The sequence below is a fragment of the Sorex araneus genome, chromosome 4, assembly GCF_027595985.1.
Source record: "Sorex araneus isolate mSorAra2 chromosome 4, mSorAra2.pri, whole genome shotgun sequence".
Taxonomy (NCBI): Eukaryota; Metazoa; Chordata; class Mammalia; order Eulipotyphla; family Soricidae; genus Sorex; species Sorex araneus.
This window is the reverse complement of record NC_073305.1, coordinates 205,171,268-205,311,601: the sequence shown is the minus strand read 5'-3', so window position 1 is coordinate 205,311,601 and position 140,334 is coordinate 205,171,268. Positions and strand designations below refer to the sequence as shown.

Below are 140,334 nucleotides of genomic sequence, written 5' to 3'. Positions count from 1 at the left end.
ACGGAGCGCAGAGAGAGAGAGAGAGAGCGGGGAAAGGGCAGGCGCGCAGCTGGCGGCTCCGGCTACGCGGACCAACAGTCAGAGATTACCGCGGACATTCCCCCAGCGCCACTCGCGCAGCACACTCACGCCGCTCCGCGCGCCGGCCTTCCTGAGGGGCAGCCAGCCACGTCCCGTATTTATATTCCCGCTGATTGGCAGCCCTTCCGCCCAATCGCGACCTCGCCGCCGAGAGGCGGGCCTTCTTGGCCTGAAAAACGTGCGTGGTACAAACCTGCCTGCAGCCTGCGGCGCGGCGCCGCGCGGTTGCAGGAGCGGCTCGCGGTTTCGCTCGCTGCTGGAAGGTAACTGACGTCTTGGGAGTGCCTGGCGCAGCGCGGCTCCCCTGGAGGCGGTTCACCATGGGCTGCAGTTTCCAAAATAATAAAACCCTTCCTTTGGAAAACCTCCAGCGAGTCAGAATTGGCCAAAGGTCACTTGACCGAATACAGGATCAGTCCAGGGTAGGAATATAGACCGTGGGGGAAGGGGAAAGAGAAGTATTTAGAAAGCGAGCAAAGGGCAGCTGCGAAATAAGATTAAAATAGACTTTAAAGAATTTTTGGCCCCTGCATGAGTTCTGCTACGCTAATGCTTGTCTGAGTCATTTTCCCTTTTCTGACATAAGTTGACTCGTTTGGACAACAAAGTAACTTGGATCTTTTAAAAATCATTATCTCTTTGTATTGTGTGTGTGTGTGTGTGTCCCACACAGGTAGAACCCAGAATCTCCTACATTCAAGGCGATTACTCACTGCTGAGCTATATCGGTATTTTCTTGCAGAAGTTATTCTTGGTTCTGCACTCAGGAATCACCCCTGGCGCTGCTCAGGGGACATATAGGATGCCGGGGATGGAACTTGGGTCCACCCTATGCAAGACTTACCCGCTGTACTATCTCTCTGGCCCCTATATCTGTATCTTTTTACTATATAAGAGGATTTGTAGCATGTTCATAATGGGCAGTTTGTTAGTGATTATTACAGGGTAACCACAATACCTTTGACTCAGCAGTTCTTGGGACCAGTTCTAAAACATTGTTCTACTTATGTATTAGTCAGTGAGAGGGAAGTGATACTATTTCTTTTCTTTATTTTTTTTTAAGTAAATGGATTTTATTCAGAGGTTTCTGAGGGAGGGAGGAAGGGATAAGTGGGAGAGAGAAATAGTAAGAATAACGCGCTCAAGGGAGAATGCGGGCTTCTCCAAGGGGGAGGAAGCCCCTACACATAACCGAGCTTTACACACAAAAGTATGAAAGCATGAAAGTACATATCTCAAGAGGGGAGATGCGGGCAACACATGTGCTCGGGTGACACGTGCTCAGCCACATGGGCACAAGCAGCACATGGGCTCAGGCAGCATTCGCAGAAGTGATACTATTTCTAATTGTTCTATTTGTAGTCTCAACATACTAAAACAACTAAATGTTTATCAATTTTGATACACCACAGGCATCTGAAATAAATAATAAAACATTGACATATTGAAAATACAGATCTAGTAGGCACAGTTCTAAATACATATGTAAAATTAAATGACCTTTCCCAGGTTATAGGAAGTTTGGAGTGAAACTGGATATGAATCCAAACCATTGTCTCCAAATGCTACCAGAGTTTTGTTTTTATGATGATTCCAGGACCTCATATAAACAAGGCAAGCACTCTATATACTGTGCTGTCTCTCTTGCCCCAGTTTATACCACAATTTCTTTCTGCATTCATCTGTTGTTGGACATTTGGGCTGCTTCCATACCCTGGCTATTGTACATAACTGCAATAAAATACAAATGCATATTATCTTTTCTTTTATTTGGTTTTGGGGCCATATCCCTACCTAGCTCAGCAGGAATTACTGCTGGCAGTGCTTGGGGGAATCAAACATAGGTCAGCGTATATATGGCAAACACCCTACCCACTGTACTATTGCTCCATTATATATATGTATATATACATACATATATATAATGTATATGTACATATATATATATATATTTTTTTTTTTCTTGGGAGGGGAGGGTGGGGATGTTGCTAGCCCGGACCATTTGGCTTGGGTCGGGCTCTTTTCTCTGAGCGTCCCGGACTCTTCCTATGAGCGCCTTCACCGCGTCCTTCAGGCACCCTTCACTGCAATGAGGCAACGTGAGTGCGTTTGGCTTTTCCCTGGCGTTATTGCAGCCAGGGCCCAGAGCTTCTAGGGCTGGGGAGGTCAGGCGGGTTTCCCCCATCGCTAAGGAAAAAAGTATTTCTGAAGTCTAGAGAGAAGTGAGGGGAGGGAGAGAGCAGCGGGCACTCGGGAGACTCGGCCTGCTGCGCGGTCTAGCCTGGGCACCACTGGGAGTGGGCAGAACCCTACTTGCATGAGTTTGTGTGTTTGGACATTTATCTTTTCCTTTTCTTTCTTTTATGGAGTGGGACTCTGCTGAGTATTCCCAGTAACACTCTCCGCGCTTTCCAACAGTACTGCACGAATCAGGTAGCTTTCCTCTTGCTCCTGGCGGGTTGCTCCACTCTAACCCCTGGAGTGCTGATTTCTGCCAGGGATAGATTCCAGGTCATTTGTGTTCACTAGGCCAGGGTGACTCCTATGTGTGAATCTTTTTATTCTTAGATTTAAAGTTTGCACGAGTAAAGGTCTGTGAATCTCATGGGATGACAGGCATGCCATCAGACCATTAGAAATGCCTGATGGCATTAGAGTCGCTCTTTATTAATTTGTTATTTATTATTCATACACTTATAGCCTAATTCTCCCCTTTGGAGAACCTGGCAAGCTACCGAGAGTTTTCTGCCCGCATGGGAGAGCCTCTCAAACTCCCCGTGGTGTATTCATATGCCAAAACCAGTAACAATGATGAGTCTCATTCCCCTGACCCTGAAAGAGCCTCCAATGCGGCACTGTTGGGAAGGATGAGTAAAGAGAGGCTTCTAAAATCTCAGTGCTAGGACGAATGGAGACATTACTGAGACAGCTCGAGAAAATTGATGATCAACGGGATGATGATGATGATGATGATGATGATGATGATGATGATGATGATATATTTAATGAAACGCTAAAAAAAGGGATTATTCACAAAATATAAAGAGTATATGGGTCTTAAAAGGGGTTTCTTGTTTTACTTTTTTGACAAGGCATTGGGGGAGCAAGGCAGTTTAGGCCATACCCACAGTGTTCAGGCAATATTCCTGCCTCAGGACTGATTTTTTATTTTTATTTTATTTTTTAAAATTATTTTTTATTGGGGAGCTGGAGCAATAGTACAGCGGGTAAAACATTTGCCTTACACACGGCCGACCTGAGTTCGATTCCCAACATCCCATATGGTCCCCCTGAGCACCGCCAGGAGTAATTCCTGAATGCAAAACCAGGAGTAATTCTTGTGCATCGCTGTGTGTGACCCAAAAAGCAATAAATAAATAAATAATAAATTAATTTTTATTGGATCACTGTGAGATACAGTTACAAACTTTCATGATTGCATATGTGCACCAAAAGACATGTGTGACCACCTAGCTATTGGAAAATGGGAAATCTGGGTGAAAGAGGCCTAGTCCCAATCCGAGCAAGCTTGGATGTCTCAGTCCCGGGTCCCACACACCTGGGTTCCTCTGCTGGTACCTTCGTGTGTGAGGCTCGTCTGAACCAGTGGAGAGGGGCCTTGAGCATGGCTGTGGCTAGGCTCTGGAGATCTTCGGCCTCGGGAGCGCTGCTTGGGGCAGGGAGGGAAGCTGGAGCCCACCCCTTCCAAGGGGCCCTGGGGAAGACAGCCAGGCGTGTGGGCAAGAGACTCTTTGCCCAAAATAGTCATACCAATTTAAATGCCTATAGACAGTTTTAAACATGTAATACAATACAGGGGCTGGAGCAATTGCACAGTGGGTAGGGCGTTTGCCTTGCACGCGATCGACCTGGGTTGGATTCCCGGCATCCAATATGGTCTCTCGAGAACCACCAGGAATAATTTCTGAGTGTATGAGCCAGGAGTAACCCCTGTGAATCGCCGGATGTGAACCCAAAATCAAAATAAATAAATAAACATGTAATACATTCATATGCTTAGAAAATTAAGTTCCAGATGTTAAAGAAATCAAAACAATGAAGTGGAAGAAAAAAATATCTTGCCCCTTAACCATCTCATTCCAATGCCATCAGTTTCTGCTGATTATCCTTCAGAAATATGCTACACATATGTTTCTCCCTCGTACAACGAACTGTGCATTCTGTACACAGGATTCTGCAACATGCTTCTTCTCTTAATAAGTACTTGGGGATATGGCTCATTCATAGTGTAATCTCTGAGCACAGAGCTGAGAGTAAGTCCTGTAAACAAAAATGCTGTGGTATGTATACACTATGGCAGCCCCAAAGGAAAAAAATGTCATGCAGTTGTGGCAACTTGGATGAAATTAGTGGGTGTCACGCTGAGTGAGCCAAACCAGAGGCTGAAGGACAAGTAAGTGATGATCTCACTTATCTGTAGTAAACAGAGAAACAAGAGTGTGGACAATATTAATCTATAATAAACCTTGGGCACTGATCACAGACCTGAGAGTATTGGTTTAGGGAAGGGGTTGGTGTGGGGAGTGATGAGTTTCACTAGAAGTAATACGGGAATTCAGGTAGAGGGTCTGATGAAGAGAGGTAATAGTATGTCACTGTCACTGTCACTGTCATCCCGTTGCTCATTGATTTGTTCGAGCGGGCACCAGTAACATCTCTCATTGAGAGACTTATTGTTACTGTTTTTGGCATATCTAATATGCACGGGTAGCTTGCCAGGCTCTGCCATGCGGGCTCCATACTCTTGGTAGCTTGCCGGGCTCTCCAGGAGGGGTGGAGGAATCGAACACGGGTCAGCCGTGTGAAAGGCGAAAGCCCAACCGCTGTGCTATCGCTCCAGCCCTAACAGTATGTATCAAAATTATAATAGACTGGGGCTGGAGAGATAGTGCAGTGGGTAAGGCAGCTTACCCAGGTTCCACCTCTGGAATCCCATGTGGTATCCTGAGCACTGCCAGGAGTAATCCCTGAATATTGCCGGGTATGGCCCCAAAACCAACCAACCAACCAACCAAACAAACAAAAAACACAAGTCATAATTGTCAACCAACAAATAGCGGGGAGTTGTTAGAAAGGAAGGTCAAAGCAGAGGTGACATAGGCATGGGGTGGAGGGTCATGGGAGGGTCAGTGGAGGGGTGTGTACAACTTCGTAGATCATAAACTAAAACACTCCCTGATGTAATTAATATAATGATAAAGGCAAATCAATAACAGATAAAAGACCACAGGAATGTAGCTGACAGTCTATTGCATTAATCAACAACTGCACTTTTGCAGGCTCTGGTTATGTCAGTCCAAACAAGAAAAGTTTCCTATGTAAGCTGCAGTAACTTTTTTTTTTTTGCTTTTTTTTTGGGTCACACCTGGAAATGCTCAGGGGTTTCTCCTGGCTCTGCACTCAGGAATACTCCTGGCGGTGCTCGGGGGACCATATGGGGTGCTGGGAATCGAACCCGGGTTGGCCACGTGCAAGGCAAATGCCCTACCCGCTGTGCTATCACTTCAGCCCCTGCAGTAACTTTTTATTACTATGGATCATCGCTTTCTCTCTGCTAAGAGTTGTAGCTGTTTCCTACAGAGTTTTAAGAATATTCTGCTGCCATGGAGACTGCCTCATCATAACCACCATCATAATGACTGCCTGAACTATTTCTGCCAAAATTTCCCCTCAGGGATCCAAAAATTTGATTGCTGTTATTCACTATGATTTCCAAAATCATTGTATTTCCTGCCGTCATCATTGTTACCATGACCAAAAGTTCCTCCTTCGTTGTGTTATATCCCTCACCACCTCCATCATATCCACCACTTTGATCCTCCACCACCATAGCCCCCTCTCCTACTCTAATCTGTAACCTCTCATAGTTGTTACCATCACCTTCAAACCCATTATATTCACTATTACTCATCCTTCCCCACAGTGCCACATTGGAGGCTCTTTCAGGGTCAGGGGAATGAGACCCATCATTGTTACTGGTTTTGGCATAAGGATACATAATGGGGAGGGGCTGGAGTGATAGCACAGTGGGTAGGGCATTTGCCTTGCACGCGGCCGACCTGGGTTCGAATCCCAGCATCCCATATGGTCCCCTGAGCACCACCAGGAGTAATTCCTGAGTGCAGAGCCAGGAGTAACCCCTGTGCATCGCCAGGTGTGACCCAAAAAAGCAAAAAAAAAAAAAGAATACATCATGGGGAGCTTGCCAGGCTCTCCCTAGTAAAGAGAGGCTTCTAAAATCTCAGGGCTAGGATCAATAGGGACGTTACTGAGACCGCTCAAGAAAATAGACGATTAACGGGATGACAATGATCATATTCACCATATTCACCATTGCCTCTTCCATAATTACCTCTGCTACCACCACCTCCACCATCACAACCTCCTCTTCCACCAAAGATTCTACCATCACCAGTTTCTTCCACTACCTCCAAATTATCTCCACGTTTTCTGAGGTTGCTAAATCCACCTCCATGACATCTTTGCCTCTACCAAACAGCATTTCCTGCTCAGTTATGGCCTGTTGACATAACAGTGATACCCGTTAATGGTGTGGAATTTCTGACCAATTTTATCAATGGCCAAGTCACAAAGAAAAAGTTACAAAAACAAATCCTCTTTTTTCCCCCCTCAGCCTGTCCTTCATAACTTCTATGGTTCCAATTTGCCATACTTTTCTTTTTTTTTTTTTTTTTTTTTTCTTTTTGGGTCACACCCAGCGATGCTCAGGGGTTACTCCTGGCTTTGCACTCAGGAATTACTCCTGGCAGTGCTTGGGGGACCATATGGGATGCCGGGGATCGAACCCGGGTCGGCCGCGTGCAAGGCAAACGCCCTACCCGCTGTGCTATCGCTCCGGCCCCCCAATTTGCCATACTTTTCTAAGCAGTCTCTCAGATGATGTCTTGTGTAGTTTCTTTAATACCTCCAGCAAAATATTTCTGCAATGCTCTGTGGGTACCAGGCCTTTCAGAATCCTCTAGAAACATTTCTCTTTGGTTCCGCTACACACCCAACAACCTTACATGGTCAAGCACATGCTGCCTCCAGGTGCTCCAGCCCCCCTTTTTCTTTTTCTTTTTGGGTCACATCCAGTGATGATTGGGGGGTTACTTCTGGCTCTGATTCAGGAATTATGCCTGGTGGTGCTCGGGGGACATAAGGGATGCCGGGAATTGAACCTGGGTTGACTGTGTGCAAGGCAAGTGCCCTCCCTGCTGTACTCTCACTCCGGCCCTCAAAAGCTTCTCTTAAAACTGTCATCTATAGTTTCAAGACTCAAACTGTTTTCTCAACTGCTCTCAATCTCCTTTGGATCATTACCCACCTCCTACCCCCGACCAGCTGGGGGAGGTGAAGGCAACTTTTTACCTCCACTTTGAGTCCAGACTCACTTCTTCCAACTCAAGTTGAATATGCAACTGAAAGGAAGAGTAAAGATAAATACTTTCATTTTTTTTGCCTTTTTTTGCGGGGGATCACACCCGGCGATGCACAGGGGTTACCTCTGGATCTGCACTCAGGAATTACTCTTGGCAGTGCTCAGGAGACCCTATGGGATGCTGGGAATCGAACCCGGGTTGGCCGTGTGCAAGGTAACCTTGCAGTTGCCTTACCCGCTGTGCTATTGCTCCAGCCCCAAGATAAATACTTTCGAGTTAGCTTTTCTGGGAGGGCCCTTCCTGGCGATTGCTGACCAGCTGGGTGGGCTATTCTAGTTTGGGACAGAGAATATGGTCCAAGCTCAGGTCCTTCTGGGTCTGGGAACGAAAAGTGCCATAACTTCCGGTGAGCACCACAGCTGGGCAGGTGTGCTCAGATGCTCAGGGGCCCCCAGGGCTGCACCCAGCTATGCCGAGGCTCCACGTGGTCCTGTGGTTGGAACCAGGGTCAGTTGTATGCAGGGCACATGCCTTAAGCCTTGTACTATCTCTCTGATCCCAAGATAAAGACAGTTTTTGGAGGTCAGAGAGGGTCAGCAGCGATAGCATAGGGGTTTAGAATTCTTGCCTTGGGGCTGGAGCAATAGCACAGCGGGTAGGGCATTTGCCTTGCACGAGGCTGACCGGGGTTTGATTCCAAGCATCCCATATGGTCCCCTGAGCACCGCCACGTGTGATTCCTGAGTGCAGAGCCAGGAGTGACCCCTGTGCATTGCTGGGTGTGACCCAAAAAGCCAAAAAAAAAAAAAAAGAAAAAATAGAACTCTTGCCTTGCAAAAGTTTAAATGTTAAATTTCAACTTCAAATTTAAAGTTTAACTTCCTGGTGCCTCAAGTAAACCAGGTGTGATTCTGCGATTCTGCAAGTCTGCAATTGAATCTGGCAGCTTCGAGCCTGCTGTCTGCCATTGCTGGGGCTCCAAGCAATTTCCAGCTGCATCGCATGTGGCAATGGTGTCTGAGCAGCACAAAAAGTGTGTGACCCCAAGTAAAATGTGGTTGGAGGACATGTGGGGGAAGGGTGAGGCGGGTGGAATACAGACTAGAGACTGAACACAATGGCCACTCGACACCTCTATTGCAAACCACAACACCTAATCAGAGAGAGAGAACAAAAGGGAATTCCCTGCCACAGTGGCAGGGTGGGGTGGGGGGAGACGGGTCTGGGGAGGGGGGGAGGGATGTTGGGTTTACGGGTGGTGGAGAATGGGCACTGGTGAAGGGATGGGTTATTGAGCTTTGTATGGGGGAAGCATGAGCACAAAGATGTATGGATCTGTAACTGTACCCTCACGATGACTCTCTAATTAAAAATAAACTAATAAAAAAAAAAAAGAAAAAAAAAAGTGTGTGACCACTGGGTGAGCACCATACCTAAGAGACGTGAAAGCCAGGAAGTGCAAGGAGAACACTGTGTGAGCACTGCAGTGGCCCCGAATAAGCACCACAACCATAATTTGTGTGCATCAATGAAGAGTGTCACAACTTCTGTGTAGCACCACAGCTGGGCAAATGTGCAACCCTGGTCATAACACTAACAACAGGAAGGAGAGTAGGGGATGAACACATTTAACATTTAACACATTTAACATGCTCTACTGTTGCCCTGGCTTGGGGAATAAATTTTTTTTGGGGGGTCACACCCAGCAATGCACCGGAGTTACTGCTGGCTCATGGACTCAGGAATTACTCCTGGCAGTGCTCGGGGGACCCTATGGGATGCTGGGAATCAGAACCCGGGTCGGCTGCATGCAAGGCAAACACCCTACCCACTGTGCAATCGCTCCAGCCCCGTGGGGAATAAATATTTTAGAGGTTCACGAACACCATATGTGCTTGGCCACACGGACCCAAGCAGCACATGGGTTTGGGCAGCATATGTGCTAATGTTGTTCTTTAAGTAGTGAGAATGTGGAAGGGCTGAACTATTTCAGTGTGGCTGAAAACAAAGAAACAAAACTGAAATAGTACAAGTGGGCCAGGGATTTGCTACATGGCAGAGCACATGCCGAGCATATTTGCCACCATGAGCTCAGTTCCTGGGACCGCACGGTCCACTGAATATGCTGGTATAGGTCTAAGAACTCCTGCTCCACAGCACAGTGACCAATGGTCAGGCCCACCCCACTGGCCGGGCATTATTGGAGATTGGTGTCGGAACAATAGCACTGCCCCATTGTTCATCGATTTGCTTGAGTGGGCACAAGTAATGTCCCCATTGTGAGACTTGTTGCTACTGTTTTTGGCATATCGAATACGCCATGGGTAGCTTGCCAGGCTTTGCTGTGCGGGTGGGATACTCTCGGTAGCTTGCCGGGCTCTCCAAGAGGGATGGAGGAATTGTATCTGGGTTGACCACATGCAAGGCAAATGTCCAACCTGCTGTACTATCCCTCCCAAAAATCATAAATATCTTTCCGATTTTGTAATTCATGGTGATTCGAGAAAAAAAATCCCTGAAGAATGAAAAATGAACTGAACAGGTACTTGCACCTTCTTTATGAGTAAGCTATATTTCAACATTAAGAAAAATCAGATATTCAGGAACTGATGACTGGATAAAGAAATTATGGTATGTATTCACAATGGGATATTATTTGGCTACAAGAAGATATGAAATCGTGCAATGTGCTGCGACATGGATGGAACTGGAGAGGATCTTGCTGAGTGACATCAACCAGAGGAGAGGGACAGACACAGAATGATCCTGCATATGTAGGATCTAATGGCGCATAGTAAGGGAGTAACAAAAGGCCACCAGCGGGGCTGGAGCAATAGCACAGTGGGTAGGGTGTTTGCCTTGCACGTGGCCAACCTGGGTTCGATTCCCAGCATCCCATATGGTCCCCTGAGCACTGCCGGGAGTGGTTCCTGAGTACATGAGCCAGGAGTAACCCCTCTACATGGCCAGGTGAGACCCAAAAAACAAAATAATAAAATAAAGAAAGAAAGAAAAGAAAAGAAAGAAACAAGGCCACCAGCAACAGAATCTCAGATCCAGTCTGCAAAACTAAGTTTACCATAGCGTGGAGAGGGCAGTGGGTGCGGGATATGGGGGTGCGGGAGGCTCAGGGAGATCCTGAGACCATTAGTGGAAGGAAATATTCACCCTTGTGGATGTGTGGGGTTGGAAAATTGTATGCGTGCAACCCTATCACTAATTGTACTGTAGATCACGGTAATGGAAGTAAAGTATATATTAAAACATAAAAAGAAGAGATTCAGAGAAAAGTTTTAAATAAAGCTGATAAAGTCAAAAATAGATGAGGAGGCAAAAGCCTGGATTGTATCTGACCTCTGGGTTTTGGCTTATCCTTGAGCTCTCTGGCATCCAGTTTCCCGTCCCGTCCAAGGAGGGTCACGCTCTCTGCTTCGGTTCTGCTCTAAAGAGCTAAAAATCTCAACTATGAAAAGTTCTTGGCATAATGTTCGGCACATGGGCACATGGGACATGTGAAATGTCGGCCACTAGGAGAACCAGATACTTCGCCCTACAGCCGAGGCCTTTTTTTTAAAAAAAAAATTTATTTAATCACTGTAAGATAGTTACAAGCTTTCATGTTTAGGTTACAATCACATAATGATCAAACTCCCATTCCTCCACCAGTGCACATTCCCCACCACCAATATCCCCGTTATACCCCCCTTTCCCACCCTCCCCCTGCCTCCATGGCAGACAATATTCCCCACACTCTCTCTCTACTTTTGGGCATTATGGCTTGCTGGAAATATATCCCAAGGATGCAAAAAAGCACAGTAGAAATGACATCTGTACCTATGTGTTCATTGCAGCACTGTTCATAGTAGCCAACATCTGGAAACAACCCAAGTGCCCTAGAACAGAAGCCTGGGTTTTTCAGTGACTACTAGATCAGGGCACCTGCTGGCTTCGATCTTTGCACTTTCACCCGTCAGCATTCAGCTCGATTTGTAATCCTGCTCTCAGGAGTTCGTGCGGCGAGTCTGTAAACTTTGTGTGCAGGGCTGCTTGGTTCTCTCACATGACAGCAACTGAATGAAGACAGTTTTGTCCCCAGGGCCAGCTCTCATCCTTGATTTCCTCCTTCAGTCCTCACAGCAGCTCCAGGCCGTTGGCACAGCCAGCTCCGTTTTACAGATGAGGACACTGAGATCCCTGAGGGGAGGTGTCACTGGCTGTGAAGCAGCTGCCTGAGGATGTCAACCTAAGTCGCTCCTCTCTGAAACAGCATGCTCAAATGTCATTTTGGAGGCGCTTCTGATAAAGTGACAACACCCCCACCCCACTTGGTGCCCTTCAGGAAGCAGAACTCTGGGGGGACGGTTTCCGCCCCAGGAGCACGGCTGACGCAGGTCAGTCCACATCATTTGCCTTGGCCAGTGGCCAAGGACCAATAACCAGTGACGGGCTCAGAACAAGCAGTTCATGTGCCCGTTTTCCTCAGGTGACCTGGGGTGGTCCTGGTGACTGTGTCAGGAGCCTGAAGACAGGCAAGTCAGAGGAGGAGCTTTCAAGAATCAGATGCTCTGAGACCAGCCTGCATTTGTTTCCACACAAAACAGAAGCTCTGGGACTAGAAATAGTTCCCCCCTTGGGCCGGAGCGATAGCACAGCGGGTAGGGCGTTTGCCTTGCACTCGGCCGACCCGGGTTCGATCCCCGGAATCCCATATGGTCCCCCAAGCACCGCCGGAGTAACTCCTGAGTGCAAAGCCAGGAGTAACCCCTGAGCATCGCTGGGTGTGACCCAAAAAGCAAAAAAAAAAAAAAAGAAATAGTTCCCCCCCTCCCACCCCACAATCATCCCCACAATCATGAGAATAATTTAGCTCTAACACTACACTTCAAGTAAATTTTAAGTTTTTTGAGAAATAAAATTATTATATATGTATTAGTAATTATATATATTTGTTTTCATTTTGGGTAACAAGCCAGGAGTAACAATTATTCTTGGTGGTGCTTGGAGTACTATATGGGGTGCTGGGGATTGAAATTGGGTTAGTTGCGTACTAACCCAATGCCCGATGTACTATCACTCCGGCCCCTACATTATGGTTGTTTTTTTTTTTTTTCTTTTTGGGTCACACCTGACGATGCACAGGGGTTACTCCTGGCTCTGCACTCAGGAATTGCTCCTGGCGATGCTCAGGGGATCATATGGGATGCTGGGAATCGAACCCGGGTCGGCCGAGTGCAAGGCAAACGCCCTACCCGCTGTGCTATCACTCCAGCCCCCTACATTATGTTTTTTGTAATGTTTTTTGTTTTGGGGTCACACTGACTATGGTTAGGCATTACTCGGGTCTGAGCTGCTGGGGACCGAGCCCTGGTCAGCCACGTGTAAGGCCCTACTTGCTCTAGCCCCCCAATTTCCTTTGTCAAGATTCAGTCTTTATTTTTGGTGCCAGAAGTCAACTCAGGAGCACGCTAAGCATATATTCTATCCCTGAACATATGTTTAGTTCATGAGGGGCCTAGGGGCCACTGCCCATGATGTTTAACCCTGGGATTTAGTACTGGGTGGTGTGCAGGGGCAGACTGCCTGGTGGTGTCAGGGAGGGAACTCAGTCTTCACGCTGCTAAACATGTGTCCTATCACATTTCGTTCGTAGGTTTGAATACTTTTTATTTTTATTTATTTATTTATTTTCTTTTTGGGTCACACCCGGCAATGCACAGGGGTTACTCCTGGCTCTGCACTCAGGAATTACTCCTGGCGGTGCTCAGGGGACCATATGGGATGCTGGGATTCGAACCTGGGTTGGCCGCGTGCAAGGCAAACGCCCTACCTGCTGTGCTATCTCTCCAGCCCCCTGAATACTTTTTAAAACTTTTATTAAAAACACTGTGATTGGGGGCTGGAGCAATAGTACAGCGGGTAGGGCGTTTGCCTTGCACGCGGCTGACCACGGTTCAATTCCCAGCATCCCATATGGTCCCCTGAGAACCGCCAGGAGTAATTCCTGAGTGCATGAGCCAGGAGTAACCCCTGTGCATCGCTGGATGTGACACAAAAAGAAAACACACACACACACACACACACAACGCTGTGATTTATGAAGTTGTTCATCCTACAGTTGTTTCAAGCATTTAATGTTCCAACTCTCCCTATGTGACCTCCACCCACATCCTGTTTCCCTCCCAATCCCAACCTGCCCCCTGTGGCACATGACAAATTTGCTTTATATTGCTTATTCCAACAAAACTTTAAGAACTGGCAAATAGAATGATCAGAAAATAAATCAGTAAGGACCAATTAGTGATTACTATGTGATTTTGGCCTATGTAAATAAGAAAATTCACTGTCACTATCATCCCATTGCTCATCGATTTGCTCGAGCGGGCACAGTAACGTCTCCATTGTGAGACTTGTTATTGTTTTTGGCATATCGAATACGCCATGGGTAGCTTGCCAGGCTCTGCTGTGCGGGCAGGATACTCTCGGTAGCTTGCCGGGCTCTCCGAGAGGGGTGGAGGAATTGAACTTGGGTTGACTGTGTGCAAGGCAAATGCCCTATAGCTCCAGCCCATAAGAAAATTAAAACCATTTAATACAATATAAAAATGCCTACTCTCAAATATATGCGTTTTCAACTCTGGAATCCAAAGTATATTACATCAAATTTTATTTTATTCTTGGATCTCATCATGGTAATAATCATATATCAACTGTAGTTCACAATGCTCTTAAAGCAATTCTGTGTTAATATATTTTGGAGTTTACATGGAAATAGTAAGGCCTACATATGTAAATTTTCTCCTTGCCATTTATATAAACACAGTGGTTTACAAAATTGTTTATATGATTTGTTACAGGCCTTCAATATTCCAACACCTATCCCACCACCATTACACCTCCCCTCCATAATTGTCTCCAATTTTCCTAACCACCCCTTAAGCCTGCCCCCATAGCAGGCCCTCAATCATTTATTTTTTCATTTTAATTTTTTTATTTTTTTTTGCTTTTTGGGTCACACCCGGCAATGCATAGGGGTTATTCCTGGCTCATGCACTCAAGAATTACTCCTGGCAGTGCTCGGAGGACCATATGGGATGCTGGGAGTTGAACCCGGGCCGGCCGCCTGCAAGGCAAACGCCCTACCTGCTGTGCTATTGCTCCAGCCCCTCAATCATTTATTTTCTATTGCTTGATATCAATACTTTGCTAACAGAATGACCAAAAAGTGTTTCCTTAGAAGAAAGTCAATGAAAATTGTTGTATCTCATCATGGAGCCATTAAGCCCTTGTGTACGAGATTACTAAAATGATGGTACAGGTTAAGTCTTTTGTGTTTGTATTTTGTTATTCAAGATTGGTTGTTTTCTGCATTATATCCCATCCAATCTGGTATGCTCAAACTGATTTATCAGTATTGTAGAGTTTGAGATCTTGCTCCAGGAAGTCTGGAATTTTTTTTTTCTTTTTGGAATTTTTAAAGGAGTGATTCAGCTGGAGTTAAATTTTTAACTGAGTGGAGGTTTTGTGGTGTATGCATCATGCATGACTGCCAGAACTTCCGGAACTACAAGTCCTATCACTTTGAACTATGTGCCAGCTTTTTCTTTTCTTTTTGTTTTCCTTTTTCTTTTATTTTTGAGGGAATTGTCTCATACTGGCTGTGCTCTGGGCTTACTCTTGATTATGTGCACAGGATTACTTCTGGCTGTGCTCTAGGGGAAACCAAAAGGAATGTTGGGGATCAAACCTAGGTCAGTTATGTGCAAAACAAACACTTTTCCCACTGTACTATCTCTCTGGTCCCATTAGAGCTTGGAAAAAAAAAAAACATTTGGGGACTAGAGCGATAGTACAGCAAATGTGGTGTTTGCCTTGCATGTGGCTGATGCAGGTTTGATCTCTGGCATCTCATATGGTTCCCCAGGAACAACATCAGAAGTAATTCCTGAGCACAGAGCTGGGAGTAGCCCCTGAACATCACTTGGTGTGGCCTACCCAAGTAAAAGAATCCCCCTGCAAAAAAGTAGTTGGGCTAGAATTTTAATTTATGTTCTTCATGCAGAAGGCGGTCTGCATTTCCACATATTGAAGTCCAGGGGCACCCTGTGAGAGTTCCCCACCCCCAGCTTGTAGATCAGTGTCCGTGTCACCTCCCCTAACTCTACCATATCTACATCTGACATCTTTTTTTTTTTTTTTTTGCTTTTTGGGTCACACACAGCGATGTTCAGGGATTACTCCTGGCTTTGCACTCAGGAATTACTCCTGCTTGGGGGACCATATGGGATGCCGGGGATCGAACCCGAGTCGGCCGCGTGCAAGCAAACGCCCTACCCGCTGTGCTATCGCTCCAGCCCCTGACATCATTTTTTACAACTCTCCCCGTCACCAGTAACCCAGGTCACCTTGTTTCCAGTGATTCCTGCCTCAGGGTCTTTGCACTTGCCACTGGCTCTTCCTGAAACACTTCTGGACAACTGCCTGCTCTTTTCTTTCTTCATTCCCAGGGGTGCTCAGGAATCGTACCCAGTTGGTATTCTGGTTGTTCCCAACAGTGCTCAAAGGACCATACAATTCAAAGGATCACCTCTCACGCACATACATATATAGATATACATGCTTGCAAATATACTTAATTTATTGAACTATCTCTCTGATCAAATGAATGGTATTATTCTTTAATGAGGAGGTAGTTTAAGGGGGTATTTAGGCCATACTCGACAGAGCTAGAGATTACCCTCAGCTCTGTGCTCAGGGTTCACTGCCTGTTCTACTCTGAGGAACTTGTAGCATCAGGAATTGAACTGGGGTCAGCCTTAACCCCTGTGCTCTTTCTCCAGCCCCTGTACTCAGATAGATATACAGGTGGATATTTATTTGTATGTATAGAGAGAGTACATAATTCATTCGTAGAAAGAAAGTAATGGCTAAACAATGCCTGGCACATTGACAAATTCACAAATATTGGCTAACAACCTGTTTAGTGCCAAACACTGACACTAGCAATCTAGCAGTGAGCCCAGCTGACGTCATCCATCCTCATGGTGTGGACACAGCGAAGGAGAGAGACACCAGCAAATATCATCACAGTCAGTTCGGGTTAGATACTATGGAGGAGAAATGGACTCTGGACTGAGGGGGATAGGATGACTGTTGTGTGTTTGTGTGTGTGCGCTCTGTGTGAGTGGCCAGGAAATGTGTTGCTTAGAAGGTGTCTTGGAAGTGAACCCTGGAATAGAGAGGAATAAGCACGCAGATGACTGGGAGTGATTTAGCAGAGAGAATGCCAAGTGCAGAGGCCCTGAGGTCGGGAGGCTCTGGGAACTAGGAGGTCAGGGTGACTGGTGCACGGGGACTGGGACAGTCTCAGCAAATGAGGGAAGATGTGGCACAGGGCCGGAAGAGGTGGCAGGGCAATGACTCAATGGTCACTGTGGATGGACATAACCTGACTATAAAATTTTTTTCGGGGGGAGGAGGCTCCTATGTGATGCCACAGATTGAACCCAGGTCATCCATATGCAAGACAGGCACCTTCCCTGCTATACTATCGCTCGGCTCTAACTATAGATTTTTATCTGCGGAGTCAAACTCAGGAGTCCAAAACCTCTGACTCGCCTTTTCCGTTGGCCTGAGCCCCACCGCTGTGGCCTGATGTTCAGGTCTATGACGTCCAGGTGTTGCTAGTCCCTGATGTGAATCTGACCACACCCCAGCCCTGGCTCACTGCACGTGCCTTCAGCAACGGGGCCTGCCTCAGTCATGAGAAACAACACCCGTGGCCACAATTATCACACGCTTCTGTCATCTGAGAATCAGGAAACTTCAACTTTGTATCATGGCAAATGTGAGAAAGTCACCAGTGAGTCACCTCTTGTCGAGAGACAAAGAGAAAAGGAGAGAGAGAGAGAGAGAGAGCCCCAGAATGATGGTGAAACTCAGGGTATGAGGGATGCAGGGACAGATGAGGGACCTGGAATGTGGCTCAGCAGGAGAGCACTTGCCTTTATATGTGAGTCAGGGAGAGAGAGAGAGAGACAGAGATAGAGAGACAGAGACAGAGACAAAGAGACGGAGAGATACAGAGAAACAAAGACAGAGACAGAGACAGAGAGTGTGAGAGAGATCGCCTGAAGTGTTGGTAAAAATTCAGGCAAAGCCTATGGCCTATTTGCGGGTGCCAGTGGGTGAGGGGGCGGGGGCAGAGGTTCGGGTAGAGGGGAGAGAGGTGTTTCTGCGGGCTCATGGCCACGGCTGGGCCTTTGGCTTTGCGTCGGGAAAGGTCCGGGCCGCTGAGGACTTAGGCCACAGGAGCAGTAGCGTCACTTGTTTTTTTTTTTTTTTTAAAGTTTTTATTTTATTGAATCACCGTGAAAAAAATTACAAAGATTTCAGGTTTAAGTCTCAGTCATATACTGATTAAACCCCCATCCCTTCACCAGTGCACATGTTCCACCACCAAGAACCCCAATATACCCCCCTCCCATCTGCCCCCCACCTAAGTAGCTAAAGATCTTCCCTTTATTCTCTCTATACTTTGAATACTTTCAATATTTCAATAGAGAACTCATTATTATTGTTTGGAATTTCCCCCCAACAATCAGGCCTGCTGAAAAGGCATCATTTAATAATTTCTTTCCATTGCTGAGAGTGAAGACTCTGAGTTCGCGCGGCCGCTGTCGCGGCCATGCGGTTTTGGGTTTCTGATATTTTAGCTCAGTTCACAGTCTAGATGCATAGCTGCAAGAAGCCGCTCTGGGTGCCAAAATGGGTTAGAAGACATCTTGATCAAAGTATTCGTATTTAGGAGCAGGGGCTGGAGCAATAGCACAGTGGGTAGGGCGTTTGCCTTGCACGCGGCCGACCCGGGTTCGATTCCCAGCATCCCATATGGTCCCCTGAGCACCGCCAGGAGTAATTCTTGAATGCATGAGCCAGGAGTAACCCCTGTGCATTGCCGGGTGTGACCCAAAAAAAAAAAAAAAAAAAAAAAGCAAAGTCTTTAGGAAAAGAGGGTCCGTTTCTCACGCCGCAGCTCTGGATCATATCTGGGCGGAAGACCCAGCAGGGTCACTTTGGCCTTGGGCGAAGCTGGGCTGGGCTGGGCTGGGCTGGGCCGGATGCCCAGAGAGTGAGACTCCTGCGAAAACACAGATGCTGGGAGGTTTGTGTCAGGTGGTTACACTGGAGTTGGTTTAAATTGGTCAGAATCTGGGCATTTGGTGGGAGGCCGTTCTCAACAGAGCTGGGAGCCGGGGTGGTGGTGCTGGGGCAGGAAGGGGGGGCGCCTGCGCACCAGGGATCAAGCCCGACGCCTCACGCGTGCGAGGCATGTGCTCTACGGCTTGAAGGGAGTCAAAAGACTTCCTGAAGGAGCGGGTGCAAGATCTGATGGGTCATGGGGAGGGTCCTAGAGCCGAGGGCTTCCTGGCTTCGGCGGAGGCTGCAGGAGTGGCTGTGGTCTGGTCTGTTTGGCGGCCAGGTGGACAAGAGGCTGGCGAAGAGGATCCGGCAGAGCCGCTTGGCTGGGGCTCCCTTAAGAGGGTGAGAGACAGAGAGCGCTGCTCCCCAGCCCCTGGCCCTCGCTGTTCTCAATCTCCCACATGTCCTTTTTTTTTTTTGCTTTTTGGGTCACACCCGACATGCTCAGGAGTTACTCTTGGTTCTGCACTCAGGAATTACTCCTGGCGGTGCTCAGGGGACCGAATGGGATGCTGGGAATTGAACCCAGGTCGGCTGCGTGCGAGGCAAACGCCCTACCCGCTGTGCTATTACTCCAGCCCCCAGATGTCCTTTATATCCAACAAATATTCTTTTTTTTGGATTTTGTTTTGATTTTTGGCCACAGGCAAACACCCTACCTGCTGTGCTATTCCTCTGGCTCTTCCAACAAATACTCTTATTTTCTTTCTTTCTTTCTTTCTTTCTTTCTTTCTTTCTTTCTTTCTTTCTTTCTTTCTTTCTTTCTTTCTTTCTTTCTTTCTTTCTTTCTTTCTTTTCTTTCTTTCTCTCTTTTCTTTCTCTTTCCCTCTCTTTCTTTCTTTCTTTCTTTCTTTCTTTCTTTCTTTCTTTCTTTCTTTCTTTCTTTCTTTCTTTCTTTCTTTCTTTCTTTCTTTCTTTCTTTCTTTCTTTCTCTTTCTTCCTCTCTTTTTCTTTCTTCCTTTCTTTCTTTATTTTTTGGGGGGCACACCAGGTGTTGCTCAGGGGTTACTTCTGACTGCATCAGGAATTACTTCTGGGAGTGCTTGGGGACCATCTGGGATGCCAGGGATCAAACCCAGGTGGGCCACATGCAAGGCAACTGCCCTATCCGTTCTACTATCTCTTCGGCCCCAAATACTCTTATTTTCAATACTTCAAGAAGCACTTCTCTGGGATTCCATATCCTGGGGTTTCCCTGGTTCTATCATTTATCTCACTGGCTTTCCTCTGGCCCCTGGTTTCCTCTCCCTGCCATGAGCCTCGCCTTATGGTGTTCCATGAACCCGAGTCCCCAGTACAGAGAGAGCCCTTGAGAGTGTTTTATAAGTGAATTGATAGAATGTAATGAGGGAGAAGCCAACACCCTATATTTACCTAAAGATAAAAAGAACGCTCTGGCGTTCCCACCCTTTATGACTGTACTCATCTACTTTTTATACGAATCATTGCTTGGATAAATACTGTAGCATGAAAGAGCCAGACTCAGCCACTGTTCTCTAGTAAGAACTCAACATGTACCTAGTAACGATGCACACAGTTCAGGAAATATCCTCTCCCATTTTTTTTTAAAAGTACGAAACAACAACAACAACAATAAAATGTTTATGAGGTGATGAAGAGGGAGAGAGGTAGAGAGAGGCTTCCTGCATGACTTAGACATGTGTGACTAAGTTGTAGCACACTCTTTGGTGATTTTTTTTGTAATGTAATGACATTACAATATTCCTACCTGGCAGATGATATGACGCTAAAGGATGAATAATAGCCTACGAAAGGATATACTTAACTTGAATTAATTCATGTAACCAATTTCCTAGTACTTTTGGAGTTTTTGTTTACTTCCTTTTATTTGTGTTTCTTTGTGTTTTTGTTTTCTTAGGGCCTCCCAGCAGTGCTGGAGACCACCAGGGCTGAGCCCCTCAGTGCCCTACATGCCACGGGGTGCCCAGGATTGATCCCGGGGCTTTGTGCTTGCCAAGCACGCACTCCGGCTCTCTGAGCTACTTTTCTGCCTCTTGTTTTTTGTTGGGGAGATACACCCAGTTGTGCTCAGGGCTTTCTCCTGGCTCTGCACTCAGGGATCACTCCTGGCAGGCTTGTCGGACCACAGGGGGGTGACAGGGATTGAATCCAGGTCAGCCATGTGCAAGGCAAGCACCCTACCTGTTGTTCTTTTGCTCTGGCCCCAACCCTTTTTTGCCTCTTAAAAGATTTCCCTGGGGCTGGAGCGATACTATAGAGGGGAGGGTGTTTGCCTTGCACACGGCTGATATGGGTTCAATCCCCAGGAGTAATACCTGAGTGGAGAGCCCTGAGCATCACTGGGTGTGACCCTAAAAACAACAACAACGACAACAAAAAACTTCCTCGACCATTCTTTTGTCATTTATTTTGAAATTCTAGGAGGGTTATTGAAACAGGAGCTCTATGGGTGGGCAGGGACTGTGATCTGGGGAACTCCGGGACAGCTGGGAAGCAGGACCCCACTCGGAGCTCCATCCGGATTTCTGCCTTCAGAAGTGGGTTTGTTTTTGTTTTTGTTTTTTTGCTTTTTAGGTCACACCTGGTGATGCACAGGGGCTACTCCTGGCTTTGCACTCAGGAATTACTCCTGGCGGTGCTCGAGGGACCATATGGAATGCTGGGAATCAAACCCGGGTTAGTCGAGTGCAAGGCAAACGCCCTACCCACTATGCTATTGCTCCAGCTCCAGAAGTGGGTTTTAGGAGTAAAGAAAACAAACCAGTCCTGGTCATCTCAACAGCGTAGAAGCAGGCCTGAAGCATGAAGCCGCAGAGAAGCAAAGTGACATGTAATACAGGAAAGGCTTTGCCCGCAGATGGAGGTGCTGGGGACAGTGGGTCTCTGAGAAGTCATGAGCTTCCTGTGTCTGGGGGTGTGTAAACAGGGCCTGACCAAGGGTGTGATACAAGGGACTTCGTGCTGCGGGGAGCATTGATTTAAGTGATATTGGTCATTTCGAAAAACTAAAAATTTGTTATTATGCTGTAGTCCAGAGGCTCCCAGACTAACTTGGCCTAGCACCTCCTTCTCATAAAAGCATCACTGTGCACCCCCTGGAAAGCTACCTTCTTTCAGTGAACAAACAAAGAACCCCCGATTGCACCTTAATCGACTCCAACACCTCCCCCCAACGTCATTCCCGCGCTGCCCAGGACAGTCGCAGCCACTTTGGGAAATACTGCTTTAGTTGGGAAAGTTGGCGTGAAGCCTTAGAGGACTTGGAGATTGTGAACAAGAGGGGACGTGCATCCAGGCAACATCTCTCACATCCAGGCTTGTGAGAGATGGAGAAAGAGGCTAGAGGAGATCTGGGGAAGTTATGGAGTGATGTTGAGTTCTGTCCCAGGTGACAGAGAGCTTCTGGCGCTTCTACTCAGCCCAGCTACCTCTACTGGGTCAGGACACGCCTTCCCAGGGAAAGGGCAGACGGCCTGATGCTGTTTGCTGTTGCATTGAGAACCTGCTCCCTGGCCTTGCCGGCTAAATAAAGTGGGCGCCAGGCTCCTGCTGGCCATAGTCTCCCTCCTATGGTCTGGAAACGCAGGGGCTGAAAAGCTAGTGCGGCAGCTGGTAAAAGCGCTTGCTGGACACACGTTCCACAGTTTGACCTCCTATGGTCCTCCAACACCTCTAGGAGTGAGTGACCCCTGAGCACTGAGCCAAGAATAAGCCCTGAGCACGGCTTGGCATGACCCCCCCAAAAAAAAAAAATTAAAAGATGGGACCGCAGAGATCGCAGAGTGAGGCTAAGTAAAGTGGAGATGAGAGTGCTCTGAGGGAGAAAGGTTGGGGGTGGTGGTGATTAAAGGAATATTTTTAGCAGGGGCCATACCTGGCAGTGCCCAGGGCTTACTTCTGGCTCTGTGTTCAGGGATGGCTCCTGGTGGGGCGCAGGAACCATAGAGGGTACCAGGGATTGAATCTGGGGAGAGGTTTTTTTTTTTCTTTTTGGGTCACACCCAGCGATGCACAGGGGTTACTCCTGGCTCTGCACTCAGGAATTACCCCTGGCAGTGTTTAGGGAACCATATGGGATGTTGGGAATCGAATCTGGGTCGGCCGTGTGCAAGGCAAATGCCCTACCCGCTGTGGTATTGTTCTCCAGCGAGATTTTTTTTTTTTTTAAACTGGTACTATAGAGATTATTCCAGAGAGACGGTTCAAAGGGCAGTTAGAGCTCTAGGCCCGGCTCTCAAAGCCTCAGAGCACCGCAGGGTATGACCCCCAAACAAGATGCTACTTGTACGTCCTGGAACCCCAACTGCCTGGAGGGCACATCTAACATGATGTAGCTCAAAGTGGAGAGACATTCTCCGTAAGTGCCACACTTCCCCTCTGCTTGGCATTGAGAGGGCGTCAGGCCAATCGCCAAGAATGGCTGTAGCCAATTCTCAGCTACAGAATGACAGCCCAGGGCTGAGGCAGGGAGGGGAGCAAAGGCAAAATTACGGGAGCAGCACACAGACGTTGGACGTTAGAGAAAGCTGAATGGGGGTACGAGCAGTAAGGCACCCCTGGGCATCAGCATGATTATGTGGTTAGGATGATACAATTTTTTTGCTTCACGCTTGACTCCAAGGGTGCTGAGATGAAGTGTGTGCTCGTACAGAGGAAGGAAATGAAACCCAAGAGGTGAGATTTGGCAGCACAGCACAGCCGCCCAGAGTGCCTTTCTGGGTCTTGGTCTCTGTGCTCCCTTCAGCCACAAAACCCAACTCTGTGTGCAAGGCTGGAGGTGGCAGCCTGGGATGAGGTGACCTAGGGAAAGTGGGACCACGGGCTGCCATCCTGAGAGAAGCGCCTGGAGTGTGTCCAGTCAGTGCTCCCTCAGAAAGGCCACTAGAGTTTCCCCAACTTCAGAACACTCTAGGCCAAGAGGCCCTGAGGACTTTGGACTAGGTGGTGGCCCGAAGCAGTGCTGGCCCTTCAGTGGCCTCCCCTGGGCCCAGCCTCTTTCTCACGGGAGTTTCTAAGCTCTTGGGAAAAGAGGAAGAACACTGAGGTGGCCCGGATATTTCAGTCAGAATCATCCTAACCAATGCTGCCCAGTCACTGCATGCAGGAGGAAGTGGTGGGTGGAGAGCCCGGGCCAGGGCACGGCAGATGGCAGCGGGTGGCATTTGCAGCAGCCCCAACCGTGCCCAGGAGCTACTGCAACTCAGGTGGCTTCTTTCTTTCTTCCTTTCTTTCTTTCTTTCTTTCTTTCTTTCTTTCTTTCTTTCTTTCTTTCTTTCTTTCTTTCTTTCTTTCTTTCTTTCTTTCTTTCTTCCTTCCTTCCTTCCTTCCTTCCTTCCTTCCTTCCTTCCTTCCTTCCTTCCTTTCTTTCTTTCTTTCTTTCTTTTCTTTCTTTCTTGCTTTCTCGAGGGGGAGGTGGGTCACACCCAGTGATGCTCAGGGGTTACTCCTGGCTCTGCACTAGGGAATTACTCCTGGAGGTGCTTAGGGAACCATATGGGATGCTGGGGATCAAAGCCGGGTCAGCCGTGTGCAAGGCAAATGCCCTACCCACTGTACTATCGCTCCATACCCCCTCAGGTAGCTCTGTATTTCCAAAGAGCCCAGGACAAGGGGCTAGTGGTTCCAGGGTGGGTGTATGCGGCTTCCTCACAGACCTCGTGACCCAGTGCTCCTGGCTTGATCACTCAAAACCAAGGGACCTCTTGGTATCTTTCCAATCAAGTTCTGGAAGGAGCCAACTGGTTGGTCATTTTATTTTATTTATTTTGATTAAGACACCATGGTTTCCAGAGTTGTTTCAGGCATGCAATGTTCCAACACCTATTGACCACCTGGTTGGTAATTTGTTCATTAATCATTGATTAATTCATTTATCAATCTGCACTGCACTGCACTGTCTTCCCATTGTTCATCGATTTGCTGGAGCGGACACCAGTAACGTCTCCATTGTGAGACTTGTTACTGTTTTTGGCATATCCAATACGCCACACCTAGCTTGACAGACTCTGCCATGCGGGCGAGATACTCTCGGTAGCTTGCCGGGCTCTCCGAGAGGGACAGAGGAATCAAACCCGGGTCGGCCGGCTGCGTGCAAGGCAAGTGCCCTACCTGCTGTGCTATCGTTCTAGTCCCATTTATTAATCATGGTTATAAAATCAAATCCTATCTCTGGAAATTCAGCCCTCTTTCCAGACCTTCAATCTTTCTCTCTCTCTTTTTTATTTGTTTTTGTTTTTTGGGCCACACCTAAGCGATGTGTAGCAGTTACTCCTGGTTCTGTTTTCAGGGATTTCTCCTGGTGCTTGGGGGACCATATGGGATGCAGGAAATCGAACCCAGACTGGCAGTGTTTGAGGCAAATGCCCTGTACTATCACTCTGGTCCCTCCTTCACCTCTCTTTAGGAGAATAGTTTTTTGTTTCAAAAATCTCGAGTTTGGCAATATGGACGATTCTCAAAAAATTAGAAATTGAGCTCCCATTTGACCCAGCAATACCACTGCTGGGAATATATCCCAGAGAGGCAAAAAAGTATAATCGAAATGGCATATGCACATGTATGTTCATCGCAGCACTGTTTACAATAGCCAGAATCTGGAAAAAACCCGAATGCCCTAGAACGGATGACTGGTTGAGGAAACTTTGGTACATCTATACAATGGAATACTATGCAGCTGTTAGAAAAAAGGAGGTCACAAATTTTTTATTTAAGTGGATCGGCATGAAAAGTTTCATGCTAAGTGAAATGAGTCAGAAAGAGAGAGACAGACATAGAAAGATTGCACTCATCTATGACATATAGAATAACAGAGTGGGAGACTAACACCCAAGAATTGTAGAAACAACTACCAGGAGGTTGACTCCATGGCTGGGAGGCTGGCCTCACATTCTGGGGAAAGGGCAACTCAGAGAAGGGATCACCAACTATAATGTAGTCGAAGGCCATGTGGGAGAAGGGAGTTGCGGGCTGAATGAGGGCTAGAGACTGAGCACAGTGGCCACTCAACACCTTTATTGCAAACCACAATAGCTAATTAGAGGGAGAGAACAGAAGGGAATGCCCTGCCACAGTGACAGGGTGGGGTGGGGGGAGATGGGATTGGGGAGGATGGGAGGGATGCTGGGTTTACTGGTGGTGGAGTATGGGCACTGGTGAAGGGATGGGTTCCCGAACTTTGTATGGGGGAAGCATAAGCACAGATGTGTATAAATCCGTAACTGTACCCTCATGGTGATTCATTAATTAAAAATAAATAAATTTATTAAAAAAAAATCTCGAGTTTGGGCTGGAGAGATAGCACAGCGGGTAGGGCATTTGCCTTGCACGCGGCCGACCCGGGTTCAATTCCCAGCATCCCATATGGTCCCCCGAGCACCACCAGGAGTAATTCCTGAGTGCAAAGCCAGGAGTAACCCCTGAGCATCGCTGGGTGTGACCCAAAAAGAAAAAAAAATCTCGAGTTTGGTCGGTGGGGGAGGGTGGGTCAGGTGCTTGCTTGGTATGTGGCTAACCCAGTTTTGATCCCCAGCACCCCAGATGGTCTCACGAGTTTGCCAGGAGTGATCTCTGAGTACAGAGCCAAGACTAAGCCCTGAGCACCACTGGGTGAAGCCCAAAACCAACCAAACAAACAAAGAAAATCTAGGCCTTGGAAAGCAAAAGGCCCAGAAACAAGGAGAGTCCCGAGCATTCACTCAGTCGGCTGAATATCTTGGCATGTGAGACCCCAGACATTAATTTAGATACTGGGGGCTGGAGCGATAGCACAGCGGGTAGGGCGTTTACCTTGTATGCTGCTGACCCAGGTTCAATTCCTCCGTCCCTCTTGGAGAGCCCAGAAAGCTACCGAGAGTATCCTGCCCACACGGCAAAGCCTGGCAAGCTAGGGGCTGGAGCAATAGCACAGCGGGTAGGGCGTTTGCCTTGCACGCAGCTGACCTGGGTTTGATTCCCAGCATCGCATATGGTCCCCTGAGCACTGCCAGGGGTGATTCCTGAGTGCAGAGCCAGGAATAACTCCTGTGCATCACTAGGTGTGACTCAAAAAGAAAAAAAAAAAAAACCCTGGCCAGCTATTGGTGGTGTATTTGATATGCCAAAAACAGTAACAAGTCTCACAATGGAGACGTTACTGGTGCCCGCTCCAGCAAATTGATGAGCAACGGAATGACAGTGACAGTGACTGGGGACAAGCAGTTAAGACAACAACAACAACAGCAGCAGCGAAAAACAACAGCCAAATTCTACTGCCTGGGGAGGGCTGGGCTTACAGTCTGGTGAGGAAGATGGGGAGTGAACTGGGTAAATCAGTAAAGGAGAGAACTTAAGTCCATCAGTACTAAGGGAGCAAAGACCTCAAAGAGAGGGGTTGGAGTGATAGCACAGCAGGTAAGGTGTTTGCCTTGCACGTGGCCGACCCGGGTTCAAATCCCAGCATCCCATGTGGTCCCTTGAGCACCGCCAGGGGTGATTCCTGAGTGCATGAGCCAGGAGTGACCCCTGTGCATTGCTGGGTGTGACCTAAAAAGAAAAAAAAAAGAGAGAGAGAAAGGGATGAGTCAGGCAAGTTCCCAGGGAAGCTAAGCTTGAGGACAGCCTGGCGCAAAGGCCTGAGGCAAAGGCGAGCCCAGTGGGCTGGGAGTGGGTGGAAGGCCCGGAGCCAGGAGCTAATGAGCGCCTGGTACTTTCCAGGCCCGCAGGGAGAACTTTGTACTTGAGTAAATGGGGGAGCCACCGGAGGAATTTGAGCAAGACTGTGAAGTGACCTGATTTGTATTCTGAAGGGGACTGTGGCCCTCTGCACGGACAGACTGTAGCAGGGACCCCTGTGAGGGGCTCGCCACAAGGTCCAGGTGAGACGTCCATGGCTTAGACCAGGAATGAGCTGGTAAGGATGAGGCTAATCACCTGATTCTCACTCAGTGCTTTCAGGTGAGCCTAAGAAAAAGCAGAGGGAGGGGGCTGGAGCGATAGCACAGCGGGTAGCGCGTTTGCCTTGCACATGGCCAACACGGGTTCGAATCCCAGCATCCCATATTGTCCCCTGAGCACCGCCAGGGGTAACCCCTGAGCATTGCCAGGTGTGACCCAAAAAGAAAAAAAAAGCAGAGGGAGGGGGCCGGAAGTGATAGTAAAGCAGGTAGGACGTTTGCCAGGTTTCCATCTCCAGCACCCCATATGGTCCTGAGCACAGAGCCAGGAGTATCACTGGGTAAGGCCCCAAACAAACAAACAAAAAACAAGAAGGAGGGAATTCCAATCCCCTGACAAGGACACACTGTGCTTCAGGCAGATGTCCACCTGAGAGAGGCCTTTGTCCCTGCTCTCTGGGATGACATGTTGGGGTCCATTTCCTGGTCCTGTACGCAGCAAGTCAGAGCAAGTGGAACTGCCAGGTGCCGAGGTCCTGAGTTCAGCGCCCCGAGCCAGGCTCTGAGCCTGGTGTGCCCAGCTGTCAGCCGCAGGGCAGCTCCATCCTGTTCACAGGACACAGCCTTGATGACCTCCTGCAGAGAGCACCTCTGAAACCGCCTCCCACTGCACCCTAGGGACACCCCGGAGCTCCTGACTCTGGGTCGGGAGAGGTACCTCAGGCCTAGAACCAGGCCAAGAAGTCAGATGTGAGGGGCCTGCGCGATAGTACAGCCGCTTGGGCGTTTGTCTTGCACACTGCTGACCTGGGTTGGAGTCCCGGAATCCTAAATGGGGCCCAGAGCACCACCAGAAGTGATTCCTGAGTGCAAGCCGAGCATCACCTGGTGTGGCCCCAACACAAACAAACAAAAATAGTCAGGCTTGATTTGTATCTGCAAAAGGGGTGTTATTGAGGTTTTGAGATCTAAGAGAGCACCCTGCAGCCTCCAGGCTAGTGGAGGTCCAAGTTTGATCCCAGCACTAAATGGTGCCCTCAAACCAAAAAGAAAAATAAGAAAGGAAATCTTGACATTTGCAACAACATGAATGGACCTGGAAGGTATTCTGCTCTATGAAATGTTAGACACAGAATGACAGATGGTTTTACTTCCATGTAGAATTTCTTTTTTTTTTTTTTTTTTTTTGCTTTTTTTGGGTCACACTCAGCGATGCACAGGGGTTACTCCTGGCTCTGCACTCAGGAATTACTCCTGAAGGTGCTCAGGGGACCATATGGGATGCTGGGAATTGAACCCAGGTCAGCTGCGTGCTATTGCTCCAGCCCCTTCCATGTAGAATTTTTTGGGGGTGGAGGTTGTTTTTGTTTTGGGGTCATACCCAGCAGTGTTCAGGATTTAATTTTGGTTCTATGCTATGGGGCACTGGAAATAGAACCCAGGTCTGCTGTGTGCAAGGCAAGAGCACTATCCACTGGATTATCTCTCTGGATCCACATGAGAATTTTTAAACAGAAAAAAAAAAAAACACAAACAAAACCAAACTTCTCCCCCCACCCCCAAATAAAAGTGAAAAACACCAAGAGCAGCTCCTATGCACAGAAAACAGATTGGAGGTTACAGAGAAATGGGTAAGGGGCGGTCAAAGATTCTTCACAACTTAAACTTCTTGCAACTTAGCCCTTTTCTTTTCCCTGAAAACTTAGACGAATTGTCTGGGCTTAGGAAAAGCTGAAGCTGATGGCGTGAGGCTTGTAAATTGGAGGGTGACGACCCTCCCTGGGAGAAGGTCCTCAGTGCAATTTACTGGCTTCGATTGGTCCAAAGCAGAATATTTTTTTGGGGGGGTGGGGAGACCACAACTGGCAGTGTTCAAGGATCACTTCTGGTGGGCTTGGGGGGGCCTCACTGTACAATTTCTGCTGCCCCCAAATAGAATTCAAGAACACTTTTTTTTTTTTTCTTTTTGGGTCATACCCAGCGATGCACAGGGGTTATTCCTGGCTCTGCACTCAGGAATTACTCCTGGCGGTGCTCAGGGGACCATGCGGGATGCTGGGAATCGAACCCAGGTCAGCATGTGCAAGAGCAGGTAGCACAGCAGGTAGGGCATTTGCCTTGCATAGAGCATAGAGCCAGGAGTAGGCCCTGAGCATCTCTGGGTGTGGTCCAAAAACAAAAACAAAAAAAAAGTTTGTTTTTTTTTTCTGTGTATATCTCTTAATCTTGGTAAATGGTAAACCACACTCAAAATGAAGTTGTTGTGGGGGCCACACCCAGTGGAGTTGGGGGGCACATTTGGCTCAGAGGATGGCCCCCAGGACCTTGCAAGGCGTGTAATCTACCACGTGCTTTGTTGGCCATGCGACCCCTCCTGTCCATAGTCCCCAAATCCTGGCGGCACATGTGAGGAAAGGTGTCCTCTGGCAGACATCTTTTATCAGGGGGGCCATACTTTGCGCTGCTCAGGGACCACTCCTGACTGTGCTTGGCGGGGCTGTATGCGGTGCCAGAGATCAAACCCAGGTCGGCTGTATGCAAGGCAAGTATCTTCCCAGCCCCCACCTTGGGACCTTTATAGGAAGGCTGATCTTATATGCTGAATATGGTCTAAAGGAAAATCTTCAAATTGGAGATGGCTGATTTGGCTATGAATTCTGGGTTAGGTGTTTGTGGTAAGATAATTAGAGTTGTCCCAAACAGGTTCAACCTGTATGTTTAACAAATAGAGCTAGTAATTTTTTTTTTAAATTTTGTCATGAAGCATGTTCTCAACTGTTAACAGTGACTATTTTGAGAGTTAAGAGTGGGAGGCAAATAGGACTGAAGTAATACCACAGCGGGTAGGGCGTTTGCCTTGCACACGGTCGACCCGGGTTCGATCCCCGGCATCCCATATGGTCCCCTGAGCACCACCAGGAGTAATTCCTGAGTTCAGAACCAGGAGGAACCCCTGAGCGTCGCTGGGTGTGACCCAAAAAGAAAAAAATAATTAAAAAAAGAAGAGTGGAGGCAAATAGGGCTGGAGGGATAATGTAGCGTGTAGGCCATTTGCCTTGCATGTGGCCGACCTGGGTTCGATCCTATATGGTTCCCCAAGCACTGTCAGGAGTAATTCCTGAGTGCAGACCCAGGAGTAACCCCTGAGCCTCTCTGGGTGTGACCCAAAAAGCCAAAAAAAAAAAAAAAAGAGTGAGAGGCAAATGTTAAAAGAGTGGTTTTATCATTTTACTTTATACATTGCTGTACGGTCTAAATTTTATTTATTTATGGGTTTAGGGGCTACACCTGGTTGGGCTCAGAACTTGCTCCCGGCTTTGTACTCAGGAATCACTCCTGGTAGGTGTCTGGGTGCCAGGGACTGAACCCGGGCTGGCCACGTGCAAGACAAATACCCAACCCACTGCACCATTGCTCTGGCTTCTGTACTGTTTAAATTTTAAAATGTTCTTTTTGTGCTAATATCCAAGGCCAGGGAAAACAAGCCAGGAGGACTGATCAATGGTTGGAAGCTGGCCGCAAGAGTGTGTGTGGGGCGAAGGGCAATTAGAATAAAGAAGGGACCAGTATGACAATAATGGTTGGAAATGATCATTTTGGACAGGAACTGTGTGCTAAAAGTAGGTAAAAAGAAGAAAAGTGGGGTTGGGGGTGGGGGGTGGGGTGGGAGGGACACTGGAGACATTGGTGATGGAAAATGCACATTGGTGAAGGGGCGGGTGTTGGAACACTATACTTCTTTGTTTTGTTTTGTTTTTGCTTTTTGGGTCACACCCAGCGATGCAGAGGGGTTACTCCTGGCTCATACACTCAGGAATTACCTCTGGCAGTGCTTGGGTGACCATATGGGATGCTGGGAATTGAACCTGAGTCAGCCTCGTGCAAGGCAAATGCCCTGCCCACGTGCTATCTCTCTAGCCCAGAACACTATATTTCTTAAATCCAATCATAAACAGCTTTGTAATTGGGTATCTTACTGTCATTCAATTAAAACATTTCAATAAAAAATAATTTTTTTTTATGATTTTAGAACAAAAGAATTTGGTTTGATATAAATGAGAATTTCTTTTTTTTTTTCACTTTTTTTTTTTCTTTTTGGGTCACACCCGGCGATGCTCAGGGGTTACTCCTGGCTCTGCATTCAGGAACCACCCCTGGCGGTGCTCAGGGACCATATGGGAATCGAACCTGGGTCGGCCGCGTGCAAGGCAAACGCCTACCCAACTGTGCTATTGCTCCAGCCCCTAAGTGAGAATTTCTGAATAGTGAATCAAAGAAATCCCGATCGCCCGATTCTGAGTTTGGGAAAGATCGTCTGGCATCATGTACTTAGAGGAACCAGCTCTCGTGGTGCTGGTGCAGGGGGGCTATGGTGGGCCCGCTGTCAGCGCCGGAAAGGAGTCTGCAGGCTGCCAGGATGTGCTCGCAACCCGGGAGAATCCACAGGCACCCCGCACCATCCCACACACAAATGCACTTCCTCTACTCTTTTGTGTTTTTATTATTTTTAGTTTTCTTACATTACGCAAGTCTTACATCCTCATTGTAAGACAGATGCAGACAATGGAGAAATGCATGCAGCTTCTTTGTTTGTCTGAGCAGGACTACGTCCAGAGTTGGGTCATGTGTTTTTCCAGATTGAGCTTACACGCGTGATTTCATTTTTCCAATTTTTTTTAGATGTTTCTCATGTGCCATACACAATACACCTTTTTTTTTTTCATTTTGGGTCACACCCGGCAATGCTCAGGGGTCACTCCTGGCTCTGCACTCAGGAATTACTCCTGGCGGTGCTCAGGGGACCCTATGGGATGCTGGGAATCGAACCCGGGTCGGCCTCGTGCAAGGCAAACGCCCTACCCGCTGTGCTATCGCTCCAGCCCCCTATACATTTTTAAATTATACAATTCTGGTTTCTAAAGTATCATATAGAGTTTTGCAATAAAACCACCATTCTGATTTCAGAATATTTCCTGACACCAAAAGGAGACGGTAAATAGTCCCTCCTCGCTCACACACACCCTCATATCCTGTAACCACTCACCGACCATCTGCCTCTGGAGATTTGCCTCTTCTGGACATGCCACTTAATGGAACAATATAATATATAGTTTTGTGGCCTGGATTCCTTCATCCCTCTCAGAGAGCCTGGCAAGCTACTGAGAGTATCCCACTCACACGGCAGAGCCTGGCAAGCTACCCGTGGCATATTCGATATGCCAAAAACAGTAACAAGAAGTCTTCGATAGAGACGTTACTGGTGCCCACTCAAGCAAATCAATGAACAACGGGACAACAGTGCTACAGTGCTACAGTGCTTTGTGGCCTGCTTTTCTCACTTAGCATATTTATCCTTCCATACCCATATCATGTACCTGTCCATGCACGACTGAATAATATTCCATTGTATATGTCACACTTTATTTATCTGTTAGTTGATGGACAGTTATGTTGGGCCCAGTTTGGGTTTAATATAAATAAATAATGCTGCCAAGTGCATCCATGTGTTTTTATATGAGCCCAAGTTTTGAAATATTTTTAGTATATACCTAAAGAGGACGAAAATTCTTTTGTGGGTTCTTCTCCCAGCTCTGAGAAGCTGAATGTCTAAGGCCTTTGGCGGGGCTAGAGTCAAAAGGAGGGCTGCCTTGTTCTAGAAAAATTCATGAAGGAAAATTCATATGCAGGAGAGAAATCCGCCACTTTACCATGTCCACTGCTGCCTAGAAGGCAATGACAGGAAAATCAACAACTGGGACCCAGCCAAGAATTTCCTTCCCTTCCCAATTTGCCTTCATGTGTAGACAATACTCTTAAGTCAGAACAACCAGGACAGTTTGACACCTTATACTGCACAAATGTAAACAGCCCTGTTAGAACTATGGCAATGCTTTTGAATGCTGTTCTGTTTGATGTAGCCAATGATTGATTACTCCCTTTCTTTCCTAAGGTATGCTAGCTCACCTAAGCTTGCCACTGGATGAGCAGTTCTCTTAAACCAGGTACTAAAGTCTGATTGTCTAGTCAACTTTGACTTTTTTTTCTTCATTCCCTCTTTTCTAATTTTTTAACTTTGACTTTCATTCAGACTATTTTTTTCTTTGCTTTTTGGGTCACATCCTGGCTCTGCACTCAGGAATTACCCCTGGTGGTGCTCAGGGGACCATATGGGGTGCTGAGAATTGAACCTGGGTTGACTGTGTGCAAGACAAACGCCCTACCCGCTGTGCTATCGCTCCAGCCCCTCATTGAGACTTTTTTTTTGGCTTTTTGGGTCATACCCGTCAATGCTCACGGTTTGCTCCTGGCTCTGCACTAAGGAATTACTCCTGGTGGGTGCTTGGGGGACCATATGGGATGCTGAGAATTGAACCCCAGTCAGCCTCATGCAGAGAAGACAGAAGTACCTGTTGTACTATTTCTCTGGCCCCACACTGAGACTTTTTATTTCAGTCTAGGAATTGCTCAGTCATAGGGTAACTCTTATTAAAGTACTAATATCTACATTAATATTAGTATCTGCATTTCTCCAAGTAACAAGCATTTGATCTCTGGGCTAGACTACAACTCTTATGTGACTCAAATATATAAGGCCACTGTAGTTCTTTCAAGGTGTATAATCATGGACATGCAAGACAGTGGTGTTTTCCCAAGGAAGCATGTTTTTCAAACAGTCTCCAAATCTCTGGTTCAGATGTACGCATCAACATCAATGAGCTGTATTTTTTTTTCTTTTTGGGTCATACCCGGTGATGCACAGGGGTTACTCCTGGCTCTGCACTCAGGAATTACTCCTGGCAGTGCTGGGGGACCATATGGGATGCTGGGAATCGAACCCCGGTTGACCACGTGCAAAGCAAATGCCCTACCCGCTGTGCTATCGCTCCAGCCCCATGAGCTGTATTTTTAATAGACTTTGTTATTTTCACTGGTTTTCAGTTTTGTGGGAAGTGGTAGGGTGTTGTTGTGGAGCTGAGGATTGAACCCAGAGACTCCACGTGCAGGGCAGTATTCTCCACTGAGCTGGATCCCCAACCCTTTTATAGTTTTGCTGATGGTGGTGATTTGTTTGTCGTATTTAAGCCACACCAGCACTGCTCAAGCTACTCCTGACTTGTTCTGGGGGAGCCTGCAATACCAGGGACTGAATTAGGGTCAAATGTGTGCAAGATAAGGTGGGCGCCTTAAACCTTGTACTGGCTGTCTGGCTGCTAAAGATAGACTATTTTATTTTATTTATTTATTTATTTATTTATTTATTTATTTATTTATTTATTTATTTTTGCTTTTTTGGGTCACATCCGGTGATGCACAGGGGTTACTCCTGGCTCATGCACTCAGGAATTACTCCTGGCGGTGCTTGGGGGACCATATGGGATGCTGGGAATTGAACCCGGGTTGGCTGCGTGCAAGGCAAACGCCCTACCCACTGTGCTACTGCTCCAGCCCCAAGATAGACTATTTTAAATGATGTAATTAGGGGCTGGAGTGATAGCACAGCGGGTAGGGCATTTGCCTTGCACGCGGCCGACCCAGGTTCGAATCCCAGCATCCCCATATGGTCCCCCGAGCACCGCCAGGAGAAATTCCTGAGTGCATGAGCCAGGAGTAACCCCTGTGCTGTGCATCGCCGGGTGTGACCCCAAAAACAAACAAACAAAAAAAATGATGTAATTAGTCTATATCTACTTTTTACTTAAAACCAAGAAGGGAATATCTGAGTTAAGAGGGTGGGCAGGTTGCCCTGGATTTGGTTGGCAACCTGTCTTTGATGGACTGAGTTTAGAATGGCTTTGACTTGTGGGTGAGAAATGTTGTACAGCAGGCAAGGTGTTTGCCTTGCAAGCGGGCAATCCAGTTTGATTTCTAGTACCACATCCCGTCCCCCAAAACACTGCCAGGAGTGATCCTGACCATGACCAGGTGTGGCTCAAACCCATGTCCTAAAAAGAATGTCTTTTTTTTTTTTTTTTTGCTTTCTTGGGCCACACCCGACGATGCACAGAGGTTACTCCTGGCTCTGCACTCAAGAATTACCCCTGGTGGTGCTCAGGGGACCATATGGGATGCTGAGAATCAAACCTGGGTCGGCCACATACAAGGCAAACGCCCTACCTGCTGTGCTCCAGCCTCCCAAAAAATGTCTTTAACTTATTTAATGTTGCAAAAGGACTGGAGAGATAGCACAGTGGGTAGGGCGTTTGCCTTGCACATGGTTGACCCGGGTTCGATTCCTCTATCCCTCTCGAAGAGCCCAGCAAGCTACTAAGAGTATCTCGCCCGCACGACAGAGCCTGTCGAGTTCCCCGTGGCATATTTGATATGCCAAAAACAGTAACAAGTCTCACAATGGAGACATTCCTGGTGCCCGCTTGAGCAAATCGGTGAACAACAGGATGACAGTGCTACAGTGCATGGTCACTCTTCCCACTAGCCACACAGTGCACAGGTTCTGATTTCGTGACCTCCTCACCAAGACTTTGTTTTTTGGTGATGCTGGGAATTGATGCCAGCTTTTACATGAGGAAGGGATGCTCTCTACCACTGAGCCACATCTTCCATCTAATTTCTATTTTCATCCTGCCATCTTATTGGTATAAAGTAGTACCTTATTTTGGTTTTGATTTGCATTCCAATAATGATTATGTTAAGCATCTTTTCATATCCTAAGTAACTGCTCATGCATCGTCTTTGGAGAAATGTCTAAGTTCTTTAACCATGAAAGAAATTGGTCTTATTATTGACACAAGGCTTTTACATATTCTGGATACAAATCCTGTATCAGGGGGCCGGAGTGCTAGTACAATAGGTAGAGCATTTGTTTTGTACCCAGCCGGGGTTTGACTTCCGGCATCCCATATGATCCCCTGAGCACCACCAGGAGTCATTCCTGAGTGCAGAGTCAGGAGTAACCCCTGAGCATCATCGGGTTTGACCCCAAAAGCCAAAAATTAAAAGCAAACCCACAACTCCTATCTCAGATATATTATTTCCTAATATTTTCTCTTACGCTCTGGAATTTTTGTTTGTTTTTGAGGGGGTAGATTCTCGGGGGGGGGGTTGGGCACACCTGACTGTGCTCAGGGATCATTCCTGGTGGTGCTCAGGAGTCACTCCTGGCATTGCTAAGGGGACCGTATGCAATGCCAGGGACCGAACAGGGTCAGCCACACACAAGGCAAGTGCCTAACCCACGATACTAGCCCTCTGGTCTCCCTTGTTCATTTTATAGAATCAAAATAAGTTACTAAGTCCTCTGTTATGTAACATTTTTGGGGAGTTGCTTTTTCATGTTTGGTATGGTACGGGGGCCACACCTGGCAATGCTCAGAGGCTAGTCCTGACCCAGTGTGGAGGGATCATGCAGAGTTGACAATCAAACCCAGGACCTTTTGCAAGCAAATCATTGGTTCAAGGCCTTTGAGTTACCTCCCAGCCTGGTGACTTGCTCGTTTTCATTAGCGGTGGATCCTGGGATTTCTGAAGGTCAGGAGAAAGCTGCCTCATGGCTGCTGCTTCCTCTCCCACTCCTTTGGGTGACTCTAGCATTCCGGGGTGGAGAGACCAGCTGATTGAGCCCATCCTCTCCTGAGCATCATAGAATCTTAAGTTTGTGCGGTACCAGTGGCTCCAGGCACCAGAAGTAGTCATTGACCCAGCACTTCTGGGTTCTCAGTCTCTCCTGGCTGGGAGCAGAATCCCCGAGGCAGGGGGTTTGCTTCCCTCTCTCACTCCCTGCACCCCGTGTGGGCCCCAGGGCCAAGCACACAGGAGAGGGATCAGTAGGGACCTCTGCTTATTCTCTTTGGTGATATGCATATGTAAAACGCGCGCAGGAAAGCAGGAAATCTCTAACCTGCTTACACTTCCTCTCCGAACCCCTGTGGTTTCACAACCTCTATAGTCACTCCCTCCCACCAACCCTCGTCACCCGACTAAAACCTTGGTGAGAAAGTTTCAGTGTAGGCCTTCCTCTAGTGTCCTATCTTATAGAAGCTGCCAGAACATCCCCAGCGGAGAGAGATGAATACCTGTATCATCCACCTGAGGCTGCTGCTGTCTGGGCCTTTGCTCCTGGGTAGGCTACATGGGAGGGAAGGGATGAGTGAGGGGAGGGAAGGGATGAGTGAGGGGAGGGAAGGGATGAGTGAGCGAGGGTGTGTGCCGAGGGAAGCTGCAGGCTTTGTGGATCCTGAGCACAGGGGGAGCTGCTCTAAGGATGGGATTGGCTGCAGGTAAGAGGGGCCCAAGGAGGGAGAAGGAGGAAAAGGAAGAGAAGCAAAGTGAGAGTTTAAAATATAGGCAAAAGGGAGGACACAGGAGGAAGACGAAGGGGGCAACAGTTCGAGACGGGCTGCCAGAAGGAAGATGATTAATTGGCGCCAAAGCTGGTTTTGGGCCAGTCATACCTGACCCTCTGTGTCATCTCTGGCCCTTTTTTTGGCCTCCGACTTTTCATATGAACAAATAGCCGGGTCAGCATCTTCCTCTCCGAGAGAAGCCTGGGTGGACGGTCAGTAGGAGGCCTTAGGATGCCTGAAGCTGGGCAGCAGGACCTGGGATGGGTTTAGAGAGACCAGGGCGCGGGAGAAGATTGAGGAGGTGGCCCCTTTGGGTCCAGGGGGTTTTGGAAGCCTGAGTTTATAGGAGAAAGCCTGAGGCAAACTATCTTGGTTGGGAGGTGGGAGAGGGGCAGAGGCCCCGGCCTCGGGGAGAAACGGATGTGTGGGAAGCTTAGGGCAGCCCCATCTTGCTTCTTGCCCCGATCCTGGCCTCCATGTGGTCAGCGGGCCTTGGGTTCCCTCCTCTCACCAGCTTCCTCCTTGTTATCTTTCCATCTTTGCTGAAGGACAAACAGGAAGTCCTCGTGGTCTTCGTGGCTCTGGGTCCGGGCTGCTGCTTCCATATTTCCCTGCCTCAGTGGGAGGCCAAAGGGGCGCTCAGGGGCGCTCGGCCTGCGGACGTGGGAGGCCTGTGTGTCAACTATCCGCTCCAGCGTGGGGTGACTCTGGGGGTGGGGACGCTCCCGAAGTGGAGGGTTCCTTGAAGTGGCCTCAGGCAGGAAGTCACTAACGAGCGCTTTGTCTCCCTCAGGTCTAGCCTCGAGCTACAATCTGGATGTGCAGCATGCCCAGAACTTGTCCTTACCCGATGCTGTCGCTGGCAGGCACTTTGGGTACCGGGTGCTGCAGGTTGGAACTGGGTGAGCTGCAGGCCTGGAGCTTCCCCGGGGGTTGGGTCCTTGGGGACCAGCAGGTGGGCAGGGCCTCCCTCCCATAGCATCTCACCAACCCCGAGTTCTGGCCAGCGCTTCCGTCCTGGGTTTTCAGCCTCTCCTGGCTGGGAGTAGAGTCCCCGAGGCAGGGGTTTGCTTTTCTCTCTCACTCCCTGCACCCCTCGGGGGCCCCAGGGCCAGGCACACAGGAGGGGGACTGGTAAGGACATCTGACTTGCAGACCCCGAATGAACACGCAACTGTGGGCTGCAGTTTTTTGAGACTGGGTGGAAAAGCACTCTCACCTGCTAGAATTCTGGCTGCATCAGATGATTTAGCCAGGGGGCTGGAGCCATAGCACAGAGGGTAGGGCGTTTGCCTTGCACATGGCCAACCCAGGTTCGAATCCCAGCATCCCCTATGGTCCCCTGAGCACCGCCAGGGGGTAATTCCTGAGTACAGAGCCAGGAGTAACCCCTGTGCACCGCCAGGTGTGACCCAAAAAGAAAAAAAAAAAAAACAGATGATTTAGCCAGGATTCACAGGGCACTAATGGGGGCTGAGACCTCCTCTGGGAGCCGCAGGTTTGCTTTGAGGTACCTGGTGGGGGATCTGAGCCCCTGGGTAGCAGGGGGCATTTACAGAGCTCCGTCTCATGCAAGGCTTCTCCCCAGGGTTGTCGTGGGCGCTCCAGGTGAGGGGAACAGCACAGGACACATCTACCAGTGCCAGCCAGAGACAGGACAGTGCCTGCCAGTCAGCCTGAGTGGTGAGCTTTGGTGGCCGCCGGGAGGGGTATCTCAAGGACACTGAGGCTGGCACCCCATACCTGGATTGCCTCCGTTCCTTCAGACCCACCTTCTGTCACCTACAGGTTCCAACTCCACCTCCAAGTACTTGGGGATGACCTTGGTGACAGACTCCACAACAGGAAACCTTTTGGTAAGAATTCTAGGGAGTGTGAGAGCAGATCTGGGAAGATGCCCTGGGTTCAATCCCCAGTGCCAGAAAAAAAAAATTAAGATATTAATGCCATGTAGCCTATTTGTTTAATGTAGTCTCATTTATTTTCACTTCTGTTACCTTTGCTTTTGTGGTCAAGTGCCCAAAATAATTACTTGGGGCCAGTTTTGAGGAGTTGAATAAAGGAATTTTTTTAGAGTTTTATATATTTTGTAGTGTCAGGGATCAAGTTCAGGGCCTCACACGTTCAAGGTATGTGCTCTCCCATTGGGCCACATCCCTTTGCGTTTCTTTCTTTCTTTCTTTCTTTCTTTCTTTCTTTCTTTCTTTCTTTCTTTCTTTCTTTCTTTCTTTCTTTCTTTCTTTCTTTCTTTCTTTCTTTCCTTCCTTCCTTCCTTCCTTCCTTCCTTCTTTCTTTCTTTCCTTCTTTCTTTCTTTTTTTTTTTTTGCCTTTTGGGTCACAGCTGGTGATGCACAGGGGTTACTCCTGGCTCTGCACTCAGGAATTACCTCTGGCGGTGCTCAGGGGACAATTTGGGTGCTGGGAATCAAACCTGGGTTGGCCGCATGCAAGGCAAATGCCCTACCTGCTGTGCTATCTCTCCAGCACCCCCTTTGCGTTTCTTATGCCCGAGTATTTGATCATTAGGAGTTAGGCTTTGCATATGATCCAGTTTCATTCACATTCAGACAGCATGTCACTGTTCATTTTTCTCAGCACCATTGACATAAGAGTCTGGAGTCCTTTCTCCACTGTATATTCTTGACTCCTCAATCACTCATTAATTGATCATGTATGTGTCCATTTGTGTCTTGACTCTCTAGGCTGTTTCATTGATCCATTGATCCAGTGGAGGAGTGAAATATGGACCAGTAGTTTTTGGCTCTGGTTTCCTTAGTTACTCTTGTTTGTTGTTGTTTCGGGGCTCTGGCAAGGCAAGCGCTTTCCCTGCTGTACTTTCACTCCGGACCCTTAGTTCCTCTCAAATCCAGGCGCTGTGCTAGGTCCTGTTAGAGGAAGAGGAGATACGGACGTGGCTGTGATTTGAGTCCTGATTTTTAAGAACTGATGATCTGGAGCTGGAGCGATAGCCCAGCGGGTAGGGCGTTTGCCTTGCACCTGGGCAGCCCAGGTTCGATTCCCAGCATCCCATATGGTCTCCCAGCACTGCCTGGAGTAATTCCTGAGTGTAGAGCCAGGAGTAACCCCTGTGCATTGCTGGGTGTGACCCAAAAAGAAAAAAAAAAAACTGATGATCTGAAAGGAAAGATCATAACTGAAGAAACACATGCGTGTATCAGGAGTGATGAGTCATGTGACCCAGCTTTAGCACAGAACACCCGACTGAGAATGGAGCAGAGTGGCCCTGGAAATGTGAGAGAGAGTCCAACTGTAGTCAACATGAATGTCCAGCGATGGACATTTGGAGCTGCCCCCTAGATAGTGAATATTCAGGACCTACAGTGTTGCTCATGGGGTGGACAGAAGCATGTACAAGACTGGGGGTCTAAGGGTGGGGGAACATCATTAGGGAACCTGCCTGGCAAAGGCTGAGACAATGACTCTAGAAGGTACTTTAGACGACAGATTACCCACAGCGAAGGAAGCCCAACCTGTCATCTTTGTTTCTCTCAGGCCTGTGACCCTGGGCTGTCTCGGATATGTGACCAGAATATTTATCTAAGTGGCCAGTGTTACCTCTTTCACCCGAGTCTGGGGCATCCCGTGCGACAAGGGCGCCCTGGGTATCAGGGTAAGGAGCTGGGAGACAGTGGGCGCTGGCCGGGCAGGCCACCCTGAGGGGCAATTCACCAATCATCTTTGTTCTGGGTCTCGCAGAATGCATCAAGGGCAAGGTCGACCTGGTGTTCCTGTTTGATGGCTCTGGGAGCATGAAGACTGAAGACTTTGAGAAAATTCTGGACTTCATGAAGGACGTGATGAAGAAACTCAGCAACTCTTCTTACCAGGTGAAGTGTTAGGGTGTCTGGCTACAGGCAACAATTTCCCCTGAACTAGCATCCGGCGTCCAAGGAAAGGTTAGTAGGAGGTGACGTGTCAGAGCCATGACAAGGCCATCAGCACATCACGGGAAGGACCAGGCCAGGACAGAGGAGGCAGCGAAGATTCTCTCTGAGTTCTCTGTGTTTCTTCAGGGGCTTTTTCTTTCCTCTTCTCTTTTCCTCAGTGGCTCCCTCAGCTTTTTGGGTCCCATGGGCCCACAATAGGCTCTTAAGATCATATGTTGGGGCTGGAGCGATATCACAGCGGGTAGGGCGTTTGCCTTGCATGCAGCCGACTCAGGTTCAATTCCCAGCATCCCATATGGTCCCCCGAACACCGCCAGGAGTAATTCCTGAGTGCAGAGCCAGGGGTAACTCCTGTGCATCGCCGGGTGTGACCCCCCAAAAAAATCACATCTTAAGGTTTCAGAGGGGTTTTCTGCTGTCGTTGCAAACTCCAAATTGTCAGGCAAAAAAAAAAAAAAAGTCTGCTTTTTTTATGTGTGTGTGAAGCAAGGTTGTGTTTTTTGTTTGCTTTTTTGTTTTTGTTTGGAGACTACACCTGACAGTGCTCAGGGCTCTGCACTCAGGGAATCACTCCTGGTAGGCTTGAGGGACCACATGGGACACCAGGAATTGAACTCAGGTTAGAAATGTGCAAGCCAAGTACTTTATCTGCTGTACTATATCTCCTGCCCTGGCCCCAATATATACACTTTTTGGTCACATCCGGCAATGCACAGGGTTACTCCTGGCTCTGCACTCAGGAATTAACCCTGGCAATGCTCAGAGGACCATATGGGATGCTGAAAATCGAACTTGGGTTGGCTGCGTGCAAGGAAAACGCCCTACCCTCTTTGTTATTGCTCCAACCCCCCGGCCCCAATTTTTAAAAACAATTTTTAAATTGAATCACTGTGAGATACAGTTTCAAGGCCTTCATGATTGGGTTTCAGTCATACAATGATAGAACACCCATCCCTTCATCAGTGTAGCTTTCCCACCACCAATGTCCACAGTATCCCTCCCCTCCACCCCCCTCTGTCTGTGGCAGGCACTTTCCTTATTCTCCGTACTTTGGGCATTATAGTTTACAATACAGATACTGAGAGTATCTGTATTATGTTTGGTCCTTTGTCTACTTTTAGCACACATCTCCCCTCTTTTTCCTTTTTTCGCTTTTTGGGTCACACCTGGCAATGCACAGGGATTACTCCTGGCTCTGTACTCAGGAATTACTCCTGGAGGTGCTCAGGGGGCCATATGGGATGCTGGGATTCGAACCTGGGTTGGCCGCATGCAAGGCAAATGCCCTACCCGCTGTGCTATCGCTCCGCTCCAGCCCTCCCCTCATTTTTTTAATTAAAAGAAATTTAGAGATCTGTGAAGAGAGAGAGAGAAAGAGATAGATAGGTAGATAGATAGATCGATCGATAGATAGATAGAGGTATTCAAGAGAGAATGAGTTTGAAAAAGCAAGCAAACCTTAAGTGGCTTTTAGGAGGAGGTTATATACAGTTTCTCCAAATTGTCTTGGGCTGCATTCTCAAGCTGATGTGGATCTTGCACTGGTGATGGTCCTGACTGTCCTAGCCTCAATTTAATGGCCACCCTCAGCCCACGAATGGTGTCTGAGTTAACAGATCCCATCAGCAAAACTCTGACCACAGATTCGGGAGACAAGCCCGAGAGAGTGAGAGCCCCAGCATGATTGTGCAAATACAAATTTGTTCTGTGTTTCTTTTTTTTTTTTTGCTTTTTGGGTCATACCTGGTGATGCACAGGGGTTACTCCTGGCTCTGCACTCAGGAATTAACCCTGGCCGTGCTCAGGGGACCATATGGGATGCTGGGATTTGAACCCAGGTTGGCCGCATGCAAGGCAAACACCCTACCCATTGTGCTATCTCTCCAGCCCCTGTTCTGTGTTTCTTGAGCTGCTGTCCCATTTTTAGAAGAATGAAGAGGCCAGAATGTCGGGTTGCTCACATCCTGGATAAGATTAGTAGCAATTGGATCGGACCAGTGGCAGTGGCGGGGTCATGTAACAGGGTTTCCTTTCTGTTTGTTTGTTTGGGGGCCATACTCAGCGGTGCTCCTGGCTCTGCACTCAGGAGTCTGCCGGGGCCTGAAGCCGGGTCAGCTGGTGAGCAAGGCAAGTGCTCTACCCAGTGGACTGTCGCTTCCGTCCCCAAGATTTCATAGTTTCCTTTTCTTTCTAGTTTGCGGCTGTCCAGTTCTCCACGGATTGCAAAACAGAGTTTAATTTCTTGGACTATGCTACTAAGAAGGACCCGGATGTTCTGCTGGCCAGAGTCAAACACATGCAGGAGTTGACTAACACTTTCTATGCCATCAACTATGTCGCGTGAGTTCCCTTTACTGGGAGAGAACCTTCTGCGTGTGCTCAGCAAGGGCAAAGTTCCTTTCAGATTCAGCAGGAGACTGGAGAGAGTGCGGCACATCAGGCTCTTGCCAAGCACATAGCTGACCCAGGTTCAATCTCCAGCTCCCCCTAGGGTCCCCCAAACATCACCAGAAATAATCGCTGTGCACAGAGTCAGAAGTAATCCCTGAACACTGATGAGTGTGACCCCCAAACAACTAACTAACTAACTAACTAAATACAGGCATTTAAACAGGGGACTGGAGAGAGAGAGAGAGTCTAGGGATTAAGGAACATGCCTTTCATGGGGTTGACCCCAATTCGATCCCTGACATTTACAGTCTATTGAGCACAACTTTCAGGTACAACCCTGCAGGCCCCAAGCATTTCCAGGTGTTTCCCTGGAGGAACCCTTTCCTAACACACACACACACACACAACACACACACACACACACACAGAACCTTTGGGGAAGTTCAGGTAACCCTTGACTCTACAGTGAACCTGCTTTCTTGGATTCTTGCATTAATCTCCTGATACGTTGGCTCAGAGTTAGTGGAAAGGCTCCCCCACGCCTGAGCACTGCTTTGGAGCTACCCCACGAACACCACCACTAACAAAGAATTCAGGTAAAGGGCCAGGGAGATGGCTCAAAGGGCTGAAGCTGCAAGTTTGATCCTGGCACCAAATGGTAATCTGAGCACCAAGCTGGGAGACGCTCCCAACACCACCCCCTGCTCCCACCAATGATGGAATAATTTCAATCCAGGATCTTTTGGTTACAAGTAATAGGTTTATGCTACTTTATGCTAACTAAATCCAAAAGGAAAATTTCTCAGGGTGTTGCAGGGTTATTCACTGAGTCTTGGAATGAGAAGCGTTTGCAAATCTCCTGAGGGACTCAAATCAAGACTTGGAACAACTTTGGTGGGAATAATTTTTTTTTCTTTTTGGGTCACACCCAGCGATGCACAGGAGTTACTCCTGGCTTGTGCACTCAGGAATTACTCCTGGTGGTGCTCAGGGGGACCCCATGGAATTCTGGGAATCAAACCCGGGTCAGTCACGTGCAAGGCCCTACCCGCTGTGCTATCTCTCCATCCCCAGGAATCACTTTTTGTTGTTATGGTTGTTTTTTGGGTCACACCCGGTGTTGCACAGGGGTTACTCCTGGATCATGCACTTAGGAATTACTCCTGGAGGTGCTCGGGGGACCATGTGGGGTGCTGGGAATTGAATCCAGGTCGGCCGCGTGCAAGGCAAAAGCCCTACCCGCTGAGCTATTGCTCCAGCCCTTGGGAATCACTTTTTGAAGTCATTGTTGGAACAAAAATTTCAAAGAGCCAAAATTATCCTTGAAGAAATCCTTGAACTATTCATAAAATTCAGTCTTAAATTTTATACTGGAAACTAGTACATCCAAATTTTCTAAATCTACTACAGAAACGCCCTGTGTTGTGTTGAAGGCCATATTGCCTATAAAACATGCTTATCGTGGGCTAAAGAGATCTCAGGAGTCAGGGGCACGGTCCACACATGTGAGCGAGGATCCAAATCCGATCCTTAGAACCATAGGCCCCCTTCAGCACTGCCGGGAAGCCCTGGTGAGTGAAGAAGTCTGGTCAATCAGCACCACATCATAGGGCCCTAGCCTTGAGCTGTCAGGTCTAGCTGGACAGTACCACTGGGAGTGACTCCCGGGACCCCCAAACCTCCTGCTTGGGAGACCTCCCAGGTTCGCCTTTTGGGGTCAAAGACTAAGCTCAGTGACTAAGTACACATTTTGCATGTTTAAGGCCCCAGATGCAATATTTGATACCCTCCCCTCTAACTAAACCAACTTATCCTTTTTGTAGGGGGGCAAAAACGCTTATTATTTGGGGGAGGAGAGCCAAACTCAGCAGTGCTCAGAGCTCGGAGTCTGCATGCTGTGCCAGTTACTCAATCAAGGTCAGATGCTTGCAAGGCAGGGTCTGACTGGGCTGCTGCCCTGCTCCCGAGGAGGCTGTGGCCAGCGCAGGGCTTGAAGCTGTGGACTTTCTTCTGCTCTTTTGCAAGTGCTGAGCTCCTTCTCTGGGTCTGGGGCCAGAGATGATAGTGGCAAGTCCACATGGCCCTTCCCTTGAGGAATCTGAGTGTGGGAAAAGCTGACCCAGAAACAGTTCCCTAGGGTTCTTCGAACGAGGTCTCTAGGTTGCCCCGAGCTGGGAAGGGGAGCAGAGGAGCTGCTCTGGGAGCTTGTTCTAAAATAATCAGTTCTGAAGAGTTGATATTCTTCAACCTCAGAGCCCGTTTCCTCACTGAAGCTCCCCTGGGTCTTCGGCCTATCTGAGTTCAAGGTCATTGTCATGTAGTTCAATGGCAGGTGAGAGTCTGGGCTCACAAGACCTCTCCTGGCTGCCCACAGACTCTGGGATACTCTCTGGGTTGCTTGAACTCAGCTGAGGACTCAAAATCCCGGCCTGGGAAATGAGAGGGCCTGAGTCAACAGGACCGAGGCACCATGGGGGTGCGAGATCTCAATTAATTTGAGGGGGCCTCACCCCCATCTTCTCCTTTCCTTGGACACAGGACAGAGGTGTTTCAGCAGGAGAGGGGGGCCCGGCCAGATGCCACCAAAGTGCTCATCATCATCACTGATGGGGAAGCCTCTGATACTGGCAACATTGAGCAGGCCCAAGACATCATCCGCTACATCATTGGGGTGTGTATGGACTCCCCCCAACCCCTCATGTCTGCTCCTCCCTCGCCTGGTCCTGCGCTCAGGGTCTTGTGAAGACAGTAGGACTTTGGATGAGACCTTCTTTTCTTACAGATTGGAAGGCAGTTTAAGACGAAGCAGGAAACGCTCAACATATTTGCCTCAACACCCACAAAGGACTTTGTAAAGATTCTGGACACTTTCGAGAAGCTTAAAGATGTGTTCACTGAGTTGCAAAAGAAGATCTACACCATTGAGGGTGAGTTGTGGGCCTCAGGGCCCATAGAAGCCATGAGCTGACACTTTTTTTTTTTAATTTAAAAAATTTTTAAACTTTTATTGAATCACCGTGAGATAGTTACAAGCTTTCATGTTTGGGTTACAATCTCACAATGATCAAACACCCATCCCTCCACCAGTGCACATTCCCCACCACCAATATCCTGGATATATCCCCCCTTTCCCACCCTCCCCCTGCCTCCATGGCAGACAATATTCCCCATACTATCTCTCTACTTTTGGGCATCATAGCTTGCAACACACACACTGAGAGGTCATCATGTTTGGTCCATTATCTACTTTCGGCATGCATCTCCCATCCCAACTGGTTCCTCCAGCCATCATTTTCTTAGTGATCCCTTCTCTATTCCATCTGCCTTCTCCCCTCCGCTCATGAAGCAGTCTTCCAGCTATGGGGCAATTGCCCTCGCCCTTGTATCTACTGTCCTTGGGTGGAGTTGACACTATTAAGTGCCAGCGCTTGCTAGCGAGCTGCCACTGGGCTGAGAACACTCCTGAGGAGTGGCCGGGTGAGGAACAGCTTTCATTTCATCTGAATTTGTTTTTCTTTTCTGGTTTTTGGACGTAGCACACCTGGCACTGCTCAGGGCTTACTCCTGGCTCTGCACTTAGGGATCCCTGCTGGCGGGGCTCAGGGTACCGTTTGGGGTGCCAGGGATCGCCCTCGTACAAGGCAAATGCCTCACCTGCTGTACTATCGCTCTTATCTTTCATCTGAAATTCTGGGTTCAGCAAAGCACCAGAGCTGACCTTTGCCTTGCTGGCATCAACTGGACCTTGTCGATGACATCAATTCCTCTCCTGCCTCTCTCAGATCCCTCACTGTCACTTATCCTTGTCTCAAACTACTGTAGATGGGCTAGTGGACAGAGGTCGAGAGGGAGAAGGAGGTTTGGATTGTAGATACCAGATGGAGGCTGCCTCGGAGGGACCCTTGTGTGCTGAGAGTGTTTGCTTCCTGCTAGAAGTACTGTTGGCAACAGCAAATTATTTTGCTAGATAAAATGCACTTCAGAACTGATACAGGGAAACTGAGGGAGCCTTGAAGAAGCAGGGCGGTGTGTAGTGGAACTAGGATGGGCCACTCAAGGTTCATCCTGCCTGTGTGATCTCAGTTAAGTCCTTCTCGCTCTCTGAGGCTCTCTGTCTCCAAATGGGCATAAAAATAAGATGCTCTGCTCAGATAGAGAAGGGACCAACAAGTAAAGGGTGTTAGGAGGGCCCGTTTGGGATGGGAGATGCGGGCTAAAAGATTATAGACTGAACATGATGGCCACTTAATACCTCTACTGCAAACCACAACACCCAAAAGGAGAGAGAGAGAGAGAGAGAGAGAGAGAGAGAGAGAGAGAGAGAGAGAGAGAGAGAGAGAGAGAGAGAGAGAGAGTGCAAAAGGGAATGCCCTGCCGCACTTTAGGGGTGGGGTGAGGTGGGGTGGGGTGGGGGGAGGGGAGGGTGGGGGTGGCAGAAGGGATGCTGGGATCATTGGTGGTAGAAAATGGGCACTGGTGCAGGGATGGACACTCAACCACTTTATGACTGAAATTGCAAGCATGAAAGTTTGTAAGTCTGTAACTACCTGACGGTGATAATAAAAAATTAAAAATTGGGGCTGGAGCAGTAGCACAGTGGGTAGGGCGTTTGCCTTGCACGTGGCCGACCTGGGTTCAATTCCCAGCATCCCATATGGTCCCCTGAGCACCGCCAGGGGTAATTCCTGAGCGCAGAGCCAGGAGTGACCCCTTTGCATTGCCAGGTGTGACCTAAAAAGCAAAAAAAATTTTTAAAAAAAGATGCTCTGGGGATTGAAGGTTTAGCCCCTTTGTTTCAGTACTGCTAGAACAAAGTGCCAACAGTCGAGGTACTTTATTTATTTATTGTTTTTTAAATCTTTTGTTTTGTTTTTTGTTTTTTATTTATTATTTATATATTTTTTATATATATTTCTCTATGATTTGTTGCTTACTAGAAAATTTATTTATTTATTTATTTAAATATATATATATATATGTATTTGTCTATGATTCATTGCCTACTGTCTGAACTCCATCAAATATGGTGTGGTAATTATGGAAAATGGGTAGGAAGTGTCTTATAATGTGTCGTGTGGCCGCATGGTCTGGAAAGCGTCCTGGAGCGTGGCAGTGGTTGGGTAGTAGAGGTCAGCTGCCGGGGCTGGGTCCCTTGGGGTGGGGAGGGTTCTCTCCTGCCCCCCTCTGGGGTGCCCCAGTGAAAGCAGCCTGGCATGGAGTCCGGTGGCATGGCTATGGGGGCCTCATTTTATACTCCTGTCTGAAAGGAGCAGCCCTTGAGATCTGGAGGGTGGCTGATGAGGAGATTATCTGGTACCGCAGGGTGTGGTAGGGTGTGGCTTATGGGTGTGATCCCCGGGTCACGGAGATTGGGGGAAGCAGGCAGAGGATCTCTGCTTCCGGCCCTATTGAGTCCAGAGTCCAAGGTCACAAAGTTCTGCATTATCTGGGTTCTGTGGGGCTTCATTTATGTGTGAGGCTCACTGGAGCGTCCGGAAAGCAGCCTGGAGCATGGAGAGTGGGTAGTGGAGGTCGGCTGCCGGGGCTGGGTCCCTTGGGGCGGGGAGGGTTATCACCTGCCCCCCTCTGAGGTGCCCCGAGTGAGAACAGCCTGGCACAGAGTCATAATAATAATAAAGGACACTTCCTCTGTAAAGATGCTATATCTAAAGTAAAGTTTAGTTCTAAGATATTAAGGACTTTCAAAATGTCTCTTTTAGGGAACCCAATCCAGGCCTTACCAACAGCCTAGCCAAGTGCTCAGGGCATTGTACCTGCTCTAGAAACTGCTCCTCTCCCCTGGCCTTCCCGTCCTCACCGGGAGTTTAGACGCTGCCCCGCACCCATACCCAGGCTGGGAGAGCTGCTCCTTCACACACGCGGCTGTGACTGTTGTGTCCCCTTGCGCAGTCGGGTGATTTGGCCTGGGTCCTGATAGTCTGCTTAGCGCCTGTCTCCCACACTGAACTGGGAGGCCAGTCATGGCAAATGTGGGCACCCCCGACTGCATCACTGGCACCAACTCTCACATTTAGTCAGTAAATAAACAAATCTTCATAGTAATGGCTTCCTTTATCAATGGCTAGCTTTATAATAATAGCAACCCAAAACTAAAAAATCCCAGACCCCAAAACAATCAAGGCTACCGTTCTTGTCGGCAGAGCCTGGCAAGCTCCCCGTCGCGTATTCGCTATGCCAAAAACAGTCACAAATCTCACAATGGAGACGTTCCTGGTGCCTGCTCGAGCAAATCGATGAGCAACAGGATGACAGTGACAGTGACAGTGACGGTTCTTGGAAATTTTCAGGTTGCCGGCACTTCACTATCCCCTTTGGTTCCTACCTTTCAGTGTTCTTTCAGGGATGATGGTATTGTTCTCCCTGTATTAATCCATGCTAACAACAACCCGATGCCAGGTTCTGTTAAGACAGCCCAGGATACTGCCAACGTTGAGTTGAGATTGCAGTGGGACAGAGACAAAAAATTGCGTTAAGGGCTGGACAGGGCATGCGTTAGGCAAAGGGACTGATTTCCCTGCTGTAGCTTTCAGGAAAGCCTTCCTGGGATGCCTTTTTCCTAACGGATGTCAATTTAATTTTTTTTTTTTGAGCGAGACGTGAAAGATGAGAGTCACATAGTCAGGGAAAGAATGTAGTTAAAGAACATTCCAGTTCGAGAGCAGAGCAGTGCAAAGGCCCAGAGCTGAGGTAGGGCTTAGCAAGCTAGAATTCAAGAAAGAGAAATCTGAGCTCATCTTTTGGGCCCTCTGAAGAGTTTGGATTTTATTCTAAAGAAGAATAGAATCTGGGGTGGGGGAGGCAGATAGGAAGTGGGTCAAGCGTTTGCCTAAATGTGGCCAACGAGAGTGACTCCCGAGCATCGAGTAAGCCCCTCGCAGCACTGGGTGTAGCCCCCAAGACAAATGAACAAAAAAGAAACTGGGCATTAAAGGACTGAAGAGGGGACACCGAGGCAATGATGGAGGGCAGTGGGCACCGATGGGGGGTATGGAGTTGATAGGCATGGCACCCTATAATCAACAGCATTGTGAATCACAACATCTAAAATTAAAATTTAAAAAAGAACAGGGACTGGAGCGATAGCACAGCGTGTAGGGCGTTTGCCTTGCACGCGGCCGACCCGGGTTCGATCCCCGGCATCCCATATGGTCCCCCAAGCACCGCCAGGAGTAATTCCTGAGTGCAAAGCCAGGAGTAACCCCTGAGCATCGCTGGGTGTGACCCAAAAAGAAAAAAAAAATTTAAAAAAGAACAATAGGAACTAATGGAGGTTTTTAAGAGAGGGAAGTTGCGTGCATGCATGCGCTTGTGGGGTGTGTGTGTGTGTGTGTGTGTGTGTGTGTGTGTGTGTGTGTGTGTGTGTGTGTGACTCTGATTCATTCTGGAAAATGGCAAGTAGAGAGGAAGAATGAAATTCAAGGGACCAAGTCAGTAAGCAACTGAGACTGTCATGTAGGAGGCGAGGTGGGTGGTAATAAGGACATGTCAGAAGGGAAGACGCTTTTTTTTTTTCTTTTTGGGTCACACCCGGCGATGCACAGGAGTTACTCCTGGCGGTGCTCAGGGGACCCTATGGTATGCTGGGAATCGAACCCGGGTCAGCCACGTGCAAGGCAAACGCCCTACCTGCTATACTATCACTCCAGCCCCGAGGACGCTGTGTTTTGCAGCAGGAACCGTCAGGGTTTGGTGACGTGTAGGAAAGGAGAGGGGTGAAAAGAGTTAGACTCGAGTCCTGGGCGTTTGACTTGAGTGACAGGGTGGGTAGAAGTTCTGTTCGCTGAAGCGGGGCAGCCTGAGGCGGGCCAGGCCGGAGCTGCGTCTCTGACCTGTTGGGGGACTGGGCCTCCGGGATTTGACCCGACTCTCTGCACTCCAGTCACCTTCTCATCTGTGTGACTCAGAAGCTCGCCAGCTGTTTGCCTCGCCCGGAGGCAGCTGCTGGGCTTCCTTCTCAGTTCCTTCATGAGCATCTGTTTGGACTTCTCCTCACTGGCTCGTGGCCCATTCTTGACTTTGTCGTTCAGGCACAAAACAGGACCTGACATCCTTCAACATGGAGCTGGCGTCCAGTGGCATCAGCGCGGACCTCAGCAGCGTGAGTGAGGGGCTGGAGCGGTGGGCTGGGGAGTGAGGGGCCAGCAGCTGACCCCCTTTGTCCTTCTCCTTCCCTGAGCAGGGCCGTGCTGTTGTGGGGGCAGTTGGAGCCAAGGACTGGGCTGGGGGCTTTATAGAGCTGAGCGCCGACCTGCAGGACGTCACATTTATGGGGAATGAGCCGCTGACGCCAGAAGTGAAGGAAGGGTACTTGGGTGAGTGCTTCTCTTCCTGTGCCCTTCCTCCGGGGGCCAGAGTCATGAAGACTGACTTTCAGACTGCTAGTGAGCCTGGGAGAGGGTGCAAAGGTTTGAAGGGCACACTTTTATATGGGAGCCCCAAAACCCCAACACCGCAGGCCCTTGAACACCGCAGGGAGTGATCTTAAACATGAGTCAGGAGTAGCCCTTCATCATGCCCCCCAAACAAATCAAAGAAATGAAAAAAGTAACCTCTCCATCTCTCAAAATAATAATGAAAGCAGAAGCTGGGGTAATAGTATAGTGGGAAGGGCGCTGGCCTTGCATGCAGCTGACCCAGGTCCTATCCCGGCATCCCTTATGGCCCCCTGAGCACCACCAAGAGTAATTTCTAAATGCAGAGCAGAGTAACCCCTGAGCATCGCTGGGTGTGATCCTGGCTTTGCACTCAGGAATTAAATTAATGAACCAAATTAATAATAATGATGATGATGATAATAATAGAAATGAAAGCAGGCTGTGGACGTGATTCAATGGTAGAGCATAAGCCTTTTGTATATGAGGCTCTGGGTATTTCAAAATACACAGATATATATGCATATGTATAATGTGTATACACATATATTGCCTGTACATATAGGAAAGCAATGAGGCAATGACATTGGCTACTTATAATTAACATATCATGAAATGATATATTAACTTTATACATAAAAACTAGGCAACTAACACAAGCATACAGAGTTTAAATTGGTTCTAACATTCTTAATTTTTCCCTAGTAGCCTCTTCCCTGTGTCAAGATGTTACTTTCTGTAACTTCTGGTGCTTTGTCATCTTGAGGCCTTGCTGATGCCCGGGAGAAAGGCCCACCCCTAGCCCAGCAGTTCCTGCAGATAGAGGCCGGCGACCAGCCCTGGCTCATGTTCCTAACCCCCTCCCTTATCTAGCCTTCACACTCAGGCCAACACTTCCCCTGACCTCCTCTAGCAGGGCCGGGAGGATGCCCAAAGACCACCCTCGAGCCAGAGCTGCCTAACATTATTCCAACTCTCCAATTCTCTGCTGATGCGAGCTCACCTCACCCACTCTTCTGTGGAAACCACAATAAACTCCACTAAAATTACCCCTGTTGGGCTGGAGCAATAGCACAACAGATAGGGCATTTGCTAGGTTCTATTCCCCGCATCCCATATGGTCACCCTGAGCACCACCAGGAGTAATTCCTGACTGCAAAGCCAAGAGTAACCCTGTGCATCACCGGGTGTGACCCAAAAAGCCAAAAAAAAAAAAAAAACCCACAACTACTCCTGCACTTCCCACCTCCTCCCTGACCCTGGGGCTTCCCCCTGTGGCTTGGGATGGCAACCAGGCCTCCTGCTGGGGAACTGGGTGGTCATTCTCTGGGTGACAGTGACTCTCAGTGGAACCCCAGTGATTTTGAAAGAATCTGCTTTGTCCGCTTGATTGGTCCGGACTCCAAGGTTGGTTTGTCTAAGATGCCAGACACGGAGGGAGGGGGTCTGGTCAAGCACAGTTACGGCCGCTCCTCTCGCCTGGGTCTCATTCTGCACAGCTCTGTGGCCACACATCCCCCAAAGGCCATGCCAGTGACCGGCCAGAGGGGCCTCACCCTGCTCCTCAGAGGTGGCTTCTCTCCTGCTTAGAACACGGAGGCAAATTGGCCCCACATGCCCCGGGACAGGACCACGTTTGGGCTCTTCCTTCTCATAGGCCCAGCGCTGGCACGTCCAGAACCACCTGGAACCACCACATGTGCCGCCTACTCCTTCCTTCCATTTTCAGAACCCAGAGTTTGTATTAAATTGTATGTGAGAATGCTTCTCTTCCTCTGGCATCCACCCTCCTAGGGCAAGCTACGCCTGATGAATTCCTTCTCTCTCCTTTCCTTCCCCTTCCTTCTCTTTACTTTCCTTCTATGTTCTTTACTGAGCAAGTAATATGTGCTCAGCGCCATTCTAAATAGATGACTCTGTGTGAATATAATTTGTGTCCTTTTCTCACCAACGACATTGTATATAGGTGTTTTATTTTTATCTCAACTTCACAGATGAAGAAAATTGAGCCAGGACGAGTGTGAATGACTTGTTAAGGGTCCTGGGCAGGGTAATTGAAGGTGGTGTTCTCTTCTTCTGCTCCATACTGAGTAGCGGGCAGCATTGCTCACGGAGGAGGGACAAATCACTCCCATGCTTAATCTCTTCCCGGGCACCCCTGGCACGGTACCCAGCGACACACAAGCATGGGTGGCCGTGAATATGTGTACAGGTGCCCTCGGAGCCACCATCTTTCACTCTAGCTCAGGCCTCACTGGCGTAATGTTAAATAGCTGATATCCACGGTCCTATTTAACTCACAAACTCACTCTATGAGATTGGGGTTAATCCATTTATTTTTCTTTTGAGAGAAAAAAAAGAGTCGCAAAGCAGCCACGAGACATCTTATAGCCTAGTTCTCCCTCTTGGAGAACCTGGCAAGCTACTGAGAGTTTCCTACCCGTATGAGAGGGCCTGGCAAGCTCCCCATGGCGTATTTATATGCCAAAACCAGTAACAATGGTGGGTCTCATTCCCCTGACTCTGTAAGAGCCTCCAGTGCATCACCGTTGGGAAGGATGAGTAGAGAGAGGCTGCTAAAATCTCAGGGCTAGGACGAATGGAGACGTTACTGAGACTGCTCGAGAAAATCGACGATCAATGGGATGATGATGATGATGATGATGATGATGATGATGATTTTTCTTTTGAAATTGAGACTCAGACGCTAGGGATTAGTAGACCCAGATTCAGGCTTGTGGCTCTGATTCCAAACCCTCATGCATCAGAGGATTGGGAGATATGCAGAAAGTGGTTTTCACCCTTCCCCTGCTGTTGTGTAGTCTAGGGAATCTGCTGTCTATTTTAATCACACTCCTAGCTGGTCTATGAAGACAAGGAAAATCAGGTGGGTTAGAGGTCACACACGTGAGACCCTCCCTGCTGATCCACACAGAGCAGGACAGAGAACCGGGCCACCGGCCTGTGAGTAGGGAGACGCTCCCATCATTCCCTTCCAGCTTGACTCTCTGTGTAGTCTCCTGCTTTATGTTCAACTCTGTCGTAGGTTCTATTTTATTTATTAATTTATTTTGATTTGGGGAACACACCTGGCTATGCTCAGGGATCCCTCCTGGTGGTGCTCTGGGGACCACACATAGTGCCAGGGATGGAACCTGGGGCAGCCGCATGCCAAACCCACCCCACCAGCTGTATCATCTCTCTGGGCCCCTGTTTTACTGTTTTTAAAAAGTCTGTCTGTTTCCCCATGGCCCTCAAGTGAGCTGACCTTGAGAGGTTGTCCAGGTTTTCCTGGGTGCGATTTTCTGGCTGTTGGAGCCATTTGAGGAGCAAGCCTGGGACAGGCTGGCGCTGGGTGTCCCTGGAGCACAGGGTTGCATGCTCTGGCCTTGCTCTGGGCTCCATCCCTGCTGTGGGCTTCCAGAACTTTCCATCTTTCCCAGCCTGCCCTCTGCCGGCGGCCTCTGTTTCTCACCAAGACGCTCATGCTCTCTCCCCTCAGGTTACACGGTCACCTGGCTCTTCTTCCGAGGGCTCCCCTCGATGCTGGCAGCCGGAGCCCCCCGACACCAGCATGTGGGGCAGGTGCTGTTGTTCCAGAAGGAAAACAGCGGAGAAAACTGGAACCAGACCCAGAAAATAGACGGAGACCAGGTAAGCAGGGGGGCGACCCTGGGCCTCAGTGGGCCCTCGGAGGTGAGTCCTGTCCTTGCCACTAGCCGCTTTCAGAAACGGAGCCTCGTCTGCCCACAGGCCCCTCATGTCTCCCTCTCCCGCAGGTGGGCTCTTATTTTGGAGGTGAGCTGTGTGCCGTTGACCTGGACCAAGACGGGCACACAGAGATGCTGCTGATCGGTGCGCCCCTGTTTTACGGGGCCCAGAGAGGAGGCCGGGTGTTTGTGTACCAGAAGAAAGAGGTGGGGACCAGCACCTTGAGTAGGAGGGCGGGAAGACAGACCCACAGGCTCCAGCAGGTCCTAGTCCCTCGGGGAATTCCCTGTCCCCACCTCCTTCTGAGATTCCCAGCTTTATTTTACCAGCTGGGGAACTTTCTAGAACCACAGGTCACACAGCTAGCAGGAAGGAGGTGGCGCTGGGGCTTGAACCCTGGGGGTGTGAGGGCTCGTGCAGCTGCTTCTGTGGTGGCTCTGTGGCTATCACCTGCTCACTGAGGGGCTCTGTCACCTCGCTTCTTCCCAAAAGAGCCTCCAGCTGGTCTCAGAGCTCCAGGGGGACCCTGGCTACCCACTGGGGCAATTTGGTGCGGCCATCACCGCCCTGACCGACATCAACGGGGATGGGCTGGCGGATGTGGCGGTGGGGGCCCCGATGGAGGGGCCCGGTGCTGTGTACGTCTTCAACGGGCGCCCCGGAGGGCTACACCCACGACCCAGCCAGGTGCGTGCTCCCCCCCACCCCAGGCCCCTGGGGGACCTTCCCCACCAGCCTGCCCCGCCCCCCGGCTCAGCAGGATCCTTTCTCTCCGCCTCAGCGTGTCGCAGGCACTCAGGTGTTCCCAGGAATCCGCTGGTTTGGACGCTCCATCCATGGAGTGAAGGACCTTGGAGGCGACGGGCTGGTGGACGTGGCCGTGGGGGCTGAGGGTCAGGTGATCGTGCTGAGGTGAGAGGGGCGTCCCGGCTCTCACCCAAGCCCAGGAGTGCTGGGTGCAGGGCTGCCCAGAGCCCAGCATCCGCTCACTCACTTCCTTGCACCCTGCTGGGAGTTTGCTCCCCTGGCCACTGCAGCTGGGTCGGCTGCGGAGGGACAGGACAGTGGCCCAGGGGCATGTGTGTCACCCCGGTTTAAGCCCCTCCACCACATCATTCCCCTGAGCACTGCTGGGTGTAGCCCAAAGGTCACAGCACTGTAAGCCCAAGGAGCCTTGCACCCTTGGGATGAGCACTGAGCTGTGGAGCCCAGTGGATGGAAAACTGCTGGGGAGAGCTCCTGGACCCCCTGAGCAATGCTCGGGACGCCCCACCCCCCACCAATAAAACTCAGGGGCTGAGAAGAAAGTACAGGAAGTAAGCGCTTGCTTTGCTTGTGGCTGACTCGAGTTCTACCGGAAGTGATCCCTGAGCACAAAGCCAGAAGTAAGCCCTGAGCACTGCCAGATGTGGCCCTCCCCAAAACAAAACAAAATAAAAATGAATAAGACTTGATCAAAGAACCTAAATTACTGCCACTCATGATCGGGGTAACCTCATCTCAGTCACTTAACTTCTTGGGGGTCTCAGTGTCCTTATCTTTGTCACATGGCTGATGTGTGCTGCCTTACCCCTGTCTTAGTATTCTGGAAGCACCAGCTAAGGTCAACTAGTGAATTAGTGTCTGTGGAGAACCTGCTAGGTCTGAAATATTGGACCAGCCGTGGGTACAAAGTAAATGTGAGAAAAAAACATAATGCAAATTAGACAAATAATGAAAAATAATGAAGGCAAATAAGAAAACACAAATTGTGGGTGCCAGGGAGCTAGCTTAACGGGTTGAAGCACATGCTTAGCTCGGAGGCCTGGGTTGGATCCCCGACATCTCAGCTCTGTCAGGAGCAACCCCCAAGCAATGATCTAGGAGTACCCCGCAGACACCATTTGAGTGTGGCCCCAAACCAAACCAAAAGCAAATGTGATGATGGCTCCGAGGGAAATGAGTGGGGCACTGCAGAGAGAAGCTTCTCTGAAGAGCTAATATTTGAGCTGACACTTAAAAGAGGAGAGAGAGTTAGGCCTGCAGTATCTGGTGAGAGCACTTCCGGTGGAGAACAGGGGATGCTTCAAGGCCTTTAGGCCAGCAAATGCCTGGCCTGGTTGGAAAACAGTCAAAAGGAAGAGGTAGCAGGAGCTGAGAGTGGGCAGGCAGGATGATGTAGGAAGTCAACTCAGAATCTTTTTTTTTTTTTTTTCTTTTTGGGTCACACCCGGCGATGCACAGGGGTTACTCCTGGCTCATGCACTCAGGAATTACCCCTGGCGGTGCTCAGGGGACCATATGGGATGCTGGGATCCGAACCCGGGTCGGCCTCGTGCAAGGCAAACGCCCTACCCGCTGTGCTATCGCTCCAGCCCCTCAACTCAGAATCTTATTCTGGGTTTCATGTAGCATCCCTGAAGGGTAAGAGGCTCTTTTCAAAATCTCACTCTCGGGCTGAAGTGACAGTGCAGCAGTAGGGCATTTGCCTTGCACCCAGCCAATCCAGCTTCCATTCTCAGCATCCATACAGTCCCCCGAACCCTGTCAGGAGTGGGCTCTTGGGAGCACAGAGCCTGGTGTAAGCCCTGAGCACCTCTGGGTGTGACCCAACCCCTGCCCCCAAATAAAAATAAAATCTCACCATATATGGAAACTCATCAGAAGATGCTAGAATGAACCAGGGAGCCCAGTTGCTCTTGTCAGGCAGGAGACAGTGGCTGAGGCCTTGCCTTCAAGGACAAATGTCACCCCTCTCTGTCCTGCAGCTCCCGGCCTGTAGTGGACATCATTACGGTAATGTCCTTCTCACCTGCCGAGATCCCAGTGCACGAGGTGGAATGTTCTCATGCACCCAGCGACAAGAAGAAGAAAGGCGTCAACCTCAGAGTCTGCTTCCAGGTCAAGCCTGTCACCCTCCAGTTCAAAGGTCAGTGTAATTCCCCTGTTCTGCTGAGCAGCTGCCCATCTCGTATCCAGGCCTTTGGCCCCAGGATCTGCCACTATTCAACTCCTGGCCTTCTCACCTGCCCAGGGCGCCTGGTTGCCAACCTCACATACACGCTGCAGCTGGACGGCCATCGGATGCGGAGCCGGGGCCTGTTTCGAGGAGGGGAACACAAAATCAGCAACTACACCATGGTCACCTCAAGCCAGTCCTGCATTGACTTTTGGTTCCACTTCCCGGTAAGGGAGTTTGCTGGGGAAGTGACTGGTGGAGGCGCAGGCTGCCTGCAAGGCGCACTGTCACCATCCCACCGGGATCTGGGGCCTATGACTTCTCTGTCAACTCTCTCCCCTGCCCAGCGACTACACATGCGACATGTTTCCTTCTGGTCATTGAGCTGTGTTCATTCAGTAGCATTGTAACAGGATTATGATTGCAAAATTCTTACATTTCCCTACTCTTTTCATACTTCATATATTTCTATTGTGACCCATTGTATTTTTCAAAAGTTGGGTTTGGGAGGGTCACACCCAATGGTTTTCAGGGACTACTCTTGGCTTGCTCCAGACTGGAGTGATAGCGCAGCAGGTAGGACGTTTGCCTTGAACATGACCGACCCGGGTTCGATTCCTCCGTCCGTCTTGGAGAACCCAGCAAGCTACCGAGAGTATCCCGCCCGCACGGCAGAGCCTGGCAAGCTACCCGTGGTGTATTCGATATGCCAAAAACAGTAACAACAAGTCTCACAATGGAGACGTTACTGGTGCCCGCTCGAGCAAATCGATGAACAACGGGACGACAGTACTGCAGTGCTACTCTTGGCTCAGTGCTCGGGGCCACTCCTGAAATGAGAGTAACACATAGTGCCAAGGACTGAACCCTGGCTTTCCACATGCAGAGCTCATGCTTCAGCTGTTGCCCTTTCTCCTCTGTTCTCATAATCATTTTAATGGCTGTAGAATATTTGGTCTCCGTGAAATAAATACCAGTTCATTTATTATTAACATCCATCCCAGGAAGAGTTCTTTGAAAATGAAAAGAAAGAAAAAATCACCCCCACAGAGGCAGAGAAGATGGCTGAGTGCCACACCTTGGCTGCATGAGGACCCACATTTGATCCCCATAGCCCTGCTGGCTCCCAGCATCGCTGGGCATACTGCAGGCCCTGGCAGTTGGTCAGATGTCTCCTGAGCCTTGGGAGCACTGCTTGGGAGTACCCACTCAAAAAAGCCACCACATCTTGAACATTGTTTTTGCCTCCTCCTTCATTGTGATTGGCAGTGCTGCTGTGATGAGATGCCTGGCAGGGTCCTCTCATCTCGACCTGGTGCTCCCTCGGGTTGCTCGCAGATGGCAGTGCTCACACACCCAAGGGCGTTTGTTGTTATTGTTTTTGTTTGTCGGGGTTTGGGGGTAAACCCTTGAGTGCTCAGGGCTTATTCCTGACTCTGTGCTCAGGAATCATTCCCTAGAGATGCTCAGGGGGCAGTACCGAAGTGCAGACAACGTGCAAGCAAGTGCTTTAACCCCTGTACTGTCTCTCCAGCCCCTGTCGTATTTTAATATTAAACAACCACTAAACTGCCTTTGTCGAGCGGCACTGATGACATGAAGACTAAGACTCTTTCCTGTCCTCCAGGAATCGGCGTTTTCAAATTACTCTAGAAGATTCTTTTTCCTGTGAAAACTTTGGGTTTTATTTTGTTTTGTTTTATTTTTTTCTTTTTGGGTCACACCCAGTGATGCACAGGGGTTACTCCTGGCTCATGCACTCAGGAATTACTCCTGGCAGTGCTCGGGGGACCCTATGGGATGCTGGGAATCGAACCTGGTTCAGTCGCGTGCAAGGCAAACGCCCTACCTGCTGTGCTATGGCTCCAGCCCCTTCCTGTGAAAACTTTGATCATGGCTGCTCGGAGCAGTTCCAAAGATTCAGGCATTTCTGTTAGGAGCCCTGGGAGACAGTGCTACGAGGACTGAGAGTAGGCCGCGGAGCAAGTGAGGTTTGTCAGAAACAGAGAGGCAGTACAGGGGTACATCTGCCTTATATGCAGCTCACTCGGGTTCTATCTCTGGCACCCCAAAATATTCAGGAGTGATCCCTGAGTACAGAGCCGGAACTAAGCCCTGAGCACTGCTGGGTGTGGCCCCCAAATTTTGGAAAACAAAAAAAAGAGCGAAAAAGAATACTAAAAAATGGAGTACGTGTATTTCCCCACTCTTGGCTTCTAGAATGTCACTTGGTCAAATGTGGGCAAGGTGTGCATTTAAGTGGAAATATGGGAACGGGGAGACTTCTAACCGAGCTGTCTCCCCCTCAGGGCTGCATTCAGGACCTCATCTCCCCCATCAACGCCTCCTTGAACTACTCTCTCTGGGAGGAGGAGACGCCAGAGGACCCAAGGGCGGTAAGAAGAGCTCACAGGGGTCCACAGGAAATAGATGAAAGTAGACATTCAAGTCAGCGACGTTCTTTTTGGTGTTAGGGGTCCTTCCTCATGGAAGAGAAATGCTCTCCCACTGAGCTCCAGCCCCAGCCCAGGGGTGTGTGTTTATTAATTAATTGATTGATTGATTAATTGATTTTGGAGGGGCATTGGGGACCACACCTGGCTCTTACTCAGGAGTGAGCCCAGCGGTGCTCCAGGACCCCTGGGTGGTGACTGGGATTTGAACTGGGACTGGTCACGTGCAAGACAGAGCACGCTTGTCTCTGGACTGTCTGTCTACAAGGGAGGCTTCTCTTTGTTTTTGTTCTGTTTTCTGTTTTAGGGTCACACCTGGTGGTGCTAAAGGTTACTCCTAGCTCTGGAATCACTCTTTTTTTTTTTTTTTTTGCTTTTTGGGTTACACCTGGTGATGCACAGGGGTTACTCCTGGCTCTGCACTCAGGAATTACCCCTGGCGGTGCTCAGGGGACCATATGGGATTCTGGGAATCGAACCCGGGTCGGCCACGTGCAAGGCAAATGCCCTACCCACTGTGCTATCCCTCCAGCCCTTGGAATCATTCTTGGTGGTTCTCGGGGGACCAGATGGGATGCCAGGGCATCAAGCCTGGGTGGGCCGCATGCAAGGCAAACATCATACCTGCTGTTTGCATTCTGGCCCTGGGAGTCTTTTCTTTGAAGCAATAGAAAATCACAGATGGCTGCCTGGGGGAGTATTTGTGTTTAAGGGAAATTTGGAAAAGCAAGATACAAAAGAAGAGACTCTGGAACTCTCTTGTGGAATGAGTAAGAAATCGACTGAGGGGCTGGATCAATAGCACAGGGGGTAGGGCCTTTGCCTTGCACGAGGCTGACCTGGGTTCGATTCCCAGCATCCCATATGGTCTCCTGAGCACCGCCAGGGGTAATTCCTGAGTGCAGAGCCAGGAATAACCCCTGTCTATTGCTGGGTGTGACCAAAAGGAAAAAAAGATTGACTGAGCCTCCTCAGGGTACCCCCTGCCCAGAAGTTAGAACTCGCATGTGCAAGTCCTGTGTCTAGTCCCCAAAACGGCATGGCCCGCTGAGTACTCCTGAGTGTGGCTTTATATAAAAAAGAGAAAAAAGATGCCGAGTGTGAAGAGAGTGCGGACAGTCTCCATCTTGGCCCCTCCCTGGGAGGTGTCGCCTCGGTCAGGAGAGCAGGGGCTCTGTGTGGCTAAGGCCCTGGCGCCCAGCCCAGTCACCAAAATGTGTGTTTTTTTTTTTTCTTTTTGGGTCACACCCGGCGATGAACAGGGGTTACTCCTGGCTCGTGCACTCAGGAATTACTCCTGGCGGTGCTCAGGGGGACCATATGGGATGCTGGGAATCGAACCCGGGTCGGCCGCAAGGCAAACGCCCTATCCACTATGCTATTGCTCCACCCACCAAAATATGGTGTGTTTTTTTTTTTGTTTTTTTTTTGTTTTTTTTTTTGCTTTTCGGGTCACACCCAGCGATGCTCAGGGGTTACTCCTGGCTCTGCACTCAGGAATCACTCCTGGCGGTGCTCATGGGACCTTATGGGATGCTGGGATTCGAACCCGGGTCGGCCGCGTGCAAGGCAAACGCCCTGCCCGCTGTGCTATCACTCCAGCCCCCAAAATATGTTTTTAATACTCTTGTAAATCAGTGATCCCTTCCTTCAGACCTCATTGGTCAGAACCGAGTCACACAGCCACACCTAACCAGGACCCCAAGAAAGCAGTGGCCACACGGACTTCTGCACGGTCGTCTCCCTTGGTGTGGGTCTTTGACGCTCGGTTCTTCCTGCTCTTGAGTCTCTTCATCTGGATTCCACCCTTTAAGTTTCAATTCAGGCGCCTTTGGGAAGCTTCCCTGATGCCCACTGGGGGCAGGAGTTCCTTGTCCACGCTCTTAAGAGTGCAGACTGGTACTTCCAGTCTCATCACACTAAGACGAAGCGCAGGGGTTTGTCTGGCGTCTGTTTGGTTCTGTGCTGTGAGAGGGCAGTGTGTCTGCCAGCGAAGAAAGCGGTGTCAGTCTGAGGAGACACAGGGCTGTTCTTGGAAACGGGGATCATGACAGAGGCGGGTTGCTCAGAGGTGGTGACGCCAGGCCTTCCTGCCAGCGAGGGCTGCGTTGACAAGTCCCAGATTTCCTGTCAGGACAGGGATTGGACCCCCGCAGGGAGCTGGCCAAGGACAAGGGATGCCCAGATGGCCTTGGACTGAGTCGGGATGGTGGGGTCTGTCCTGGCGGGGACACGGAATGACCAGCCCTGCTGGGCACAGCCCTGAGCTCCCCCAGGCCTGCTCTGTGTCCTGCCGTCTCACTAACCCTCTTGTCTCCCGGCCTGTCTGGTCTGCAGGGCCAGGATGTGCGGCCCATCCTGAGACCGTCGGCACACTCAGAAACAAAGGAGGTACCAGGGCAAGTGGGGCAGGGAGAGGCCAGAGCCCGGCCCTTCTGGGGCTGCGGACCTGGGCCCTCAGCCCTTTCTCCTCGGCCTTTCAGATCCCGTTTGAGAAGAACTGTGGCGAGGATAAGCAATGTGAGGCCGACCTGCAGCTGTCCTTCTCTGGAAGGTCTGAGTGGCTCTGCGTGGCCGCACCCCGACCCCGCTCACTGTCTTCCCAGGCACCCCCTGTGTGCTGGAGGTCAAGGCTGCCTCACTGGGGGTGGCCCGGGCCTCGCTGCCACAGGAAGTAGGAGCCATCGGTCAGGATGAGACGAGGGCACACCGAGGAAAGGCAGGGCAGAGAAGCTGCCTTTTTCATTGTGTTTGCTTTGGTTTGGGGGCCACATCTGGCAGTGCCCAGGGCTCGCTCCTGGCTCTGCGCTCAGAGATCACTCCTGGAGGGAGCCGGGGGCCATATAGGGTACTGGAGATCAAACCCGGTCACCCGTGTAGTAGACAAGCGCCCTGCCCAGTCCTGTCACTCCAGCCGAGAGTGGCTCTGCCTATTTATTGCTGCATTTACTGGGAAGCAGATCCCCCAGCTATGCAGGTATCCCCCTGCCCCCTCCCCCCGCTCCTGCTCCCTTTGACTTGGCACCAACAACTTTGTCCTGATCGTCCCCCCAGCTCCACAGCTCTGCGGCTGACACCTTCCGCCAGCTTCTCAGTGGTGCTGACGCTGAGGAATGTGAAAGAAGATGCTTACTCGGTCCGGCTGGGCCTGCGCTACCCCCAGGGCCTCTCCTTCCGAAAAGTGGAGGTACTCAAGGTGAGGAGCCGGCCGGGCCCCTGGGGAGCCACCAGCATGGACAGGTGGCAGGGCACCTCTGGGTCTTGCCTGCTGGTCACTCTCAAGCTTTTCGGGTCTCCAATTCCACAACGGAAACCAGAGGCTGGGAATACCCTTAGCTAGTGAGACATGGAGGCCAGCAGCAGCTCAGGGACAGTGACCCCTGTGTACCTGTGACCATAGAGATGTGCACTTTATTGAGAGCCACCACCTCCCCCTGCCAGGGGCCATCCTGTTTGCTTTTTTTTTTCTTTTCTTTTTGGGTCACATCCTGTAAAGCACAGGGGTTATTCCTGACTGATGCACTCGGGAATTACTCCTGGTGGTGTTCGGGGGACCATATGGGATGCTGGAAATCAAACCTGGGTTGGCCACGTGCAAGGCAAACGCCCTACCTGCTGTACTATCGCTCCGGCCTATGTTTGTTTGCTTTAATGGGCCTCCCTTGGTGGTGCTGGGGGAAGCAGACAGTGCTGGGATCAAACCCAGCCGTGAGCTCCCCCGGAGCCGGGCCAACCCAGCCATCACATTTGAAGACTTGTCTGGGTTGTTTCATAGATACTTATGGTGTTTAATCATTACAAAAGTGATCCCAGGACTGAAGCGTTAGTCCAACAGTTAGGGCATTTGCCTTGCATGCGGCTGACCGGGGTTCGATCCCTAACATCCCACATGGTCCCCGGAGCACTCGCAGGAGTAATTCCTGAGTGCAGAACCAGGAGTAACCCCTGAGCACCACTGGGTGTGACCCAAAAAGCAAAAATAAACAAAGAAATATAAACAAAACTGACCCCAGGTCCCCACAGAGAGCTGGAAATCTGTTTACAGACAACCGTCGTGTGTTCTCTGTAACTGACACTTATTCATATATAATTTAATATTCTGGTATCTGTCCTCATGCTTATCAGTGCACAGACCCGAAAACTACATATGCATTTATTTATTCTAAACGTGTCATTGTGCACTCCATACTTTTTTTTTTTTTTTTTTTTTTTGCTTTTTGGGTCACACCTGGCAATGCACAGGGGTCACTCCTGGCTCTGCACTCAGGAATTACTCCTGGCTGTGCTCAGGGGACCATATGGGGTGCTGGGAATCGAACCCGGGTCAGCTTCGTGCAAGGCAAACGCCCCACCCACTGTGCTATCACTCCAGCCCCTCCATGTTTGTGTGTGTGTGTGTGTGTGTGTGTGTGTATGCGTGTGTGTAAATGTTTATTGTGGTAAAATAGGCATAAAATCTACCTTTGGGGGTGGAGAGAAAGCTCAATGGGCAGAGCACAAGCAGGGCTTGTGGGAGACCCAGCTTTGATCCCTGGCACTACGGGTCCTCCGTATACCCCTGGGAGGAGCCCCTAAGCACAGCCAGGTATTGTCCCCTCAGCGTCCCCCCGAAAAACAAACTACCACTTTAGGCCCAGGATTTAGCTGAGCAGTAGAGAGCCTGCCTTGAATGTTTAAGACCCTTCCTGGCCTTGGGAAAAAAAAAAAAAAACAACTAAACTTTCCATATTAGTCCTTTCTTGAAGGGTTAGCACAGGGGTGGAGCAGCCAATCAGTGGCTCCATGTACATTCCACGGAGTTGTGCAACCATGACCGCTGTGAGCACTTTCATCATCACAGTCTCCCCCTCTTAAGCAACGATTCCCCCTGACCCGAGTTGGTGTGCAATCAGCTCCCGCTTCCTCCCCCGTGGGGGAGACCACGGGGAGCCTCTGAGCCTCCCCAACCCCAGAGACCTTACCCGAGGGAGGCTGCCCTGTCTCTAGCGAGTGTGACCAAGCAGAAGTGGTAGCCAGCTCATTACTCAAATCCTTGCTGACCGCGTGGACGCGGCAGCCCTTGAGATGCCCCCCAGGCCCGACTGGCTTTTCTCCACCAATGGCTCCATCCTTCCAGGTTTCTCTGTGACCGCCTGCAATAAAGCTGCCTGTCCCCCGAGTCCTTGGCCCCATCTCTGAGAACGAGCGCCCCGACAGGGACAGTGCCCTGGTGTGCGGGGGTCTCTGGCCACCTCAGCTGCCCTTTTTTTTTTTTTTTTTTTTTTTTTGCTTTTTGGGTCACACCCGGCGATGCACAGGGGTTACTCCTGGCTCTGCACTCAAGAATCACTCCTGGCTGTGCTCAGGGGACCATATGGGGTGCTGGGAATCGAACCCAGGTCGGCTGCATGCAAGGCAAAAGTCCTACTCGCCTTGCTATTGCTCCAGCCCCTCAGTTGCCCTTTCTAATCCTTCTCACCTCCAGCCCCACAGCCAGATCCCCGCGAGCTGCGAGGAGCTTCCTGGGGAGCCCCAGGCCGGCCTCAGGAGACTCACCTGCAACGTGAGCTCCCCCATCTTCAGAGCAGGCGGCTCGGTGAGTGCGGAGCCCCGGCAGGGAGTGGGGCAGACCTGCTCCCCCAGAGAGCCAGTGGACTCAGACTGGAGAGCTTTACCGCCGTGACTGCACCCTCGCCAGCTCAGGCTCCCTGCCCGAACATTGAGATCAACCCCTAGTCCAGTGCTCAGGATGCACGGAGCTCGCCAGGAGGTGGCCTGTGACTGAGGCCCGACCCTTGTTCCTCTCTCCTCCTGCCAGGTCGACATGCAGGTGATGTTCCACACCCTCTCTAACAGCTCCTGGAAGGACTATGTGGAGCTACACGCCAATGTGAGCTGGTGAGAAGCCCCAGGTGCCCTGCACCCCCGCCCCCTCACCCTGACTGCACCTGCCCCTAACACGCCCCCTTCCCCGAGCAGTGAGAACGAGGAATCCAGCCTCCAGGAGGACAATAAGGCCACCAGAAACACCACAGTGCTGCGCCCCATCAACATCCTCACTGAGGAGTGAGTCCTGTGCAGCGTCACCCTCCGCCCCTCAGACCTCAGCCTCCCCGTGGAGTCGCCCGCCCCTGCCGGGGGCGTTAGGACTGATAACATAATTGGGGTGGGGGGTGAGCAGGAGGTTGGCTGGTAGGTTTGGCGACAGCACCCAGTGATGCTCAGGGCTTACTCCTGGCTCTGCACTCGGGGATCCTTCCTGGTGGGGCTCGGGAGGACCGCATGGGATGCTGGAGATCAAATCTGGATCGGCCACGTGCAGGGCAAATGCCGTTCCCACTGTGCTATATTGCTCCGGCTCCTGCCGACAATTTCCAACCCTGCAGAGCGTGGGCCCTGTGGGAGTGGGGTGAGGAAGTGGCGGGGAAAGGGGAAGTGGCTTGAGGGTTGACCTGAGGCCCTCTGGGTCTCGGGGCCATCAGGCAGCTCCCCAACCTACCCGGAGCGCACTGCGGAGTGGAGGGCAGGTCCAAGAGGCGCTGAAACCTGGATGTGGAGGAAAGTTCACCCAGCCCTGGGCCCCACTTCCAGCCGGGCCTGCGTCCTTGCCTTTTTGGGGCCAAGCAGGGCAAAAAGACAGGGGGAAGTGGGCCCAGGCCCCTTGCCTGCAGGGCTGACAGAGTCACACTCCCACCAGACCAGTGTCACAGGAAGTACCCTAATTTCCAAAGGGTGGGAGAGCATCAGCCCAGGTGCATGAGGACTGAGTGCAGATGAAGAGAAATGGGGGCAAGACTAAGTCCCAAGGGGAAGGATAGCGTAGTAGGTAGGGCACTTGCCTTGCATGCAGCCGACTCAAGTTCCATCCCCAGCATCCTACATGGTCCTTTGAGCACCACCCACAATAATTCCTGAGCTCAGAGCCAGGAGTAACACCTGAGCATCCCCGGGGGTGGCCCTGAGCCGGCCCGAGCCTGGCCTACCTTCCCCCTCACTTCTGCTCTTCTCTGTCGCAGCCAGGAAAACTCCACGCTCTATGTCAGCTTCACCCAGAAGGGGACCAGGATCCACGAAGTCACACACTTCTACAAGGTAGGATTCAGGGTCCAGAGGTCTTTAGAGGTCAAATGTCACTCAGCTCCCTCCCAGGGCCCCAGGAGATAGGACCCGACTGGACAGCAGCACGTCCCCAGCCTTCCCCCGCTGGGGAAATTATCGGTACAGCGCAGAACTGGAGCATTGGCTTGGCTTTCCGGACTTTCCACGGTCACTGTTGTCATTTAGGCCACTGGCTAGGTGCTGGGCAGCACCCCGAGTTCTCATGCCCACCAGAAGGCCCCCCCGGCAGACTGAGCTTGTCATGTCCATAACCCAAAGTAGACATCCAGGTCCGGGCCGGGGCTAGCCGCCTGCCAGAGAACAGCTGGAAGGGGAAAGGTCAAATTCAAACCCTGGCCCCATCACCAGGTGCCGCAGAACGTTCAGGACCCACCATTGCTCCTGTGCTCGGACGCAGAGCTGTCTTCTTTAGGGGCTCCCCAGCGGATGGTGGCCTGAGGGTAAAACTTGAGTCTTGGGGCTGGAGCGATAGCACAGTGGGTAGGGCATTTGCCTTGCACGGGTTCGATTCCCAGCATCCCATATGGCCCCCCCGAGCACCGCCAGGAGCAATTCCTGAGTGCAGAGCCAGGAGTAACCCCTGTGCATAGCCGGGTGTGACCCCAAAAGAAAAAAATTTGAGTCCCCTTGGGCTTGTAGAGGCGTCCCAGAGAGCTGAGCAGGCTTTGGCCCAGTGGAGAGTCATTCCACTTTTTTTTTTTTTTCTTTTTGGGTCCTGGCGATGCATAGGAGCTACTCCTGGCTCTGCACTCAGGAATTACCCCTGTCGGTGCTCAGGGGACCATATGGGATGCTGGGAATTAGAACCCGGGTCAGCCTCGTGCAAGGCAAATGCCCTACCCGCTGTGCTATCGCTCCAGCCCAGTCATTCCATTTTTCTGTGGAGGAAACGGTTTCCTCCTGAGAGGGCCCCAGCCCAGGAGGCCGGAGCCACCTGGCCAGGGCTGGCCATGAGGAGGAAGCGGGCCTGGGCGCTGTGGCCGGCAGCTGAGCTGCGGAGGTGCCAAGAAAGCCCGTGGCGCCTGCACTGCGGGGCTCGGAGGCTGCACCCCGCGGCCCTGAGGTGGTCTGAGCCCCGGATGAGGCCTGCGGGGGGCCGGCTCTGCAGCCCTCTGTTATACGTGCCAGGTGAGGATTCTGCCCGTGCCAGGGGAGGATTCTGCCAGCAGCCAGCAAACGCCCGCCCTGGAGGCCTTGGTGCGGGTCCCGGCGCCTCAGAGCGAGAGGCTCATCAGGCAGACGTGGAGCGTGCAGACGCGGGCAGGCGAGCAGGTCTGCGGGGCCCACGAATGAGCAGGGAGCCAGGACGGGGACTCCTGAGGGACCTGGGGGGTGAGGGGAAGAACTGGGGTCCCCAGGCTTGTGGGGAGGAACGGGCAGCTCTCGGGGGGCCCAGCTCTGAGCTCACTGACCGTCTCACTCCTCTCCCCAGGCCTCTGCCCTCCGCTGCCACCGGGAGGAACTCACGAGGCTCAGCCTGCCTGAGGTGCGGCCTGTGGGCTGGGGGAGCGGGTGACAGTCCAGGGTGACAGTCCCCAACCCCGCTCCTCCGCCTTCCTTCTTCCCAGAAGCCTTGTTTGTCATCAGTCCAGCTCCGTTGCCCGCTGGCCTCCAAGAAGGAGCTTTATCTGCAAGTGACGGGCACCTTGGAGCTGAAGGAGGACATCAAGGTAGTGCCCGTCCTCGGGCAGCAGACACCCCCCATGCTGCAGCTGGGGGGCAGAGCTGGGCCTGTGGGACCCTGAGCTTTAGAGACAAACTCTGCCCATGAGGAGTCGCACCTCAGAGTGTCCCAGGAGGGAACTGAGCGGAGGTGGGGACCTGAGGTCCCGTTCTCAGCTGCTCCCGGGACTCATGGGGTGGCAGCACTCAGTGGCTCCCGGATCCTTCTGGCCTGACGCCCCCGCCCCCCTCTCCGGCCCCCCAGGACTCCGCCATGCTCAGCCTCTGCAGCTCCGTCTTCGTCTCCTTCAACAGCACCAAGTATTTCCACCTCTATGGCAGCAACGCCTCCCTGGCCCAGGTAGATGCCCTCTGCGAGAGAAGGATCTGGAAGGGGGAGGCTAGGGATCAGGTGGAGCCACAGACGGCGCTAGGCAGAGAGCAGCCCAGGCTGGCCTCCGGCTGAGGCGGCCACTCGGGTCAAGAGCAGGAAGCACAGGGGTGACGGGGAGCTGGAGTTAGGAAGGCAAGCAGAAGTCAGCTTCTAGAAGATTCTGCCCACAGAGCTGAGATGCTGGCCCTGGTCATCTGTGGCCGAGGAGAGCCATTTAAGGGCTTGAGGCAAGGACGGGGGTGGGGGGGCTGCCAGGTCACTCCAGGAGCTGTGGGGGGTCTGGGCTGAGTCAGGGTCAGGTATAGTCCAAGTGGGAAAGGCTGGAGTTGGAGTTCCAGGAAGTGGCGAGGGGGCACAGCTTCCTCCCTGCACCCCCACCCCACCCTCCCCCAGGTCGACATGAAGGTTGACATCATATACGAGAAGGAAATGCTCTACCTCTACGTGCTGAGCACCATCGGGGGGCTGTTGGTGCTGCTGCTGATTTTCGGGGTGCTCTACAAGGTGAGGGAATAAGGGGTATTGCTGAATCTCCCGGGCTGGGGAGGTGGGGCTGGAGTCTGGGAGGAGAGTACGGAGATGATCAGAGACAAGAGTAGAAAGAGCCTCCAGCCCAGAGAAACAGGACAGGAGTTAGGCACTTGCCTTGCTCGGGGCAGACCCTGGTTAGACCCCTGCTACCTCATACTGTCCCCCAAACACCACCAGGAGTGACTCCTGAGTGCAGAGCCTGGAGTAGCTCCTGAGCACCACTGGGTGTGGTGAAAAGGAAGAAAAAAAGAAAGGAAGGAAGGGAGGAAGGAAGGAAGGAAGGAAGGAAGGAAGGAAGGAAGGAAGGAAGGAAGGAAGGAAGAAAGGAAGGAAGGAAGGAAAAGAGGGAAGGAGGGAGGGAGGGAGGGAGGAAAGAAGGAAGGAAGGAAGGAAGGAAGGAAGGAAGGAAGGAAGGAAGGAAGGAAGGAAGGAAGGAAGGAAGGAAGGAAGGAAAAGAGGGAAGGAGGGAGGGGGGGAGGGAGGAAGGAAAGAATGGGGAAAGGAAGGAAGGAGGAAGGAGGGGAGGAAGGAAGGAGGAAAGGAAGGAGGGAAGGAGGGAAGGAAGGAGGGAAGGAAGGAAGGAAAAGAGGGAAGGAGGGAGGGAGGGAGGAAGGAAGGAAGGGGGAAAGGAAGGAAGGAAGGAGGGAGGGAAGAGAGAGAGGTAGAAAGGAAGGAGGGAAGGAAGGAGGGAAGGAAGAAAGGAGGGAGAGAAGGAAGGAAGGACGGAAGGAAGAAAGGAGGGAAGGAAGGGAGGGAGGGAAGGAAGGAGGGAAGGAGGAAGGGAGGAAGAAGAGAAAGGAACTCAACTCCCTCCGGATAGAGGGCACAGGGCCCACATAGGAAGTAAGACTCCCACCCTATAACTCTCCACCCCACCCCCACCTCGGACCCCAGTAGAGCCGAGCCAGGACTCAGCCATCAGAGGGGGGAAGGGACCTTGGTACGAGGGTCCAGTCTGGCACCAGTTAGTCACAGTCTGACTGTGGTGCACTGCCTGGCACCGCAGGGCACAGAGAAAAGGGAGAAGGCTCCTCCTGGAGGCCTGTATGTGCTGAGGCTGGAACAGGAGACCTGATTGCGGAGGGGGGAGGTGGAGGGGAGGGGAAGGGAGTGTAGTCCTGGAAGGCCTCCCCAGGGCGGTGGTCTTGGGGTGGGATTGAAAGGATGAGCAGAAGTTAGCCAGACTGGGAGTGTTGTAGGGAAGATGTTCCACGGGGAAAACCAAATCCTCCAGAAAAGAGAAACTGTAAAATCAAACTTTCTTCCTATTGCAACCCGGAGTTGTCCTTAATAACCGTTTTGTTTATAGTCTTCTGGGTTCAGGTTATTCTTGATGTTTTATTATTGAGGTAACATGGATTCATCTAGAGCTCATGCCCATGCCTGCAGTACAGAGTTAGTGCACCCCAGCACCCCAAAGACCCCCCACTGCTCCCCTGCCTGGCCTTAGCCTGCTTTCTCCGCACCCCCCCGCCACCCTGAGCCCCCGGCCCTCTTCTCCCCGCTTGCTGACCTCAGTTTTGCAGTCCAAGGACTTGTTCCCGTTCAACAGTCTTTCCCTTGCTTTGTTTCTTTTGCTGTTAGTTTGGTTTTGTTTTGGGGGTGCCATTTCTGGCAGCGTTGGGGGGCTACTCCTGGCTTTGAAGTCACCCCCAGCTGGCTCTGGGACCATGCTGTGCCAGGGATGGAACTCAGCCCTTCCACATGCTCTCAGCTTTTTTTCTTTTTTGTTTGTTTGTTTGGGAGCCACCCCCAGCTGTGCTCAGAGCTTACTCCTGGTTTGGTGCTCAGAGATCACTCCTGGCAGGCTCCAGGGACCATATGAGGTGCCAGGGATAAAACACAGGCCAGCGGCAGCAAAGCAAGCGCCCTAGCTGCTGTACTATTACTCCAGCCCTTCTGCTTGCTTGCTTTTTTTTTTTTCTTTTATTGTTGGGGCAAAGGGGAAGCTATACCGAGCCATGCTTGGGGTTATTTCCGGCTCTGCACTTAAGAATTACTTCTTGTGGGGGCTGGAGCAATAGTACAGCGGGTAGGGCGTTTGCCTTGCACGCGGCTGACCCGGGTTCAATTCCCAGCATCCCATATGGTCCCCTGAGCACCGCCAGGGGTAATTCCTGAGTGCAGAGCCAGGAGTAACCCCTGTGCATCACCAGGTGTGACCCCAAAAGCAAAAAAAAAATTACTTCTTGCAATGCTCGGGGGACCATATGGGATGCGGGGGGACGAACCCAGTGGGACGCATACAAGCCCGCACTGTCCTATGCTCCAGCCTTTTTACTTTGCTTCTTTATACACCACATATGTGTGAGATCATCCAACATTTGTCCAAAGTCCAAAGGGCAAGATTTAGTCTTTTTTTTTTTCTGGGAGGGGGTGCCACACCAGCAGTGTTCAGGGATGGCTCAAGGTCGTGATAGATCAGGCGCTGCCCGTGAAACACATGTACCTGCCTCGAGCCGGCTCTCCAGCCCAGTCCTAATGTTCTGTAGAATTAATTCCCCGAACAGAGCAATGGCACAGCAGGTAGGGCGCTAGCCTTGCACGTGGCTGACCCAGGTTCTATTCCCGGCACCCACCCCCCAAGCACTGCCACAAGTAATTCCTGAATGCAGAGCCAGGTGTAAGTCCTGAGCATCTCCACGTGTGGCCCCAAAACCAAAATAAATAAGTAAGTAGAGTTGACTTCCCCGCCTGAAGCGAAGAATAGTTGCACCTGGTTTCACCAGACAGGCAGCTAAACTCCTCAGCCCAGTCTCGATGCGAGGCGGTGGTGTCTGCAGTGTCCCCTCGGCGGGTAGAACGGACCCGTGTGCAGGTTCCGCCCACCCCATGGACCCCCTTGTTTTGTGCTCCATGTGACGGGGCGGGCGCCTCGGGGCTCGCTCACACTCTGCCTTCCCACAGGTTGGCTTCTTCAAACGGAATCTGAAGGAGATGATGGAAGCAAATGGAGACACCCCGAATGGGCTCCCCAAGGCAGACTCAGAGCCGCCGGCCCCGAAGGAGGAGAACCTTGAGCTCCTACCGGGGGAAAAGGCCCCGGAAGGAGAGGAAGCCTGAGGCCAGCCCAGCGCTGCCCGCGCGCCTGGCCAGTGCCTTTGGCCTTCCCTGGCCTGCTCGCTTCTCTCACAGGGCGCTCCTGCCTGCCTCTGTCGCAGGCTGAAGGAAGGCCCTGAGGGATGGGCCGGGAGAGGGGAGCCCTGTCTCCCCCCCAGACCCACGCAGTGTGCTCTGAGGAGAAGACGTCAGCTCTAGATTTGGAGAAGCTAGTGCCCTCAAGACCTCCCCCCACCTCACCCCTGCCCTCTGGCCCTCACACCTGCCAAGACCTCCAACTCCCACGTCCTGCCCGCGGCCCCAAAACTCGTCTAACCGTGTCACTACAATGAGGCTGCCCACCCCCCCTTGCTCTTTGACCCATTGCTCTTTTTTTTTTTTTTAATTTTTATTAGTGAATCACCGGGAGGCAACGTTACAAGCTTATGAACTTTCGTGTTTGCATTTCAGTCATACGGTGATTGTTTACGCATCCCTCCACCAGTGCCCATTCTCCTCCACCAATGTTCCCAGTATCCCTCCCACCACCCCCATCCCATCCCCCACACCCACCCTGTCTCTGTAGCCGGCCATTCCCTTTTGTTCTCTCTCCTTTTGGGTGTTGTGGTTTGCAATAGAGATATTGAGAGGCCATCATGTTTGGTCTATAGTCTACTTTCGGCGCGCATCTTTCAACTCAAATGGGTCCTCCCAACATCCTCTACTAGGTGTTCCCTTCTCTATATCAGCTGCCTTTTTCCCCAGCACGTGAGTGACCCAGTGCTCTTAAAGTGCCTCCCAAACCCACCTTCGCTGGCCTCCGCCCCCGTCGTGTCCCTCCCTGCTGAGCTCTGCTCTCTGCTCCACCCCGACTCCCCGTGCTCCCTCTCCCCGGCTGCAGGGTTCCCATCTGCCCTGCTGACCACATAGAACCAGCCACATCTGTGCAGTGTGGAATGATTTCCCTCGTGGCCCTATCTTCCGTCCAGCCCAGGAGTGTAGGGGCCCTCCTGTCCCATTCACGGGGATGGCGGAGACCGCAGAGCCCAGCACACACTAGGTGCTTGACACCACTTCCCTGAGTCTGTGAGAAGATGTTCAGGTGTCTCGGGCTCAGGCTTTCCCAGTCGCCCAGGATTCATCACCCCCACTGGGCCCCCACCATGCACGGTTCTTGCATCTATTCATGCAATAGATGTGAACCAGCCCGACTCTGTGATGTTCTTGTGCTAGCCTGCTCAGTTTTTTTTTTAATTTTATTTTTGGATCACACCTGGGAATGCACAGGGGTTACTCCTGGCTCTGCACTCAGGAACCACTTCTGGCAGTGCTCAGGGGATCATATGGGATGCTCGGATTCAAACCTGGGTCGGCTGCGTGCAAGGCAAACGCCCTACCCGCTGTGCTATCGCTCCAGCCCCTAGCCTGCTCAGTTAAAGGAACAATTTTTTCTCACCATTTTACCAGGCAGCTCTCCTTTATCTTTCTTTTCTTTCTTTTTCCGCCACAATGGATGACCCTCACAGACTGACCAGTTCTTGACATCATGGTTCCACCAAACCCCCACCCCCACCCACCCAGAAGCAAGGAGAGAGAATGAAGGAAGCATAGAGGAGCCCTGGGGATTCGCTGTTCTTGAGAACCTGACATCCCTGTTCCTAGGGACGGGAGGGCCTGACCCTCAGGCCCCACCTTTAGAAGGGCTGGTCTGAGGGGCTGGTCACTGCTGCCCTCTTGTGGTCAACAGGAAGGGCTATTAAGTAGTGAAGACTGCTGGGTCCTGCACCAGCAGAGGCCTCCAGCGGCTCTCTTCTGCCACCAGGGAATAAGGAAGGGATGGTTCCTGAGGTTGGCCGATCAGGCCCAGAACCATCTCTCTCAGCTTCTGCTTCTCCAGCTCTATCACACTAGACAGACCACCTCCCACAAGCCCCGGGGACCATGGGGCTGGCCCACAAGCGAGACATCAAGAGCGAGGCCCACTTTCCCAGAGAAACGTTCCCTGGCAGGACTCTGCATGCAGTGGAGGTCTCGTGAACTGTTCCCTTCACTCTCAAGTGTTTCTTGAATGTTGTGTGTTGGGGCCTATTGTACGGTGTGAGACCAGCAGGTAAGTGCTTACCTCACAGAGCTCCACGCCAGTGGGAAAACAGGGGCTGGAGAGATAGTTCAGCGGGGAAGGTGCCTTGCATGTGGCAGACCCTGATTTGATCCCATGCACCACACAGTCCCCCAGCACTACCAGGAGGGATCCCTGAGCACAGAGACAGGAGTAAACCCTGAGCACCACCAGATGTGGCCCACCACACACATACACATGCACACACACGCACACACATGCACACACGCACACACATGCACACACGCACACAGAGGTAGCTCAGTAATGGAGCATTTGCCTTGCATGTGTGAGGCTCTGCTTTGCAAAAATAATAAGCAGGACTGTGATTCAGGTAGTGGTCAGGCGGTTGAAAATTAAGGCAGGAGAAACAGATTGAAGGCTGATGGAGAAGCTGTCATGTGTCAGGGAATTCTGAGGCAGTGATATTCCAGGACACTAAAAAAAAAAAGTGGATATTCAAGTTTAGAATGATTGGGAGGAGGCTGGAGAGATAACACAGTAGAGGGACTGGAGCTAAGTACAGTGGGGAGGGCACTTGCCTTGCACATGGCCCACCTGGGTTTGATCCCCGGCATTCCATATGGTCCCCTGAGCACCGCCAGGATTAATTCCTTAGTGCAGAGCCAGGAGTAACCCCTGAACACTGCCAGTGTGGCCAAACCCCAATGCCCCCTCCCCCAAAAAAAGTGCAAAATAAAACAAAATAGGAAAGCTGAATTGCATAATTGAAATAAATGTTTTGGGATCCAGAGAAATAGTTCAGAGTGACTAGGTTTGATCCCCAGCACCACATGGTCCCCTGAGTACCACTAGGAGCGAGCCCCAAGCACTGCGCTGGTAGTAACCCCTGAGCACTTCCTGAAAATCAAAAGGGGCCAGAGGGATAGTACAGTGGCTAGAACTTGCCTTGCAAATAGCTAACTCCAGTTTGATCCCCAGGACCCCATATAGTCCCCCAAGCCTGACAGGAGTGATCTCTGAGAGCAGAATCAGGAGTAAGTTCTGACTACAGCAGGGTGTGGCCCCAAGACCAAAGAATAGAAGTAAAAATCAAAGATGGGCCAGAGAGATAGCACAGTGGGTAAGCCTTGCACACAGCCAACCCGGGTTCATTCCTGACATCTGATATGGTCCCACCAGCAGGAGTGACCCCTGAGTGCAGAGCCAGGAGTAACACCCACCCCCCAATCTCTGCTGAAAACAAAACTGAAGAAAGGTCTAAGTAAATGCCTAAAATTAAATATTGGTCAGGTAGTCAAATACAATTCTATTCAACACAGATAAACTGTTAAGTGAAATTTGGAGTCTATTCATATTTGAAACCGTATGGTAGGCTGTCTGTACAAAAATGTGTCTAGTGTGCAAAAGTTTCCTTTGTGTTTTGGAGCCACACCAAATGGTGACACAAGCTGACTCCTGCTCTGTGCTCAGGGATTACTCCTGGTGGGTTCTGGAGAGGCTATAGGGTGCTGGGATCGAAGCCAGACCAGTTGCAAGTGCCCTGCCGAGCCTGCAGGGGGCACGGAGGGGCACAGCCAACTGGGCCATCTTGGCTGTACACTCACAGGACAGGTCGCTGAGCTCCATTTTTTTCAGCTGTGAAAGAGGCTTATTCACCAGCTGTCTCATACTGTGTGGCCTCTTTCTCATGGAGATCCCAACAGGCCCCAGAATCCCCAGGCTCTGACGGCCCATTTCCCATCCTTTCCTGAAGGGCCATGTTGGAGGTTTACGGCACTGGCAAGGAAAGGCGAAGTAGTGGTGGGATGGTCCCATCCACTGGCCCTCCCAGGGGTCCTAAGCGGGTGGCAGAGCTGTGGCCGGTTCGGGCCAGTCTGGGAAGATGGTGTGGGAGGCGAGAGCTGCCAGGTTTACATGGCCGCCTCCCCGTGGGCTTGCAATTGTTAGCACCTGTACAAAGTAGTGGCTGGAGGTTCTGGGGTACAGGTGTGAGGGGCAGGGAGCGGCGCATCTTCATGCTAGGAAGCAGGAAGGGTGGGACTCGGGTTCAAGGCCTGGATGTGCGAACTAGGGTGTTTTCTGGTCCAAAGACAAACCGTGTTTGGGAAGGGATCACGGAGTAGGGTTTCCTCACGTCTCGGGGAGCCCGCGTGGGTGCAGATTCACAGTAGACGTGAACTTGGTGGACGCGGCCAGGTCTGAGCCGCCGTCTAGGAAGATTAACTGAATATAAAGCTCTTTGTCGCCAAGGCCCATGGGATCACCCTATGACTCTCACTGCCCAGGGCACAGGGCATGCACACATTTTAAGGACACGTTGTTTTTATCACATAAGGGCTTTTATTGAACTCAAATTCAGGGGTTCCAAAGTCTGAGTAGGACAAGGAAGGCGAGGTTTGCACTCAAAGGCCCGGTCCCCCGGGTCTCCCTCCACCCGCCTGCCCTCTTACCCCTTCTTCCAGACTCCACGAGAGGTTCTCAGCAGCTACCAATCTAAGCTACCCCCACACTAATGACTGACGCAACCCTCCCCCCCCTCCCCCCACCCCCATTTAGCACTCTGCCAAGTCAGGCACCCGTGGGGGGGGGCAGGCTGATGCCGGGGCCAGCAATCCCCACCTCTTTCCGATGTCTCCTGCTGCCTGCCTGGCCTCCCTCCTGCACCTACTCCCAGCACCCTGGCCCCGCTCCTCCCAGCACCTGACTCCCCCACTCTCCTCCATCCTCTCCGAAGGGTTCGAGAGCTCCCTGCCTCCCTCTCTTGGGTCCACCCTCCAGGTCCCCAGAGGGCCCGGTCAGCGCCTGCCGGCCGCGTGGGTGCGCTGGTGGCGGATGAGGTCGGAGCTCTGGGAGAAGGCCTTGCCACAGTCGTCGCACTTGTAGGGCCGCTCCCCGCTGTGCACCCGGTGGTGCTGCAGCAGCGTGGAGGAGCGGCAGAAGCCCTTGCCGCAGACGGCGCAGCGGTAGGGCCGCTCGCCCGTGTGCGAGCGCTGGTGCTGAATCAGCGTGGAGGAGCGGTTGAAGGTCTTGCCGCAGTCAGGGCAGCTGTAGGTGCGGCCCGGCAGGTGGGTGCGGGCGTGGATGGCCAGCACCGAGCTCTGGCCGAAGCGCTTCCCGCACTCAGGGCACTTGAAGGGCTTCTCCCGGGCATGGCTGCGGGCATGCGGGATGAGTGCCGAGCGCTGCGAGAAGCTCTTGCCACAGATGCCGCAGCTGAAGGGCCTCTGGCCGGTGTGCACCCTCTGGTGACTGCGCAGGGAGGAGTTCTGGCTGTAGCACTTGCCACACTCGGGGCAGCTGTAGGGCCGCTCGTGGCTGTGGGTGCGCTGGTGCCGCAGGAGGTAGGAGCTGTCGCCGAAGGCCTTGCCACAGTGTGGGCACTTGTAGGGCTTCTGACCAGAGTGAGTGCGCTGGTGGCGAAGCAGGTAAGAGCTGTCAGCGAAGGCCTTGCCACAACGAGGACACTTGTAGGGCCGCTCGCCCGTGTGGGTGCGCTGGTGCTTGATGAGGTCGGAGCTCTGCGAGAAGGCCTTGCTGCACACCTCGCACTTGTAGGGCTTCTCCCCCGTGTGGATGCGCTGGTGCTGGATCAGGGTGGAGCCCCGCCCAAAGCTCTTCCCACAGATGCCGCAGATGTTCGGCCGAGGACCCTGCCCGCCCCTGGCCCGGCCCCCTCTTCGACCTGGTCCCCGCAGCGGCCCCGACAGGCCGAGGGGATTCTGGAGCATCTCAAACTGGGGTGTAGACAGCAGGGTCCCCGTGGGCATCTCAAAGGGCGGACCCAGAGGCAAACCCTCTGTGGGCTGCTCCCCAAAGCCCTGGGTGAAGGAGTCCAAGGGGTGGCCTCCCAGGGGGATGCTCAAGGGGGTCTTTTCCTCAGAACTCAGCAGTGTTTCTGCACTTTCCTGGAATTTGGAACTTTCAGCTTCAAACTCAGGGCTCTGGGATTTGAATTCTGCATTCTGGGTTTCATACTCCGGGCTCTGAGATTCATACCCTGGGCTGCGGGGCTCATACCCTGGGCTTCGGGGCTCATACCCCGGGCTACGGGGTTCATACCCTGGACTGCGGGGCTCATATCCCGGGCTGCGCGGTTCATACCCCGGGCTGCGCGGTTCATACCCAGGGCTTCGAGGCTCATATCTAGGGCTGCCGTGTTCAAACTCAGGGCTCTGAGAATCAGATTCGGGGCTTCTGGGTGCGAATTCGGGGCTTGGGGGCACAAACCCAGGGCTTCGGGACTCAAAACCTGGGCTTTCGGGTTCAAACCTGGGGCTGTGGGGTTCAAATTCAGGGCTTTGTGGCTCAAACCCAGGGCTCTGGGGGTCAAGCCCAAAAGGTATCTCTTCAACCTCATAGTCTCCAGTGCCTTCTTGCTGAGAAATTTCCTCTTCCTCATTCTCACTCCTATTGCCTGCAGGATCAGAGAATTACAGAAAACCCAGATCGAGTGGGGCCTGGAAGGTCACTCGGTCCCACCTTAGTTGTCACTAACCTCCCCCTCCTCCTGGAGCAGGGTCGCTGGCCCTGTGCAGGTGCTGAAGTGCCCCCTCCCTCCCGAGCTAGACACCGGCCCGCCCCGCCTCCTCCGAGGCCCGGGGGTCTGAGCCACCAGCCCCCCCAACCCACCAACCGCAGCCCTCTCTCCCGCTCCCAGGCACGCTCCTCGGGGGGGGGGCGTTTCCCCCCTCACCTTTCAGGGACCCTTCGGGGCTCCCCATTTCGTCAGGGCTTTGCACATCCCGTGGCTCGAGGCCCCACGGCGACGCCTCCCGTTCCATCCCCGCCGGCTCCCAGCGCGGCGGCGGCGGCGGCGGTGACGGCGGACGATCCTGCGACCCGGCCTGAGCGCCCCGAGACCCGGGCCCTCACCGCCCGCCCGCTCAGCGCCGCTTGGGGGACCCGGCTGCCCAGCCCCGGGCCCCGAGGCCGGACGTCTTGACCCCGGGCCTCTCCGGCCCGCCGGGCCCCTCCCCTCCCCGCGGCCCCGCCCCCACCCACAAGGTCTCAGCTCGCCCTCGGGCCCTCGCAGGCCGCCCCCTGCACGTCCTGGCTTCGGAACTGAGGGTCTTCACGACTCGTCCAGTCGCTCCCGGATGCCGCTCCCAGCCCGAGACCCCGGAGTCTGGCCCCCCAGCCCCGGGCTGGGCTGCGGCTGTGCGACCCCCCTCCCCCCGAACAGGAAGTGTCCGTCCTCGGCCAGTTCCCCCCGCTGGCTAGCGCCGCGGCCTCTCTAGGAACGACTGGAGGTGGAAACTCGTTGGCATTAACCCTGGGCTGGATGGCCCAGGCGTGGAGGTGTGGGGAGGACGGGGCGCCCCGGAGCCGGCGGGAGAGGCAGGGGCAAGTTTGTGTGCCTGTGTCCTAGGTCTCCGTGGTTCAGGGACCGACCTGTCTGTCCCCCGGGCCTTGAACCCGTCAGTACGTGTGGCCAAGGGCGAGGCGACAAGCGAGACCAAGGTCAGAGAGAAGGAGCGACGCTTCCCGGCGCCAGCGGGGGCGGTATCTAGCTCCCTCTTTTGCGGGGCCTCGTCGTCCTCCTCAGCCGCGCCTCGGGAACCTGGACGGACCGCCCGTCTTGCCCTGGGCTCGTCGAGGTTCCCGTGGTCGCCCCCCGCCTTGCTCGAAAACCAGTCCTCCCGGCCTCCCGTCCCAGCTTCTCCTAATATTCACCCCTTCCCCCGCCAAGGGGGCCGGGACCGTTGCCAAGGAAACAGCCCCGCCCCGAGCCTCCAGATGCACCGCCCAACCGTCGAGAAAGCTCAGCGATTGGCTGGCGAAACTCGTACTCTCAAAGCCCAGCCGCTTCGACTGCTCCGACTGCCCGGCGTTAATGGTCGCCGGGAAACGCGAGGCAGCTTTCTGATTGGCTGAAGGGCCGACTCCACCTTCCAGCGGAGAGTAGTGCCCGCGGGAGTGGGAGGCTGGTACCTGGCGTCTACCCTGGAGCGGGCTTGTGCTTTCAAAACTTTTCACGCCCCCATTTACCCTTCATTATGTTTTATCTTTATGATTAATGAAAGCCAAGGGATCTGAGGCCAGACATCCTTCCTCCCCCGGTCTTCCTTCCCCACACCCAGCACTTTCCTTCTTCCCACAGGAGCCTAAGAGAGCAGGGGAGGAGGTGGTGTTAAAGAGCTTCCTCCCAGAGAGAGGAAACTTCTATTTTTCTACTACCTTGCCTATTCACTCCTCTTTTCCCATAGCCCGAGTTTAACTCGGTATTTGGGCCCCTTTGATCCGTGGATCCCGGAGGCAGGAAGAGGCTCTGGGTTCCATCCAGGCATCAAAAACAAAGGATCCTAGATTTCCTTCAGGTGAGGACGATACCGTTTAGGAGGCAGGAAATGGACCGGGAACCATCTGGCCTTAGAACTCTTTTTCTCTTCACTTGAACCTTGATGAGGAAGGGACCTGAGGATCACTGCCTCGAGAGCAGGGAAACTTTCCTTAGTTTCCTAGAACTAAGGAAAAAATGGCCCTGGAGAGACAATTTAATAGAATTCAATTCTTTTCCCTTTTCTATCCTTGCCATTGAAACTAGTTTGGTGGGTTCTTAATTCATGAGACAAAGTCTCTGGAATGAGTGAAGCAGGAGCCATGGATAGTGTGTTGTTGCCTTCAGACAAGTGAAGGGAAGAAAACAGTGAAGGGAGAAAATATGTCATCTGCCATTTTCTAGGGTATGGGGAGAATAATTTGGAGAAATCTAAGTGTTAAAAAACTGTCAAGGGGGGCTGGAGCGATAGCACAGCGGGTAGGGTGTTTGCCTTGCACACGGCCGACCTGGGTTCTAATCCCAGCATCCCATATGGTCCCCTGAGCACCGCCAGGGGTAATTCCTGAGTGAAGAGCCAGGAGTAACCCCTGTGCATCACCGGGTGTGACCCAAAAAAAAAAAAAAAACTGTCAAGGGGCTAGAGCGATAGCACACCGTGTAGGGCGTTTGCCTTGCCCATGGCCGACCCAGGTTCGATCACCAGCATCCCATATGGTCCCCCAAGCACTGCCAGGATTAATTCCTGAGTGCATGAGCCAGGAGTAACCCCTGAGCACCGCTGGGTGTGACCCAAATAGAAAAAAATACTGTCAAAAGGTGGGCCTACAGATATAGTACAGGTTAGACATTTGCCTTGCACACATCCAACCCAGGTTCTATCCATGGCACCCTATATGGTCCCCCAAGAACTGCCAGGAGTAATTCCTGACTATCTCCTCGCATGCTCCGTAGAAACAAAAGAGACAAGCAGTCCTTGCTAACAATGGCTCCCAGAGGTCAGCACTACATAGTCCAATTCAAGCAGGACACCCAACACTCTTTGGAAAGAGCTGGATATGGAGTGTTCCCTTAGTCATACCAAAGCACACATACAAAGGCAAAAAAAAAAAAAAACCTTTTGGGAAACACTTTCCCTTCATTTCTAACCTGCTTGACCAACCAGAGAAGTCAGACAGAAGGGCAGCCACACCTGCAAAGTGTGGCCAAGCCTCCTGCCACAGTGCTCGACAGTCCACTGCCCGCACGCCCAGGTGAGCACATCCAACTGACTCTACCTTGTGGTCTGGCCTGGTGTATGGCAAAGAAGACACGAAAGCATCTTATAGGCTACTTGAGCCCCTCTGCCTGTATTGTCTGACCCACAAATTGTGTCCTATAAAAATCCCTTGGCAGAAAAAAGATCCCCACTCTGCATGGGACACAAACTCCATGAGCAGCAGCCATTGGGTCGGAGCTCCGAGCGGACACCAGCATTCCTAACACAGAGGTGCCATCTCCAGCAGCTGCCTCAGCAGCAGCTTCGTCTAAGCAAGAGACTTTCTAAAAGCAGCTGGTTCCGACCTGCCATGTGCACACCTCAGGGACAGCCTCTAGGAAGCCTATGACTAGTGTTTCGTCTTTGGCTGTTGTCTGGTTGTTGTCGGTGATATTGTTGGTTGTCGCCAGGAGTAATTCCTGAGTGTAGAGCCAGGAGTAACCCCTGTGCATAGCCAGGTATGACCCAAAAAGCAAAAAAAAAAAAAAAATTAAAATTAAAAAATTAAAGAAAGATATTGTTGGTTGTGTTCAGGGTTCTTCCTGCTCAGCACTCCCAGGTGCTCAGACCATGCAGTGCCAGGGATCAAACTTGAGGCTCCTGCATGCCAATCATACATGCATCATGTTTGAGCCAATGATTCAAAATCAAACCGCAGGTTTTCATCTGGACCCAGCACCAACTAATCTGAGGCAGAGCCAACTGCCCATATTCTATTATGTCCTAAGGAGGAGCCCTATAAGTGTCCCAATTTGGGCCACCACTGTGTCGCTGCATCAGTTGGTGTGCAGCAGCGCTGGGGCTGAGTTATTCTGTGCAAGGTGGAGTATATGTTGCAGTCGAGTCGGCCCCACTGCAGGACCCAAACAAAGGTGCTCAGAGGGAAAGTGGTTCCTGCATGAACTGCTCACAGACTGCATACAGAAGTCAAGCCCTCGAAGAGGGCTACCAAAATTTCCAAGAAACTCTCCAATAGATACAAGATTTGAGATGACCAGAAGAGACCAAGCCATGGCACATGCCCCTTTAGAAAGGACAGAGAATGGGAGTCTGTGCACAGCTCAGTCAATCCTCCCCCAGGGCCTGGCAAATCTGAATCCACCCTCATGTTGGCAAAACTAAGAGCAGCTGAAAAATGACGTCTTGTTTAGAGCAGCTGTTCTTTCACTTAGTCAACAGGCTGGGACAGGGCCCAGGCAGCTAGTTACTTTTTAAAAGGATGCTGCAGGACCGGAGCAATAGTATAGCGGGTAAGGCACTTGCCTTGCACACAGTCGACCTCAGTTTAATCTGTGGCATCCCACCTGGTCCCCTAAGCACTGCTAGGAGTAATAACTGAGTGCCAAGGCAGGTGTAACTGAGCATCACTGGGTGTGGCCAAAAACTGAGGAATGCTGCAGGGACACTTGTCTTACATGCAGGATGCTGGGTGGACTATAATGGGATGCTGAGGATCAAACCCCAGTCAGCCACGTGCAAGGAAAGAGTTCTACCAGCTCTGACCACAAGGACCTTGAGAACATGATCTTTCATTTTTGTCATGTGGCTGGTCATTATCTGGCAAGGACAAGGATCTCTCCTGATGCACCAGCAAAGCAGTAAGGAAACCTGGCTTCCTGCTTCCAGGTCTGAGGTGCAGAGACATGTGGTAGCAGAGAAAAAGCAGCCCTAGCTTTGGTCACTCTGCCAAGTAGTGAGTTATGAAGGCTGAAACAAACATGGCACCAGAAATTAATTTAAGGACTAGTATGCACGCCCAGGGGCCCGGGTTTGATCCCTGGCACCATGTGGCCTCCTTAGCCATCTGGGTGTAGCACAGCTCCAGAAGCCCCAAAAACATTTGATTAAATGAAGCAAAGGTGGTCAAGAAGACAAGCAGAGTGGAGACTGTTTTGGGGGCCCTAATCAATCTTGCAAACTTCGAAGTACTTAGAGAAAGTGGTAATTATGGGTCCTCTAATTGACAAGCTAATGAGGCTCCAGTTGTTTTCAAGTTTGTGCTAACTGGTATTACAAGTTGGGCTTTCCTCAGGCAATGCTGAGATTTGGGGCGGGAAGTTTGTGCACTGGCTTTTCTAGGGAATTGAAAACTGGCACCAAGTTAGCTTCTACTGCCAAGTTGCCTCTTTTTTGGACATTTTCCCATTATGATACGGTGAAATCTGCTCTGAAAACTGAGGGTGGTATTGATTAAGTGACTTTGAAGACTAGGTTGGAATCAAGAGAGTTCGAGTATCTTTTCCTGAAAATTTTATCCCTTCCTCTTTTCTTCCTTCCTGAGGCTAAAGCAGGTCAAGGTAAGGACATTAAACATAAGCTCCAGCGACTCCTTTTCGCTGACATCCTGGACCAGAGACGGGGCATGCTCTGTCCTTGGCTGGCGGCTTCTGTTCCATGGATGAAGTGGGCCCTGACCGCAAAGGAGTTAACAGACTGAAAGCAGAGCAGGAAGCGCTCAGGGAACCTGAGCAGAGCAGAGCAACCAAGAAGGTTCAGCCTGGCTACCAACCCTCCTAGGCTAGTCTCCCTTTGTCCCCCAGAGCGGACAGACACCTAGCGTGAAGTGTAAGCTTAACCCCTCTGCCTTCAAGTCTCCTTCAGCTGCCTTCTCTTGCCTTGCTGCTATGTGGGTGTTTTGTCACTTTTACCTGGACTTGAGTGATGCTGAGCTGGTCTGTCTCCAGCTCAGCCCAGCGAGCAGCACTAGTGTGATGTGGCCTTAACTAAGAGCCCTGGGATCTTGCTGTGTGATGTGAAGACAGGTTGCCCAGGGGCTGGAGATAGTCCAGCGGGTAGGGCGCTTGCCTCGCACACTGGCATTCATATGGTCACCTGAGCACCACCAGGTTAACCTGAGCATCACCAGGTGTGCCCCCCAGCACCTCACTCCCAACCCCAAAGACAGCTGCTGAGCTGTCCTGCCTGTGTCCCAGCGGCTGAACGAAGATCTCTTCTGGTTCAAAACTGTGATGTGACGGAGCTCTTGGTAAGGTTTCAGGTGACTGAGGCCTAAGGGACAAGGGGAACCCAGGCAGGCCTGAAGTCAGAAAGGCACTCTCAGCCGCTTCTTCAAAAACTGGGCAACTGCTGGCCAGCTAAGTGTGGTACTATAGTATGGCAAAAACACTACTTGTTTTGGGGCAAAAGATTCAGCTGCCTCTTCATTTGGCTGTCCTCTATGAGCAAGTTACTCCTTAAGTGCAGGCCACGCTGCAAGATGGAACTCTAAACCTTTGAAAGCACACAGCATGCTTTTTCTTCTCTCCTGGCACCTCTTCATATACATGTTATCTACCTGAATGCCCAAGTCACCATGAGTGCTGTAAACATTGGTGTGCAAACTCAGTGACTACAGGACCCAGCAGTTCGTGAGAGTGAACGGAACTAAGTGTGGAGATAAGATCGTGCTGAACGGAACAGATTCCGCCTACCCTAGCAGGACAGCTCCTGCCAACTGTTCTCTGGGCGAGCCTAAGTCATTTCCAAGTCCTGGTCTTTCCAAAACAAGCCAGAAACTTGGATTTTTATATAGAACTTCTTGATTTTTTTTTTGCTTTCTGGGTCACACCTGGCGATGCTCAGGGGCTACTCCTGGCTTTGCATTCAGGAATTACCCCTGGCGGTGCTCAAGGGACCATATGGGATGCTGGGAATCGAACCCGGGTCGGCCATGTGCAAGACAAACGCTCTAACCGCTGTGCTATTGCTCCAGCCCCCTAGAACTCCTTGATTTTTAAATGTTTGGGGGGGCTACAACCAACAGTGCTCAGGGCTTACTCCTGTGCTGCTAGGGCTCACTCACTTCTGAGGGACCAGCGTGTGATCATACTGGGTACAGCCATGTGCAAGCACCTTACCTCCTGTACTCTGCCATCCCTCTTAATTTTGTTTTGGGGCCTGGTGATGCCCAGGAGTTACTCCTGGCTATGCACTATCACTGGTGGGGTGCTCAGGGGACCATATAGGGCACTTGGGATTGAACCTGGGTTTGTTGTATGCAAGCTAAGTGTCCTACCCACTGTACTATTGCTTTGCCCCCGGCCTAAGCTTTTAAACCATAATCTGTATTTCATAACATTTTACAAATGCTCTCTGGGCCTAAAACAGTACAAAGGCAGCTGTGGGCCTGATTCAGCACAAGGTCCTTGGTTTTTTAACTCTGGTAATAATGACAATGGGAGAAAATAAGTTCTCCTCTACCTCAATCCTCTCAGCACAGGGATACAGATACGGCCTCTGCTTCCCAGTAACTGGTGTAGTGGGACTCCTCAGCCCTAATTCATCCAAGGGTGTTTCTTGAATATGGGAGATTAGACAGTGAAATATCAATGGGTCACCCTGAGGAGGGGCTAAGACTCCTCTTCACCCAGGTCCAGCTGTGATGCCGCTGGAGCTCCGGCACCACCAAGATTTTCACCTCCGGCCTACTGACCTTTGAGGTCATCACCCGCACTCCTGGAATATGTCTGGGTAGTGCTGAAATCCCACAGGCGGGTCCAGGTCTCCTCGGCCAGGGGCCAGGGGGCCAGGCATGGCCCCGACAACCCGGCCTCTGCGCCCCCCAGCACCTGGCCTGTGGACCCACAGGTGCTTGGTCACTGCCGACTTCTGGCTGAAGCACCGGCCGCACTGAGGACAGGGGTACGGGCGCTCGCCACTGTGGGTGCGACGGTGGACTACTAACTCCGAACGCTGGCGGAAGCAGCGCCCACAGTCCGGGCACGGGTACGGCTTCTCCCCCGTATGCGTGCGCACGTGGCGCCGAAGGTCTGAGGCGTGGGCAAAGGCGCGGCCACAGTCAGGGCACGGGTAGGGGGTCTCGCCGCTGTGCACCCGCTGGTGCTGGCAGAGCGCCGAGCTCTGGCTGAAGCAGCGGCCGCAGTCGGCACAGCGGTAGGGCTTCTCCCCCGTGTGCACCCGCAGGTGGGTCTTGAGGTTACAGCGCTGGGTGAAGGTCCGGCCGCAGTCCGGGCAGCGGTGGGGCCGCTCCCCCAGGTGGAAGGCCCGGTGCTTGCTGAGCGTGGAGGCCTGGCTGAAGCCCTTGCCACAATCCGAGCAGCAGAAGGGCTTCTCCCCCGTGTGCGTGTACAGGTGTCGCACCAGAGTGGAGTGCCAGGCAAAACTCTTCCCGCACAGGTGGCAGCCATGACGCTGGTCTGCCCGCGGGACAGGGAGAGGGGCGCAGAGCCGCGAACAGCCCCTCAAGGTCTGCTTCAAACCACGAGGGCACCGGGCAGAAGGGGTTTTGACAGTCTTCAGCTCAAGAGGTTCTGTGTAAGCAGGGGGGATCTTCTCTGGTGCCGCAGTTTCTTCTCGCTGTCCCTTCTTGTCCTTGTTCCTGGAATCTAATGGAAGAGAAGGGGAGAGCTCAGCACCTAGTGTGTTCTTGTCCCGGAATCCCACCCCCACGTGGGGATGTGTCTCTGCTGCATGGACACCGGTCCCGCCCACCACTGTCTCTGGCATCAGCAGGGCCTGGGAGAGTCCTGACTTCCTCTGCACAGAAAAGGTAGGAAGAACAGATGGTTCTACTGCAGGGCTGGAGAAAACGGGGAGCAGGAGGCCGGACGATGAGAAAGACTGGGACATGGACAAGTTCTGGGCTTGTGGCACACAGAAGAAAATTGGGGGAGCAATCAGAAAGGCAAAAGACTGTGGCGGAGGAGCTAAGTGCAGGGAAACAGCAGGAAGGAGGATATGGCGCTTGGGCCAAGTACAGGTCAGCTGCGATGGCCGTGGGGAGAGGGGAGGGCATGGCAGGGCACTCCGCCAGCCCCACTACCCCTGGTCGGCTGAAGCCAGGGGCGATGGCAGAAAGGGAGCGATGGGCAGGCAGTCCCGTGGACTGGGAGTGATGGGATGGGTCAGGCCCGGGGCGGTTCCCGCAACGCCCACACTACTTCACCTGGCTCTGCTCGTGGAGACCATGTTCCCACCTCCGGATCCCGGGCATCAGGGTCCCCCAGCTCGGCCTCCTCCTCCACCCAGGAGATGAGGGCGGGCTTGGCGCCTCGGAATCCTGGGGAGAGGACAGGGAAGCGCGCTGCCGCCAAGCCGCTCAGTGCACTCGCGCCCCCCGACCCGGGCTCCCCACTGCACGCGCGGGCTGCGCCTCACCGAGCGCGCACAGGTGGCCGTAGGTCTCCCGCATCACGTCCCGGTACAGGGCCCTCTGCGCGGGCGCTAGGCATCCCCATTCCTCGGGGGAGAAGTACACGGCCACGTCCGCGAACCTCACGGGGTTCCGCCCCTCCCGCGCAGCCCCGTCCGCTTCCCCCGTGGGCAGCGGGGCTAGAGGCGGCGCCATGGGCAGCGCCGCGGGACCCCCGCGCAGGAGGCTCCGCTAGGACGGCGGGGAAAGGCAGGCAACCGCACCGTTAGGAGCTGCCCCCGTAGAAATGGCGGCGCGACGGGTCGTGACCTTCGCCCCGGCGCAAGCGCGTAGGAGGACGGCGCCTCGCTTCCGGGTTGCCGCGCGTCGGGCCACAACCAAGATGGCGGCGCGGGCTATACGGGCTGGAAGACCTCCCAGCGCCGGCTGCGCCCCTGGGCTGGTGGGCGCGCGGCGCCGAAGAGCCGGTAAACGGCCTCGCACCTTCCGGTGCAGCGCTGCGCAGCAACCACCCAGAGAACGGCGCTGGCCGTCACAGTTCCAGGCCGGGCTCGTTTAGTCCCTGGACCGTTTATAATTGGGCTTGGGCCCTTCGGGGGTGATGCAGTGCGCTCTTCTGCGACTTGGCTGCCCGCCAGAAATCATATAAAAAACCTTCCACACGCACACTCTTGTCCATTGTGGCCGGGTGTGTGTAGGACGCTGCACGTGAGCCGATCTGCGAAATTTCCGATTTTGCCCGCTATAAAAAAGGTGGGAGAACACTGATGTGACGGCTAAACAAGAACGCCTCTGTCCCTGTCGGAAGCTTGTTTGAGCTGGAGATGCTGGGGCCTTCTCTTTCAGGACTTCGTGAAGCCAGCCCAGAATTAAAGAGTAGGGAGGCTCTGGCTTTGCGGATTGAGTCCAAGGTCTGCCACCAAATAATTACTCGTCGTTCGTCATCCCGTTGCTGATCGATTTGCTTGAGCGGGCACCAGTAACATCTCCATTGTGAGACTTGTTACTGTTTTTGGCATATTGAATATGCCCCGGGTAGCTTGCCAGGCTCTGCCGTGCGGGTGAGATACTCTCGGGAGCTTGCCGGGCTCTCCGAGAGGGACGGAGGAATCGAACCCTGGTCGGCCGCGTGCAAGGCAAGCTCCCTACCCGCTGTACTATTCGTTCCAGCCCACCAAATAATCAAATCATAATCATAAATTGGGCTGCAGCAATAGCACAGCGAGCAAAGTGTTTGCCCTGCGGGCAGCCGACCCGGGTACAATTCCTCCGTCCCTCTTGGAGAGCCTGGCAAGCTACCCAGAGTATCCCGCCAGCACAGCAGAGCCTGGCAAGCTACCTGTGGCATATTCAATATGCCAAAAACAGTAACAAGTCTCAATGGAGACATTACTGGTGCCCGCTCTAGTAAATCAATGAACAACGGGAGGACAGCGCTACAATAATAAATTAAAGCGGTAGTAAAGTGGGTAGGGCGACTGCCTTGTATGTGTCCAGATCGGGGTTTTTAGGTTTTTGGGCCACACCTGGCAATGCTCAGTGCTGACTCCTGGCTTTGTGCTCAGGAATTAACTCCTGGTAGGCTCAGGGAATCATATGGGATGCCAAGAATTGAACCCACGTTGACCATATGCAAGGCAAGTGCCCTACCTACTGTATTATTTCTTCATCCCCAGGCTTGGTTTTAATTCTTCAGGAATTTTTACTTCAATTTGTTGGAGTATGGGTTTACCACGTACAAGGCAAGTGCCTTAATCCTTGAACTAACTCTGGGCCCTATATTCTGATTTGTGTGTTCATTCAATTAACATTTTTTGTTTCTCTGATTTGTGTGTGAGTTCTTTCCAAAGGGTCAAATAGACCTGTCTGTGGACCAGGGAACTGGAGTGATAGCACAGCAGTAAGGTGTTTGCCTTGCACGCGGCCGGCCCAGGTTCGATTCCTCTGTCCTGGGGCAGGGGCACCCCGAGATTTCTCCCAACACTTCATTCACAGCCCCAGTCACTCTTCCCTTCTGGAATGTGGGTTCTGAGTCGGCCTATCCTTGAGTTCAGCACAAAACTCTGCGATCCCGGGGGCTTTGCAGAATGAAGCAAAGGGATTAGTCTTCCCATCTTGGGATTTCCTTACTGCCTGGTTGTCTGTAATGGAAGTCTCTGGAAAGAAGGTCTTTGGGTGCTGACTGTACAGTCTAAGTAGAAAGTCACATCTTGCTGGGGGCATTTTTACTGAGTTTGGCTAGACTGAGCTCTCCTGACCTCATGCCATCTCCAGGCTCTGCTAGATTCCTGTGCCCTCACCTGACTCCTCACTCCAGCCTAGAGACCTCTCTAGGAATAGGAAATAACGACAAAAGTCCCTTTTCCTGCCATTGCTCCCTGAGCTCGCCAGCTGCCTCCTTGCTCAGACCCAGCTCTGGCCTTACCCACATCTGACAGCTCACAGGAAATGGTAGAAGGAACTGGGCTGTGTGTCTGTTTCCAGCTTTGCTGCCTGACTGCAGCTTTGCTGCCTGACTGCAGTCTCTGAGAAAGGTCACTTCCCTGAGCCTCAGTTTACCCATCTGGAAAACATGGCTGATGTTTTCATGCCCGCCACCCTAGTCTTTACGCTTTCCAAACACAAAACGGTTACAATCATCGACTTTCTCAATAAATGTTTATTGCACATGTACCATGACATACAGATTACCCTAACGTTTCAGTCTGCACAGTAACTCTCTCCTTTGAGGTAGACATTATCAAATCTCGTCTTACAGATGAGGTACAGAAGCTCACGGAGGGCGCTTTCTAGCCGAGCGGCCTCTGTGTGAGATCTGCGTGCCCTGGGCCCTCTCCCACTCTCCTCACTGCCTGGGCCGGGATGGTGCCCGTTACCAGGGCTTTACCTTTACCTGGGGCCCCTCCAGGCTTAAGTGCCCCTCAGCAGCTCCCTCTTCTGTAAAGAATCAGCAAGAGGGGACTTTCTGAGATGATGGAAAGATCTCGTCTGTACCTGCTGCTGAGAGAACATGGGAGACCAGCACCCCCATTCTCTCCATCTGTTTTTGAAAGTTGTGGGGAACGAGGGCCAAGCCTAATCTTTTGTTTTGGGGCCACACCCTGGGATGCCCAGGGTTTACTCCTGGCTCTGCACTCAGGAATTACTCCTGGTGGTGCTCAGAGGACCATACTTGGTGCTCAGAGGACCATACTTGAAGGACAAACCAAATCTTTTGTTTTGTCACGTTTGGGGTCACACCCAGCGATGCCCAGGGATTACTCCTGGCGGTGCTCAGGGGACATACGGGATGCCGAGGATAGAACCCTAGTCAGCGGCATCCAAGGTAAATGCCCTACCTTACCCCCTGTACTATCACTCTGGTCCCCAAGCCTAATCTTTTTCCATCTTTACAGGCACTTTTCTTTTTACAAGTCTGAAAACTTGAGGGATCCCTGCGGGAAGCCCAACGGATGAGTTACAGTTCCCAAGTCCTGGACGAGGTGCCCACCTCCGGCCCAGCCCGGCCACCACGCGGCTCACCCACACTCCTCGAAGATGTCGGGGTAGTGGCGGAACAGCACGGGCGGGTCCTGGTCGCCCCGCACCGGGGCCCCGGGCACGGCCCGGATGCCCGGCCGCCGACCGCGGCGGCCCCCGGAGCAGGAGCGGTGGATCCACTGGTGGGCCTCCACGGCGAACTTCCTCTTGAAGCGCATGCCGCACTCGGGGCAGGGGAAGGGCCGCTCACCCGAGTGCATGCGCCGGTGGCTGACCAGCAGCGACGGGTAGGTGAAGCGGCGGCCGCAGTCGGCACACACGTGGCGCCTCTGAGCGTCCCCCGGCCCCGGCAGGGCGTTGGCGCCCTGGTCCCAGGTCGCTCTCCGCGGTGCTTGGGAGCTGGTGCGGGTCTTGCTGATGGTCGAGGCAGCGCTGCGTTTCATCGTTTCTTCCAGCGGTTCCTTCCCAGGGATTCTTCTGGATCCTTTGGCTCCGGATGCTTCCTCGGGTTCCACTTCCTTCTTGTTTGCTGTTTCTCCTGGGAAACAGGAATTTCCTTACATTTTAAACACATTTGCTTATCCGGTTGGGGGTTAGAGTTTCTACGTGAAACTACCCAGTGACTCACACAGACCGTGGATGGTAAACAGGGTTGGGTTCAAGTGTCTTTAGAGAGACTTCTGGGGCCTGGTTTGCATTGTCCAATGAGAATCATAATGGCTTCTCACGATTGCAAGTATTTGAAGAGTATAAGCACATCGAGTACTCAAGAAGTGCTAAACAAGCAATAGCTATCATTGTGGGTTCCCGCCTCCCCCCGTTTGTTTTTTTTTTTGCTTTTTGGGTCACACCCTGCGATGCACAGGGGTTACTCCTGGCTCATGCACTCAGGAATTACTCCTGGCAGTGCTCAGGGGACCATATGGGAAGCTGGGAATTGAACCTGGATGGGCTGCATGCAAGGCAAATGCCCTACCCGCTGTGTTATCACTCCAGACCCCCGCCTCCCCTTCTTTTTTTAAAGATAAGACTTTTACAGGTGAGGAGTCACACACGTTCAGAGCTCAGGATGTTCCAGATCATTCTGCCAGGGGCTGGAGAGGAGATGCCCTTGGTGTGGATGACTGGGCATCTTCTCTGCCTTGCCTGACGAATGTGACAGGCCACCTGAAGAATGTGACAGGCCACCTGAAGTCGCTTCCATTCTTGGGGGACATTTGGTGCCCTGCAACCTGGCTTTTTGGACCTGGGCTCCTAATTCTCCTGCTTCGGTCTCAACATGATCTGATCCCCATTCCGGAAAACCTCAACTGGTCAGCCTTCCAGCAGGTGGTAGGGGCCGGCTCTGGGTTCCCTCCTGGAGGCTGGCAGTGGCCATCGGAAAGAAAACAGCACCAGACCCGAAACCCTGGGGTGCCCACGGCTGCGGGGACACTGGGCCAATCCCTCACCTCTCCGAGCTCCTCCCAGGCTCTCCCCCTCCTCAGGATCCTGGGCGGCGGGGCTCCAAGCCTCATTCTCCTGTTCCATCCAAGAGATGAGGGCTGGTTTGGGGCCTGGGAATCCTGGGAGAGAACAGGGGTCATAGTCTGGCCCGAAAGGTGGCATCGCCCTGTGAGGACGAGGGCACCTCCTCAGGACTTAAGCCCAACGTCCTGAGGGTCTGCAGTGCTCCTGCGTGGGGGAAGCAGATGCCAGGCGGGAGCCCTGGGAGCGGAGGGGACTGGTGCTGCTGGTGGCACAGTGCAGGAGCCTTCTAGAACTTCCCCTGTGAACCCCAGTGGACGAGGAGGGGGCTCTGACCCGGCCTCACCGAGCGCGCCCAGGTGGCCGTAGGTCTCCCGCATCACGTCCCGGTACAGGGCCCTCTGCGCGGGCCGCAGGCACCCCCACTCCTCGGGGGAGAAGTACACGGCCACGTCCGCGAACCTGAGGGCCACGGGCTTGTGGCAACCAGGCCCGCTGTGCCCAGGTCTCGGCGCCAGGAGCAGGGCTGGGGGCGGCGCCATGGGGCCTCCCAGCCCCGCGAAACAACGGCGGGGCCCCGCGCCCAGCCTCAGCTTTCAGAGTCCCCGCAAAGGGGATCCCCTGCTCCGGCCCCGCCCAGCCCAGGCGCCCGAACGCCGCGCGGGGAGCCCCAGGGGCAGAGACTGGCTGCTGGGGACTCGGGGTTCCTGATGGGGATAAATAGCCCCTTCGGTGTTTATTCACTTCTGGGCCGCTTGGACGCAGACACCGGGTTAGAGGACCCGCCCCGATGGTGCCCTCAGAAAAGATGGAGCCATCCTGGCGTCAGTTGTCACGGGTGGCTCTTAAGGGCGCCGTTCCTTAGCATGATGCAACGGGACGTCTGTCTGGATTTCCTCACCGTTGGTCCACTTGTCCGTAAACATAATGGCCACTGCGGGTGGGTTTTTACCGGGGCTGGGGGTAGCGGGGACGGGGGAAAAGGACAGAGAGATGCGGGAGCCTCTTTGCCCTCAAAAAAGATGGAGGCAGCCGCGGCTTCCATTGCTCCTAACGGGCTCTTCTCGCGGAGGCCGCTGATTGGCTGAAAGCAGGAAGTGTAACGCGCAGGGCGGGTTTAGGGCTGCCCTGGACAGCAGCGCTGCCCGGCGGCAGCTGCGGGGCTCTAGACTCTGGAATGGGTCTGTCAGCAGCCCCGGGATCTGGGCCAGGGTCCGGCCCTTGCGGGGAGACGCACGCCCCCTGCCGAAACTCCGGGCACTGCCGAGATCGACCCAGGTGCTCATGAGCCACTCTTGCGGCGCTGACCTCGCTCCTGCACCTGCAGCTCAGCGCGCTCAGTCTCGGGACTGAAGCTTCGAGGGCAGGAGCGGGCTTGGTGAGGTTGCAACTGGAATTGGGGGTCTTTAAGATGCATTTTAGGGACCGACCCGGGTTCAGTCTCCCGCAGCCCATATAGTTCCCAGAGCCCCGCCAGAAATGATCCCTCAGCGCAGTTGGGTGTGGCCCCTAACCCCCCAAACAATAAAGTTACGTCTTTTTTTTTTTTTCTTTTTGGGTCACACCCAGCGACGCTCAGGGGTTACTCCTGGCTTTGCACTCAGGAATTGCTCCTGGCAGTGCTTGGGGGACCATATGGGATGCCGGGGATCGAACCCAGGTCGGCCGCGTGCAAGGCAAACGCCCTACCGCTGTGCTATCGCTCCGGCCCCCAAAGTTACATCTTAATGTTTCTGAATATAAGGATATTGTAAATGTATAATGGAAAAGGCAGCCATGTTCCCTGGAAGCGACTCGCTTGAACTCAATTATTTTGAATCATATTCAAAATGCATATATCTTAGTTCACCTAGTTTTGACAAAGGTATACACCCATATTAAGCATTGCCCCCAAACAAGATACAGGACACTGATGTCACTCTCAGTGTTCTCCTGTGCACCCTTCCCAGTCCACGCACACTTGAAAAGTTTTAGTCTTTAACTTGTTGTTATGGCGGATACACCCCCACAAGACGGGGAAGGTGGAGAATTAAACACATGTTTACCCCCATGAGCACTCTTTTTTTTTTTTTTTGCGTTGCACAGGGGTTACTCCTGACTCATGCACTCAGAAATTACTCCTGGCAGTGCTTGGGTATTGGATACTGGGACTTGAATCCTGGTAGGCCGTATGCAAGGCAAATGCCCTAACCTTTGTGCTCCAGCCCCCCATGAGCCCTCTTGAACCCTGCCCCACACACTTTTTAGTGACTGGAGAGATAGTGCAGCAGATAGGGATCTTGCCTTGCATGAGGCCAAGATGAATTCAATTCATGGCATCCCTTATGGTCCCTATGGGCATCCCATATGGTTCCCAAAGCACTGCCAGGAGTAATTCCCGAGTGCAGGGTCAGGAGCAACCCCTGAGCATCACCGGGTGTGACCCCCCAAAATAATTGTCATTTTAATCATTGTGGGACCAGTGGTGTTAGGGGCCACCAGGGCTGCATTGGGGGTACGTTGGCGGCTGTGCCGTGTGGGAGACTGAGCCTGGCCTTGTGAATGAGAGGCATGTGGCCTGGCCTGTTGATCAATCTCCTCCCACCTTGTTTTAGCCTCCTTTTTCAGGGGAAAGGGGACACACGTGACTCTACTCTGGGACTACTCCTGGCTCTGTGCTCAAGGGTCACCCCAAGCCATGCCCAGGGGATGGCAGCCAGGCTTTGGTGCAGAGTGTGTGTATGCACTCTGCCCTGGTGAGCTAGCTCCTTGGCCCAAGCTTTCTTCTTTTATTTGTTTTGGGGCCACACCAGCACTGCTTAGAGGCTCTTCCTGTCTCAGTAGTGACACTCAGGGAACCATATTCAGTGCGAGCGCTTGGACGAGGGCTGGCCATATGCAAAGCAAATGCCCTAACCCATGAACTATTTCTCTGACCCACAAGCTTTAATTAAAAAAACAAAACAAAACAACACTTCGAGTGCCGTTCTTTTGGGAGGGGGTTGGTTTAGGAGTCTGACCCAGCAGTGCTGAACTTTTACCTGGCTCTCCACTCAGGGATTAGAACTGGCGGGTCCGGGGGACTGTAACGGATGTTGGGAAATGGCAATGCTTGGCTGCATGCAAGACAAGTGCTTTGCTCGCTGTACTATTTGTCTGGTCCCTTTTTTTTTTCTTTTTGGGTCACACCCAGCAATGCTCAGGGGTTACTCAATTATTTTGAATCAATTATTTTGAATCATATTCAAAATGCATATATCTTAGTTCACCTAGTTTTGACAAAGGTATACACCCATATTAAGCATTGCCCCCAAACAAGATACAGGACACTGATGTCACTCTCAGTGTTCTCCTGTGCACCCTTCCCAGTCCATGCACACTTGAAAAGTTTTAGTCTTTAACTTGTTGTTATGGCGGATACACCCCCACAAGACGGGGAAGGTGGAGAATTAAACACATGTTTACCCCCATGAGCACTCTTTTTTTTTTTTTTTTGCTTTTTGGGTCGCACCCAGCGATGCACAGGGGTTACTCCTGGCTCATGCACTCAGGAATTACTCCTGGCAGTGCTCGGGGGACCATATGGGATGCTGGGAATCGAATCCGGCAAGGTAAATGCCCTACCCGCTGTGCTATCACTCCAGCCCCCATCTGGTCCCTTTTTTCTTGATATTTCTGATCCCAGGTGGCCGCCTGTAAGGCAAGTACCTTCCTTGCCTACTGCCTTGCCTGGGTCTCTCGGGCCCCAGAGTGCTGTTTTGATTCACCAATTTTAGACATTATTTCTGACTTTTTGATACTTGGAGGGAGCTCTTAGCTCCCTCTCCTGTCCTATTCCCCCAGCACATTGAATGCAGCAAATTAGGTAAATATTTTCTGCATGTGTTATAATTATATTTCATTTCTTATCAACCATTTGTTTTTCTTGAGTTTCTTGTTTCTGGGTCCCACTCAGTGGTGCTCAGAATTTACTGCTGACTCTGTGCCAAGGGATCACTCCTGGCAGGGCTCAGTTAGCCACATGGGGTATGAGGGATTGGTCCCAGGTTGGCTGTGTGCAAGGCAAGTGCCCTGCACTTGTATTCTTTCTGGTCCCGCTTTTCTTGACTTTTATTCCTGCTTTTTTTTTTCTTTTTAGGTCACACCCAGCGATGCTCAGGGGTTACTCCTGGGTCTGCACTCAGGAATTACTCCTGGCAGTGCTTGGGGAACCATATGGGATGCCAGGGATTAAACTTGGGTTGGCTGCGTGCAAGGCAAATACCCTGCCCGCTGTACTATCAATCTGGTCCCTCCCTGCATTATTATTTGCCCATTTTGCTTAAGTTATTCCAAATCTACTAAGTCTCAGCAGCAAGTCTCAAATCCCCATTTTCTCCTAGAAAAAGCTCTCTCTCTCTTTCCCTCTCTCCCTCCCTCCCTCCCTCCCTCCCTCCCTCCCTCTCTCTCTCTCTCTCTCTCTCTCTCTCTCTCTCTCTCTCTCTCTCTCTCTCTCTCTCTCTCTCTCTCTCTCTCACCCAGGGATGCTCAGCTCCTGGCAGTACTCAAAGGATGCCGGGAATTGAACCAGTGTCGGTCACATACAAGGCAAGCGCCTTACCTGCTGCACTCTCTCCAGCCTCCTTCCTTCCTGGAGTCACACTTGTTTTTAGGGGCCGCTTCTGGCTCTGTGCTCTGGGGTCACTCCAGGTGTTGCTGGAGATTGAACTAGGGTCAGCTCCACCCAAGAACCTTAACCCCAGAGCCAGAGCTGATGCCCCACAGAGGCTGCTGGAGGGCCCAGAGGCTGCCAGGCACCCCATGAGTTACATTTTAGGGGAGGAACCGAGAGCTGGGGCTGGGAGGCTGCTGTTACAGAAAGTGTAACAGCAATACCTGTTCGGGCTGGAGAGCTAGCACGGGGGGAAGGGTGCTTGCCTTGCATGTTGCCGATGAGTCTTCAGCACCCACCGCATATGGTCTCGGAGCCCTGCCCGAATGACCCCTGGACACACATGCCTGACTATGGTGCTCATCTGGGAGTCCTCATCAGCTTGCACTGAGGCTTACATTCCTTTAATTGGGGTGCTTGCACATGTGCTCGCCAGGGCCATCATTCTTTTTGTTTTGGGGCCGCACTCAGCGGTACTCAGGGTTTACATACTCTTGGCTCTGTGCTCAGGGACTGCTCTGGGCAGTGCTTAGGGGAACAGATATGATTTTGGGAATCAAACCAACATCAATCACATGAAGGCAAGCACCTTAATCCCTGTACCACCTCACCAGCCCACGGGGCGAGCACTCCTAATTGAGGCATACAGGTTATGGTGTGGTGTTCAACATGGGCTTGTTCAGTGCTCACACAAGTACTTGGAGGTCACACTTTCTAACTGTGGTGCTCACCAGGAGTCACACCTCTTTGGAGTGGTGTTTACACACACCTGGTTGCAGTGCACAAGAATCACTTGCATTTCCAGGGATCACAGACAGAGTCGAGTTGCCTGAATCATGCTCAGCCATGTGGGGCGCCAGTGGTTTGAACTCATAACCATGTGCTTGCAGGGCAGGTGCTTAAGTCACTGAATTCTTCAGACCCGCAGAATCCATTTTCGCCAAGACAGTAAGGTTCTTTTTCAAGGGGATGTAGCCTCGCCTCAAAAGACTCTAGGTTTGGAACTGGCTCTGGTCTGAGAATTTGTGGAAACCAGTGTTAAAGTCTTGCATTTTGCAAGATCATGTGAGATATCAAAGATATTTACTTTGAGATTTTGTAAAACTCGCATTAAACAGTACACAAAGTACTCAACATAGTACTGAACACATGTGGTAAATGTTTAAAGGAACTGATAAACTACTGGGACTGGAAAGATAGTAGTGACGTACCAGGTTTGATCCCCGGCATCCCATCTGGTCCCCTGAGTAATTCCTTAGCACAGAGCCAGGTCTAAGCCCTAAGCACCACTGGGTGTGGCCCCAAAACAACAACAAAAATGGTTATACTAAATCGCAATAGGCCAAAGAACAATGGGTTAGGTGGATGTAGCCAATGCTTCAAGAGATTTAAAATTTGGGACGGGACTAGGGATACACTAGTAGTAGAATGCATGCATTGCATATGCAAGGTCCTGGGTTTGATCCCTGGGATTGTAAATGGTCCCAGGCCCTAAGTACTACTGATCCACACCACTTTGTTTGGAGGGGTGGGGCAGCATTGCTCAGATGTTACACTGCCTCAGTGCTCAGAAATCACTCCTGGTGGGACTCAGGGAACAATGTGGTGCCAGGGATCAAACCCATTTCAGTTTTGTGCAAGGCAAGCACCCTGCCCACTGTATTATTGCCCCAGCCTATGGCCTCCCAACATTTCTTTTTTTTTTAAATAGGAGCTAGAAGCACTAAGGAGTAGTTTCCTAGTACTGCTGGACGTGGCCAAATTCCAACAATAAACCAACTCAGCAAAACGCCCACATTCTGGCGGTTAATAGGCAGGAGAGGGAGAGAAGTGTTCTGCATCAAGGCAGGACCCTGAAGCCATAAAACTAAGAGAGTGAATAATAAATAGAAGGGAGCGTCCCCGGGAGGGGCTGAAATCCCAGCCCCAGTGTAGTGGTGCACTATACCGTTCTGAGGTGGGACAGATGCAGATATTGGTCCTACTGGTGCTCACATGGGTCAATCTAGAATCAAGTAGAGAACAGAACGCTGTGTGCCCATGTGGCACCTTGTATTTTCTCAGCAAAGGAGAAGACAGTCATTCATTAGGGACAGACGTGCTACTGAAGAGTCAGGTAAGGTTGGAAGCTGAAGTTACCAAAGATAGTGCTGACTGGCCCCTCGTGGCAGCACTGTAGTTTATTTTTATGTTTGGTGCTGGAGACTGAACCCAGAGCTTCATACATGGAAGCACATGCCCGACCCAGCACTGGACATTTTTCCTTCAGAGTTCACACCCAGGCATGTAGGCAGATGGACAGTTTTAATAGTAACTCTAAACATGAAGCAGAAGGGGTATTCTCGTGGTGGCATTGCAGGCTGAACCAGGGTCTCATTCACGGAAGGCCTGTGCTGTATCCCCGAGCACTTTTATTGAAAGGAAACATGGTTTCACTGAATACCAGTGTGGTATTTCCTGGCCTGAGCAGCCAGCGTCGCAACTGCTCAGTGGACGCTGGTACAGAAGTGCCTGTGGGAATGAGAGAGGCTGTCTGCATCTCGCTGAAACCTGGGCCCTCATCAACAGCTTACAAGTTTTTCAATTACAATCCAGATCTAAAGATCATAAAATCCCTAGGTAAGAAAATACGGGCTTGAGTGGAGTGATAGTATAGCGGGTAGGGCATTTGCTTTGCACACAGCTGACCCAGGTTCAATCCCTGGCATCCCATATGGTCCCCTGAACACCACCAGGGGTAATTCCTGAGTGCAGAGTCAGAAATAGGACCTGAGAATCGCTGGATGTGACCAAAAATGCAAGAAAGAAATAAAATACAGGGGAGGGGGGAGGAGTGATAACGCAGCGGGTAGGGCATTTGCCTCGCATGCAGCCCACATGGTCCCCCAAGCCTGCCAGGAGTAATTCCTGAGTGGACAGTCAGGGGAAATCCCTGAACACACCTATTGTTCAAAAGCCAAAAAAAAAAAAAAAAAAAAAGAAAATAGATGGGTGGGGTTGGAGAGATAGTGTAACACTTTAGGGCACTTGCCTTCCATACAACCAACAGAGTTTCAGTCCCCAGCACCTGTATGGTCACCTGAGCTCCGTTTAGAGTGATCCCTGAGCACAGAGCCACAAGTAAGCCCTGAACATTGCTGGAATTGGACCATTGGAGGGGGAAAAAAAAAGATGGGTCAGCCTCATAATAAAAACAGGGGGAAAGGGGCTGGAGCAATAGCACAGCGGGCAGGGTATTTGCCTTGCAGGCGGCCAACCCAGGTTCATTCCCCGGCATCCCATATGGTCCCCAAGCACCACCAGGAGTAACCCCTGAGCATTGCTGGGTGTGACCCAAAAAGCAAGAAAAAAAAAGAAGGGGGTGGGAGGAAGCACCCAACCGGGAGAGCTGCAGGAATCCTAGTAGGTCTAGTAGGTGTCTGCTATGGACCCTGATCTGAGGACCTAGATTGCCATCAGATCTAGAAATTCCTGGGGCCAGAGCGATGGTACAGCGGATAGGGCTCTGGTCCTGCACATAGCCAACCCGGGTTTAACCCCCAGCATCCCATATGATCCCCAAGTCTTGGGGTGATCCCTGAGCTCAAAGCCAGGAAGAAGCAAGCACTGCACTGAAGGGTATGACCCCAAAACAAAAAGATATTTTTAAAAAAGAACTATAAAATTCCTACTCATTGGAGGAAGTAGATTGACATTTTAAAAAATTTCCTTTTTGGTTTTGGGGCCACAATGGCAGTGCTCAGGGACCACTCCTGGCTATGCTCTGGGAACCACATGCGGTGCTGGGGTGTGACTTGGGTCAACCGCTTTGGTCAAAAGTTTGCAAAGCAAGTGCCCTATCAGCTGTACTATATCTCTGGTCTAGATTGACAGATAAATTTTTTGTTTGTTTGGGGGCCATAAACGGCAGTGTTGGAGACCACACAGCGCCAAGGACTGGCTCCTGCATGCAAGTGTTTGGTCTTGGAGTCATCTCCCTGGCCCCTAGAGTCACTTTTTCAGTTTGTTCTGGCCAAGCCCAGTGGTGCCTGCAGGTTGCTTCTGGTGCTGTTCAAAGGGACCTTTCAGAGGCAAGAGGATAGTACAGCAGGCAGGGCATTTCCCTTGCATGCGGCTGACCTGGGTTCGATCCCTGGCATCCCGTATGGTCCTCCAAGCATTGCCAGGAATAATTCCTGAGTGCAGAGCAAGGAGTAAGCCCTGAGCATTGCCAGGTTGTGACCCAAAAAGAAGAAATAAAAGGGGGGGGGGACCATTCAGGCTGGGATTAACCCTGGGATTCCCAAAAGCATGCCCTCAGACCACTGATTGAGTTCTGGCCCTAGATTTACGATTTTTACAAAGAGTGATTCCATGAAACATGACTCATTCATCAGATATTTTAATGATGTCCCAACTGGTATGACCCCTGCCTGGGGTTGCTTGTTATCAAGGAGAAACGGTCACAACGCAACTTGCTAATACCAAAACAGGGGTCATTTCATAAACTATTTCCCAGTTTATTCCCTCTCTGGGGCTGAGATGGTGGAGAAGCTACAGACAGGACAATGACCCACTCCAGCTGTAGAGATCGGTCATGTCTGGTCTGAAAATTCCAAACTGCTGCCTTACCGAAGGCAAAGTGGTAGGGCCTTATCTGGGTTCCATGATTTTCTGAACACTTCCTCTGGGGGGCGCCACGGAGCCTAACAAAGACCAAGCCTCTCAGTTGCCGCTGACTCGGGAGGCACGCATGAAGAAGCGTGGGAGGCAGGTGTGAGCACAATCTGTGACTAACTTCCTCCCCTCCTTCAGTGCTATTGCCCGTTTTATGAAAAATACCGAGGACCCACAGAAAATGCTGCTTCTTCTGTGGGTAGAATCCTCTGAAGAGGATCAGGGAGACCTGTTCTTAATGATTTTCTGGCCCCTGGCTGCTGAAATGAACCCAAATCCACTACACAATGTGCAAGCCGGTCCCATTTTTATTTCATGCTCCTTAAAACTTCCCCCTTTGCCATTATACTTATGTCCCAGAGCCAACCTGATTCAAACATGGTTAAAAAAAAAAACAAAAACAGGGGGCTGGAGTGATAGCACAGCGAGTAGGGTGTTTGCCTTGCACGAGGCCGACCCAGGTTCAATTCCCAGCATCCCATATGGTCCCCTGAGCACTGCCAGGAGTAATTCCTGAATGCAGAGCCAGGAGTAACCCCTGTGCATCGCCAGGTGTGACCCAAAAAGCAAAAAAACCAAAAAAACAAAAGACAACCTGCAACCAATAAACCTGCATATAATGCCACCCCTTCCCCAGTTCTGCGTTGTTAAAAACACACTGGTGGGGTGGGGAGGCAGGGAGAGAGAGTGGGGTTGGGGGTTGTGGATGTGCACAGTAGTGGGAGTGCATCTCTGGATGAAAAAAGGACACTGAAAAACCCGAATCTACTTGGAAAAAAGCATGTGTAAGAATTCAAACCCTGGGGCTGGAGCGTTTGTGTAAGAATTTGTGTAATTCATGTGTAAGAATTCAAACGGGGGTAGGACGTTTGCCTTGCATGTGGCCAACCTGGGTTCGATTCCCAGCATCCCATACAGTCCCCCGAGCACCTCCATAAATAATTTCTGAGTGCAGAGCCAGGAGTAACCCCTGAGCGTCGCTGGGTGTGACCCAAAATGCAAAAAAAAAAAAAAATTCAAACCCTGTCTCTCAAGATGTGATTCACTAAATGCCGTGACTTGAGGTCGCTGTGATGGTGTTATCTGAAAGGCTTTCGTGTACTGAAGCATTACACGGGGAGAGAGGGGTCCTTCTCAGCCGCCCACTGCTGGGAGCTGCTGAGCACTGAAGCGGCCTGTCTGGTGAGGTAGAGCTCCCCGACGTGGGAGGTTTTAAAGCAAGGGCAGAAGACCGTTTGGCAGGGGAGGGCAGCAAAGGGAGGCGATGCTAAACCGAGTCTCTTTAAAACTGGTGTGGAAGGAGGAGCAGAGGAGGCGCCCAGGCAGGGGGCAGGAAATCCCAGTGCGTACCAACTGACCCCGGCAGGGAAGGGCCTCCCTGAGACGCCAGCCCCTGCGTTTTCGGTGACCTCGTGACAAGTACTGCCACCTGTCCTGACGGGGCTGTCCCACAGAGCCACGTAGTAAGGCGGGGCAGTGGGGGGGGGGGGCCTCGACTGCCCGTCTGTGTCGCAGCAGACCCAAGTTTGAGTGCTCACGCTGCCCTTTTCAACCCGGTCGCCGCTGCCTCTGGGGCCCATCTGGGGAAAAAGAAACGAGTTCAGCCTTTCCCGTCCTAATGGGCATTTCCCTTCTGGCCCGGCCCCACAATCGCCGGGCTGCAACCGGGGGCTCTGGGGTTACATTTGTGGACGGCCAGAGACCACCTCTGGCGGAAGCAGCGGCCGCACTGGCCGCAGGGGAAGGGCTTCTCCCCCGTGTGCAGCAGCTGGTGCTGAGCCAGGTGGCTCCACTGGGCGAAGCGCTTGGAGCACAGGTCGCAGGCGTAGGGCCGCTCCCCCGAGTGCACGCGCCGGTGGCTGGCCAGCAGGGACGGGTAGGCGAAGCGGCGGCCACAGTCCTCGCACGCGTGCAGCTTCTCCTCGGTGTGCGTGCTGCGGTGGATGGCCAGCGAGCCGCTGCGGCGGAAGGCGCGGCCGCAGTCCGGGCACGGGTAGGGCTTCTCCCCGGTGTGCAGGAGCTGGTGCTGGAGCAGCGTGCTGCGCTGCGAGAAGCGGGCCTCGCAGTGCTCGCAGGCGTAGGGCCGCTCCCCCGAGTGCACGCGCCGGTGGCTGACGAGGCGCGAGGACGAGGAGAAGCGCCGCTCGCAGTCCGGACACGGGTAGGGCTTCTCCCCCGTGTGGATGCGCTGGTGGATGACCAGGGCCGTGCGCTGGCGGAAGCGGCGGCTGCACTCCAGGCAGGTGTAGGGCTTCTCCCCGGTGTGCGTGCGCTGGTGGATGGCCAGCAGGGACGGGTAGGCGAAGCGCCGGCTGCAGCTGGGGCACTGGTGGGGCTTCTCCCCCGTGTGCGTGGTCCGGTGATTGGCCAGGGACCGGCTCCTCCGGAAGCAGCGGCCACAGTCGGGGCAGTGATAGGGCTTCTCGCCCGTGTGGATGACCTGGTGCTGGGAGAGGTTCTTGCGCTGGGAGAAACGTTTGCCGCACTGGTCGCAGACATAGGGGCACTCACCTGAGTGTGCCCGCCGGTGACTGACCAGCAGGGACGGGTAGGAAAATCGGCGACCACAGTCCGGGCATGGGTAAGGCTTTTTTAGATTCTGGGCACACTTGTGGCTCTCCAGAGCCGGGTGATCCGGGAAGGTGCAACCGCAATCTGGGCAGATGGGACCCCCAGATGTCTGCCTGGGGATCAGTCGGGGTTTGCTGGGCCTTCGCCCTCGCTTCCCCTTGCGGGGTGCCTCCTTAGCGGGGAGCTCTTCTCCATTCTTTCTGGCTCGGGTCTCTGTAGAAACAGTGAGAGATGAGTGTCACAAACATGGGGCTCCCTCTGGCCGATGACAGTGTAGGAGGAGACAAGACTCAGCCCTGTCCCCAGTGTTAGTGCTACAGCCACATGCGGAATGGGCCACAGTGACAGGCGCATCTACCCCAGCCTGGAGGAGTTGGGGGGCTGCAAACAGTGAAAGTCCAAAGTGGGAGGGAACCCGGGGCTAAGCTGGACTAAGTGCCAGGGTTGGTGCTGGAACACTGCCTGAAACTCAGCTTTATTCAACGCTGAATAATGTAAATTACAGTGTCTTAATAAAAAAAAAGATAAACAAAAGGAACACACAAAAATAAAAGAGGAAAACAACCAAAAGCTCAGGGCCAAGGGACAGTGCAGTGGTTGGACTTGGTTCAGTCCTGGCGCCACATCATAGGGTACAGCCCTGCGAACCCTGAAGCACCCTGGGTGGCCTGGAAATCCCCAGCAGTAAAATAATCCAAGCAGCCTAGCACCCAGGGGACCCTGCATCAAACTGTCAATGCTCTGGCTGAGAATTGCTGGTTGGGCCCCCAAATCTCTGGAAGGCCCCCTCAAAAGTGAAGTTCTGATCAGGTATGTAGCTCTAGAGCAGAGTGCTTGCCTTACAGGTGTGAGGCTCTGGATACAATCCCTGACACCACAGAAGAGAAAAAAACAACAGTACAATATGAATAATGAATGCTAGAGATAATGAAAAATAATAAATGGCCAAGGAGATAGCACTAAGGGCTGAAGAACATGCTTTGTACGTAAAAGGCCTTCAGTAGAAGTTGGGGGTCTAGGGATGTGACCCGGTGGGCCACATGTCTCACCACCTCCAGCAAAGGCAGGTGTGATCTCTAGGAACATTTTCAAGAGATCTTAAGAAGGTAGTGTGTAAAGCAAGAGTGGAAACACCTAAATATGAGCTGACAGTCGAATTTTTTTATTGGCCAGAATTATTTGGAGACTTACTGAAACACAGTGCTGAGCCCTGCCATCCAGTGCTGAATTCAGGAGGTCAGCAGTGGACCCCAAGAAATTGTCTTTCTAACATTTTGCCAAATTGCTTTGAGGTTTACACTCAAAAGCACTGCTAAGGCCCTTGGACTCGCTTATCCATATCAGCCGGGGCTATTTTTTTAAAACACAAATTCCTAGACATCCATAATGCAGATCAATAGCTCTGGGATGGCTCCAGGAACCTGTTATCAAGGACCTCAAGTGACTGAATGTAACTGAACGCATCTGATAATCTGCCTTGGCAAGAACTAAAAGATGCTAAGAATTCAGCTGATTCGTAGGAAATTCTGGCCTTAGAGAACCTAGCAGAGCCATACGACACTCAACAAGGGGGCAAACTTTGCATGTGGGAGGCCTGGTACCCATGCCTAGCACAGTGTGGTTCTCCTGAGCACTTCAGGGAGCAAACCCCTCACCCCCAACACTAGGGCATGGGGCAAAAAAAAAAAAACAAAAAACCCAGAAACAAATGAATTTCACAGAAAAATCCCAGCCCAGGGGCCAGAGAGATGGTGCAGCAGTTAGAGCCTTGCATGCGGCCAACCAGCCAGCATTGACCCTGAGCATCGCCAGGCGTAATTTCCCAGCAGAGCTAGGGGTAACCCCTGGGCATTTCTGGGTTTGGCCAAAAAAGAAAAAAAAATCCAGCCCAGTTTCATCAGAGCTCTGCTTGATCCTGAAGCCACTGCTCAATTCAAGCTCGGAGAGTCAGGAGCTGGAAGAGTCAGGCTAGGGCACCCATGCCCTGCCCCCCCCCCCCACCCCCGTGAGATCTTGTGATTCCCCACGAGATCACGTGATCCGGGAGGTCCCTCCACTCCAAGGGCTGGGACCCGGATCCTGGGAAGGAGGCACCTACTTTAAACAGCCCAGAATCTTCCACAGAATAGAGCTGCGGTGCTGAATTTGCAGTGACAGGAGAACCCTGACGTGGTGTGCAAACTGACAAGGCTGCGCGCACCCCACCCCACCCCACTCAGCAGCGGGTCCCGAAGCCTTAAAGTGAACCTAGTGACTAAAGGCCCACGGAAGGGAGCCGGACCCCCTCGGGCCAGGTGGCCGCCCTGAGTCGCCGCGGTGGCACGCCCTCCGTGGGCATGTTTGCACTCACTTCTTTGGGCTGGCACCCCCTTTGGGCCCGCCTGCGGATCCTGGGCGGCCAGTTCCCAGTTATCGCTGTTCCGTTCCAGCCAGGAGATGAGCGCGGGTTTGGGGCCGGCGCAGCCTGGGGAAGGAGAGCCAGTGAGCGGTCCTGCACGCAGAGGGGCCAACCGTGTCCCCGAGGGCATCTCCTGCCCGTGCCCCCCCGATGCAGCCGGGCCGCAGGCCCCGCGCGGGCACTCTGGGCTCCCTCCCCGCCCCGCGCCCGGAGCGCCTCCCTCGGGGCCCGCGGCGGCGGACGGGCCGGGCCTCACCGAGCGCGCCCAGGTGGCCGTAGGTCTCCCGCATCACGTCCCGGTACAGGGCCCTCTGCGCGGGCCGCAGGCACCCCCACTCCTCGCGGGAGAAGTACACGGCCACGTCCGCGAACCTCACCGCCCTCGGCCTCCTTCCCCTTCTCCGGCCGGGTCCAGCCTCTCCTGGTCCCCGTGCGGACGGCGGAGCCGAAGGCGGCGCCATTCGCCCCGAGAAGGCAGCGCCACGGCCCCCGGGCGATGGCGACCCCCTCCCGGGACCGGCCGGTCCCCGCCGAACCGGGGCTGCGCTGCCCGGGGGGCCCGGAGGGAGTCGGCGTCGGCCGCCTGCGGGGCTAACGGAAACCTGCCGTTATTCAGGAAACTCCTGCTCCAACTTGGAAGCCAGACACCGGAAGATGCCTTCGGGGAAAATGGCGGCGCTACCTCTGCGCCGCCTTTGCCTGCAACACAGGCAGCTCCCAGCTATCGATTTTATTGACCGGAGCGCCATGCCGGCTTCCTAACCTCTTTGCCCTCAAGTGTGATGGCGCGGCGATTGGGCTTCACGCCCTTCGTTCCCCATTACGGGTGGTCATTGGGCGGCAGCCGAAGATCGAGCGTCCTGATTGGCTGTTGGCGAAAGCGGCCCTTTTGAACGAAGCCGACGGAAGCGTAAGGGCAGGAAGTTGGAACCTGGGTGTCGGTTGACTTCCGCTGGGCCCGCAGCGCAGACCGGGGAGGTGGGCTGGGGCAGGAGCAGCCCTGGGCTGTGGCGGTTGTAGTCCAGATGGGGTGGAAAAGGATTCAAGGGATAGATCCAGTGTGTCCAACCCAGGGCCCAGGTTTTCATCTTTCTCAGATGAAGCTTCACTTGACACAGTGGTTAACGTCAGCCTGGACCTTTGAGGAAGGAACGCACCTTAGAGTTTCCTGTGCAGGCGTTATGCCCGTTTCCCGTCTCATTCCTTCCTTTTTCTTTTTCTTTCTCCTTTTTGGGTAACATTGGTCTGGTCCTTTCTCCCTCGCGCAAGGAGCTTAGGTTTACTGAAGAACACCCATCACAGTGCTCCTGAAGCACTCCCATTTCCTCTATTCATCTTGAACTTGTACTCTGCTTCCCCTGTTATATCACTTATTTTCCTAATCAGAATCTGTGACTTGTAAAGTCAGATTCTTCAGAGATCTCTGGGTTTTGTATTTGTAAGTGAAATACTGCTTTTCTCTTATCCTTTATGTCCTTTGCAGTTTACTTTAGAGCTATGTCCTTTTTCTATAAACACAAGAAGACAGTTGATTGCCATGCTTTTGTAACTTGAGAGTTGATTGACTCCAGATAATATTTACTCCTGGGCATCTATCATATTTATTCAACTTAAGCCTCAGTTGCTCTTAGTTCCTAGTACCCCATAAAGAATGTCCCAACGAAAGGACTTAGATGGACCCAGGGCAAGGTGTAAGCTACCTTGGCATCGAAAAGGGACTGGCCAAGGACCATAAAACTTATAATAAATTAAGAACACGGTCCTGGACAGACTGTCATGACCCAAAAAGAAGTAACTAACAGGATAAGGACCCTACTGGGATTAGGAAGGATTAATCTGGCATGAGGACTGTAGTCTGGGATACATAGCGAGATGTCCTCAGGAGAGTCACCCTTTAAGCTTAATAATCTCTTACTGTGTTCATACAAAATGACTAGAAAGGTTATTTTTTTTTAAAGTATTTTTTTTTTTTTTTTTTTTTTTTTTTTGCTTTTTGGGTCACACCTAGCAATGCTCAGGGATTACTCCTGGCTTTGCACTCAGGAATTACTCCTGGCAGTGCTTGAGGGACCATATGGGATGCCGGGGATCGAACCCGGGTCGGCCTCGTGCAAGGCAAACGCCCTCACCATTGTGCTATCGCTCCGGCCCCTTTTTGAAAAGTAAATTTAAGTTGACCATTTAAATGGTTAAGGACTAAGGACAGGAGAAATATGCCCAAGGATGAAATTCTGCCCTTGAGCCGGATGAGATCTTTGCCTTAGAAGAAGTTCTCCCCGCCCCCACATCCCAAGGGCTTTTCGTATGTTGATTATGCTACCTCATCTCAATATGTCGTTGCTACCCACAGCCTTGGACTGGAGCGATAGCACAAGCGGGTAGGGCGTTTGCCTTGCACACAGCTGACCTGGGTTCGATTCCTCCGTCCCTCTCGGAGAACCGGGCAAGCTACCGAAAGTATCCCGCCTGCACAGCAGAGCCTGGCAAGCTACCGAAAGTATCCCGCCTGCACAGCAGAGCCTGGCAAGCTACCCGTGGTGTATTCGATATGCGAAAAATAGTAACAACAAGTCTCACAATGGAGACGTTACTGGTGCTTGAGCAAATCGATGAACAACGGGATGACAGTGCTATACTGCTACCCACAACCTTGGAGGTTGGGCTCTTAACTAAAGCTGGGGGACAGGAGTGGGGGCGGAATAAGACTGGAATGGGACAGAGTGAAAATGAATGGATAGAGAGAAACTGGATGGAGAGAGTGAAACGGGATGGGTGTGTGAGACTTAAGATGAGAGGAGTGTGAATCTGGAATGGAGATAGAGATTGAAATAAACTCAGCCCCCACCCCAAAATGAAATAGGGGCTCCCACATACGCCCCTTCGAGTCATCTCTCCAGCCCTTTGTTCCTTGCTACTATTGTGTGAGATGATGGTCTTCAACACAGCTTTGTTGATGAGTGAAGTACTGCTGAGAGCAGGAGAGATAAGAGCTGTCCCCATATGAGCTGAGCCCACAAGAAGGGAGCACCACTGAGCACCCCCACATGCCTCACCACAAAAGAGGGACACTGCTAGGAAGATGGCCAGATTTGAACCAAGGCTGATGGGGCCTGTGTTTATACCATTGATCTAGGAACTCATCACACTACCCTAATTTACTAACTCAATCCCCCCATCCCACCCCCCGACAAACTGGCCAGTTCTCAGACTTACTCTTCACATGTCTGTGTTTTAGTTTTATATGGCATGTGTTCCATATACTACACAGTTACAAAATAATCCGTGGGGTGCACCCCTGAAATGAGGCTCAGGGAGGCTATAAACTCACAAGTAATAGTAATAGTAAGTAACAGTAATAGTAATAGTAAGAAGGTTCTAGAATATGGCTGAGGATGAAAGCAGTGGGGAGCCCCACTTTTTTTGCTTTTTTTTGGGTCACACCCGGCAATGCACAGGGGTTACTCATGGCTCTGCACTCAGGAATCACTCCTGGTGGTTCTCAGGGGACCATATGGAATTCTGGGAATCAAACCCGGGTTGGCCGCATGCAAGGCAAACGCCCTACCCGCTGTGCTATCATCGCTCCAGCCCCGGAACCCCACTTCTGAGTGTTCTGCTCACACAGAATTTCCAGCTTCTCAGAGATAGCACAGCGGGTAGGGCGTTTGCCTTGCACGCGGCTGACCCGGGTTCAAATCCCAGCATCCCATATGGTACCCTGAGCATGGCCAGGGGTAATTCCTGAGTGCAGAGCCAAGAGTAACCCCTGTGCATTGCCAGGTGTGACCCAAAAAGCAAAAAAAAAAAAAAAAAAAAAAAAAAAAAGAATTTCCAGCTTCTCTGCCATCCAGTTTCCAGCCATCCCCCTGGTAATCTGAAAGCAAGATAAACCATTTGTTACATTTTTTACCCCATTAATCAATTTTGATTTTGTTTTTGGGTCACACAGACTGTTGTGCTCAGGGATCACTCCTGGAAGGGTGCTGGGCACCAAGTGGTGCTAGAAATCTAGTTTAGTGCATGCAAGACAAGGACCCTGTCCACTCTATGATCTCTCCAGCCCCTCATTAGCCAATATTTTGAATGAACATACTAGACGCAAAACACTACCTTTTTTTCCCCCTTATTTGTTTATTTCCAGTAGACCATGTGCCAAAAGCAATGAAATGCAATGGTGTCGGTGGGGCACGGAGAAAACGCAGCGGTGGCCACAGCGTTGCTGCCTGCCCCGGCCGGGTTAAGTCACAGCACCATTGGACATAGAGTCGTGGCAGCAGTGTGCACAGTGGCTCATCCACTGTAGGGTGCTGTCAGCCAACCACTGGGTGACCTGGGACTTGGCGCAGGTGTTCAACCTGGCACAGACCCTCCGCGATAGGGTCCTGCTCTGCCACCTGCTCAACAACCTCTGGGCACACTCCATCAACCTCAAGAAGGTCAACCTGAGGCTGCCGATGTCCCAGGTGCTGCCCAGAGACACAGGCAAGTGCGTGTTTGTCAGCGTGCAGATCGTTACAACATGCCAGGAGACCAAAAGCTTACATTTGGTAGACTGGGAACACCTGTAAAGGTGATTAGAGGTCGCCCCAGAAGCCTCCATCCCTCTCGAAGAGCCCCACAGGCTATCGAGAGAATCCTGCCCGCACGGCAGAGCCTGGCAAGCTACCCATGGCATACTCGATATGTCAAAAACAGTAAAAACGGCAGTCCTCATTCCCCTGATCCTGAAAGAGCCCTGAATATGCCATCGGACTACACTAGCACATGACAAGCACAAATGGATAAGTTACTGGCGCCTGCTCGAGCAAATCGATAAACAACGGGTTGACAGTGATGATGATGATGATGATTTGTTTATTTGGGAGATTTTAATATTTTTTGGAGGGACACACCCATTAGTGCCCAGGGATTACTCCTGGCTCTGCATTCAGCAATCATTCCTTTTTTTTTTTTCTTTTTGGGTCACACCCAGCGATGCTCAGGGGTTACTCCTGGCTTTGCACTCAGGAATTACTCCTGGCGGTGCTTGGGGGACCATATGGGATGCCGGGGATTGAACCCGGGTCGACCGCGTGCAAGGCAAACGCCCTACCCGCTGTGCTATCGCTCTGGCCCCTCAGCAATCATTCCTGAATCATGTGGGATGCTGGGGGTCCAACCCTGATTAGCTGCATGCAAGGTAAGTGCCCTACCTGCTGTACTATCTCCCGGCCAAGGCAAAACACTACCTTAGGGGCTGGAGCAATAGCACAGCGAGTAGGGCGTTTGACTTGCACTCGGCCAATGCGAGTTTGATTCCCAGCATCCCATATGGTCCTCTGAGCACCGCCAGGGGTAATGGGTAATTCCTGAGTGCAGAGCCAGGAGTAACCCCCGAGCATTGCTGGGTGTGACTCAAAAAGCAAAAAAAAAAAAAAAGATAAAAACCAAAACACTACCTTAAAGGCTGCAGGGAGGGCCAGAGCCATAGTATATCAGGTAGGGCGTTTGCCTTGCATTCGGTGAACCCGGGTTGGATCCTCGGCATCCCATATGGTCTCCCCAGCACTGCCAAGAGTAATTCCTGAGTGCAGAGCCAGGAGTAACCCCTGAGCATCGCTGGGGGTGACCCAAAAAGCAAAAAAAAAAAAAAAAAAAAGCTACAACTGAACAATTGAACATAGGCATTAAGATAGCACTGGCGGGGAACCAGAAAGATAGTACAATGAGTAGGATACTTGCCTGGGTTCAATTCCCAGAACTGCATAAGATCTCCCAAGGCAGCCAAGAGAGATCCCTAAGTGGAGTAAGATGAAAGAAAGCAAAAAGATAACATGGGCACCATTTCAAAGAAGATGAGCTTTCAACAGAAGATTAAAAAAAAAAAAGTACATGTTCACTGAGTTCTACTCTGCACTCTGCCCTAAAAATAGTGACTGGTTTTTGAACAAACTCTGGGGAGAGTGGGAGAATATCGATTGCTAAAAGGGACCATTAGGATTTTCTAGACTTTAAATCAGGTAGGGAACAAATTTAGTCTCTGAAGGGGAAGGATTTAGGGATGGCAGTGTTACAAGGTCTACATTTATTTTCTATTTATTTGTAAGTGTTTATGTTCATAAACACAAATAAATAAACTGTCAGTTTCCATTGTCATAAAGGTCTCTGATTTCTCTCTCTCTGCCTCTCTCCCCACTCCCAATACTACTGTTTCACTTCAGCAGAATGAGCTTGGTTTCAATCCTGTGAAACTGATTCTGGGGAACCAGCACAATGACCCAGAAGCCTCTGTGAGTCCTCGAACCCTGAACAGCTCTCCAGGGAAGGGCAAGAGTGTGGTTCATTTTAAGAGTTAAAAAAAATGAGGAGGGCTGGAGCGATAGCACAGCGGGTAGGGCGTTTGTCTTGCACGCGGCTGACCCTGGTTCAAATCCCAGCATCCCAAATGGTCCCCTGAGCACCGCCAGGAGTAATTCCTGAGTGCAGAGCCAGGAGTAACTCCTGTGCATCGCCGGGTGTGACCCAAAAAGCAAAAATGAAAAAAAGTTATAAAAAAAATAGTAAAATAGGGGCTGGAGTGATAGCACAGCGGGTAGGCCGTTTGTCTTGCACGCAGCTAACCTGGGTTTGATTCCCAGCATACCATATGGTCCCCTGAGCACTGCCAGGGGTAATTCCTGAGTGCAAAGTAGGAGTAACCCGTGTGCATTGCCAGGTGTGACCCCCCAAAAAAGCAAAAAAGTAAAAATAAATAAATAAAAATAGTAAAATAGAAAAAAAAATCCTGGGGGGCTGGAGTGATAGTACAGTGGGGAGGGCATTTGCCTTGCATGTCGTCGGCTCAGGTTTGAGCCCCAGCATCCCATAAGGTTCCCTGAGCACTGCTGGGAGTAATTCCTGAGTGCAGAGCCAGGAGTAACCCCAATGGCCAGGTGTGGCCCCTCCCAAAATAATTTTGCTCCCCTCTCTCCCCAGAAGGTGTTTCTGACTAGAGTACATGCTTTGCACATGGCAGGCATGGTACCCTGAGCACTGAGTCAGGAGTAGCCCCTGAACATCACTGGGTGTTGTTGAAAAACAAAAAACTTAAAACACAAGATCTTTCTACTTTCAGAGAGTCTCGATGGAACCTCACTTTATGATTCACTCTCCTTACATATCTGAGGCACAGGACCTGTGATGGGTTCAGTCATTTAGAGGAAAAGGTTCAGGTCTTGGAGTCAAAGGAGTCTCTTGAGCCCTTTCTCTAGGATACTTTTAAAAATTTTGGGGCGGGAGTTGAGGGGGGCGGGCGGTGTGCATCCGGTAACGCTCAGAGTTTGCTTGCTCCTGGTTCTGTGCTCAGGGATTACTCAGGAAACCATATGGAGTGGCAGGAACAGAGTCTGGGTCAGCTGCATGCAGCAGCTGTGTAATGTAACCAGGTTCTAACACTGCACGGATGACATTTCCTCATCTCCCGTAGACATATCTCACTGACGTCTTTGATGATCACATGAGTTAACTGTGAGGCTAGAGCGATGACAAAGGGTTGTGTACATGCTTTGACGTAGCGTCCCCTGAGTGCCACAGGGTGTGGTTCCAGAAAACAAAAACAAAGTTAATGACTTGAGGCTGGAGGGAAAGATAATGTTTGGATGCTTGCCTTGCATGCAACTGATCCAGGCTCCCTTCCTGGCACTCCATATGGTTTCTTGTGTAATCCCTGAGCACAGAACCAGGAGCAAGCTCTGAGCACTACAGGGTGCACACTCCCCGCCCCTGACCCCCAGTCAAAAATTTTAAAAAGTGTACTAGAGGCTGGACTGGAGCGATAGTACAGTGGGTAGGGTGTTTGCCTTGCACGCAGCCGACCCGGGTCGATTCCTCCGTCCCTCTTGTAGCCCGGCAAGCTACCAAGAGTATCCCGCCCGCACGGCAGAGCCTGGCAAACTCCCTGTGGCATATTTGATATGCCAAAAACAGTAACAACAAGTCTCACAATGGAGATATTACTGGTGCCTGATCGATCAAATTGATGAACAATGGGACGACAGTGCTACAGGGCTATACTAGAGACCCAGCAAGTACATGAAGTGAGGCATTTGTCTTTCATGTGCTTGTGCGAGGGTTATGGGAGGCAGTTTAGCTCAATTTTCTTAATCAATTTTATTTCCTTAGAGTGCATAAATGGGTGAAAGCAATTAATGTATTTTAATACCTTTATTTTTGGGGGCTGGAGAGATAGCACAGCGGGTAGGGCGTTTGCCTTGCACGCGTGGCCGACCCGGGTTCAAATCCCAGCATCCCATATGGTCCCCTGAGCACGACCAGGGGTAATTCCTGAGTGCAGAGCCAGGAGTAACCCCTGTGCATCGCCAGGTGTGACCCAAAAAGCAAATATATATATATATATAATATATATATATAATATATATATATAATATATATATATTATATATATACCTTTATTTTTGGTTTGGAGGCCAACCCCATGGTGCTCAAGGCTTATTTCTGGCTCTGTGCTCAGGGATCACTCCTGGCAGTGCTCAGGAGACCATATGTGGTGCTGGGAGGATCAAATCCAAACCCACTGTGTGCAAGGCGGGGGTGGGCACCTCTGGGGACCCCTGAGATGAGAGCTAGGCCTGCAGCGTGGCTCATAGCACAGTGGGGACCCTACCCACGGCCCTCACGCTGTGCTCCAGCCCCTGCCCTGATTGGGAGATGGTGTTTGCCCGTGAGAGTCTGAGAATTGCATCCTTGGCCAGCTCTGAACTGGTCCCAACTCAAGTCAGGACGGGTTAGGTTCTTATCAAATAGGGGTGTTGAGGGCCGGCCCGCTGGCCTGGTTTCATCCCCTCAAGCACCTCGGGAAGAGATCCTTCTACTCCCAGCACTGCGGGAACCAAACACAACAAATAAGGTGCTGATCCCTGATGACCATGTGAAAAATTCCTACAAAGAGCTCCAGTGGATGGCAAAAGAGAATGTGTGACTGTCTCATATGAAACATCCAGAAGAAGCAAGTGTGTCAGAGCTGGAAGATAGGACAGTAGGGCACCTGCCGTGGATGCTGTCGCCCAGGGCTGACCCTCGGCACTCCATGTGGTCCCCTGAGCCTCACCAGGAGAGATCCCCGAGCACCCCTCGATGTGGCCCCCGAACACCACCAGCACCACCAAAAAGAACAGAAGACAGGTGTTTAGAGGGCCTGGGAGAAGGGAAATGCAAACTCCCGGCATTGAGTAAGCCCTGAGCACCACAAGGTGTGGCCCAAAACCAAGAAGGAGGAAAGGAAAACTCTCCAGCCATGGATAAACTTAATATATGACTGAGTTAAGTTCATTCTGTGGGGTTTTTAGGGAAAATTGGGTCTTTGTTGTTTATCAAGTGACAAAATTGTACAAAGAAACTGAGGACTCCTTTTTTGTTCTACAAAACCCCCTGGGTAATTTAGGGCCTTTTGTGATACTATAAGACTAATATCCCCACTTAGGTTGTATTCCCATTTAGGTTGGTGAGGCTCTCTTTTGTTTGTTTGTTTTTGCACCACACCCAATTATGCTCAGAGGTTGCTCCTGACTCTGCACTCAGAAATTACTCCTGGAAGTGCTGGGGGATCATAAGGGATATAAGGGATGCAGGAAATTGAACCTGGGTTGGCTGTGTGTAAAGCAAGTGCCTGACCCATTGTACCATCGCTCTGGTCCCCCAGGCTATCTACTTATGTATGTCCTTTTACCTTATTTATTTTATGATCTTCCCAGGTGTTTTTGTTTATGTGTTTGTTTTGTGTTTGACCATACCCAGTGGTGCTCTAGACCTACTCCTGTCTCTGTGGGATCACTCTTGGCAGAGCTCGGGGGATCATATGGGGTGCAGAGGAATGAATCCAGGTTGGCCTCATGCAAGGCAAGCGTCCTATCTGCTGTATACTAATGTGATAAGTTGACTGGAAGGTATCAGAAAAGCAGGTGGCTGCTAAAAGATAGCTGGGAAGCAGTGTGAGACATGTAGGGACAGGATGCCTCGAGAACACCTGTGTTTAGACAGAGTAGCTATCACACATTGCTCCTTTCAGCTGCCAAGTAGAAAATTCTTTAGCCGTTCATGGCTAACCACAAACATCTGGCTTGGGTACTAAGACGGTGCTTGCTTAGCTAATGAGCGAGTTGACTGATGTAGCCAAGCAGAATGTGATAAGGACTGTTTAAAGCCTTGCCTGGATTCAGATTCAGCACTGTTCAGTATACAGAGCCCTCCCTCAAGCGAGGCAGCCCCTGCAGGTTAATAAAGGTTAATAAAGGCTCTTCAGATTGGCAAACAAGCTTGCTTGAGACTTCTTGGAAAATTCTCACACTGTAACACCATGGTCGGCCCCCATCTAACCATCAGCCTTGTTACCTCTTAGACTCTGATGAGCCCTGTAAACTTTCTCAGTATTAGAGAGAGCTCAGGAAATTTATGAACTGTTTAAAATGTAGGATGGGGACTACAGGAGCAGTCCGAGTCTTCCTCTCTTGAGGCAAGCAGCATTTAGAAGGGGAAACAATTTCAGGGTCAAGAGGATGGTGAGAAATGCTGCAGAAAGAAACCAAGAAGGCTTCAGGGTATAGGTGCCATTTGATTTTTTATTTTTGGGGATATTTGGGGGGAACATCTTGCAGTGGTCACTCCTTACTCCTGACTGTGCTCAGGGAAACTCCTGGCAGTGTGATGTTGGGTATGGAAGGAGATGGGCCTCATGCAAGGGAGCACAGTAACCTTTCTACTACCTGACCTTACAGGTGCCATTTGAGCTGGACCTTCAGGGGTAATTACTATATAGGTAATACCTTATATATATTACCTATAAGGTCAATAGAAACATGAAGGGGCAAAGAAATAGCACACAGTGGGTAGGGTTCTTGTCTTGCACACGGCCGACCTGGGTCCCCTAAGCACTGCCAAGAGTAAATTCTGAGTGTAAATCCAGGAGTAACCCCTGAGTATCACTAGGTGTGGCCCAAGACCCTTCCCCAATTTTTTTAAAAAGATACATGGGGCTGGAGAGATAGCACAGCGGGTAGGGCGTTTGCCTTGCACGCGGCCGACCCGGGTTCAAATCCCAGCATCCCATATGGTCCCCTAAGCATGGCCAGGGATGATTCCTGAGTGCAGAGCCAGGAGTAACCCCTGTGCATCGCCAGGTGTGACCCAAAAAGCAAAAAAAAAAAAAATACATAATAATTATTCAAGGAGAAAGCTGGAAAAGCAAAGGACATACATCTAGGTAATAATTAGGTCAGTTCAACTCTAGAGTTTTTGAGGGAGAGTTTATAAAAATGAAAAATATATGCAGGCTTATAGAGTAGGGAACTGTTTTCAGCTTTGTAACATTTAGTCAAACATATTGCATCATTGAGCCTTTTTTTTTTTTTGAGGAAAGTCTCACAAGCAGTAATGGGGTAGTCATTCCCTACCATCAGGTCAGTGCAAGGGTCCCGAGGACCATCAGGGCCATACCCAGTGGCATTGGGGACCTCCAGAACATACTCGTAATACTCAGAGGTCCTTGTGGTTCCAGGGATCCAAGCAGAGGTAACCGAGTAAGGCATGCACCTCAACCGCTGTACTATCTCTCGGTACCACCCCCACCTCATTTAATCATAGTTTCCATCTTTCTTATTATTGTGAAACAAATACCTCTATAATGGGTTGTGTGTGTCTTCCTAAGAAGACATATTCAATACTTCAGAATGTGACCTTATATGGAAATAAGTTTTGTTAGATATAATCAAGTTAAGATGAGATCATATTCAATTAGTCTGAGCCTAATTTAAAAAATTTTTTCTTTGGTTTTTGAGCTACATTCTGCTGTGCTCAGTGCTTATTTCTGGCTCTGTGCTTAGGGAATCACTCCTAGTAGGCTCAGGAGACCATATGGGGGGTCAGGGGATCAAACATTGGTCAACTGCGTGCAAGATAAACACCCGATCTGCTGTACTATCACTCTGGTGCCAAGGTAAGGTGGTTGCCTTGCATGTGGCAGACCCAGGTTCAATCTCCAGTATCCCATATGGTCCCCCGAGCCCACTAGAAGTGATTCCTGAGCACAGAGCCAGGAGTAACCCCTGAGCACTTCTGGGTGTGGTCCAAAAACAGAACAAAAGAATAATAAGGGAGGAGGCTGGAGTGATAGCACAATGGGTAGGGCATTTGCCTAGCAGGCGGCCAACCCGGGTTCGATTCCCAGCATCCCATATGGTTCCCTGAGCACCACCAGGAGTTAATTCCTGAGTGCATGAGCCAGGAGTAACCTCTGTGCATCGTCGGGTGTGACCCAAAAGCCAAAGAAAAAAAAAGAAGAAGAAGAAGAAGGGAAACAGGGGCCAGAACAATAGTACAGCTGGTAGGGTGCTTGCCTTGCTCTCGGTCAACCTGGGTTTCATCCTTGGCACCACATATGGTCATCCCGTGATTCCTGACTGCAAAGTAAGCCCTACTTACCACTGAAGGTAGCCCAAACATGAAAGGAAGGAAGGAAGGAAGGAAGGAAGGAAGGAAGGAAGGAAGGAAGGAAGGAAGGAAGGAAGGAAGGAAGGAAGGAAGAGAGAGAGAAAGAAAAAGAACGAAAGAAAAAGAACTAAAGAGAAAGAAAGAAAGAAGAAACAAAGAAGAAGGAAGGAAGGAAGGAAGGAAGGAAGGAAGGAAGGAAGGAAGGAAGGAAGGAAGGAAGGAAGGAAGGAAGGAAGGAAGGAAGAGCAACAGGAGAAAGAGGGAGAAGGGGGAGGAAGCAGGGGGAGGGAGGAGGAGAAGAAAGCATGGGGCTTGAGAGAGTACAGGGGTTAAGGTGTTTGTTCTGCACATAATGTTGGTTCAAACCCTTGTATCACAAACTCTGGTTTCTCTGAGAACTACTAGGAGTAATTCTTGAGAACCACCAGGGGGACCCAATTCAACACTCTCTCTCTCAAAAAAAAAATAGAAAGAAAAAAGAAGGGGAAAACAGACACCAGACAGACACCCGCACACGTGAAACAACAGAGATTGTCTTAGAATGATGCAGCTTTAGGACAAAGAATGCCATAAGAATGCCACCAAAAGCTAGGAAGAAACCAGGATTCTAGTTTGACGTTTCAAGGGTGTCTGGCTCTGCTGAGACTCTGATTTTGGACTTTTAGTTCCCCAAACTATGAAGGAATCAAGTTTTGTGTTTTAAGCCACGCAGTTTACGGTACCTTGTTCAGGGTTCAGGTATGCCTGGGGAATTAATACACTTAGCGAAGTGAAGACACTGACGAGTGTTCGTTCCCTCTGTCTCCCTGGGAGTTAAACGGAATTTTGGTTGTTATGCTGTTTGTCAAAGAGACATCTATTTTTGAGTAAGGGAGTTATGAGAATTTAAGTTTTGTAAAATAAGACCTGGAGATGGAAAGAGGCTTTTGCTTTAGTTAATTCACTTGAGAGCTAATAGATTTTACTCATTCATTGGTTTAGTTTCAGTTTCGGGGCCACACCTGGTGGTGTTTAGAGGTCACTCCTTAGCATAGTGCTCAGGGGGTGTTTCTCACAGTGCTTAAGGACCACAAGGTGCTGAGGATTGAACCCAAGCCTTCAGCACGCAAAGCAGTTGCACTAGCTCTTTTTTTTTTTTTTTTTGGTTTCTGGGTCACACCCAGCGATGCACAGGGATTACTCCTGTACTCCTGGTTCATGCACTCAGGAATCACTCCTGGTGGTGCTCGGGGGACCATATGGGATGCTGGGAACTGAACCCAGGTCAGCTGTGTGCAAGGCAAATGCCCTACCCGCTGTGCTATCGCTCCAGCCCCTGCACTAGCTCTTTGAGCAATCTAGTCTATTATTTTTTTCTTTTTGGGTCACACCCAGCATTGCTCAGGGGTTATTCCTGGCTTTGCACTCAGGAATTACTCCTGGCAGTGCTTGGGGGACCATATGAGATGCCGGGGATTGAACCCGGGTAGGCCGTGTGCAAGGTTTGCCATATCCGCTGTATTATTGATCTGGCCCCAATGATTTTTTTTATTTTTTTATTTTATTTTATTTTATTTTTGCTTTTTGGGTCACACCCAGCGATGCTCAGGGGTCACCCCTGGCTTTGCACTCAGGAATTACTCCTGGCGGTGCTTGGGGGACCATATGGGATGCCGGGGATTGAACCCGGGTCGGCCGCGTGCAAGGCAAACGCCCTACCCGCTGTACTATCGGGCTCCAGGCCCGATTTTTTTTAACTGGGGGTTTTAGCTTAGAAACATTTTTGCTTCTTTTTTTTTGGGGGGGGGGTCACACCCTTCAATGCTCAGGTGTTACTCCTGGCTCTGCACTCAGGAATTACTCCTGGCAGTGCTCAGGGCACCATATGGGATTCTGGGAATCGAATCCGGGTTGGCCGCATGCAAGGCAAACGCCCTACCCGCTGTGCTATCGCTCCAGCCCCTAGCTTAGAAACTTTTATGGAGGAAATGAGGGCAAAGGCGCCAGATAATCAATATCACCAATTTACATACATAATCCAATTGCTCTTTTGCTAGGGCATGAAGATCTGATTGGCACGTAGCCAGATCAGTAGAAACAGCTGAGGGTGGGGATCTGTGTTCTATATAAACTCAGTCACTGCCACAGTATTGCTTCACACTTCAGGCGAGAAGATGAAGTGGGCCCCAGGTTTCTCCATGTAGATCTCACAACTCTGGCATCAGAATTTTGGACAGGTCAGTTGAAGGCAGTTGTTTCCTGCCTGACTTTGAGCCCAGCCAGGATCTTCCCTCTGAGCTCGGATCTCCTGTGTCCCTTCAGGGTCATCTGCTTACACTGCACATCTTTAGAAATGTGCTGTGTTGGGCCTGAGACGGTAGAAATGGAAGGCTGAGTCCAGGCTGCTTCAGCAAAAGCTGAGACAAAACTGGCCCTGCTCTTTAGATTCACAAACTCCATCCCGGGAGGTGCAATTTCATGGACACACTGGTCCTCCAGCTGAACATTCTGCGGCCCCCAGTGGATGGGGCCGAACAAAGTCCCCATTTGGTCAAAGCTCCAGCAGCTGCACCCACACCTCACCCTGCAGCCCTGCCAGTGGCCAAACTCCACGGCCTCGCTAAGAATCTCTGCAGAGACACCAAACCACAAAAGCCCAGGCACTCCGGTGTTGGTCCGAGAACACGGGGGTCCCCTTGGAGTGGGCACAGAAGACCCCTCCCCCAACCATACTGCAGCATTCTTTTCTTTTATGCCATCCACAAGAACCTGAAATTAGTTCTGCTGCAACAGGACCAGTAGCAGAAACTCATGGAAGGGTTCTTTCTAGAAACTTTTGTGGTCTTCAATGCTCAAGAGGAATGATATGTTTTCATCGACTTCTCTACAGATAAAAGTCTTGGGCTGGGGGCTGGAGCAATAGCACAGTGGGTAGGGCGTTTGCCTTGCACGTGGCTGACCTGGGTTCGATTCCCAGCATCCCATATGGTCCCTTGAGCACCGCCAGGAGTAATTTCTGAGTGCATGAGCCAGGAGTAACCCCTGTGCATCGCTGGGTGTGACCCCCCCAAAAAAAAAGTCTTAGGCTCCCGGGGTTGGTGCTGAGCTAGGAATAAACCCTATGCATTGCTGGGTGTGACAAAAACAAAAACAAAAAAACAGTCTTGGGATCCCTATCTAATAAGCGAATGGTTTGAAAGTCTGGTGAGTCTAAAGGGGAATCCCATATATCATTTTATTATTTTCTCCAACAGATTTGCTAAGTCTGTTTCTTCTCCATTTTCTCCATATCTTCTCCAATTCCTTCTGGAGAAAGAAGATTGAGATTTTGTCCTTTCTAGGACTCTCCAGGGCTGGAGAACACAGTACACAATTCCCCCTGTATCTTCACCTGTCATCTCCTTTGATTCTCTCTGCCTTTGATCTTTTTTTTTTTAATTCTATTTTACTTCAATAAATCTCAGCCTTTTTTCCACAAGAGTTATTTTCTAGAATATACATATAGGCTTAAGAAATTATGAAAATTATTCATAAAAGTCATCAAACCCATCAAAATGGAAGAGGAACTGAACACACTTCTTCAAAGAAGAAATACAGATGGCCAGCAGACATAAAATATGTTCATTGTCATTGATTTTAGGCAAATCAAAGTGACAATGAAGTATCACTTCACACCCATGGAAATGGTCTACATAGAAGTCTCAGAAACAATCAGTGCTGAAGGAGATGTGATTAAAAAGAATTCTCATTTACTTTTCCAAATTCAATACTGTGATTTTCAAAGCTATTATTACAGTTATTTCGGGAATTTGATGTTCCAACATCAATCCACCACCAGTGTGACCTTCCTCCTACCAATGTCCCCAGTTTCCCACCCTCCTCTCAACCCTCCCCCTTAAAGTAAAATAATTTATTTTATTGCTTATTGCAACATATATCTCACAATCTGCCTTTGATCTTAATGCTTCCTGCTTGCTTGTTTTTCTATCACTGATCCACAAAGTCCCTCTGTTTCCCTCAGCTGCTCCCCCTGCATGCACGTGTACCCACGAACTTACTCCAACTAAACCTTGGTCTTGATAGATCAAGTAAACAATTTTAAGTTCTGCATACCTTGCTGTCACTTTCTTCCATTGGCTTCCGAATCCCTCTTTGTTTCTGGACTCTTCTTTCAGTCTTTGTAATGTTCCTGATTTCTATTTCCTAAAGATGTTTATTTGGGCTGGAGCAATAGTGCAGCAGGTAGGGTACTTGCCTCACACGTGGTCAACTTGAGTTCAATCCCCAGCATCCCATGGTCGTCTGAGCCCCTCCAGAAACGAGCGCAGAACCAGGAGTGTGCACTGAGCACCTCTGGGTGTACCCCACCACCCCAAAATAAAACATTTTGATTCACTGATGGTGGGTTGCGGTGTTCACATACATAAGTTGTTGTGTGCAGGCAAGTTCTGGTGGTGGGGATTCCAAATGGCAGTGCTTAGCCAGACAGCACTCAAACTTTGGATTGGTCCCAGGGATCGAACTTGCAGCCTCACCCAGGCTCTCTACTAACTGAATTATCCTGGCCCCGACATTCCTTATTTATTTATTTTGGGCTTAAGACCACATCTGGCCTGCTCAAGGTTTATTCCTGGCTCTACCCTGGAGGTGTTTCCTGTGAGGCACCGGCCAGGCAGGTGCCTACCTGTTGCACGTGCTCTCCAGCCCCTACCTCCCTTATTTTTAAACTGAATTTCCCTGAAGTTCAGTCATCCAATCTTCTTTCTTCTTATCTCTCAATGATCATATCCTCTGGGTCCCGATTAGCAGTGCCTCAGGGGACAGGTAGCAACATCTAGAGACATTTTCCGGGTTGTTAGGGTAGAGCTGTGGGTGGGACTGAGGGGGATTGCGTGTGCTTCTGACGTGGGTGAAAGCTGGGAATATTCTAGTAGACGTGATCTCTCCCCAAATAGGAAGAGTGTGGAGATGAAGAAATCCTCCCTTACACCATTGTTTCTCAGCCAAGGGGGCTGATGAGGTGAAAATCACGTAAATGGGGGGCCACGGGGCCAGAGATAGCACAGGGGGTAGGCTTTTGCCTTGCACGCACCGGACCCAGGGTCGATTCCCAGCATCCCACACGGTACCCTGAGCACCGCCAGGAGTAATTCCTGAGTGTATGAGCCAGGAGTAACCCCTTGTGTCGCTGGGTGTGACCCCCCAAAAAAATGGGGGGGTCAGGACTTAAGGCTAGAGGGTCATCTGGTAGGACCTTGCTTCCTTCCTCCACCTGAAGGAGGCAAGGTTGGGAAGGGTAACAGTCGGGAAAGGCGTTTTGCTCAAGGCCTGTGCGTCCTGGTGGCTGCTCAACTGTTGCGTGCGGTCGCTGTTGAACTATGTATCACTGGGGCCTGGGATCCCCGGAGCCTCACACAGGGCAAGTGTGTGCCCTCCCACTGAGGTACCTCTGCAGCTCCCACAATTCCTTTTTCTTTTTCTTTTCTGGGTGTTGGGCCGCACCTGGTAGGCTTACTTCTAGTTCTGTTGTCAGGGCTCACTCCCTGGCAGTGCTCAGAGGACCCGAGTTCCACCGCCTGCAAGGCCAGCAGCTAACCAATTGTACTTTCTCTGAACTTAAATTACAAACTATTTTATTTATTAATTATTATTATTATTATTATTATTGCTTTTTGGATCACACCCAGCGATGCACAGGGGTTACTTCTGGCTCTACACTCAGGAATTACCCCTGGCAGTGCTCAGGGTACCATATGGGATGCTGGGAATCGAACCCAGGTCGGCCACGTGCAAGGGAAACGCCCTACCCGCTGTGCTATTGCTCCAGCCCCAATTACAAACTATTTTAAAAAGGAAAATAAATCGCCCAGGATGTCTGCCAAACTCACACAACTGCTTTGGCAGAAGGCTTTGTTTTTTTTTTTTTTGCAGGTCCCTCAGTAGGGGTCCACAGAGAGAATAATTAAATGTCAGCTTATCCAGAGCAAGTGATCCAAGAGAGAGAAAGAGAAATAACAAAGAGAATGTCTTATTATCACCTCCTATCCAAAGTCACTGTTACTTCTGTTTTCTTCCACCCTTTAGGCTCAAGGCTCCAGACCCAATTCATATTTGAGAGGAAGGAAGTTAGGTACGGTACCGACTGGGTGGGGCGGAGGGTCGAAGTAGAACCACCACAACCCCTCTTTCATATCTAGCCTATTTTATTTTAATTTTTTAATTGTGTTTGTTTGGGAGACACACCTAAGGGCGCTCAGGGGCTACTCAACTCAGTACTTGGGGGTCACTCTGGGTTGTGCTTCATGCAGCACTAAGGGCTGAATGTGGGCCCTGGGATGCTAAGTACACGCTCCAGGGCATTGTGCTATCATTCCACACACAGAGTGGATGGCTTATTATTTTTGTTTTTTTGGTTTTGGGCCACACCCAGCAGTTCTCAGGGCTTATTCCTGACTCTGTGCTCAGGGGTCACTCCTGGCAGAGCTCAGGGACCATTTGAGGTGCTGGGGATTAAACCCTGGTCAGTTGCATGCAAGACAAGCACTCTGCCCACTGTACTATCTCTCAGTTCCCGATAGCCCATTTTAATCACTTTTTTCCTTAGATACCATCTGAATCAGGGCTGGGAAGTAGTACAGGGGCTGACTTGCATAACACAGATCCAGACTGGATCCCTGGCACCACGTGCTTCCCTGACCACCCCTGGACTGCAACGCTGGGTGTGGCCCAAAGACCCAAAACAAAAACACCAAATTCATCTTTCAAGGAGTTGTTAAATCTTTCTAAAGCACCATTTTTGGTTTTTTTTTTCACCCCCTTCTAAAAAAAACCTTCACTGTAAAATGTGTGCTAAGAAAACAAAACCCCAATATGCTGTGACACGTATGGGAAGGTTAAGCATGTTCTAAAACTGAGAAGAGGGCTAGAGCAATAGTACAGTGTGTAGGGTTGTACATAGCCCACCCAGGTTCGATTCCCGATATCCCATATGGTCCCCCACGCACTGCCAGGAGTAATTCTTGAGTACAGAACCAGGTGTGACCCAAAAAGAAAAAAAAAAAGAAAAAAATGGTTTTAAGGTGCGAACTCGGTGCTGGAAAGATAGTACAGCAGAGAGGACACTTGCTTTCCACATACAGACCCGGGGTTGATCCCTAACACCACACTTGGTCCCCTGAGTACTGTCAGGAGTGATCCCTGAGCACAGAGCCTTAAAAATCACAAAGTGTTGGGACTGGAGCGATAGCACAGTGGGTAGGGCGTTTGCCTTGCACGCGGCCGACCCGGGTTCGAATCCCAGCATCCCATATGGTCCCCTGAGCACGGCCAGAGGTAATTCCTGAGTGCAGAGCCAGGAGTAACCCCTGTGCATTGCCGGGTGTGACCCAAAAAGCAAAAAAAAAAAAATCACAAAGTGTCTTCCCCCCAAAAATAATAAACTAGAGGCCCAGAGAGATAATTCATGAGCTAGGCATTTGTCTTTAACATGCTTGTGGCTGCCTCGACCCTGGTTTGAATCCCCGGCGCTTCGGTGCTCCCCTGAGCACAGCCAGGGGTCACTTCTGAGCACAAAACCAGAAATAGCTCCTGAGAACCACCAGGGGTGGCCCCTAACCCAGATAAATTATTATTATTATTATTTTTAATTTTATTGAATCACCGTGTGATAGTTACAAGCTTTCATGTTTGGGTTACAATCTCACAATGATGAAACACCCATCCCTCCACCAGTGCACATTCCCCACCACCAATATCCCAGGCATACCACCCCCTTTCCCACCCTCCCCCTGCCTCCATAGCAGACAATATTCCCCATACTCTCTCTACTTTTATTATTATTATTATTATTATTTGCTTTTTGGGTCATACCCGGCAATGCACAGGGGTTACTCCTGGCTCAGGCACTCGGGAATTACTCCTGGTGGTGCTGGGGGACCATATGGGATGCTAGGAATCGAACCCAGGTCGGCCGCGTGCAAGGCAAACGCCCTACCCGCTGTACTATCGCTCCAGTCCCTCTCTCTACTTTTAAACCCAGGTAAATTAAATACAAACTAGGAGATTAGAGAGATAGCACAAAGGTTAAGGTTTGTCTATGTAACTGGTCCTAGTTTGTGTGGAAGTCGATGTGGAGGTCTCGTTCTGTTCAGCAGGAAGAACCCTTCGTAGGGCGCAGCCGAAAGAACAGATGCAGAGCCCGGAGGAGGGAGAAAAGGCATTTATTCTATGGCAGTTACAGTATTTTATACCTCCATGTTGGGAGGAGGTGGTGCCAGGACCCCCAACAGAAATGCAGGGTGTGGCACGGGATTTAGCTAGTAATAAACAAATGTTGATAGGATAAGATCAGTAAGATTAGGAGTGGCAACCTTTGCTAGGTGTGGCATGGGGTTAGCTAGTGATTAAACAAATAGTGACAGGATAAGATCAGTAAGGTAAAATGGCTCCCTACAAGTTTGACTCTGGGCATCCTGTTATTGTATCCCCAAAGCACTGCCAGATTTGGCAAAGTAAATAAATAGAATGTAGAATGCAAACTAAGTGAATGTTGACAGCTGGTAATGGGAGATCAATAATTTTTAAATGTTCATAGTTCTTTCTTGGACTAAAGCGATAGCACAGTGGGTAGGGCGTTTGCCTTGCACGTGGCCGACCCAGGTTCAATTCCTCCGTCCCTCTCAAAGAGCCCAGCCACACGGCAGAGCCTGGCAAGCTACCAGTGCCATATTCGATATGCCAAAAACAGTAACAAGTCTCACAATGGAGATGTTACTGGTGCCTGCTCGAGCAAATCGATGAACAAAGGGATGACAGTGCTACAGTGCTACAGTGCAGTTCTTTCTTAATATCTGCAACATCCATTCACTCACTCGTTTGTTTTTAGAGTCAAGCGAATACCCGAGACTCCCATTCACCCCTTACTATATCCTTCCTGCAACTAAGCTGACCTTCACTGAGACGTCAGTCACCCTTCCATTTCTTATGTCTTGGAGAAATATTCCCCATTTGCAGAAATACATGTCTTAAATCTTCGATCCTAACCCAGTGGCTCTCAGCAAGTGTACGCCACCCCCTAGCGATGTTGTGTGAATTCTGACAGCATGTTTTGGTCATAGTAATGGGGGAACTATTGCAACTCAGAGATATCAGTGGTCTCATATAGGATCGGACTATGGTGCTCACTCACTGAAATACTATTCTGTGTCTTCCATTATTGTCAGAATGTTCCGTGGGCATTCATGTAGGTGGAAATAGGTTTGTGATTACCTGGAACAAAACTTAAATTTCAACAGGCCGGAGCAATAGCACAGCGGGTAGGGCATTTGCCTTGCACATGGCTGGCCCGGCTTCGATTCTTCCGTCCCTCTCAGAGAGCCCAGCAAGCTACCGAGAGTATCCCGCCCGCATGGCAGAGCCTGACAAGCTCCCCGTGGAGTACTCGATATGCCAAAAACAGTAACAACAAGTCTCACAATGGAGACGTTCCTGGTGCCCTCTCGAGCAAATCGATGAGCATCGGGATAACAGTGACAGTGATAAACATCAACGATATAAGCAGGTTTAATCCTCACTTTTCCAGAAAGGCTTATCCCACACAAATCAAGGGAAGATAAAATTTGTTTGAAACTTGAACTAGAATTGTTTAATATTTTGAAAAACCTTGCACAGGTGACTGCATTTGAACTTGAATCACCAACACAACTCTTTGGTGACGGTCTATGGGTTTTGTTTTCTTTTGCAGTGCTGAGGATCAGAGTCAGCTCTTGTGCATGCAAGGAAAGTGCTCTGCTCTCCCTCCGAGCTCCATCTCTGCTGAGCTGCAGTTACTTAATTGTTAGCTATTTGGTATTCATAGAAATTCTACAGGTTGGTGCAAGCTTAACCCTTCTTCCTTACTACGTTTTCTAACAAATCCTTACCCAAGCATTTACTTATTGCAATCCACATTATATAAATCCAGAGGTCACACTCAACAGAGCAACTCAGTGCTGGGGATCGCTCCTGACAGTTCAGGGGGAACCATGTGGTGCCGGGGATTGAAACTGGGACTCCCATATGCACAGCGAGCACTCTAGCCCAGGGAATTATCTCTCCAGCCCCCATGACCCATTTTATTTTTATTTTTATTTTTTTAATTAATTTTATTTTTTTTTGCTTTTTGGGTCACACCTGGTGAGGCACAGGGGTCACTCCTGGCTCTGCACTGAGAAATCACTCCTGGAGGTATTCAGGGGGCTGTATGGGATGCTGGGAATCAAACCCGGGTCAGCCGGGTGCAAGGCAAACGCCCTACGCGCTGTGCTATTGCTCCAGCCCCCCCATGACCCATTTTAAAATTAAGTTGATTTCCCTTTGGGGGGAAGGGGATTTGTGCCACAACCAGCAGTGCTCAGGGGCATTTTCTCGGCTGTGTACTCGGGGGATCATATGTGGTGTTGGGGATTGAACCAGAGTCACATGCAAGGCAAGTGCCTTACCTCCAGCCTCTAGTTGTTTTCTTATTGTTGAGGGTTTTGTTTGGGGGAGACACACACACAACTGGGGCTACCTCCAACTCAGGGGACCATGCAGTGCTGAATTTCAAATCTAGAGCATCCATAGCATCCATACACGAGGTTTCCCCTCAGACCTTGTTTGTTTGTTTCTGTTTTCTGGTTGTGCTCAGGGGTCACTCCTGGAGAACTCAGGGCTGAACATGGTGCCTGGTCAAACCCGGGTTGACTATGTATAAGGCAAGTGCCCTGACATCTCTGGCTCGCTCCATCCCTCTGAACCATCTCCCTGCCCCATATTATTTAAAATCTTTTAAAATGATATTATATATTAAAGTGTCCAAGCCCTAAGTATAAATAACTTCTATAAGTTTTCATAAGATGAACATACCCATATATAACCGATCAAGAAATCAGAGCACAGCTGGAGAGAGATAGTAAGGTGTTTGCTTTGCATGCAGCTGATCTAGGTTCAATCCCCGGCACCTTGTATGGTTCCCTGAGCACTGACAGGACTGAGGCACTTGCTTTCCATGTGGTCAACATGGATTTATTCCCAGCAGCGCGTATAGTCCCCTGAACACCTTCAGGACAGATCCATGAGCACAGAGCCAGGAATAGCCATGCGCACAGCTACATCCAGGCCCCCAAATTAATTGATAGGATGGGGATGAGCCAGAGCGAGCGAGCGAGAGAGAGAGAGAGAGAGAGAGAGAGAGAGAGAGAGAGAGAGAGAGAGAGAGAGAGAGAGCACAACAGGTACTACCCTTGCCTTGAACATGGCCCAAGTGTGTTTGATCCCCAGCACCCTATATGGTCCCCTGAACACCACCAGGAGTACATCCTGAGAGCAGAGCCAGGAGAAACCCCTGAGCATCTTCGGGGGCGCCAAAAAAAACTAGGGGAAAAAGGGGACGAATAGAGAGCTTAAAGGGCAAAATGCATGTTTGGCATATACGAGACCCCAGGTTGATCTTAGCATTGCATAACCCCTGTCCCAAGTACCGCTGGGTGTGACCATGGTTGTCCCCAAGCACTGCTCATAAGGTGAGCTCCAGACTGTTAGGCTCATGCCACTGGGCCCAATGTTTCAGGGAGACAAATCCTCAGGTCTGGAGGACTACTGGGGAGTCCCAAAAAAACATTCATTCAGGGCTGAGAGGTGGAGTTCATGCTTTGTATTGGGAGGCTCTGGTGGGGTCCTCAGCACTAGATGGTCCCAAAACTCTGTCTGATGCTGAGCCAGAAGTTGCTAGCACCTCCTCCCCCACACTAGTGGGTATGGCCCCAAAACAAAACAAAAGGCAGAAAGATATTTCAACAGGCTTTGCCTGCAGGAAGCTGGGGTGAAGCACATGGTTTCCTCGAGCACCACTACTGATCATCTCCAGGTGTGACCCAAAAACAAATAGAAAAAAAGTTCATTCATAGCATTTCTTTCTTTCTTTCTTTCTTTCTTTCTTTCTTTCTTTCTTTCTTTCTTTCTTTCTTTCTTTCTTTCTTTCTTTCTTTCTTTCTTTCTTTCTTTCTTTCTTTCTTTCTCTTTCTTCTTTCTTTTCTTTCTTTCCTTCCTGTCTTCTTTCTTTCTTTCTTTCTTTCTTTCTTTCTTTCTTTCTTTCTTTCTTTCTTTCTTTCTTTCTTACTTTCTTTCTTTCTTTCTTTCACTTTTTAATTGAATCAATGTGAGATGGACTGCAGCATTAGCACAGTGGGTAGGGCATTTGCCTTGTACGCCGCCAACCCGGGTTCAATTGCTCTGCACCTCTTGGAGAGCCTGGCAAGCTACCAAGAGTATCTCGCCTGCATGGCAGAGCCTGGCAAGCTACCCGTGGCATATTTGATATGCCAGAAACAGTAACAAGTCTCACAATGGAGACGTTACTGGTGCCCACTCGAGCAAATCGACGAGCAACAGGATGACAATGACAGTGACAGTGACACTGTGAGATAGATCCTTACAAAGCTGTTCATGATTAGATTTCAATCATACACTATTCCAACATCCTTCTAGCATTTATTTCTTTTTTTTTTCCCTTTTAGGTCACATCCAGTGATCCTCAAGGGTTACTTCTGGCTCTTCACTCAGGAATTACTTCTGGCGGTGCTGGGGGATATGCCAGGGATTGAACCTGGGTCAGCCATGTGCAAGGCAAACACCCTACCCGCTGTACTATTGCTCTGGCCCCTCATAGCATTTCTTGATGTTATCATTTTTATCCTAACATATACATAATGTCCTATCAGATACATATGGGGAGAGGGGATACTCCCAGGTGATGCTCAAGGATTCAGGAGCCACTCCGGGCAATACTTAACCAATTAGGCTGGCAGTTGAACACTAGGGTCCTGCACTGCCCAGTGGTGCATGGGAAACGTGGGAAAGGACCATATATTGTTGGGGATACAACCCAGACTACTGTAACTCCTGTACGATTCCCCCAGCCCTTGGATATACATTTTTTTTTTTTTGCTTTTTGGGTCACACCTGGCGATGCACAGGGGTCACTCCTGGCTCTGCACTCAGGAATTACAACTGGCGGTGCTCAGGGAACCATATGGGATGCTGGGACTTGAACCTGGGTTGGCCGCGTGCAAGGCAAATGCCCTACCTGCTGTGCTATCGCTCCAGCCCCCACCTTGGATATACATTTGTAATAAATTATTTTATTTGTCATCTAAATTAGAATTAGGGCTTTATATATTTATTTTTATTGAATATCCATGAGATAGACTGTTAAAAAGCTGTTCATGATTTGGTTTCAGTCATAAAATGATCCAACACCCATCCCTCCACCAGTGTACATTTCCCACCACCAATGTCCCCCGTTTCCCTCCCACCATTCCCCAATAACGCCCCTCCCGCCCACAGTCCACCTCTATGGCAGGCACTTTTCTTCTTTCTCTTTCTCCTTTTGTGCATTATGGTTTGCAATACAGGCACTAATAGGTCATAGTGTTTGTTCAGGGCATTCAGTATTTTTATCGGGATGGTCAGGCTGGAGTAGCTTTTTAAACTGGGTGGCAGCTTTGGGGTGTGAATGTGACTGCCAAGGCTTCCAGAAGTACAGGGAGGTGGGGGAAGGTAGCCCATCCTAACCCTGGGAAAACCTGGAGATTTATGTCACAAAACCCACATACTGAAATTTTAAGATTATATCTCAGTGAGGTCCATCTCGAGATTGTGGAGTCTGGCCAGGGGCATGGTAGCAATTTAGATTGTGGAAGCAAGAGGCAACCAGGGAGTCTGCATGGGCAGGCACTTGACCTGCCCACCTCTAGTTATCCTGGTCAGTCCTTACTTGGATCCAAGATTAACTGTGGCTTTTGATCTCTTTCGAGATTTGTTTATGAATCTCTGGAGCAAGGCCAATAGAAGAATTTACATGGTGGCACTGGAGCTGGTTTGTGGGGCTGATTGCCAGTGCTCCTAGGAGAATAGGGAAGTGAGGGGAGATAGCCCATCCCAATTCTGAGAAGCCTGGAGATTTCAGTCATAAAACCCGCATGTTTGAATTTTCAAGAGGTTAATATCTTTGTGAGGTCTGTCCTGAGATGGTGGAGTCAGGTGGGGGCTGTCACTATCACTGTCATCCCGTTGCTCATTGATTTGCTTGATTGGGCACCAGTAACATCTCCATTGTGAGACTTGTTGTTACTGTTTTTGGCATATCGAATATGCCACGGGTAGCTTGCCAGGCTCTGCTGTGTGGGCGAGATACTCTCTGTAGCTTGCCGGGCTCTCCAAGAGGGATGGAGGAATCGAGCCCGGGTTGGCTACATGCAAGGCCAAACACCCTGCCTGCTGTGCTATCGCTCCAGCCCCAGGTAGGGGGCATGCAACAATTTTGGATTGTGGGAGCAAGTGGCTGCCAGGGGCTCTGCTTGGGCAGGCACCTGGCTGACTCGCCCCCCTCCGATTATCCTGGTCTGTCCTTGCTCGGGTCCAAGATTAACTGTGGTGTTTGATCTCTTTCAAAATTTATTTATGGGTCTCTGAATTAAGACCAATAAATGAGCTTGTATAGATGAGCCAGAGGTGGTTTGTGGGATAACTCCCACACATCTAATTTTTGGCTGTTTAATTTCTCAGGAAACTTGGTCTTGAATTGTTGGGGTCTGTCCAGAGACACAGTGGCAATTTGGGGGTATCAGGAAGCCTGGAAGCACCATCAGGCTGCTGATGTACTTGCCCTGTGGGTACAGGTAGGGCTATATTTTTTAAAGTAGGACCATAAATGGATTACTTCTCATCACATTTCATTCTAATATAAGAAACATTCAAATATTTGTTCTACTAAGCTGTCAACTACATTCAATCTCCTGAATTTTGTCTTCTGGACCTTCGTACAGTTGTGTTGCCCCACAGTCTCCTTCCCAGCCCCTTCTCATTGGCTTCTCAGATGATTTAGCACTGTTTCTGAGAAACCCCCTTCAGCAGGTTAGAATAGGTGCTCTGTGGGAAACCCCTATTTGTTGAGTTTAGCCTTTATCTTATCTCTCCAAGGACAAAGAGTCTCACTGTCTTCTTCACTATAGTAATTTTTCGGTCTGGGACCTGATTAGAGCTCAACAAAAGGGTGAATAAACAAATGGAATACCTCAGCTTATACTTCCAGGCACTTGCCACTCTTCACTGAGACCTCTTTTCTCTGGAGGAGAGATGACAGAGGCAAATCTGGATTTTGTGTTTGCTGTGGACTTCTCTGCCCTGCATTGCCACTCTTGGTCTGAGGACAACTGTTCCTGTGCTTTCCCGGCCTCTTAGTTCAGCTAGTCACTTCCAGAAACATCTACCTGGCTTGTTTCTTGAGTTTTGCCTAGATATGGTCTCCACCGGATATGAGAAGAAGTCAGTTGGACACTGTAGTAGGCATCCCGGCTTGGGCATGTTCTTTACCCTGTTCTCCTTCAGGGGAAAGAGCTGTCCTCCAAAGGCACCATCTGTACTAATTTTCTACTTTCCCTCAGGTATGACAGAAATATCTAAAGTGCTTGAAACCATATATCAGCAATGCAGAGTTTATGCCGGAGAGAGAGAGGAGAGAGAGAAATCCTATACTGGCTTGAATAAGAAAAGTTTCATGCTTTTTTTTCCCTTCATGCTTTTGTTTTATATATACATACATGTAAGTATACATCTGTTAGTTTTATGATATTGTAAACTTTGTCTTTTTTTTTTTTTGGTTTTTGGGTCACATCCAGCAATGTTCAGGGGCTACTCCTGGCTCTGCACTCAGAAATTGTTCCTGTCAGTGCTCGGGGAACCATATGGGATGCTGGTAATCGAACTTGGATCGGCCGCGTGCAAGGCAAATGCCCTACCCGCTGTACTATCATTCTAGTCCCTAAACTTTGCTTTTTTTTAAGAATAGGTTTTTTGGGGCTAGAGCAATAGCACAGTGGGTAGGGCGTTTGCCTTGCATGTGGTCAACTCGGGTTCAATTCCCAGCATCCCATATGGACCTCTAGCACTGCCAGGAGTAATTCCTGAGTGTACAGCCAGGAGTAACCCCTTTGCATCGCCGGGTGTGACCGAGAAGCAAAAAAAAAAAAAAATGGGTTTTTTGAGCCTCACCCAACAGTGTTCAGGGCTTAATCCTGGCTCTGTGCTCAGGGCACATTCCTGGCAGTATTCACCTTGGTTGGCTATACACAAAGCAAACGCCTTGACCTACCTGTACTATCTCTTTGTACCATCTCTCAGTACAGGGGTTGAGTAACCTTGTTCCATTTAAGGCACCTGCCTTGTATATGGCTGGCCCAGGTTTGATTCCCAGTACCACATATAGTTCTCTGAGAACTCCCAGGAGTGACCCCTGAGCACAGAGCCAGGAGTAACCCCAGAGCGTAACTGGGTGTGGCCACAAAACAAACAAAATTTTAACTTTCAATTTTCTTGCTACTGTTAGTCACTTTGTTTTGAATAGATTTTTAAAGATAGGGTCAGAGAGATAATACAGTGAGTATATGGCTTGCCTTGCATGTGTCTGACCAGGTTTGGTCCCCAGCACCGCATATAGTTTCCTGAGCCTGCCAGAAGTAGGCCCTGATAACTGTGCCTGCCACAGAGACAGGGGGCTGGGGGACAGGGTGGGGGTGGCGGAAAGGTTACTGGGAACATTGGTGATGGAGAATGGGCACTGGTGGAGGGATGGGTACTCGATCTTTGTACGACTGAAATGTAATCACGAAAGTTTGAAAGTCTGTAAATATCTCACGGTGATATATTAAAAAATTTAAAAAAAGAGGGGTTGGAGTGATAGCACAGTGGGTAGGGCGTTTGCCTTGCACTCGGCCGACCCGGGTTCGATTCCCAGCATCCCATATGGTCCCCTGAGCACCGCCAGGGGTAATTCCTGAGTGCAGAGCCAGGAGTGACCCCTGTGCATTGCCGGGTGTGACCCAAAAAGCAAAAAAAAAAAAAAAAAATTAAAAAAAGAAAAGTAGGCCCTGATAGCAGAGCCAGGAACAAACCTGGCTATTGGGTGTGACACCAGAACAAACAAATATGACAAGTTCTATAAAGACAATTGAATTATGTTTGTTAAAGTGTCACAAAAATATTAATTTCTGATTTATTAAAAAATTAAAGGGACCAGAGAGATAGCGGGTAGAGCACTTGTCTTGCAAGCAGCCAACCAGAGTTTGATCCCTGGCACCCATCTGATCCCCCAAGTCCCATCAGGAGTGATCTCTTAGCCCAGAGCTAGGAGTTCTGAGCACCACAGGAGGTGGTCCCAAAATAAAACTTAAAAACATTTGTGAGGGGCTGATAGTTCAAGTGTTAAGACACTTGGCAGGCCCTGGTTTGATCTCCAACACTACATATGGTCCTATGCATGCGGCTATCCACGTCAGAAATGATCGCTGACACAGAGCTAGGAGTAGCCCCAAGCATTGCTGAGTGTGACCTTATTCTGAGTCAGATTATGTAATAAAAAAAGACAGGAGGGGGGGGCTGGAGTGATAGCACAGCGGATAGGGCGTTTGCCTTGCATACGGCCGACCCGGGTTCGAATCCCAGCACCCCATATGGTTCCCCGAGCACCGCCAGGAGTAATTCCTGAGTGCATGAGCCAGGAGTAACCCCTGTGCATTGCTGGGTGTGACCCTAAAAGCAAAAAAAAAAAAAAGACAGGAGGGGCCGGAGCAATAGTACAGCGGGTACGACACCTTCCTTGCATGCAGCTGACCCCAGTTCAATCCCCGGTACCCCATATGGTTCCCACAGCCTGCCAGGAGTAATCACTGAGTGTAGAACTAGGACTAACACCCGAGCATCACTGCTTGTGATAAAAAAAAAGAGGAAAAACATGGCAAAAGAAGAGGAACTAAGATAAAGGTATACTAGACTCTTCCAACCAACACACAATGTTGAAGTGATGACATTCTCTTGGATTCAGTCACTATGGTTGGGTTGAATTTCAAAGGTCCCTGAGAGTCCAGAAGGACTTTATGATACTTTAGTTACCCCAGGGGGGAGTGTTGGTTTATGTAACTGTATTGAAGAAAATATATTGATTACTAGCAGAATGGACTGGAGTGATAGCACAGCGGGTAGGGCGTTTGCCTTGCACGGGGCCAAGCTGGATTTGATTCCTCAGTTCCTCTCGGAGAGCCCAGCAAGCTACCAAGAGTATCCTGCCTGCACGGCAGAGCCTGACAAGCTACCCATGGCATATTTGATATGCCAAAAAAACAGTAACAACAAGTCTCACAATGGAGACGTTACTGGTGTCCGCTCAAGCAAATTGATGAACAACAGGACGACAGTACTACAGTGCTACTAGCAGAATTAATGGTTTTGCAACTTTACTGAAAAAAAAAATTGATTGCTGGCAGTTATTAGTTTCAGGGTAAAGTGCCAAGATGAAGATCAATCGTGGAGCATATCATGAAAAAGAACAAAACTCTGGGTTTGACATTCAACACACACAAAAATCATGTAGAAAATTACAAACTCTAGTGAGAAATTTAGAGAAATGAGAAACTGAGTGGTTTATTGGTTTCCTAGATCTGTCATAACAAATTACCAAAAGCAGGTGACTTATGACAGAACAATTTGGGGTTGGGGCGATGGTTCAAAGGGCTGGAGCACATGATTTGCATGCAGGAGC

The 140,334-nt window shown here is 50.8% G+C and overlaps 5 protein-coding genes across 6 annotated transcripts in view; 1 reads left to right on the top strand and 4 right to left on the bottom strand.

The window, feature by feature from the left end:
- Nucleotides 1-257, bottom strand: part of SEPHS2 (selenophosphate synthetase 2) — a 2,353-nt gene extending 2,096 nt beyond the window's left edge. The window contains exon 1 of the mRNA XM_004622738.2: nt 1-257. This exon is cut by the window's left edge and continues 2,096 nt beyond it. The gene's annotated coding sequence lies outside the window, so the exon portion shown is untranslated.
- A 37,278-nt stretch (nt 258-37,535) lies between these two features.
- Nucleotides 37,536-74,935, top strand: ITGAL (integrin subunit alpha L). The gene is made up of 31 exons (XM_055135686.1): nt 37,536-37,613; nt 38,630-38,738; nt 39,425-39,519; nt 39,625-39,692; nt 41,350-41,467; nt 41,554-41,684; nt 43,939-44,084; nt 46,674-46,806; nt 46,918-47,062; nt 52,184-52,254; nt 52,336-52,468; nt 56,031-56,182; nt 56,308-56,445; nt 56,732-56,926; nt 57,021-57,151; nt 58,987-59,147; nt 59,253-59,404; nt 61,487-61,573; nt 63,968-64,021; nt 64,114-64,184; nt 64,685-64,826; nt 67,095-67,205; nt 67,428-67,507; nt 67,589-67,675; nt 68,626-68,701; nt 69,857-70,000; nt 70,161-70,214; nt 70,297-70,398; nt 70,656-70,751; nt 71,178-71,288; nt 74,223-74,935. The coding sequence occupies exons 1-31, from the start codon at nt 37,559-37,561 to the stop codon at nt 74,376-74,378; spliced, it is 3,504 nt and encodes a 1,167-aa protein (XP_054991661.1). The 5' UTR covers nt 37,536-37,558; the 3' UTR covers nt 74,379-74,935.
- Nucleotides 74,936-78,741: 3,806 nt separating this feature from the next.
- Nucleotides 78,742-81,398, bottom strand: ZNF768 (zinc finger protein 768). Its single transcript, XM_055137241.1, has 2 exons — nt 81,131-81,398; nt 78,742-80,851 (listed from the first exon to the last, which is right to left on the bottom strand). The coding sequence occupies exons 1-2, from the start codon at nt 81,216-81,218 to the stop codon at nt 79,233-79,235; spliced, it is 1,707 nt and encodes a 568-aa protein (XP_054993216.1). The 5' UTR covers nt 81,219-81,398; the 3' UTR covers nt 78,742-79,232.
- A 1,897-nt stretch (nt 81,399-83,295) lies between these two features.
- Nucleotides 83,296-90,354, bottom strand: LOC101545340 (zinc finger protein 764). 2 transcript variants are annotated; one of them, XM_004615880.2, is made up of 3 exons: nt 90,090-90,354; nt 89,878-89,991; nt 83,296-89,317 (listed from the first exon to the last, which is right to left on the bottom strand). In XM_004615880.2, exons 1-3 carry the CDS (start codon nt 90,277-90,279, stop codon nt 88,416-88,418), a joined length of 1,206 nt encoding a protein of 401 aa, XP_004615937.1. In that variant the 5' UTR covers nt 90,280-90,354; the 3' UTR covers nt 83,296-88,415. The 2 variants fall into 2 exon arrangements, with proteins under 2 accessions (XP_004615937.1, XP_054993217.1); XM_055137242.1 differs by lacking the exon at nt 89,878-89,991.
- A 2,377-nt stretch (nt 90,355-92,731) lies between these two features.
- On the bottom strand, nt 92,732-110,063 carry LOC101545081 (zinc finger protein 689). Its single transcript, XM_012934345.2, has 7 exons — nt 109,543-110,063; nt 109,239-109,352; nt 105,942-107,101; nt 105,856-105,897; nt 95,378-95,624; nt 95,016-95,129; nt 92,732-94,102 (listed from the first exon to the last, which is right to left on the bottom strand). The coding sequence occupies exons 1-7, from the start codon at nt 109,745-109,747 to the stop codon at nt 93,603-93,605; spliced, it is 2,382 nt and encodes a 793-aa protein (XP_012789799.2). The 5' UTR covers nt 109,748-110,063; the 3' UTR covers nt 92,732-93,602.
- Nucleotides 110,064-140,334: the final 30,271 nt, after the last annotated feature.

What these genes read in the sequence shown, in the direction of transcription:
- ITGAL (XM_055135686.1), top strand. Translation starts at nt 37,559, where the DNA reads ATGAATACCTGTATCATCCACCTGAGGCTGCTGCTGTCTGGGCCTTTG. An exon ending in ACTTTTGGTTCCACTTCCCG is followed by an intron (nt 59,405 to 61,486) that starts GTAAGGGAGTTT and finishes TCTCCCCCTCAG; the next exon opens with GGCTGCATTCAGGACCTCAT. An exon ending in AGACGCGGGCAGGCGAGCAG is followed by an intron (nt 70,001 to 70,160) that starts GTCTGCGGGGCC and finishes TCCTCTCCCCAG; the next exon opens with GCCTCTGCCCTCCGCTGCCA.
- ZNF768 (XM_055137241.1), bottom strand. Translation starts at nt 81,218, where the DNA reads ATGGAACGGGAGGCGTCGCCGTGGGGCCTCGAGCCACGGGATGTGCAA. An exon ending in CCCCGAAGGGTCCCTGAAAG is followed by an intron (nt 80,852 to 81,130) that starts GTGAGGGGGGAA and finishes CTGATCCTGCAG; the next exon opens with GCAATAGGAGTGAGAATGAG.
- LOC101545340 (XM_004615880.2), bottom strand. Translation starts at nt 90,279, where the DNA reads ATGGCGCCGCCTCTAGCCCCGCTGCCCACGGGGGAAGCGGACGGGGCT. An exon ending in CGGCCACCTGTGCGCGCTCG is followed by an intron (nt 89,992 to 90,089) that starts GTGAGGCGCAGC and finishes TCCTCTCCCCAG; the next exon opens with GATTCCGAGGCGCCAAGCCC. An exon ending in GTCTCCACGAGCAGAGCCAG is followed by an intron (nt 89,318 to 89,877) that starts GTGAAGTAGTGT and finishes CTCTTCCATTAG; the next exon opens with ATTCCAGGAACAAGGACAAG.
- LOC101545081 (XM_012934345.2), bottom strand. Translation starts at nt 109,747, where the DNA reads ATGGCGCCGCCTTCGGCTCCGCCGTCCGCACGGGGACCAGGAGAGGCT. An exon ending in ACCGGGTTGAAAAGGGCAGC is followed by an intron (nt 95,625 to 105,855) that starts GTGAGCACTCAA and finishes GGACTCTGAAAG; the next exon opens with CTGAGGCTGGGCGCGGGGCC. An exon ending in CGGCCACCTGGGCGCGCTCG is followed by an intron (nt 95,130 to 95,377) that starts GTGAGGCCGGGT and finishes GTTCTCTCCCAG; the next exon opens with GATTCCCAGGCCCCAAACCA.